This window comes from Impatiens glandulifera, chromosome 4, assembly GCF_907164915.1.
Source record: "Impatiens glandulifera chromosome 4, dImpGla2.1, whole genome shotgun sequence".
Classification (NCBI taxonomy): domain Eukaryota; kingdom Viridiplantae; phylum Streptophyta; class Magnoliopsida; order Ericales; family Balsaminaceae; genus Impatiens; species Impatiens glandulifera.
The window spans coordinates 16302857-16447035 of NC_061865.1; the positions used below are offsets into that span (position 1 = coordinate 16302857).

The window sequence follows — 144179 nt, forward strand, 5'->3', positions numbered from 1 at the left end:
CCACTATCACCAGCAAGAGAGCAATACAAAACTCTTCTCTAGATAATATTAGAGGCATACAAATTCATAATACTCTTGGAAACATGCAAATCAAGGATATAGAAACAATCAAAGAACAAGAAAGGAATAATATCACCAAAATAACTGCTACTGTTCCGGCAACAAAACCCCGACCTCCAGACCTTAGAATCCGATCTCCACCGTTCAGAATGTTGGCCCAGAAGCTTTGAATCTTCTGTCCAAAAATTAGGACGATCCAACGGTGCAAACTCCGGTGATAATCAAAACATTAAGACTACTATATTTGAAGTTTTCTCCTCTTTTTTTTCTTGATTTTTCTCTCTCTTTCTTTTGCTCTTATTTCTTGCAAAAGAAGTTTTCTCCCTTTTTATCTTGCTCCCAAATAAGTGAATTAAGTGGGGGCTCAAGATGAGCCTATTTGCTGGGTTTTTCCTCATGGGCTAAGGAAAACAAAAACCCAACAATTATATGTTTTTTGTATTAGTGCTGCCACTGAAAAGGGTACCCACAAAGTGATACATGCAACTTATGAACTCATACTGGCTCAAAGAGAAGAAAGTATAAATAAAGTTTTTACCTTTATTTAAAAGAAATCTTAATATCTCTAGAATATTTAAAATCTTATATTAATGTTTATATACAAAATTGTTTCCAAATATTGCTCTCTTTTAGAGTGGGATGTCTCAATTTTCATTGTATCTCAACTAGGGACATTTTTCTGTATCTATAGATTTATTAGCAATTTTCAAAAGTATGTTGCACACGTGTTTATGAATGAACCTATAAACATATTTTTGTTTGTGATGATGATACAAAGCATAAACTCTTTATTTTTTATGTTAGATTCTCTTTTCATTACTAAACATGAATTGATAATTATATAACTGACAACTTTTCGTTTCAGTTACATAGATTCAGAAACATGTTTGGTAGTTTATAACAAAATGGATCATCTAGAAGCACATGAAAATTGAGTATCATTCAAGGAAATTTTGAAAGACTTGGTATTAAATGTTTTTGTATGAGTGTTGCACGGGAAATGGTACCCTAGAAGTGATATATGCAGCTTATAAACTCATATTGGCTCAAAGAAAAACAATATAAATCAAGGTCTTACCTTTTTTTTAAAAGAAATCTTAATGTCTCAATTATATTTTAAGTATCATATTAATGTTTATTTACAAATTTATTTTCAAATATTACTCTCTTTCAGAGTGGGAGGTTTCTATTTTCATTGTATCTCAGCTAAATACATCTTTTTGTATCCATAAATTTATTAACATTTTTTCAGAAGTATATTGCAAAAGTGTTTATGAATGAACCTATAAACATATTTTTGGTTGTGATGATGATACAAAACATAAACCCTTTATTTTTTATGTTGGATTCTCTTTTCATTACTAAACTTGAATTGATAATTGTATAACTGACAAGTTTTCATTGCAGTTGCATAGATTCAGAAAGAAGATTTTGATATAAGAGAGAAAAGTATTAAGGTTAAATATAATCACGAGAATAAAGTGACAGTTGTAATGTAGTTAATTGTGAAGATGTTATGAAATAATTTTAGTTGTATTAGATTTCAGCACGTATTGGAAGTATGTGGAGTATATAAGTCTTTGTCTAAATTTTGGTGTAAAGGAGGTGACACCGTTTTTGTTGGAAGGTTAAATTTAGGTTTTTCTTCTTCCAACGATTTTGTATCTCCTTAATATTATGAAAACACATTTTGCAGATGGAGATGACATGGAATGACTCTAATGGACCAGATGGCCTAAACGGAATTAAAATCTTAACTTTCATCTACACAACATGTAAACATAACTGATCACTTTTTATTAACGAAAAATGTAGAATTATGTTACTATTGATTGTTGGGGTGTAATAATAACTTAAAAGATAATTTTGATGTTACTTGTGAAAGTATTGTAATTTATTCAACAACGGATAACATTGTCGACTAAATAACAAAAAAAAATCTTATATGTTTTCCAAAAGACTAACAAATAAAATAGACAATAACTACTTATAAGAAACAACCACTAATAAAAATAACTATAGAGTTTCACATAACTTATAAAAAAAATTAGGAGTAGAAATTATTAAGAAAATATATAAGAAAATTTAGGAGTAAAAATTATTAAAAAATATATATATATAATAATAATAATAATAAATTTATTAGAGCACTTCATTCATTACTAAAATAATAGGGACGAAGAAAGCAAAATACTAAGATTCTTTTACTTCAAATATAAAACATAGTTCTAATATCATATTAAAATAGAAAAAATATTGTAAGTATTACATAGTTTATGTTTTTGTTGGATTTTATCCTCTAGTTGGAGAGACCTAACTTGGTGGGAGCTTTATTTAGGTTCACAGTATATAATGTGAAGAGACATTATTTTTCATTTAAATTAACTGAGTTTTGAGAATAACAAAAGAGATTAGAGCAAAAACGGATTTAAAAGTTTGAGGTAGTAGCCGGAGAAGATTTTCGTTTGCCGAAATTTGCACCGTTTGATCGACTTCAAACGTTGACAGTTTGTTGATTATTTTTTGGGCTACGTTCTAAACGTTTGAATTTTATTTTTTTTTAAGTTCTAAATCAGTTTAAGAGAAATCAGAATTACATAATTGATAAATTAATTCAAAAATGTTCTATTTTAAAGAATACATTTTCCCATCATGTTTAATCTATAAACATTATACTAAGTTTATAAGGAAACTAATATATATATTTAAAGTGTAAAAGGATTTTTTTAAACTCACTTAGGTAATTATCAGGGATTACATGGGCTCAAAGATGAACAGATGAAGGACTTTGGGTATTTTAGGTTATTTATGAATTTTATTGGGAAAAAAACTTGTTTAATAATAATTAAAAAAAAAAAAGTAGATTGTTTAATATTTATCTAAGTTTAATTATTAAAATATTAATTTATATTTAATAAAAATAAAGTAAGAATATTTTGATATTTTATTTTATAATTTAAATGATTTAAATATTGTAGCTATTATACTATGATATGATTGACAACACTTTAAAACAAAACAAAAAAACCTAATTATAAAAAGAAACCATACGAAAGAAAAGAGTTTAAAGAAAAGTAAAATGATAATTTTGTGTCAAAAGTAATATTTGGAATGAGGATATTGTAGCCATCAATTTGGAGGAATTCTTAAAGATAACTAGGTGGTCCACTAGTAGCTGCAAGCAAATGAAGCGGGTTGGAAACCTCCGATATGTTTTGAGCAACCATGGCCTTCACATTCTCGAGAGACCCTTTGAGCTGCTCAAGTTGAAGATATGTCATCTTCTCAATTGAACCCTCCCACCACCTATGTTCCCTTCCATGCTGCAAGGCTCGAGTCACCGCCTCCCCACGCCTTTTCTCCACCTCCAATTGTTCCTGAACCTCCATGAGTCGAGTATTCATATCCCTTATGTTAGACATCCGGTGAGCCTCCACTAGTTGTTGGGTCTCATGAGAAAGCCCGGAGGACAAGCCATGAGTACCCATGAATCGATCAACCAATTCCTCAACACTTGGGTGACCGAATGAGTACACCTTCTTCCCCGGAGAGAAGACGATAACCAACATCTCAGCAGCACAAAGTGTAGTCAGTTCACTGGACTTCTTAAATAATCCAGTTCTTCTCTTGGAGAAGGTAACTTGAAGGTTGCTCTCATTTTGCATTTTGGTCATAGTGATTTTTTTACGCCCTTTGCTTATCCTCACCATAGCTTTTTAAATTGCAAATTAAGGATGTTTAGATGAAATATGAAAGAGGAGATGTGTGTATGCATGGATTAGGGAGGGCCTATTTATATAATTAAATTCAAGATTGCCAAGCTCCTATGCTATTTGTGTGTGAAATTCCTAATCAAAATTATCTAATCTAGTGATGTAAAAAGCTCCACATGGACCAACTATTTAAAAAAATATATTTTTACTAAATCCATATTCCATGTATTAAATTTTTTACTTTATTTTGCATATTTTTTTTCTTATATTACAAAATTCTTTACCTGTATTGTATATTTTTATTATATCATTAATGAAAATCTTAATAGTATTTCTTTCCGTAAATTATTTAAGAATAAATAAATATTAAAGATGTTACTTAAAAAATATTGTTTAATGTAGTGTATAATTTGATTAATATGCATTTATCTTTTTAATTTTTCTATTGAGTTATAAATTCGAGAATTGGTAAACAATATTAATGTAACAATTCTAACTGTTCTAACTATTTTACATAAATATTTATCTTTATCACTTTATTTCATAAATTAATAGTTATCGAGAATTATTATATTTTTGTTTAAAAGAGAATTACATTTCTTAGAGTTATGCAATGTAATATATTCTAGATTTAGAGTAGGTTCAATTTGTCTAACTTAGGTTGTGTGAAAGATATAAATTATAAAGAGAAAAGTCAATTGAAATTACATAGATTATTGTAATTTGGTTTAACATATAACATAAACAATGAACTATATTTATTTTTAATTTTGTATGTGTAGTAAGAATATAGTATAATAATAAAATAATAATACAAACTCTTACACTATTTATTTATCTATTATTCTCATTTTGTTATTTGATTTTTATATAAATTTTATCCATTACTATATATCATTTTAGTATTATTATTAGTATTCTTAATTAGAATATTTAAAATAATTAAGGAGATTTTGATTTAGTATAACAAATTGATTAAAATATATTTTCATTACAAGGAAAATTGTAATTTAATTATTATTAATTGAATAAAAAAATTAATATAAATAATTTTAATTTAATATATATATATTAAATTGAGAATATTAATTGTAATATATATATATATATAAATTATTACTTCAATTAAAATAAAATATATATTTCAATTGATCCTTTTGAACAAAATATAACATTTATTTTACATTTAAAAAAAATAAAAGAGAAAACACACAAACAAAAAAAATATATATATATATATATATATATATATATATAATCCAAATATACGACATATATAAACATTAATGAACATAACGAGTTTTAATATTCTGGAAGAACAAGAGAACTATAATATAATTTGAAACTTCATTAGTGTCATTAGAGGTTACTAGAATGATTTACTTCATTAGTGTCATTAGAGGTTACTAGAATGATTTCCATATTTTGATTCTGTTCTTCGAAAAGAAACGTCATCTCTAATAATTTTGTTGTTATCTACTAAAACAACTTGAAATGTTTCAAAAAAGTAGGCATACGGCGTACAAAAAGTTCATATCCTTCTTTATCTCTAAAATCTCTAAAAAAAAATAGTGTCCTAACCATCCAACCACTATTCCATCCCCAATATTTATGGGGCCTGCTCGGAATAATCCCCTTGGCTAGATTATTACCAATGTAATCATAAAAAGCTATTTTTCAGGAATCTTATACCAAACTTCTACTAAACTTTGAATTTCAGCTGGACCAACACTAACTCTTCGATATATCTCTTGCTGAAAGTACCCCTAATCCCATTGATAACGAGTAAGCCCAAATAATTTGATCGGGGTAGTTGTTGAACCATACCACATAGTCCCGGCAACTACAAAAGCTGCAAAAAAGACACGGTTAAAATGCAAAATATTACAATTATCATTTGCCTCATTCACTAAAAAAATCTCATTTCCAGCAACTTCAAGTAATCAACATATCAATTGTTACTCGTAACTGAACTATATATATCATATTGCAGAGCTTCTCATTTCACCCAAAAAATGCCTCATTATCGACATCTATTATCTCTCATATCAAGTAACCAACTTATTCATTGTTATCTGCAACCGGACTATGTATCATATTACAAACATTCTCATTCACTCAAAAATCTCCTCTTTATCAACCTCTTACCATCTCCACTTCAATCAACCAATATAACTTTTAGTTCCACAATCATCTTATCATATTATAGACTTTCTTACTTCAGTCAACCAACACCAATCAGATTAACATTTTGAGCACATTTGAACACACTCATCTTATTATATAATAATATAATAGACTTTCTCACTTCGGTCAACCAACATATTATTTGTTCCCTAATTGATCTATCATTCCGATCATTTTGCACTCCTTCATATAAAATTTTATAATTATTCAAACTTGAAACTAGTGAGATTCGAACTACTGATTTTTTTTATTATAAATTATAAACATTTAATCATTACATTACTACCTGGCAAGTTTCGAATTATAAACATTAACAATTAAAAATAAATCATTACACTCATATTAAAAAAGATATTTTTCATACTCAATAATTTCTACTTTCACCTCATATTTTTTAATATAAAGAGAAACAAATAATTAAATAAATTAATTCATTTTTATATAAATATATTATGAATTAAGTTTTAAATAAGTTGTTATATACCTTTAATATATAATTATATAAATATAAAATTATTAATAAAAATAAAATTATTTATCTATATATATAATTATATATTAAAAAGTAATATTAAGTAAAATTAAAAAGAAAATATTTTACATTCTTAATTAATACACCTTCATTAATTTTTTAAATATATATATATATTTTATTAAATTAAAGAAAATAATTTTTTTTAAAATTGGCATACCCATTAACTTACGATTGAGTTTATATTTAAATTAATTAACCCGGTTAATTTTGTCTAATAAAAATATAAAAAACGCTCATAGTGCGCGACCCTAGGGGTGTAAACGAGTTGAGTTGAGCTGAGTATCATACTACTCGAACTCAACTTGAATTACATTATAAATACTCGAACTCGATCGAGTACCAAAATATATACTCGAACTCGGCTCGATTACAATTTGAGCTACTCGAACTCGAAAACTTGAAAGTTAAATTTTATTAATTAAAATTATATTTTACTACTAAATAATATCTCAAACATAATATTAATGATTTTCAAATTCTACAAAATTCAATATATTAAATAGTGAAGGGTTGAAGGCAATGAAAAAGTTGCTCGGTTAATAGTAGAATTCAAAAAAATATATGTTTTAAAGTATTTTGATGGATAAATAATCTGAAAGATATAGAAAAGAGAAGAGAGAGATTTAACCGTTAAAAATAGAAGGAGAAAAGAGAGAGAGATTTGACCGTTTGGAAATAAAAGGAGAAAAGAGAGGTGAATTTGGCGGTTAGGAATGGAAGGAGGAAAAAACGGAAATAAAAGGAGAAGAGAAAGAGATGAGATTTGGTTGTTTGAGAATGAAAGGAGAAAGATAGAGGGTTTGAAAATGGAAGTCTTACGGGACAAAAGGAAATTATGTTAATCGAACAACAAATATAAAGCTCGAGCAAGAGCACAATTTTATAATCGAGCTACTTGAACTCGACTTGAGCTCAATGAAAACGAGTGTGAGCCAAACTTTGATCGAGCTACTCAAGAGCATATTAGAAATGTTCTGACTTTTCTGTCACTCTCCCGCCATTATTATTAGTCATGGTTTTGGTCATGAACGTCGTGGCTAAAAGTCAGGTTTCTCAGCCTTTTTTCCGTCATTTTTATAAATATTATTAGCCACAGTTTTATGGTAAAGTTGTGGTTAATAATAACTTATAAAGACGTGATTAATATTTATTAAATGAATATTAACCACGGCTTTAGTAAAGCGGTTAATAAAGAAGAGCTACTGGAAAATAAATGTTTTTAATAGTAACATCGGTTTTACCATAAAGGCGTGGTTAATATTATATAACAACGGCTTTAGTAAAGTTGTGGTTAACAAGAAGAGTTACTGGAAAATTATTATTCATTAAATGAATATTAACCACAGTTTTAGTAAAGTCGTGGTGAATAAAAAAGAGATATTAGAAAATTATTATTCATTAAATGAATATTAACCACGACTATTAATCACGATTTTACCAAAGCTCGTGGTTAATAACCTATAATATTAACCACGACTTTATTGTAAAACCGTGATTAATATTCATTAAATGAATATTAACCATGGCTTTAGTATAGTCGTGGTTAATAAACAAGAGCTACTGAAAAATTATTATTCATTAAATGAATATTAACCACGGTTTTGATAAAACCATGATTAATAACCTATAATATTAACCACGGCTTTATGGTAAACCGTGGTTAATATTTATTAAATGAATATTCGGCATACGATAACTAATGCCGACGTTGATAACTTGCATAAATTGAATCAACTTCTTCTTTCTCTCTTCTCCGCTCCGCAGCCACAAGCGTTCTCTCCCGCGATTCTTCGCCGCAGCCGCAAGCCTTTGCCCATCGTTCGTTCCTCGTATCGCCTCCTTCTTCCGTCCGTGGCGCCGCGCCGCATCTTCTTTCAGCCGATTAAACCTTCAATTTCTATATCAAACTCCATTGATCGTCTTGTTGTGAGTTCCAATTTCACCTCTTATATTCTTGATATTTCTTTGTAAATTAACTTTTTTTTACATACTAAATAATCACTTTAAATTATGTATTCAGATGTCTGGAGATATTGTTTTCTGGAGATATTGTTTTCTGGAGATATTGTTTAGACCTCACCAACATGACTAATCAAATTGATCGTCTTGTTGTGAGTTCCAATTCACCTTATATTCTTGATATTACTTTGTAAATTAACTTTTTTTTACATACAAATTAATCACTTTAAATTATGTTTTCATATACCTAGAGATATTGTTTTAGACCTAAAAAAACATGACTAATCAAATTGATTGTTGTGAGTTCCAATTTCACCTCTTACATTTTTGATATTACTTTGTAAATTAACTTTTCTTTACATACAAATTAATCACTTCAAATTATGTTTTCAAATGCATGGAGATATTGTTTTAGACTTCACCAACATGACTAATCAAATTGTTAAACTTGGAGGTGGTTTACGTCAGGTTTATTTCAGTTAGATCTCCTTTATTTGTGAAGAATGTTTGATCATTGCAGTAGGCTTATACCCCACATGAACTTCAATGGAATTGTTAGTTTTTATTGTTCATAAGCCAAAGACTAATAATAAGCATCTTGTGCTTGTAAGCTTGTTTAACTTTGATGTAATTTATGTCACCAAGGTTTGGAAGTTGAGATTTAAGTAACCAAATAAGTACTGGGTTGAAATCTCCCATAAGAGGGTGATTACTACTATAGTTTTTATTATACTTTATTTATGTATGGATTGTGTAAAAAAAATCAATTTACCTACTTTTTTCACACTTTAGGTCTGTCGGTTATATGTATAAATAAAGATCAATCCTCCTTTTGAGATCCTTGAGTCTTCTTTGGGACCACAGGGACACAGGAGGGTGATCGGGATGAGATCGGGAATACGTTCAACTCATTTTAGACCCGATTAACGAGGAAGTTCTTCCTCAAGCATCAACAGCTCATGTGTGTCTTAACGTCAACAACAAAAATTGCTCATGGAGGAGAACAAGAACATGCAACAACAGATGGAATATGAACATGCAACAACGGATTCACAACATACATGTGAAATGGAAGAGATGTGACTAGTGCGCACAACAAGAGTCTATAAGGACAATCATGTCTAAGATGTCCCCTCCTCTCCCCGATCAGTAACGATTGACGTATATTTCAGATTTTTGTACTAATACGATTTGAGATGCTTTGAGGTTTTGAAATTTGGTGATTTTTATTTATGAATGGTATTTTTTATTTATGAAACAGGTTTTATAAAATTCAAAAAATAGCCAAAACCCGAAACCAAACAATATCAATGTCGGCGTTAGGAGGAGAGCCGACGTTAATAATATCATTTTATTAACCACGGTCCTAAAGTAGTGGTTAATAATATCATTTTATTAACCACGATTTTATCCTAAAACTGTGGTTAATAATATCATTTAATAACCACGGTTTTAGGGGAAATTGCCGTGATTAAAATTTTTTTAAAAATTAACGTCCAAATCTTTAACGTAGACGAGACGGTTTTGGTAGCCGACGTTAATAAGTCGGCATTATAAATTTTAACGACGGCTTTTGCAGTTGATATAACTTTCAGTAATATATATATATATATATATATATATATAATTTATAAAATTTCGTAATTATATATATATGGAATTAACTTAGTTGGTTAAAATTGGTTAAAATGTTAAAGTTAAATGATTAGAAATGATATAAATTCATTAATTTTGATGTTGAATTTAAAATATAAAATATTATTAGTTTAGTTGATTAAAATGTTGAACTTATATTATATATATTATATTGTTAGATGACAATTGTTTGAGACTTGTGTATCACATTTTTTATTTAATAATTTTAAGTTTATGCACGAGTCAACCCACGATTTGACTCAAATATTTATTTACTCTCAAATAAATATTTAAATTAACCACAACTCTTAACTCGGTCATCCAAACACATTGAAATTGAAATTAAATATATATATATATATTATAATTTTTTAAGCGTTGTTCAAATCAAATTAGTGTAGTTGCACTGATATGACTATAAAAAAATATTATTATTTAAATTTAATTATTTTTGAAATGTTGTTAGTTGATAAAGATTGGATCATTTAAATTTAAGTCAACATATATTTTTCAATACAAAAATATCTAAAGTTTATAAGAATATTTTTATAAGTTTATAATTTAATTTTATTTCATTGAAGAATATTTATTTGAAAAATTAAATATATAAATCATATCTTGTATGTGAATTAATCACATAAATAGATAATATTCCTTAGATTGGAGGAGAAGTAATTTTGACCTAATTAATTATTTTAAATAAATAGTTTTGCATTTTGCATCAAATTTAATGAAATTATATAAAGTTTAAAGAGTATTATTGATGACAAAAAAAACTTGAAAAATATTATGTTAAATAGATAAAAAGTAGAGTTTTTTTTTTTTTTTTAGAAAACCGCATAGGAGCGTCGGGAAATTGATAGCATCAAACAAAATAGAGAAAAAAATGGAAGAATCGTGGTTGACATCTGACATGTGTGTTTATTCAGTTTTTTCTTGGTAGGAAAAGGCCTATTAGCAATGGAATACCCCAAATCTGTTTTGTGTAATGGAGGCGGGAGATGTGTGCCGAATTGATATATTTTAATTTTTTGAAAAATAAAAATAGGACAACGAGTTAAACACAATCAAAAGAATATTACTGATATAATCCAACTTTTTTTAAAGTAAAAATTGAAAAACGAGTTAAGCACATAATTCATGACCTTAAGTAAGTTGAGAATATCCACACTTTATTACCGTTAAGTTAAAGAAACTAGGATTATAATCTAGTTTAATTTAAACTTTAGTGTCAATGTCACATTTAGAATTCTATTTTCAGGTTGAAATTGATTTATTATTTGTTTTCCATTGATATTAGTTGAAAATTAATCAACCATCCAGACATCTCTATCATACACGATAAGGATATTTTGGTATTTTTAATTCAGAAAACTGATTTTTAAAAATCAATTATCAAACAATTTTTTTTTTAAAAATAACTTTAACAATGACTAAATGAATGAACTGTTGTTCCAAAACGAATTCACTAGTAGGAACATATTCTTTTATTTAAGTTATATGACATTAATATTTGCTTTATTATAAAGATAGGTTGAATAAATTTTTGGCTTGAACACTAAAAAGATGTTGGTAACTATTTAAATTTTAGAATTAACAGTTGCTCAACCGTAGATATGAAGCAAGTTTACACACTGCTCTACAACCAACATGAAAAAAATGCTATAAGAAAAAGTTTAATTGATCTCAATAAAATCTTTTATCAATAAAATCTCTTCAAATAAACCTCCATTGTTTTTTAAGATGCTCTAACCCAGATGGGTAACTGATACAATTTTAGATCACTAAGTTACGTTTTCACACATTTCCCACCAAAACACCATTGTTGGGTTCCTTCTATGCTGATTTTTTTCAAGAAAGCGTGAGCACTAAATTTAGTGTATAAACTTCTAAAACTAGGCAGAATTTGGTCACTACAATATCTTTGGAAGATTTGAAAGAAAATGTTAAATGGTTTATGGCAAGTAGTCTTTAATATTTCACGCAGAGTTAAGTGCAAATTTGAAGTTCCTTGGTGCTCTCAACTTTTCAGCATTTCTTAGAGTCCAAAGATAAAGATATGTGATAGTGAGCTGCATTATGGACATTTGAAGAAATTCATGTTCTCTATGATAATGAACAGCCGCTCAAATTGGTTATACCTTCCAGGCAAAGAAAAAGGGTTCCTTTTGGGAAGAAAGTATATATGGCAGGAATACTTTATCAAATAGTTTCTCAACCAAAGTTAGGTTTAGTTCATTACAATTGCAGTCACCGTCAAATTAAGACATCACCTGTTTCAGGGTGCATATCTACTACATTCGGCATTCAAATCCCTTCCCCATTTCATTTAGGATTTGAGAGTAAGAAAGTAATTTAAACAACTTAGATTCTGCAAAAACATATTCACAAATCAAACAAATTCATAAACCATACAATTGCATCATATTTCCACTCATTCAAAAATCCCATGAACATTGAAAGCTAGAGTTACCTGAACCATTGGATTCTATAGAATGAACTACCCTAGAGGACATATGCATTGTTATTTTGAGCCAAACCTCCTAAAATCTAATGATGCACAAAACCTTAAGCTTCACTTTGAATCACTTCAGGCTTTCCCCGAAGTTTCATCATTTTGGGCGAATCGATAGTCGATAAGAATCGTCATCAAACAATCCCACTTTGAGTTTATTAGTAAATGCAACAACAATCTAGTTGACTGCAAATTCAAAGAACTTTTACATTAGAACTACCCTTAATTTCATTTCCAGGAGAAAACCCAAAAACTGAACTTAAAATCAATATCACTGAAATTCCTTTGTAACAAACACTGATTACTTCTTAAGAGAAGACAAATGAAATAACTCTTTACCTTGTTATCATCTCACCAAGAAGAACCAGCAGCAAAGTCATAGTTTTTTCTCCCTTCTTCTGATCTTATGAGGGCGGTGTGAGAAACAAGAAGCAATATTACGAGTATTTGTTCCCACATCGGGAGATAAAAGAATTGGTTCATAATTCACGTAATATAAAATGATGGGCCTGGCAAAGGAAATACTTACTTACCTGGACGGGGTATTTGGGCGATCATGAAGGCTTATGGCCTAGGTCAGTGACTTTCATTGCACATAGAAAGGGTGCTTATCTAAGATCAGCCCATTGTGGTTGAATCTACGTCATTATTTGTTGCTGAGGGGCTGCGTTTGCGCGGCCCTACCAATTCTCTAATTCTAAATGTTCCTATTCTCTTTTTATGTTATTCTTAGATTTAGATGTTGATCAAGTTTAACTAAATTTTATTAGTTATATCTATTTAACCAAATTAAATTATGTTCAATATATATATTAAATTAAACACAATAATTTTCATAACAATTTATTATTTTACATTTAAAGAAAATTAATTGAAGGTTTAAAGTTCAATAAAAATATCAATTCTGGAATAATATAACCTAAACTTCATTAGAAATATCAATTATGAAACTCATTAGAAATTTTAATTCTTTAATATGTAGTATTTGTTACTTAGTGGTGGTTCTTTTTGCAACTATCGGATCATAAGTTCAAAAAGATTGACCCAATCAAATGATTACCTTCTTCATTCATTGCTAGACTAAGGCATTCATCATGTAGTACATGTTACTTTTTAATTGTGATTTTTTTTTTTATTATTAGCTAATGAGGGAATAGAGAACAATTATATTATGTGAGGTAACTACCAATAAATTATTTATTCAATGGGTTTAATTTTGAAGACAATAACATCTATTATATAAACTAATTAAAATGAGTTTCTATACTTTATTAATCAAAAATAATTTTAATATTTTAATTGTACACCTAATAAGACCTATTAATAAATAATAAGTAGGATTTTTGTTTGAAAATGATTAATAAGTAGGAATTGAATTTGATTTTGGTTGAATACAAATATTTTAAATTTTTTTGTGTGTATTTTGAAAGAGAATTGCAATATTGTGGAAGAAATTTACACTTTCAATTGGATGGTTTAATCAAAACGCTGTAAAAATTATCGATCCCAATAGTATAAGTTCTACAAATAAGGTATCAATTTTAATGGAAATTAATTTTGTTTCATATAATCAGAATCATTATTTTGAATAATTATCTGAGTTTGATTTATAATGAAACGCTAAAATATAACAATATGTATCCACTTCCTTCTTTCATTTTCTCTGTCCAACAACCTCAAAAACTTATATATTTCACCAAATTTTTATTGTCCCCAACTGGACTGGAAAATGCAACATATTCTTTAATAATTATACAGTACAATCAATTTTGAGATAAAATTAAATTTTAGTTTGGTGTTACAGACAGTTAAATTACCTTAAAAAGATAAATTTGTATCCATTGAAGAAGATAATAGAAAGAAGCATATAAGAAAGTTAAAATGTAACACCCCTCACCCCTAATATACTTAGACCGAGTGAGAAAATATTTGAAAACGTACATACTTAGGCGGAAAAACCGAAAATTTGCGGAAGCGTTATAAATATATAAGTGGAATCACAAAACTTGGCCTTTTGAAAACAGTACCGGCCCTTTACATCAAAAACAAATAAAAGATGGTCCCATAATACAAAAACAGTGGTCTTTTAAGTACTAGACCATAAAAGTACTTTGAACTTCTGATTGTCCTTCTTCCCACACACACACCTCCCTGCACCCTGCCCACCCTCCCTTCATAAGACAACAGACTGCTATGGTTGTATACCTATACCACACAAGTATAGTGAGTCTAAAGACCCAGCAAGCATGTTTAAAGAGAATATAAAAAGACAAGTAAAAGTTGTTTTGTATTGATGTACTGACTTGTAAAACAATTTATAAAAGGGTTAGAACATAAACATCCTTGAGCACATACTGACCCTTTACATTTCAGAGCTGATCCTGAAAGTTATGAATCATGTTGAGCACATGGTTGGAAGGGCACTCTTTGGAGTTTATCCCTAAAGTCCACAACCTGATTAGACACATGTCTGTGTGGGTAGGATCTTCTAGAGCTCGTCCCAGAAGTCCAGTCCCAATAGAAACCCCAACACATATTTTGGAATCAGACTACTAGAGCTCATCCTGCGTAGCCTTCCTCCCATTCCGTCAATATTCATACATCATTGTTCACAATGATTCCATAAAACGTTTCATACTTTGGAAAACAGATCCTTGTTTAGAAAACAGACCCTTGTTTATAAAACAGTTCATTCTTTATAAAACAGACCGCTCTTTTAGAAAAGGGACCCTTGTTTGAAAAACAGATCAGATTAGCCTTTGGAAAACAGATGGTACCTTAGAAAACAAATTGTCTTTTTGAAACAGATCATACTTGGTTCATTAATAAAGATATGAATATGCAAGGGAAACATACTATAAAAACAGTATGCATAATTTATAGAATATACATGAGTTATATAAGCAAGTGTGGGTTTCTAAAGAGTGATATAGAAAGATTTTCTTGCCTTATATTTGTTCCACCTAAGAAAACCTTTCTATTTATAACATGTTATTTTTTAAAATTTCATTTTTTTTATAAAAAAGATATATTAAAAATAATAAAAGAATGTCACCTAAACTAAAAAAAAAAATGCAATATCCCAATGCTAACCTGATAAAAATAAATAATTAATTACCTTCTTGTTGTGTATACTTTATATATAATAAATTTTAAAAATAAATTTAATATTATTTCGAATATAATAGTATTATTTAAAGAGAAAAAAAAAACTAGCCTAACTAATATAAAATAGATTGAAACTGGATCCATAAAAAAAAAATAAAGACTTAAGCCCAATAGACCAAGAATACCGTCATTTCTTAAATTAGGGTTTCTGTTGTCTCATCGTCTAGCTTAATTCATCTTTATATTCACCTATCTCTTCTTCACTGTTATGAACACCTTCACTTGCCATCTCAGTTCTTAGATTTCATCTCTCTTAACTCTTCTTCATTTTTTTTAATAGATTTTTTAATTCCATGTGAAGCGAATATGAGATTTGATGTTAGGCCAGTGATGTTTGATATTGTCCGTACCATCTGAATAACCTTTTTTAGGGTTTTCTTTGACGATGATAATCTATCTTTTAAACGACTGAGGCCTGTTTTTGTTAGATCGATTGAAGGCGATGATGTTTTGAGTATACCATCAAACTAAGAAAGCTTCGTTTAAGAGCTTGTTGATTCACAATTTACAACTCTCTGAGCCTTTTTTTGATCATTTCTTATAATTGTTTTAATTCTGATGATGATTCTTTTGTTAATAATGGAGATATGGAAAATTATATTGTTTTTTATTATTAATGTGGAATAAAAATATTACAACTCAGAATCAATATATATATTGATGAAATTAAATATCACAAGGAACCCATTTCCGGTGAAGGTCTCATTTCATAAGGAGGGTGACGGCGGAGAGAACCAGAGATGATTCCTGCTGAGATGGATGAGGTGAAACCGGCGCCAGTTTGGGATGTAGGTGCTGGTGCAGGGGCATCTTGTGCAGCCACCATGGATACAAATGCAAGAACTGTGGCCATGGCGACTAGAAATTGGGCTGCAAAATTGGCCATTTTTGGTTTGTTAATGAGTGAGGCAGATAGATGATTGATGGGTTTTTGTTTGGAGAAGATGATTGTTTGAGTAGAAATTGTGGGTTTTTATAGTTAGTGTTGGGAAGAATAGGAATAGTGTCAAGTGTGAATGAATTATTATTTTAACATTTTTATGTTTTGAAAATTAGTTGGCACTCAATTTCAATTTCAAACATTTCTTGAAGTCGGCCATGTTTCTTCATCATTATCTCACGTTGCTATTCATACTTTTTATGGGATATTTCGTTTTGTGGTTATTTAAGATTTTTGTTGGATATTTTACAATAATTGTTTGAAAAAATAAGTAATATAAATTATTAGTTGATTGAATTAGAACAATATTTTGGTAATTTATAAGATGAATTGAGTATTAATGTAATTTTTCTTTTTATAGAAACCAACCAATTTAGTTGTCAAAAATCTGTTTGACATTCCCTTTCTTATACAAACAAATCTTATAGTTGTAGATGAATATGATTTTATTCAATTTTTATATTTTGAGAATAAATGGTTGGATAAATATTAATATTAATTATTTCTAAATTATTATTTTCATTTAATCATCTCTTAAATTATGAAATTAATTTACAGCGTTTAAATTACAAAATGAGTTGCGGCATTAATCATCTCTAAGACTCGTTAAGCTGCGGCATTAACGAAAATGAGTTGTTGAATTCTGAAAGGGAGTATCATTAAAATCCTAAAGCAAGAGTAACCTACTCGAATAGGCAAAAATATCTCTTAGGACAGTGCTCAACACGCCTCAACTACAAATTTCTATAAGTTGTTTCATATAAGTTTATTTAGTTATAATTATTTGTGGAACTTAACATTTTTGCGTTATTCATATCGATCTACTTCCAACCTAAATCAGAGAGAAAGTTATAAGAGAATAGATACCTCCAAAATTTTGGAGAAAAAAATGAAAATATTTAGATTATAGGGAATATAAATACATGGAGAGTTAAATTGTAAATTTGTTGGAGGAAGGAAAATAAGTTTTGAAAAATGAAAATTATGATTTAATTAAGTAATATATATTTTTAATTTATAAATATTATTTAGACTCGTATACCAATATATTTAATAAATTTTTTATTTTATAATTATTGTAGAGTGTATTATTAATTATTTATTTGTAAAAATGTTTTTTTGGTATTAAAATTGTAATGTCAAAAATCGACTCTTCCCGAGAAGGGTTTTCGTTGATCGATAGTCGAGCACCATAACTCATATTCCTCTCGAGTCTCGAGTGAGACGAAGAACCAAAATGGTAGTCTTGATTAGAATGAATTTAAAACATCGATTTAGACTAGCTTTAAATTTTTTAGAGTGATCACTTAATTTACAACTCGAGAAATTAAGAAAGAAAAGTAGTTTGTGTGTTAAAACACATTTTAGAAATTATGTTCATGGTTCGATGTTTGGTTACACGTGAATAAGGCCTCCCGTTCTATATCTCACGTGCTTGTCACATTATAGTATTTACTTTAAACTTTTGACTATTAAAAAAAATATTAGTCTACACCTTATTTGTTTATTCAATCATTGGGATGCGTCTAAAGGTAATCCAAGCATAAACATGTGTCTAATATTGTATAATTTTGTTCCTAAACATGTCTATGTCATGGTCCTAAATCTAAAAAAATAAAACACTAGTACCTATATACGAGTAGCGAAACATGGGAAATGGTATGGATCGTTCAAGTATGATACTCCAGTCAATCATGAAACCAACATTAATTCCTAGCTCCAATCGCCCAAAATCTGAAAGCTTCGATTGATTCAAAAATAGACCTCGTCGATCTCTCGCTCTCCTCATATTTTCCTTGTTTCTCCCCTTTTGGGGAATGAGAAGACCCTCCCTTTTCTAGTCCTTCTTTCTCGGCCTCGTGATACTCGTGTATCTTGGGTTGTTTGGTGTTTTGTTCAGAACCTTCTAGGGCATCCACCTCTCAAATAAGGGAAACAACGTTTTCAGAGGATTCAACTCCAATTACAGAAAAATTATATATCAATAGACAATAATCATATATATAAAGACACAAACCTAAAGTTATGTCCAATACAAAGACATGGCTCTATTAAATCATATATCTCACCATTAGATTACAAGGTCGAATATCCTTCTAGGGCATCCACCTCTCAAATAAGGGAAACAACGTTTTCAGAGGATTCAACTCCAATTACAGAAAAATTATATATCAATAGACAAAATATTGTTAGGGAAAACAATACACAAACCCTAAATGGACCAGAACCGACAATGTCGGACATGGACTTTTCTATTTAGATGATTAGTACACCCAAAATAGACTTCAATACTGATTCTCCAGCCAGAAAAATAATCTCTAATGAATTCAAAAATCCGGGTAATACCCAATTCAGAAAATGGTTTTTTGAAAGTTTTCATATTTCAGAAATAAAACAATTCGAAAAAGAATTTTATGAATTATGTACGGTTAAAAATGCTTAATCCCTTTTACCTCTTGGTTCATAAGCACCTATGTAAAAAAATTATATTTCAGTAATTGAAAGAACTTTTAAATTAGAATCAGGTAAAACCTATTTAGGGACATATCCACCTCAACAACCTTTCCATATTGAAAAGGGAGAGAAAATTATAAATTTCGCGCCATACAAAAATTTAATTGAAAATGATACACTTCCAATAACATGCAAGCATATTAATAATATGTTTGAACAACAAAATTATACAAGTCTGTTCCTAAATATTCTAGGAGAACAATTACAATCCATAGAAAATAAAATTGAAAAATTAATAAAATTAATAAATGAAATCAAACCAGGTGCGTTAAAAATAACCCCAAAAGAAAAAGAAGCCTTACCAACCTTCCAACCACCTCCAATCATATCTGATTTAAAACTAAGGCCAATGCAAGAATTTGAAAAAATTCTTGAAGAAAAATTTAGCAAGCTAAGTATTAAGACCTTAGACAAGGAAAATAGAGATCAGATTAATAAAATAGATAAATGGGCTGATAAGCCTATATAGAGTAAATTTTACTATAATAGACCAACACCAATGGATGTTTTACATGAAGAATACACAGATACAATTGATATTAGTTATTCGGGAAACAAAATATATGAATGGAATATTGATGGATATTCAAACAAACAAATTTATAATACAGTACATAGGATGTTAATGTACTCAAGAGTTTGTAAAAATAGTAAAAATAGTGATAAAACAATAGCGACAATGATTGTTGTTGGATTTACTGGACAATTAAAAAGTTGGTGGGATAATTATTTTTCCCAAGAAAATAGAGATTCTATTCTTAACACTGTAAAACAAGAAAACAATAGTCTAACTGAACATGCGGTTTATACGCTAGCGATTAACATCATTGAGCACTTCACGGGAAGGTTCAGTGATTATAGTGATACAATTAGAACATTATTACAAAATCTAAGGTGTAAGACACTTTCAGATTTTAGATGGTATAAAGATACATTTCTAAGTAGAGTTATGGAACTCCCAGAATGTAATAATGTACATTGGAAATCAAAATTTATAGACGACCTTCCTAGCCCATTTGCTGAAAGAGTCAAAAGAAACCTCAAAAAGAGTCATTCGATGATACTATATGAAACCTATACATATGGGGTATTAATAGATACTTGTATACAAGAAGGGGTAGCCTTATGTAATGAAATAAGGTTAAACCAACAAATTAAAAGACAGAGTCAAAGTGAAAGACAACAATTAGGTCAATTCTGCCAACAATTTGGTATAGATAGTCCTACATCTAGAAAAGAGAAAATGGTGAAATATAATAAGTTTCACAAATATAGAAAACCACTCAAAAAATACTCAGACTTAAAACATGAGAGGAGGGAAGAAAAGGCTAAAAACAAGTCAAAAAATTTCAAAAATAATAGGAAATGCCACAACTGTGAAAAATTTGGACACACATCAAAATACTGTTGGACAAAGAAAAAAATTAATAATCTTGAAATTCCAGAAGACACAAAAAGATTAATAATCCAAACTTTACAAAACTCATAATCTGAAGAATCTGATTCAGATTCAATAATTAGTGATTCTGAAATAGATGATCTAGATAATGAAAATATTTCTGAATTAAGCTCAAAAGACCCCGAATGTGAGCCTTGTCGATCAGGATTGAATTGTCCTAAAATAGAAACAAATAACCTAGATCAAAATATTGACAAATCAAAATTATATAGAATCATATCTCAATTTTCAGATATGAAAGTTAATGTTTTAACATCAAATCATGCTTTTGAATTATTAAAAGCCATTGAAGACCCAAAATTAAGAATGCAGATCATAGATCAGTTTAATTCTGAAGAAGGAACTTCATCCTCTAAAAAAGAAGAGGCAGAAGAAAAGAGGTTAAATTATAATAATCATAATAAATCTTACACTATGAGTGAAGTAATGAATCAACTTAGACACAAGATTCAAAACAAAGAAGAGAATACAACTCTCACAAATCTTTACAAAGAAATTAATAATTTAAAGGAAGAAATTAAAATATTAAAAAAGAAGAATATTATACAAGAGTCTAGGATAACTAAGCTTGAGGATAAACCTCACGAAAATAATCAATATAATGACAACAAAACAAAAATTGAAGAAAATATCTTCTCAGAAATTTTTTTATCCACAATAGAAATGGTTAAATCCCAAAAATGGCACATAAAAATGTCTCTCCCAATAGATAATCATTATACAAGGTCATTTACTGCCCTTGTTGATAGCGGATCAGATTTAAATGTTATTCAAGAAGGACTAATCCCTATTAGGTATTTTCATAAAACAAGCCATACCATGTGGCATGCATGTGGGGATAAACTCCAAATCCAATATAAGCTGCCAAAAGCCTATATATGTACTGATAATAAGTGTATTCCTCAAAGTTTATACTTGCTAAAGATATATCAAATCAGGTCATACTTGGAACCCCATTTTTAAACACCATCTACCCTATTAAGATGATTGATAATAAAGGTATTATATGAACTTTCCAGAAACATGATATTTTTCTAGAATTTATTGTGGAACCATTTACTAAAATGTTACATAGTATATATGATCATATCAAAGCCAAACAAGATCAAATATATTTTCTAAAACAAGAAATAAGTCTTATAACAATAGATGAACAACTAGAAAATCCTAAATTACAAGAAAAAATAGCTCTACTAAAAGATCAACTTTCAATAGATTTTTGTAATGAACATCCTAATGCATTCTGGGATAGAAAGAAACATATAGTTTCACTACCATATGAGGAATCTTTTAATGAAAAGAATATTCCTACAAAGGCAAGACCTTGCCAAATGAATTCAGAATATCTGGAATTATGCAAAAAGGAGATAGATGCGCTATTACAGAAAGGGTTAATAAGTCCATCACAATCACCCTGGTCATGTACGACTTTCTATGTAAATAAACATTCAGAAATCGAAAGAGGCGTGTCAAGGTTAGTAATAAACTATAAACCCTTAACAAGGTATTAAAATGGATTAGGCATCCAATTTCTAATAAAAAGGATCTATTAGATAGGCTATATGATAGTTTAATATTCTCAAAGTTTGACTTAAAATCAGGATATTGGCAAATTCAGATTGAGAAATCTGACAGATATAAAACAACATTCAATGTCCCTATAGGACATTATGAATGGAATGTTATGCCGTTTGGATTAAAAAATGCTCCATCCAAATTTCAAAAAACTATGAATAATATCTTCAATCCTTATAGCACATTTATAATTGTTTACATTGATGATATATTAGTCTATTCAAAAACAATTGAAACCCATTTTAAACATTTAAATATGTTCAAAACAATAATAACTCAAAATGGATTAGTAATTTCTAAACCAAAAATGAATCTTTTCAAAACAAGAATAAGGTTTTTAGGTCATATCATTGAAAAAGGAAATATTACTCCTATTAATAGGAACATAGAATTTGCGGAAAAATTCTCTAATATAATCACTGATAAAACACAGTTACAAAGATTTTTAGGCAGCCTAAATTATGTGGCTCCATACTATAAAAATCTAACAGAAGATACATCAATCTTATATGAAAGACTGAAGAAAAATCCAAAGCCATGGTCAAACCATCATACAGATGTTATTAAAAAAATTAAAAATAAAGTAAAGGTACTTCCTTGTTTAATGATAAGTAACCCAAATTGGGAAAAGGTAATTGAGACTGACGCCTCTGATATAGGATTTGAAAGAATATTAACTCAACTAGATCCAGAAACAAAACAAGTCTATCTTGTCAGATTCCATTTAGGAAAATGGAACAATTCTCAAAAGAAGTACGCGACAGTCGCCAAAGAAATTCTTGCAATAGTCAAATGTGTTTTAAAATTCCAAATTGATTTATATAATCAAAAATTTATTATACGAACAGACTGCAATGCAACTAAATTCATGTTCCAGAAAGACTTTAAACATGATGTATCAAAATAAATGTTCGCCAGATGGCAAACTCATTTAGCCCCATTTGATTTTGAAATAACATACAAAAAATGGATAAATAATAATCTTCCTGATTTCTTGACCCGTGAATTTTTAAATTTATAGGAATGAGCGGAAGGGGTTATGAATCTTTCTCTAATAGAGGAAGAGGATCTTCCTCTATTAGAGGAAGAGGGCGGGGCAGAACACCAGAGATCATATCTCAATATGGTAAACAAAAGCTGATAGCAATGGATCTCTCTCAAAGTACGGACAATCAAAAGGACAATCCAACGTACGCCATAATACTGGGAGATGAAGAATCAAAATCTAATAATATTGGATTTATGAGAAATGAATATAAAGAAATTATATTTCTCCTAGAAGAAAAAGTTCTCAAATGGAAAAGTGAGCCATGGAAAATAATGCAAAGGTATTTGGATAATACATCCACACCATTGAGGACTTATAAGACCCAAATATTTTATGAACAAATATTTATTCAAAGTGGGTCATGTGAAATATCACATTTCTCTGGCGCAAACAAAGAAATTTATAATTTCAGCAAAATAATAATAAAAAAGACAATTTCCTTCGAAGATTGGGGAATATCCCCAATGAAAGAAAGAGAATTACCGTTTAATAAAACAACGACAATCAAATTTAATTATTGGGATTATTGTGATGCCTTCAATAAGGCACTAAATTATGAGAATAATAAATATAATTCATGGTTCATCAAGGTATGTGCGAATGTCTATAGAGGAGACATTCCCCACTAGTTCATAGACTGGTTTTACTGTTTTGGTCCTAGCTCAAAGGTTTTACCAGAAGAAATCAAGGTCCTATTTGATAAATGGAGAGAGGTATCTCCCCAGCTTCTGAAAAAACAAGAAGCTAATTTATATATTGAAGGAATAACTTCATGTTTCTTTTTACTGAATTTTCCATTCCCTGGATTTGGAAATGGATTCCTGAATTTGGTTATACCAAAACAGGCATTCCTTGTCTATTTAGATCATCTCACTATAAATTTTGGGATAAAATAATGAGAATAGATCAGGAAACAAATGAACGATTCGGGAAGGAGACAATGGACCTCCTACACCAGCAAATAAGTATGTATGAAGAAAAACGATAAGTAGCTGAAGCACCGTCCCCGTTTGATTATATCTCCAAAAAATTTTGAATGAGGTCAGAGAACTTATCAAAAAGCTAGATGATATCTGCATACATTGAAGAAATGAAGAAAAACTTTATGTCTAAATTTGAAGATGATAATAAATCAAACAAATCAGATTCAACTATGGCATCTGATTATCTCCAAGACGCTCAAAGTGATGTCGGAATTGAAGACATTTTCGAAGCAATCAAAGACACCTTGGTTGAAAATTTTTCAAGAAAAGACGTTGGATCATCATCGTCCAGCCAGTTCAAGACTTAAAGAGGAAACAAGATCCGTAAGGTGCGGGAAAAACTTATCCCGGGAATCCCGAGAGGCACTGTTTGCAGAAAAAGAAGACAAGATCCGTAACTTGTGGAAAAAACTTATCCCGGGAATCTCGGGAGTCACTGTTCAAGTTTTAAACTTTTGTAAAATGTTTTCCTATAAATAGTTGTTCATGTTTGGTTGGTAGGGGAGGCGAAAAACGACCCCTGAAGTCTGTATTGTACTCTCTATCTATCACTATCACCCTGTTGTAATATATTTCAAGTTGGATCAATAAAAGTTGGAAGGACAGTGTGTTTAGCCTTTAATTCCGGGTACGTTTTTATTCTCTCTACGTATTTAACTATATGCTTTAAATGTTAAGCCTAATAGGCTAATTTAGTTTAGTGTTGATCATGTCGGCTAACTACCCTACCTAAAAAAAAATTAATAAATAATTAAAGCTTATCTTAGAAGTTTGAATGGACATCAAGTATGGATTTGAAGTGCCGATCCCTTTTATAAAATGGTACTTTAATTTTGTGTTCCTGTTTAGTCCTATTTGGCCACTATTTAGGCACAGGCACGTTGGACATTTTAAATTAAAGTTAAGTATCCCGAACCCAACTGTTATTTCAATTTTATGCAGGTATCAAGTTTTCAAGTACTCATTCCATCACTATGCAGATTATTTTGTTATTCAAATCTATTAGATACTAGTATTTTATAATTTGACCTTCAACTATGCACTTAGGTTTCATTTCCTCCATTCTATCACACAAATTAAGATATTATCGAGAATTGTATTTATCTGCATCTATTGCTTGAAAGAATCAAGAACCAAGATTCCGAAGAAAGAAACAGCATGCACAATTCAAAAGATTTTCGTTTAGTTTGTAAAATTTTCAGATAGTGCATCTTAAACCTATCATTCAGCTGGAATAAAGAGTTTCACAAATTAAATTTCAAACAAATAACTTAACTTGAAAAGGCCACTTTAGGTGGTCACATGAAACCTAGATTCTAGTGAATACGAAACATACACCCCATAACTTTGGGGACGACTCCTAATAATACTTAAATGAAAAAAAGATTTGAGATTTAACATAAGGCATAGATTAATAAGATGAATTATAAATTTTGAAATGGTCTTAGAACTCTACAAGTGAGATTCACTGCCAGCCAAGTCATTCTAATTCCAAATTACAACAGTTTCTAGTATGCAGTAATAAACCATGTAACTAAAGCAGCTATTTATTTATATGTGAAAGATTTCTACTTTTTATTTTCCCCTCAATCTTTGATTGTTTGTTTCTTCATCTTTCCATCATCAACACTTTTCTTCGTCTGTCAAAGAAAAATACATAAATCTTGATCAGATTATACTTCAGTTATCAATCATATTCTATAATCGCAAACAAAAAAAAACAGTGACTTGTATAACACTCATTTGAAATCACTTATTTTTGTTTCCGAATAGAACAAACAATAAATCTATTAAGTTTTGTTTTCAAATATAATCTCAATATGAAATCTGGTTATGAAGAAGCATGTGATATTCACATAAGGATAAAAAAAACATTGAAGGTATATTATCAAATTTAAGATATATATTTATCTATATCTACTCACATTTATTTTCTTTCTTTTTCTTGAATTCTTCTTAGCATTGGTTACAGCTGCTTCAGCTGCTATAACATCGACGGAGACTAGACTTTCCAATCAAGGGTAGAAATCAAAAAAAGGTCCCAAATCATTTAACATAATATCTTCAACTGACTCATCTTCTAAGTTATACCAAACAAGCGAAATATAATCCATCTGCAGCAGTACTTTCTTACCACTTTTTGAATAAGCAAGCGGTTTCACAGACTGGAAATTTGGGCTGTCCGTCTGAGGTTCTGCTGCCGGCAATGAAATTAATTTCGACCAATATTCATTCTTCCCACCATATTCATTTAATAACCAAACATCCACGACATTTGAGTAGTAATGACAAGATAATGATAAGTATTCTTCAAAATTATTCAAACATATAATATAATGAGGACCACTGTACTTAGGCAGTGGAATTACTCGGTATTTCTCTGTACCAAGATTAAAGGCAACAATCCAACTTTTCTCTTCCTCTTCTATATTTCCTGAAATCCAGTGCAGAGCTCCACAAGCCATGACATTTTTACTTTCAAAATTTGGACAGTGATGAAACTTCTCTGACATATGCCACGAATTTGATCTCAAACTATAAACATTAATCTCGTAATTGATGATGTCCCCTTGAGCATCTCTACCCAACACAGTTCTCACCACTCTGTAATCGTCATTGGTGTTATCGTAACCAAATCCATAAGATCTATCATAGCAACTGCTAGAAGGATTGGCATAAGGCAGTTTTATAGACTTTTTTGTTGATAAATTCCATAAATAGACAGTGTCATCAATGGAATTTGACAAGCAGATCAATCCGTGACAGGAGCCGATTGTATACCACCGATATCTAAACGGATGGCCATCGATCGGATGGTTAATGACCTCCGGCGGTTGAAGATCGTGGTCGAGGGAATACAAATTCCACCGAAAGAATTCGTGGCCGGTTATCAGGAATAGACTAAGATTGCTCTTGGTTTGGACTGATCTGTTCAGATGCAATTTGACGAAACGAGGGCTACTAATTAGAGAAAGCCAAGATTTAGAAACGCACCTTAAACGGAGCAGAGACTTAACAGGCAATCGACAAAGAACGTTTTCTAGAATCTCATCCGGAAAGAATGACGCCATCTTCTACAGACAGAAGAACAAATGTGAAAAATTCAAACTTTCTTAATCACAGATCTTCATCTTTGGATTGACCAAGAACCCTAAATCAAATAATTAGAGTTAGATTGTATTCAGTATCATCTTTGGATTGACCACCACTTCTTTTTATCTTCTCAAACTTCTAATTAAGAGTATATAATTTTATTAAACAAACAATTTCAACAACTACTTTTAGCGAAGTTTAATAGAGTTCTATGAAAAGAAAAATAACTGTCTTTGTTTCTTAAATTTATGATTTTTTTTTTTTAAAAAAAGGGTATAACCATAATAAATAAATAAAATTGAACTTGAAAACATGATAAATATTATTATAACATTTTATTAAATAGAAAGATATAATAGAAAGAATATTGTATTGAATAATATATAGCATTAAATCATTTATTTAATATATAGACATTACAATTTTAAAAATTTTAATATAATAATAATAATATTCGTTTTCAAATTAAGATTAAAGAGAATTGGACAACTTAAAATTGTAATGAGATTATAAATATTAATAATATATTTTACTAGGTTAATAAATTTAAAAGGGTTAAGATTCATCTAATAATAAATTAGTGAAAAAAACATAAATTTATATGTATTGATTGCGGGAATGAAACAATAATTGGAAAAAAAAATTCAAAATTACTCGTGATTGTTGTAATTTTCTAACGACATAATGACATTGTATTTATTAAATAAATTAACGAAAAATGTAGAATTATGTTAGTATTGATTGTTGGGGGTGTAATAATAACTTAAAGATAATTTTGATGTTACTTGTGTTTCGGACATAAATGCCGAAACGCTAGGGTGCCTATCTGACCCGATCATTGAAAAGGTTGATAGAAAATACGGTCCTACGGTCTCGGTCCCTCCTTCCACACACATCTCCAACACCACGTTTCCGCTCCAACTCTTCCTTCACCTGTCATAAAATCCGTTGGCTGGATTCCTACACCACACAAGCATAGTGAGTCTACGGACCCAGCAAGCATTTATAAGAAAACCATTTAAGTCATTGCATCCATGAGGGTTTTTAAGGGTATCTCATCAGTCAATCATGTATAGTTGCATACTGAGCACATATTCGGGTCCTTAGCCCGGAGAGGCTGAATCTCCGGGGTGGGCATCCCTTCGTCAATTCCTCCAGCCAATTTGAGAGCATCGGACCACCAGAGCTCATCCTGCGTGGCCATCCTCTCGTATCCGTCAATTCCTCCATGATTATCTCTTAGATTCCATAGCCCTTAACTCAAAACCATCCTTCTTTAGAAAACTATGGACTTGCAATGAAAACATGCTTTGAAACCAAATGCATCGTTTATATAAAATACATGATAAATAGCACTGTGTGGGTTTTAGAAAGCGTATAGAAAAGTATTTGCCTTAGAATTCCTTGTTTGCGGAATCTTCGGTCGGACCACTCGGCCCTGGGTGCCATCATCCACGGTCGTAGATCTCGGTCTGGACCGCAGATTCCTCGGTCAAGAAAAACGTGATTTTAGGGTGTGACAAACTACCACCCTTATAATGAATTTCGTCCCCGAAATTCGATCATAAAGGAAGTACAAATAGTGTGTGTTTGTGAAAAATAGTTTCATGAAAAACATTACTTCCAACCATTATGAAAAACGATTTCATGTCATGCAAAAACATCATTTAAAAACAATTTACAGACATGAAGGCCTTGGAGGTGCATCTGCAGGAGCATATGTGTGAAAGTACTAAGGTTCGGAACCGTTGCTCTGATACCAAGTTGTTACGCCCTAAATTCCTACTTTCATGCACCTAAATCAAGGCAATTTCGGACATAAATGCGGAAACGCTGGGGTGCCTATCTGACCCGATCATTGAAAAGGTTGATATATTGTCGACTAAATAACCAAAAAAAAATCTTATATGTTTCCCAAAAGACTAACAAATAAAATAGACAATAACTACTTATAAGAAACAACATCTAATAAAAATAACTATAGAGTTTCAGATAACTTTAAAAAAAATTAGGAGTAGAAATTATTAAGAAAATATATAAAAAAAATTAGGAGTAGAAATTATTAAAAAATATATATAATAATAATAAATTTATTAGAGCACTTCATTCATTACTAAAATAATAGGGATGAAGACAGCAAATACTAATATTCTTTTACTTCAAATATAAAACATAGTTCTAATATTCTGTTAAAATAGAAAAAATATTGTAAGTATTACATAGTTTATGTTTTTGTTGGATTTTGTCCTCTAGTTGGAGAGACCTAAGTTCGTGGGAGTTTTATTTAGGTTCACATTATATAATGTGAAGAGACATTATTTTTCTATTTTTCATTTAAAGTAACTGAGTTTTGAGAATAACAAGAGGGATTAGAGCAAAAACATATTTAAAAGTTTGAGGTAGTAGCCGGAGAAGATTTCCGTTTGCCGAAATTTGCAACGTTTGATCGACTTCAAACGTTGACAGCTTGTTGATTATTTTTTGGGCTACGTTTTAAACGTTGATTTTTTTTTTTTAAGTTCTAAATCAGTTTAAGAGAAATCAGAATTACATAATTGATAAATTAATTCATAAACGTTCTATTTTGAAGAATACATTTTCCCATTATGTTTAATCTATAAACATTATACTAAGTTTACAAGGAAACTAATATATTAAAAATTTAATAATAATATTCACACCATTTCTTACTATAATAAATAAATAAATTGAGGGAGATCATAAGCACAATTTTGATATTGACATCAATTAGTAGTAAAAAAAAGTATTTGACTTGAAGTAAAAAAGTTGGACATTGAATTTTAATGTTCATGGATAAATTGTAACACTAGATCTCATATTTCATCCCATTGCGTAAGGTTATATGGATTATATATAAATTGAGGGGAATATAAGAATATTTTTAGAATATTAGGCTATCAAAGGGGAGCCCTTGCAAATTTGTGCAGGCTTTTTTAGGGTAACCAAGTCATAGACTTTAGATATTTCCCTCTCAAAGAATAACAAATACTTTAAAAGCATAATTAACTCATTGTGACAAATTAGTTTTTATTAATATTAAACTTTAAATATTATATTTGTAATATTTGGAATGAGGATATTGTAACCAAGGCTGTCAAAATCGAGAGTTTACGTAAAATCGTTTTTTAGTTGTAAAATCGTAAAATCTAGAGTTTACATGAAATCGTAAGAGTTTAGTTTGAAAAAATAATAATTATTATTTATATATATAATTAAATATTTTATACTTATTCAATTTTAAAAAATTATATATTTTAATATAAAATAAATTAAAAAATAATAATAAGTAAATAACACTATAAAAAATTATACTTACAAAATTAATTATATTAATTAATTAATTTAAATAAATAATAAATTTATTTTTAATTTTTTAAATAAAAGTTTATTTATTTTAAGTAAAATCGTATAGAATCGTAAAATCGTAATTATTTATAAACTCGTAAAATCGTAAAATCTTATTATGGTAAATTTAAAATCGTAAGAGTTTACATATTTAAGAGTTTACTTAAAATCAGACTCGTTAGCATAATGTAAAATCGTAAAATCGTAAGATTTTAAGAGTTAACTCGAGATTTTAACCGCCTTGATTGTAACCATCAATTTGGAGGAATTCTTAAAGATAACTAGGTGGTCCACTAGTAGCTGCAAGCAAATGAAGCGGGTTGGAAACCTCCGATATGTTTTGAGCAACCATGGCCTTCACATTCTCGAGAGACCCTTTGAGCTGCTCAAGTTGAAGATATGTCATCTTCTCAATTGAACCCTCCCACCACCTATGTTCCCTTCCATGCTGCAAGGCTCGAGTCACCGCCTCCCCACGCCTTTTCTCCACCTCCAATTGTTCCTGAACCTCCATGAGTCGAGTATTCATATCCCTTATGTTAGACATCCGGTGAGCCTCCACTAGTTGTTGGGTCTCATGAGAAAGCCCGGAGGACAAGCCATGAGTACCCATGAATCGATCAACCAATTCCTCAACACTTGGGTGACCGAATGAGTACACCTTCTTCCCCGGAGAGAAGACGATAACCAACATCTCAGCAGCACAAAGTGTAGTCAGTTCACTGGACTTCTTAAATAATCCAGTTCTTCTCTTGGAGAAGGTAACTTGAAGGTTGCTCTCATTTTGCATTTTGGTCATAGTGATTTTTTTACGCCCTTTGCTTATCCTCACCATAGCTTTTTAAATTGCAAATTAAGGATGTTTAGATGAAATATGAAAGAGGAGATGTGTGTATGCATGGATTAGGGAGGGCCTATTTATATAATTAAATTCAAGATTGCCAAGCTCCTATGCTATTTGTGTGTGAAATTCCTAATCAAAATTATCTAATCTAGTGATGTAAAAAGCTCCACATGGACCAACTATTTAAAAAAATATATTTTTACTAAATCCATATTCCATGTATTAAATTTTTTACTTTATTTTGCATATTTTTTTTCTTATATTACAAAATTCTTTACCTGTATTGTATATTTTTATTATATCATTAATGAAAATCTTAATAGTATTTCTTTCCGTAAATTATTTAAGAATAAATAAATATTAAAGATGTTACTTAAAAAATATTGTTTAATGTAGTGTATAATTTGATTAATATGCATTTATCTTTTTAATTTTTCTATTGAGTTATAAATTCGAGAATTGGTAAACAATATTAATGTAACAATTCTAACTGTTCTAACTATTTTACATAAATATTTATCTTTATCACTTTATTTCATAAATTAATAGTTATCGAGAATTATTATATTTTTGTTTAAAAGAGAATTACATTTCTTAGAGTTATGCAATGTAATATATTCTAGATTTAGAGTAGGTTCAATTTGTCTAACTTAGGTTGTGTGAAAGATATAAATTATAAAGAGAAAAGTCAATTGAAATTACATAGATTATTGTAATTTGGTTTAACATATAACATAAACAATGAACTATATTTATTTTTAATTTTGTATGTGTAGTAAGAATATAGTATAATAATAAAATAATAATACAAACTCTTACACTATTTATTTATCTATTATTCTCATTTTGTTATTTGATTTTTATATAAATTTTATCCATTACTATATATCATTTTAGTATTATTATTAGTATTCTTAATTAGAATATTTAAAATAATTAAGGAGATTTTGATTTAGTATAACAAATTGATTAAAATATATTTTCATTACAAGGAAAATTGTAATTTAATTATTATTAATTGAATAAAAAAATTAATATAAATAATTTTAATTTAATATATATATATTAAATTGAGAATATTAATTGTAATATATATATATATATAAATTATTACTTCAATTAAAATAAAATATATATTTCAATTGATCCTTTTGAACAAAATATAACATTTATTTTACATTTAAAAAAAATAAAAGAGAAAACACACAAACAAAAAAAATAAATATATATATATATATATATATATATATAATCCAAATATACGACATATATAAACATTAATGAACATAACGAGTTTTAATATTCTGGAAGAACAAGAGAACTATAATATAATTTGAAACTTCATTAGTGTCATTAGAGGTTACTAGAATGATTTACTTCATTAGTGTCATTAGAGGTTACTAGAATGATTTCCATATTTTGATTCTGTTCTTCGAAAAGAAACGTCATCTCTAATAATTTTGTTGTTATCTACTAAAACAACTTGAAATGTTTCAAAAAAGTAGGCATACGGCGTACAAAAAGTTCATATCCTTCTTTATCTCTAAAATCTCTAAAAAAAAATAGTGTCCTAACCATCCAACCACTATTCCATCCCCAATATTTATGGGGCCTGCTCGGAATAATCCCCTTGGCTAGATTATTACCAATGTAATCATAAAAAGCTATTTTTCAGGAATCTTATACCAAACTTCTACTAAACTTTGAATTTCAGCTGGACCAACACTAACTCTTCGATATATCTCTTGCTGAAAGTACCCCTAATCCCATTGATAACGAGTAAGCCCAAATAATTTGATCGGGGTAGTTGTTGAACCATACCACATAGTCCCGGCAACTACAAAAGCTGCAAAAAAGACACGGTTAAAATGCAAAATATTACAATTATCATTTGCCTCATTCACTAAAAAAATCTCATTTCCAGCAACTTCAAGTAATCAACATATCAATTGTTACTCGTAACTGAACTATATATATCATATTGCAGAGCTTCTCATTTCACCCAAAAAATGCCTCATTATCGACATCTATTATCTCTCATATCAAGTAACCAACTTATTCATTGTTATCTGCAACCGGACTATGTATCATATTACAAACATTCTCATTCACTCAAAAATCTCCTCTTTATCAACCTCTTACCATCTCCACTTCAATCAACCAATATAACTTTTAGTTCCACAATCATCTTATCATATTATAGACTTTCTTACTTCAGTCAACCAACACCAATCAGATTAACATTTTGAGCACATTTGAACACACTCATCTTATTATATAATAATATAATAGACTTTCTCACTTCGGTCAACCAACATATTATTTGTTCCCTAATTGATCTATCATTCCGATCATTTTGCACTCCTTCATATAAAATTTTATAATTATTCAAACTTGAAACTAGTGAGATTCGAACTACTGATTTTTTTTATTATAAATTATAAACATTTAATCATTACATTACTACCTGGCAAGTTTCGAATTATAAACATTAACAATTAAAAATAAATCATTACACTCATATTAAAAAAGATATTTTTCATACTCAATAATTTCTACTTTCACCTCATATTTTTTAATATAAAGAGAAACAAATAATTAAATAAATTAATTCATTTTTATATAAATATATTATGAATTAAGTTTTAAATAAGTTGTTATATACCTTTAATATATAATTATATAAATATAAAATTATTAATAAAAATAAAATTATTTATCTATATATATAATTATATATTAAAAAGTAATATTAAGTAAAATTAAAAAGAAAATATTTTACATTCTTAATTAATACACCTTCATTAATTTTTTAAATATATATATATATTTTATTAAATTAAAGAAAATAATTTTTTTTAAAATTGGCATACCCATTAACTTACGATTGAGTTTATATTTAAATTAATTAACCCGGTTAATTTTGTCTAATAAAAATATAAAAAACGCTCATAGTGCGCGACCCTAGGGGTGTAAACGAGTTGAGTTGAGCTGAGTATCATACTACTCGAACTCAACTTGAATTACATTATAAATACTCGAACTCGATCGAGTACCAAAATATATACTCGAACTCGGCTCGATTACAATTTGAGCTACTCGAACTCGAAAACTTGAAAGTTAAATTTTATTAATTAAAATTATATTTTACTACTAAATAATATCTCAAACATAATATTAATGATTTTCAAATTCTACAAAATTCAATATATTAAATAGTGAAGGGTTGAAGGCAATGAAAAAGTTGCTCGGTTAATAGTAGAATTCAAAAAAATATATGTTTTAAAGTATTTTGATGGATAAATAATCTGAAAGATATAGAAAAGAGAAGAGAGAGATTTAACCGTTAAAAATAGAAGGAGAAAAGAGAGAGAGATTTGACCGTTTGGAAATAAAAGGAGAAAAGAGAGGTGAATTTGGCGGTTAGGAATGGAAGGAGGAAAAAACGGAAATAAAAGGAGAAGAGAAAGAGATGAGATTTGGTTGTTTGAGAATGAAAGGAGAAAGATAGAGGGTTTGAAAATGGAAGTCTTACGGGACAAAAGGAAATTATGTTAATCGAACAACAAATATAAAGCTCGAGCAAGAGCACAATTTTATAATCGAGCTACTTGAACTCGACTTGAGCTCAATGAAAACGAGTGTGAGCCAAACTTTGATCGAGCTACTCAAGAGCATATTAGAAATGTTCTGACTTTTCTGTCACTCTCCCGCCATTATTATTAGTCATGGTTTTGGTCATGAACGTCGTGGCTAAAAGTCATGTTTCTCAGCCTTTTTTCCGTCATTTTTATAAATATTATTAGCCACAGTTTTATGGTAAAGTTGTGGTTAATAATAACTTATAAAGACGTGATTAATATTTATTAAATGAATATTAACCACGGCTTTAGTAAAGCGGTTAATAAAGAAGAGCTACTGGAAAATAAATGTTTTTAATAGTAACATCGGTTTTACCATAAAGGCGTGGTTAATATTATATAACAACGGCTTTAGTAAAGTTGTGGTTAACAAGAAGAGTTACTGGAAAATTATTATTCATTAAATGAATATTAACCACAGTTTTAGTAAAGTCGTGGTGAATAAAAAAGAGATATTAGAAAATTATTATTCATTAAATGAATATTAACCACGACTATTAATCACGATTTTACCAAAGCTCGTGGTTAATAACCTATAATATTAACCACGACTTTATTGTAAAACCGTGATTAATATTCATTAAATGAATATTAACCATGGCTTTAGTATAGTCGTGGTTAATAAACAAGAGCTACTGAAAAATTATTATTCATTAAATGAATATTAACCACGGTTTTGATAAAACCATGATTAATAACCTATAATATTAACCACGGCTTTATGGTAAACCGTGGTTAATATTTATTAAATGAATATTCGGCATACGATAACTAATGCCGACGTTGATAACTTGCATAAATTGAATCAACTTCTTCTTTCTCTCTTCTCCGCTCCGCAGCCACAAGCGTTCTCTCCCGCGATTCTTCGCCGCAGCCGCAAGCCTTTGCCCATCGTTCGTTCCTCGTATCGCCTCCTTCTTCCGTCCGTGGCGCCGCGCCGCATCTTCTTTCAGCCGATTAAACCTTCAATTTCTATATCAAACTCCATTGATCGTCTTGTTGTGAGTTCCAATTTCACCTCTTATATTCTTGATATTTCTTTGTAAATTAACTTTTTTTTACATACTAAATAATCACTTTAAATTATGTATTCAGATGTCTGGAGATATTGTTTTCTGGAGATATTGTTTTCTGGAGATATTGTTTAGACCTCACCAACATGACTAATCAAATTGATCGTCTTGTTGTGAGTTCCAATTCACCTTATATTCTTGATATTACTTTGTAAATTAACTTTTTTTTACATACAAATTAATCACTTTAAATTATGTTTTCATATACCTAGAGATATTGTTTTAGACCTAAAAAAACATGACTAATCAAATTGATTGTTGTGAGTTCCAATTTCACCTCTTACATTTTTGATATTACTTTGTAAATTAACTTTTCTTTACATACAAATTAATCACTTCAAATTATGTTTTCAAATGCATGGAGATATTGTTTTAGACTTCACCAACATGACTAATCAAATTGTTAAACTTGGAGGTGGTTTACGTCAGGTTTATTTCAGTTAGATCTCCTTTATTTGTGAAGAATGTTTGATCATTGCAGTAGGCTTATACCCCACATGAACTTCAATGGAATTGTTAGTTTTTATTGTTCATAAGCCAAAGACTAATAATAAGCATCTTGTGCTTGTAAGCTTGTTTAACTTTGATGTAATTTATGTCACCAAGGTTTGGAAGTTGAGATTTAAGTAACCAAATAAGTACTGGGTTGAAATCTCCCATAAGAGGGTGATTACTACTATAGTTTTTATTATACTTTATTTATGTATGGATTGTGTAAAAAAAATCAATTTACCTACTTTTTTCACACTTTAGGTCTGTCGGTTATATGTATAAATAAAGATCAATCCTCCTTTTGAGATCCTTGAGTCTTCTTTGGGACCACAGGGACACAGGAGGGTGATCGGGATGAGATCGGGAATACGTTCAACTCATTTTAGACCCGATTAACGAGGAAGTTCTTCCTCAAGCATCAACAGCTCATGTGTGTCTTAACGTCAACAACAAAAATTGCTCATGGAGGAGAACAAGAACATGCAACAACAGATGGAATATGAACATGCAACAACGGATTCACAACATACATGTGAAATGGAAGAGATGTGACTAGTGCGCACAACAAGAGTCTATAAGGACAATCATGTCTAAGATGTCCCCTCCTCTCCCCGATCAGTAACGATTGACGTATATTTCAGATTTTTGTACTAATACGATTTGAGATGCTTTGAGGTTTTGAAATTTGGTGATTTTTATTTATGAATGGTATTTTTTATTTATGAAACAGGTTTTATAAAATTCAAAAAATAGCCAAAACCCGAAACCAAACAATATCAATGTCGGCGTTAGGAGGAGAGCCGACGTTAATAATATCATTTTATTAACCACGGTCCTAAAGTAGTGGTTAATAATATCATTTTATTAACCACGATTTTATCCTAAAACTGTGGTTAATAATATCATTTAATAACCACGGTTTTAGGGGAAATTGCCGTGATTAAAATTTTTTTAAAAATTAACGTCCAAATCTTTAACGTAGACGAGACGGTTTTGGTAGCCGACGTTAATAAGTCGGCATTATAAATTTTAACGACGGCTTTTGCAGTTGATATAACTTTCAGTAATATATATATATATATATATATATAATTTATAAAATTTCGTAATTATATATATATGGAATTAACTTAGTTGGTTAAAATTGGTTAAAATGTTAAAGTTAAATGATTAGAAATGATATAAATTCATTAATTTTGATGTTGAATTTAAAATATAAAATATTATTAGTTTAGTTGATTAAAATGTTGAACTTATATTATATATATTATATTGTTAGATGACAATTGTTTGAGACTTGTGTATCACATTTTTTATTTAATAATTTTAAGTTTATGCACGAGTCAACCCACGATTTGACTCAAATATTTATTTACTCTCAAATAAATATTTAAATTAACCACAACTCTTAACTCGGTCATCCAAACACATTGAAATTGAAATTAAATATATATATATATATATTATAATTTTTTAAGCGTTGTTCAAATCAAATTAGTGTAGTTGCACTGATATGACTATAAAAAAATATTATTATTTAAATTTAATTATTTTTGAAATGTTGTTAGTTGATAAAGATTGGATCATTTAAATTTAAGTCAACATATATTTTTCAATACAAAAATATCTAAAGTTTATAAGAATATTTTTATAAGTTTATAATTTAATTTTATTTCATTGAAGAATATTTATTTGAAAAATTAAATATATAAATCATATCTTGTATGTGAATTAATCACATAAATAGATAATATTCCTTAGATTGGAGGAGAAGTAATTTTGACCTAATTAATTATTTTAAATAAATAGTTTTGCATTTTGCATCAAATTTAATGAAATTATATAAAGTTTAAAGAGTATTATTGATGACAAAAAAAACTTGAAAAATATTATGTTAAATAGATAAAAAGTAGAGTTTTTTTTTTTTTTTTAGAAAACCGCATAGGAGCGTCGGGAAATTGATAGCATCAAACAAAATAGAGAAAAAAATGGAAGAATCGTGGTTGACATCTGACATGTGTGTTTATTCAGTTTTTTCTTGGTAGGAAAAGGCCTATTAGCAATGGAAGACCCCAAATCTGTTTTGTGTAATGGAGGCGGGAGATGTGTGCCGAATTGATATATTTTAATTTTTTGAAAAATAAAAATAGGACAACGAGTTAAACACAATCAAAAGAATATTACTGATATAATCCAACTTTTTTTAAAGTAAAAATTGAAAAACGAGTTAAGCACATAATTCATGACCTTAAGTAAGTTGAGAATATCCACACTTTATTACCGTTAAGTTAAAGAAACTAGGATTATAATCTAGTTTAATTTAAACTTTAGTGTCAATGTCACATTTAGAATTCTATTTTCAGGTTGAAATTGATTTATTATTTGTTTTCCATTGATATTAGTTGAAAATTAATCAACCATCCAGACATCTCTATCATACACGATAAGGATATTTTGGTATTTTTAATTCAGAAAACTGATTTTTAAAAATCAATTATCAAACAATTTTTTTTTTAAAAATAACTTTAACAATGACTAAATGAATGAACTGTTGTTCCAAAACGAATTCACTAGTAGGAACATATTCTTTTATTTAAGTTATATGACATTAATATTTGCTTTATTATAAAGATAGGTTGAATAAATTTTTGGCTTGAACACTAAAAAGATGTTGGTAACTATTTAAATTTTAGAATTAACAGTTGCTCAACCGTAGATATGAAGCAAGTTTACACACTGCTCTACAACCAACATGAAAAAAATGCTATAAGAAAAAGTTTAATTGATCTCAATAAAATCTTTTATCAATAAAATCTCTTCAAATAAACCTCCATTGTTTTTTAAGATGCTCTAACCCAGATGGGTAACTGATACAATTTTAGATCACTAAGTTACGTTTTCACACATTTCCCACCAAAACACCATTGTTGGGTTCCTTCTATGCTGATTTTTTTCAAGAAAGCGTGAGCACTAAATTTAGTGTATAAACTTCTAAAACTAGGCAGAATTTGGTCACTACAATATCTTTGGAAGATTTGAAAGAAAATGTTAAATGGTTTATGGCAAGTAGTCTTTAATATTTCACGCAGAGTTAAGTGCAAATTTGAAGTTCCTTGGTGCTCTCAACTTTTCAGCATTTCTTAGAGTCCAAAGATAAAGATATGTGATAGTGAGCTGCATTATGGACATTTGAAGAAATTCATGTTCTCTATGATAATGAACAGCCGCTCAAATTGGTTATACCTTCCAGGCAAAGAAAAAGGGTTCCTTTTGGGAAGAAAGTATATATGGCAGGAATACTTTATCAAATAGTTTCTCAACCAAAGTTAGGTTTAGTTCATTACAATTGCAGTCACCGTCAAATTAAGACATCACCTGTTTCAGGGTGCATATCTACTACATTCGGCATTCAAATCCCTTCCCCATTTCATTTAGGATTTGAGAGTAAGAAAGTAATTTAAACAACTTAGATTCTGCAAAAACATATTCACAAATCAAACAAATTCATAAACCATACAATTGCATCATATTTCCACTCATTCAAAAATCCCATGAACATTGAAAGCTAGAGTTACCTGAACCATTGGATTCTATAGAATGAACTACCCTAGAGGACATATGCATTGTTATTTTGAGCCAAACCTCCTAAAATCTAATGATGCACAAAACCTTAAGCTTCACTTTGAATCACTTCAGGCTTTCCCCGAAGTTTCATCATTTTGGGCGAATCGATAGTCGATAAGAATCGTCATCAAACAATCCCACTTTGAGTTTATTAGTAAATGCAACAACAATCTAGTTGACTGCAAATTCAAAGAACTTTTACATTAGAACTACCCTTAATTTCATTTCCAGGAGAAAACCCAAAAACTGAACTTAAAATCAATATCACTGAAATTCCTTTGTAACAAACACTGATTACTTCTTAAGAGAAGACAAATGAAATAACTCTTTACCTTGTTATCATCTCACCAAGAAGAACCAGCAGCAAAGTCATAGTTTTTTCTCCCTTCTTCTGATCTTATGAGGGCGGTGTGAGAAACAAGAAGCAATATTACGAGTATTTGTTCCCACATCGGGAGATAAAAGAATTGGTTCATAATTCACGTAATATAAAATGATGGGCCTGGCAAAGGAAATACTTACTTACCTGGACGGGGTATTTGGGCGATCATGAAGGCTTATGGCCTAGGTCAGTGACTTTCATTGCACATAGAAAGGGTGCTTATCTAAGATCAGCCCATTGTGGTTGAATCTACGTCATTATTTGTTGCTGAGGGGCTGCGTTTGCGCGGCCCTACCAATTCTCTAATTCTAAATGTTCCTATTCTCTTTTTATGTTATTCTTAGATTTAGATGTTGATCAAGTTTAACTAAATTTTATTAGTTATATCTATTTAACCAAATTAAATTATGTTCAATATATATATTAAATTAAACACAATAATTTTCATAACAATTTATTATTTTACATTTAAAGAAAATTAATTGAAGGTTTAAAGTTCAATAAAAATATCAATTCTGGAATAATATAACCTAAACTTCATTAGAAATATCAATTATGAAACTCATTAGAAATTTTAATTCTTTAATATGTAGTATTTGTTACTTAGTGGTGGTTCTTTTTGCAACTATCGGATCATAAGTTCAAAAAGATTGACCCAATCAAATGATTACCTTCTTCATTCATTGCTAGACTAAGGCATTCATCATGTAGTACATGTTACTTTTTAATTGTGATTTTTTTTTTTATTATTAGCTAATGAGGGAATAGAGAACAATTATATTATGTGAGGTAACTACCAATAAATTATTTATTCAATGGGTTTAATTTTGAAGACAATAACATCTATTATATAAACTAATTAAAATGAGTTTCTATACTTTATTAATCAAAAATAATTTTAATATTTTAATTGTACACCTAATAAGACCTATTAATAAATAATAAGTAGGATTTTTGTTTGAAAATGATTAATAAGTAGGAATTGAATTTGATTTTGGTTGAATACAAATATTTTAAATTTTTTTGTGTGTATTTTGAAAGAGAATTGCAATATTGTGGAAGAAATTTACACTTTCAATTGAATGGTTTAATCAAAACGCTGTAAAAATTATCGATCCCAATAGTATAAGTTCTACAAATAAGGTATCAATTTTAATGGAAATTAATTTTGTTTCATATAATCAGAATCATTATTTTGAATAATTATCTGAGTTTGATTTATAATGAAACGCTAAAATATAACAATATGTATCCACTTCCTTCTTTCATTTTCTCTGTCCAACAACCTCAAAAACTTATATATTTCACCAAATTTTTATTGTCCCCAACTGGACTGGAAAATGCAACATATTCTTTAATAATTATACAGTACAATCAATTTTGAGATAAAATTAAATTTTAGTTTGGTGTTACAGACAGTTAAATTACCTTAAAAAGATAAATTTGTATCCATTGAAGAAGATAATAGAAAGAAGCATATAAGAAAGTTAAAATGTAACACCCCTCACCCCTAATATACTTAGACCGAGTGAGAAAATATTTGAAAACGTACATACTTAGGCGGAAAAAACCGAAAATTTACGGAAGCGTTATAAATATATAAGTGGAATCACAAAACTTGGCCTTTTGAAAACAGTACCGGCCCTTTACATCAAAAACAAATAAAAGATGGTCCCATAATACAAAAACAGTGGTCTTTTAAGTACTAGACCATAAAAGTACTTTGAACTTCTGATTGTCCTTCTTCCCACACACACACCTCCCCTGCACCCTGCCCACCCTCCCTTCATAAGACAACAGACTGCTATGGTTGTATACCTATACCACACAAGTATAGTGAGTCTAAAGACCCAGCAAGCATGTTTAAAGAGAATATAAAAAGACAAGTAAAAGTTGTTTTGTATTGATGTACTGACTTGTAAAACAATTTATAAAAGGGTTAGAACAGAAACATCCTTGAGCACATACTGACCCTTTACATTTCAGAGCTGATCCTGAAAGTTATGAATCATGTTGAGCACATGGTTGGAAGGGCACTCTTTGGAGTTTATCCCTAAAGTCCACAACCTGATTAGACACATGTCTGTGTGGGTAGGATCTTCTAGAGCTCGTCCCAGAAGTCCAGTCCCAATAGAAACCCCAACACATATTTTGGAATCAGACTACTAGAGCTCATCCTGCGTAGCCTTCCTCCCATTCCGTCAATATTCATACATCATTGTTCACAATGATTCCATAAAACGTTTCATACTTTGGAAAACAGATCCTTGTTTAGAAAACAGACCCTTGTTTATAAAACAGTTCATTCTTTATAAAACAGACCGCTCTTTTAGAAAAGGGACCCTTGTTTGAAAAACAGATCAGATTAGCCTTTGGAAAACAGATGGTACCTTAGAAAACAAATTGTCTTTTTGAAACAGATCATACTTGGTTCATTAATAAAGATATGAATATGCAAGGGAAACATACTATAAAAACAGTATGCATAATTTATAGAATATACATGAGTTATATAAGCAAGTGTGGGTTTCTAAAGAGTGATATAGAAAGATTTTCTTGCCTTATATTTGTTCCACCTAAGAAAACCTTTCTATTTATAACATGTTATTTTTTAAAATTTCATTTTTTTTATAAAAAAGATATATTAAAAATAATAAAAGAATGTCACCTAAACTAAAAAAAAAAAATGCAATATCCCAATGCTAACCTGATAAAAATAAATAATTAATTACCTTCTTGTTGTGTATACTTTATATATAATAAATTTTAAAAATAAATTTAATATTATTTCGAATATAATAGTATTATTTAAAGAGAAAAAAAAAACTAGCCTAACTAATATAAAATAGATTGAAACTGGATCCATAAAAAAAAAATAAAGACTTAAGCCCAATAGACCAAGAATACCGTCATTTCTTAAATTAGGGTTTCTGTTGTCTCATCGTCTAGCTTAATTCATCTTTATATTCACCTATCTCTTCTTCACTGTTATGAACACCTTCACTTGCCATCTCAGTTCTTAGATTTCATCTCTCTTAACTCTTCTTCATTTTTTTTAATAGATTTTTTAATTCCATGTGAAGCGAATATGAGATTTGATGTTAGGCCAGTGATGTTTGATATTGTCCGTACCATCTGAATAACCTTTTTTAGGGTTTTCTTTGACGATGATAATCTATCTTTTAAACGACTGAGGCCTGTTTTTGTTAGATCGATTGAAGGCGATGATGTTTTGAGTATACCATCAAACTAAGAAAGCTTCGTTTAAGAGCTTGTTGATTCACAATTTACAACTCTCTGAGCCTTTTTTTGATCATTTCTTATAATTGTTTTAATTCTGATGATGATTCTTTTGTTAATAATGGAGATATGGAAAATTATATTGTTTTTTATTATTAATGTGGAATAAAAATATTACAACTCAGAATCAATATATATATTGATGAAATTAAATATCACAAGGAACCCATTTCCGGTGAAGGTCTCATTTCATAAGGAGGGTGACGGCGGAGAGAACCAGAGATGATTCCTGCTGAGATGGATGAGGTGAAACCGGCGCCAGTTTGGGATGTAGGTGCTGGTGCAGGGGCATCTTGTGCAGCCACCATGGATACAAATGCAAGAACTGTGGCCATGGCGACTAGAAATTGGGCTGCAAAATTGGCCATTTTTGGTTTGTTAATGAGTGAGGCAGATAGATGATTGATGGGTTTTTGTTTGGAGAAGATGATTGTTTGAGTAGAAATTGTGGGTTTTTATAGTTAGTGTTGGGAAGAATAGGAATAGTGTCAAGTGTGAATGAATTATTATTTTAACATTTTTATGTTTTGAAAATTAGTTGGCACTCAATTTCAATTTCAAACATTTCTTGAAGTCGGCCATGTTTCTTCATCATTATCTCACGTTGCTATTCATACTTTTTATGGGATATTTCGTTTTGTGGTTATTTAAGATTTTTGTTGGATATTTTACAATAATTGTTTGAAAAAATAAGTAATATAAATTATTAGTTGATTGAATTAGAACAATATTTTGGTAATTTATAAGATGAATTGAGTATTAATGTAATTTTTCTTTTTATAGAAACCAACCAATTTAGTTGTCAAAAATCTGTTTGACATTCCCTTTCTTATACAAACAAATCTTATAGTTGTAGATGAATATGATTTTATTCAATTTTTATATTTTGAGAATAAATGGTTGGATAAATATTAATATTAATTATTTCTAAATTATTATTTTCATTTAATCATCTCTTAAATTATGAAATTAATTTACAGCGTTTAAATTACAAAATGAGTTGCGGCATTAATCATCTCTAAGACTCGTTAAGCTGCGGCATTAACGAAAATGAGTTGTTGAATTCTGAAAGGGAGTATCATTAAAATCCTAAAGCAAGAGTAACCTACTCGAATAGGCAAAAATATCTCTTAGGACAGTGCTCAACACGCCTCAACTACAAATTTCTATAAGTTGTTTCATATAAGTTTATTTAGTTATAATTATTTGTGGAACTTAACATTTTTGCGTTATTCATATCGATCTACTTCCAACCTAAATCAGAGAGAAAGTTATAAGAGAATAGATACCTCCAAAATTTTGGAGAAAAAAATGAAAATATTTAGATTATAGGGAATATAAATACATGGAGAGTTAAATTGTAAATTTGTTGGAGGAAGGAAAATAAGTTTTGAAAAATGAAAATTATGATTTAATTAAGTAATATATATTTTTAATTTATAAATATTATTTAGACTCGTATACCAATATATTTAATAAATTTTTTATTTTATAATTATTGTAGAGTGTATTATTAATTATTTATTTGTAAAAATGTTTTTTTGGTATTAAAATTGTAATGTCAAAAATCGACTCTTCCCGAGAAGGGTTTTCGTTGATCGATAGTCGAGCACCATAACTCATATTCCTCTCGAGTCTCGAGTGAGACGAAGAACCAAAATGGTAGTCTTGATTAGAATGAATTTAAAACATCGATTTAGACTAGCTTTAAATTTTTTAGAGTGATCACTTAATTTACAACTCGAGAAATTAAGAAAGAAAAGTAGTTTGTGTGTTAAAACACATTTTAGAAATTATGTTCATGGTTCGATGTTTGGTTACACGTGAATAAGGCCTCCCGTTCTATATCTCACGTGCTTGTCACATTATAGTATTTACTTTAAACTTTTGACTATTAAAAAAAATATTAGTCTACACCTTATTTGTTTATTCAATCATTGGGATGCGTCTAAAGGTAATCCAAGCATAAACATGTGTCTAATATTGTATAATTTTGTTCCTAAACATGTCTATGTCATGGTCCTAAATCTAAAAAAATAAAACACTAGTACCTATATACGAGTAGCGAAACATGGGAAATGGTATGGATCGTTCAAGTATGATACTCCAGTCAATCATGAAACCAACATTAATTCCTAGCTCCAATCGCCCAAAATCTGAAAGCTTCGATTGATTCAAAAATAGACCTCGTCGATCTCTCGCTCTCCTCATATTTTCCTTGTTTCTCCCCTTTTGGGGAATGAGAAGACCCTCCCTTTTCTAGTCCTTCTTTCTCGGCCTCGTGATACTCGTGTATCTTGGGTTGTTTGGTGTTTTGTTCAGAACCTTCTAGGGCATCCACCTCTCAAATAAGGGAAACAACGTTTTCAGAGGATTCAACTCCAATTACAGAAAAATTATATATCAATAGACAATAATCATATATATAAAGACACAAACCTAAAGTTATGTCCAATACAAAGACATGGCTCTATTAAATCATATATCTCACCATTAGATTACAAGGTCGAATATCCTTCTAGGGCATCCACCTCTCAAATAAGGGAAACAACGTTTTCAGAGGATTCAACTCCAATTACAGAAAAATTATATATCAATAGACAAAATATTGTTAGGGAAAACAATACACAAACCCTAAATGGACCAGAACCGACAATGTCGGACATGGACTTTTCTATTTAGATGATTAGTACACCCAAAATAGACTTCAATACTGATTCTCCAGCCAGAAAAATAATCTCTAATGAATTCAAAAATCCGGGTAATACCCAATTCAGAAAATGGTTTTTTGAAAGTTTTCATATTTCAGAAATAAAACAATTCGAAAAAGAATTTTATGAATTATGTACGGTTAAAAATGCTTAATCCCTTTTACCTCTTGGTTCATAAGCACCTATGTAAAAAAATTATATTTCAGTAATTGAAAGAACTTTTAAATTAGAATCAGGTAAAACCTATTTAGGGACATATCCACCTCAACAACCTTTCCATATTGAAAAGGGAGAGAAAATTATAAATTTCGCGCCATACAAAAATTTAATTGAAAATGATACACTTCCAATAACATGCAAGCATATTAATAATATGTTTGAACAACAAAATTATACAAGTCTGTTCCTAAATATTCTAGGAGAACAATTACAATCCATAGAAAATAAAATTGAAAAATTAATAAAATTAATAAATGAAATCAAACCAGGTGCGTTAAAAATAACCCCAAAAGAAAAAGAAGCCTTACCAACCTTCCAACCACCTCCAATCATATCTGATTTAAAACTAAGGCCAATGCAAGAATTTGAAAAAATTCTTGAAGAAAAATTTAGCAAGCTAAGTATTAAGACCTTAGACAAGGAAAATAGAGATCAGATTAATAAAATAGATAAATGGGCTGATAAGCCTATATAGAGTAAATTTTACTATAATAGACCAACACCAATGGATGTTTTACATGAAGAATACACAGATACAATTGATATTAGTTATTCGGGAAACAAAATATATGAATGGAATATTGATGGATATTCAAACAAACAAATTTATAATACAGTACATAGGATGTTAATGTACTCAAGAGTTTGTAAAAATAGTAAAAATAGTGATAAAACAATAGCGACAATGATTGTTGTTGGATTTACTGGACAATTAAAAAGTTGGTGGGATAATTATTTTTCCCAAGAAAATAGAGATTCTATTCTTAACACTGTAAAACAAGAAAACAATAGTCTAACTGAACATGCGGTTTATACGCTAGCGATTAACATCATTGAGCACTTCACGGGAAGGTTCAGTGATTATAGTGATACAATTAGAACATTATTACAAAATCTAAGGTGTAAGACACTTTCAGATTTTAGATGGTATAAAGATACATTTCTAAGTAGAGTTATGGAACTCCCAGAATGTAATAATGTACATTGGAAATCAAAATTTATAGACGACCTTCCTAGCCCATTTGCTGAAAGAGTCAAAAGAAACCTCAAAAAGAGTCATTCGATGATACTATATGAAACCTATACATATGGGGTATTAATAGATACTTGTATACAAGAAGGGGTAGCCTTATGTAATGAAATAAGGTTAAACCAACAAATTAAAAGACAGAGTCAAAGTGAAAGACAACAATTAGGTCAATTCTGCCAACAATTTGGTATAGATAGTCCTACATCTAGAAAAGAGAAAATGGTGAAATATAATAAGTTTCACAAATATAGAAAACCACTCAAAAAATACTCAGACTTAAAACATGAGAGGAGGGAAGAAAAGGCTAAAAACAAGTCAAAAAATTTCAAAAATAATAGGAAATGCCACAACTGTGAAAAATTTGGACACACATCAAAATACTGTTGGACAAAGAAAAAAATTAATAATCTTGAAATTCCAGAAGACACAAAAAGATTAATAATCCAAACTTTACAAAACTCATAATCTGAAGAATCTGATTCAGATTCAATAATTAGTGATTCTGAAATAGATGATCTAGATAATGAAAATATTTCTGAATTAAGCTCAAAAGACCCCGAATGTGAGCCTTGTCGATCAGGATTGAATTGTCCTAAAATAGAAACAAATAACCTAGATCAAAATATTGACAAATCAAAATTATATAGAATCATATCTCAATTTTCAGATATGAAAGTTAATGTTTTAACATCAAATCATGCTTTTGAATTATTAAAAGCCATTGAAGACCCAAAATTAAGAATGCAGATCATAGATCAGTTTAATTCTGAAGAAGGAACTTCATCCTCTAAAAAAGAAGAGGCAGAAGAAAAGAGGTTAAATTATAATAATCATAATAAATCTTACACTATGAGTGAAGTAATGAATCAACTTAGACACAAGATTCAAAACAAAGAAGAGAATACAACTCTCACAAATCTTTACAAAGAAATTAATAATTTAAAGGAAGAAATTAAAATATTAAAAAAGAAGAATATTATACAAGAGTCTAGGATAACTAAGCTTGAGGATAAACCTCACGAAAATAATCAATATAATGACAACAAAACAAAAATTGAAGAAAATATCTTCTCAGAAATTTTTTTATCCACAATAGAAATGGTTAAATCCCAAAAATGGCACATAAAAATGTCTCTCCCAATAGATAATCATTATACAAGGTCATTTACTGCCCTTGTTGATAGCGGATCAGATTTAAATGTTATTCAAGAAGGACTAATCCCTATTAGGTATTTTCATAAAACAAGCCATACCATGTGGCATGCAGGTGGGGATAAACTCCAAATCCAATATAAGCTGCCAAAAGCCTATATATGTACTGATAATAAGTGTATTCCTCAAAGTTTATACTTGCTAAAGATATATCAAATCAGGTCATACTTGGAACCCCATTTTTAAACACCATCTACCCTATTAAGATGATTGATAATAAAGGTATTATATGAACTTTCCAGAAACATGATATTTTTCTAGAATTTATTGTGGAACCATTTACTAAAATGTTACATAGTATATATGATCATATCAAAGCCAAACAAGATCAAATATATTTTCTAAAACAAGAAATAAGTCTTATAACAATAGATGAACAACTAGAAAATCCTAAATTACAAGAAAAAATAGCTCTACTAAAAGATCAACTTTCAATAGATTTTTGTAATGAACATCCTAATGCATTCTGGGATAGAAAGAAACATATAGTTTCACTACCATATGAGGAATCTTTTAATGAAAAGAATATTCCTACAAAGGCAAGACCTTGCCAAATGAATTCAGAATATCTGGAATTATGCAAAAAGGAGATAGATGCGCTATTACAGAAAGGGTTAATAAGTCCATCACAATCACCCTGGTCATGTACGACTTTCTATGTAAATAAACATTCAGAAATCGAAAGAGGCGTGTCAAGGTTAGTAATAAACTATAAACCCTTAACAAGGTATTAAAATGGATTAGGCATCCAATTTCTAATAAAAAGGATCTATTAGATAGGCTATATGATAGTTTAATATTCTCAAAGTTTGACTTAAAATCAGGATATTGGCAAATTCAGATTGAGAAATCTGACAGATATAAAACAACATTCAATGTCCCTATAGGACATTATGAATGGAATGTTATGCCGTTTGGATTAAAAAATGCTCCATCCAAATTTCAAAAAACTATGAATAATATCTTCAATCCTTATAGCACATTTATAATTGTTTACATTGATGATATATTAGTCTATTCAAAAACAATTGAAACCCATTTTAAACATTTAAATATGTTCAAAACAATAATAACTCAAAATGGATTAGTAATTTCTAAACCAAAAATGAATCTTTTCAAAACAAGAATAAGGTTTTTAGGTCATATCATTGAAAAAGGAAATATTACTCCTATTAATAGGAACATAGAATTTGCGGAAAAATTCTCTAATATAATCACTGATAAAACACAGTTACAAAGATTTTTAGGCAGCCTAAATTATGTGGCTCCATACTATAAAAATCTAACAGAAGATACATCAATCTTATATGAAAGACTGAAGAAAAATCCAAAGCCATGGTCAAACCATCATACAGATGTTATTAAAAAAATTAAAAATAAAGTAAAGGTACTTCCTTGTTTAATGATAAGTAACCCAAATTGGGAAAAGGTAATTGAGACTGACGCCTCTGATATAGGATTTGAAAGAATATTAACTCAACTAGATCCAGAAACAAAACAAGTCTATCTTGTCAGATTCCATTTAGGAAAATGGAACAATTCTCAAAAGAAGTACGCGACAGTCGCCAAAGAAATTCTTGCAATAGTCAAATGTGTTTTAAAATTCCAAATTGATTTATATAATCAAAAATTTATTATACGAACAGACTGCAATGCAACTAAATTCATGTTCCAGAAAGACTTTAAACATGATGTATCAAAATAAATGTTCGCCAGATGGCAAACTCATTTAGCCCCATTTGATTTTGAAATAACATACAAAAAATGGATAAATAATAATCTTCCTGATTTCTTGACCCGTGAATTTTTAAATTTATAGGAATGAGCGGAAGGGGTTATGAATCTTTCTCTAATAGAGGAAGAGGATCTTTCTCTATTAGAGGAAGAGGGCGGGGCAGAACACCAGAGATCATATCTCAATATGGTAAACAAAAGCTGATAGCAATGGATCTCTCTCAAAGTACGGACAATCAAAAGGACAATCCAACGTACGCCATAATACTGGGAGATGAAGAATCAAAATCTAATAATATTGGATTTATGAGAAATGAATATAAAGAAATTATATTTCTCCTAGAAGAAAAAGTTCTCAAATGGAAAAGTGAGCCATGGAAAATAATGCAAAGGTATTTGGATAATACATCCACACCATTGAGGACTTATAAGACCCAAATATTTTATGAACAAATATTTATTCAAAGTGGGTCATGTGAAATATCACATTTCTCTGGCGCAAACAAAGAAATTTATAATTTCAGCAAAATAATAATAAAAAAGACAATTTCCTTCGAAGATTGGGGAATATCCCCAATGAAAGAAAGAGAATTACCGTTTAATAAAACAACGACAATCAAATTTAATTATTGGGATTATTGTGATGCCTTCAATAAGGCACTAAATTATGAGAATAATAAATATAATTCATGGTTCATCAAGGTATGTGCGAATGTCTATAGAGGAGACATTCCCCACTAGTTCATAGACTGGTTTTACTGTTTTGGTCCTAGCTCAAAGGTTTTACCAGAAGAAATCAAGGTCCTATTTGATAAATGGAGCGAGGTATCTCCCCAGCTTCTGAAAAAACAAGAAGCTAATTTATATATTGAAGGAATAACTTCATGTTTCTTTTTACTGAATTTTCCATTCCCTGGATTTGGAAATGGATTCCTGAATTTGGTTATACCAAAACAGGCATTCCTTGTCTATTTAGATCATCTCACTATAAATTTTGGGATAAAATAATGAGAATAGATCAGGAAACAAATGAACGATTCGGGAAGGAGACAATGGACCTCCTACACCAGCAAATAAGTATGTATGAAGAAAAACGATAAGTAGCTGAAGCACCGTCCCCGTTTGATTATATCTCCAAAAAATTTTGAATGAGGTCAGAGAACTTATCAAAAAGCTAGATGATATCTGCATACATTGAAGAAATGAAGAAAAACTTTATGTCTAAATTTGAAGATGATAATAAATCAAACAAATCAGATTCAACTATGGCATCTGATTATCTCCAAGACGCTCAAAGTGATGTCGGAATTGAAGACATTTTCGAAGCAATCAAAGACACCTTGGTTGAAAATTTTTCAAGAAAAGACGTTGGATCATCATCGTCCAGCCAGTTCAAGACTTAAAGAGGAAACAAGATCCGTAAGGTGCGGGAAAAACTTATCCCGGGAATCCCGAGAGGCACTGTTTGCAGAAAAAGAAGACAAGATCCGTAACTTGTGGAAAAAACTTATCCCGGGAATCTCGGGAGTCACTGTTCAAGTTTTAAACTTTTGTAAAATGTTTTCCTATAAATAGTTGTTCATGTTTGGTTGGTAGGGGAGGCGAAAAACGACCCCTGAAGTCTGTATTGTACTCTCTATCTATCACTATCACCCTGTTGTAATATATTTCAAGTTGGATCAATAAAAGTTGGAAGGACAGTGTGTTTAGCCTTTAATTCCGGGTACGTTTTTATTCTCTCTACGTATTTAACTATATGCTTTAAATGTTAAGCCTAATAGGCTAATTTAGTTTAGTGTTGATCATGTCGGCTAACTACCCTACCTAAAAAAAAATTAATAAATAATTAAAGCTTATCTTAGAAGTTTGAATGGACATCAAGTATGGATTTGAAGTGCCGATCCCTTTTATAAAATGGTACTTTAATTTTGTGTTCCTGTTTAGTCCTATTTGGCCACTATTTAGGCACAGGCACGTTGGACATTTTAAATTAAAGTTAAGTATCCCGAACCCAACTGTTATTTCAATTTTATGCAGGTATCAAGTTTTCAAGTACTCATTCCATCACTATGCAGATTATTTTGTTATTCAAATCTATTAGATACTAGTATTTTATAATTTGACCTTCAACTATGCACTTAGGTTTCATTTCCTCCATTCTATCACACAAATTAAGATATTATCGAGAATTGTATTTATCTGCATCTATTGCTTGAAAGAATCAAGAACCAAGATTCCGAAGAAAGAAACAGCATGCACAATTCAAAAGATTTTCGTTTAGTTTGTAAAATTTTCAGATAGTGCATCTTAAACCTATCATTCAGCTGGAATAAAGAGTTTCACAAATTAAATTTCAAACAAATAACTTAACTTGAAAAGGCCACTTTAGGTGGTCACATGAAACCTAGATTCTAGTGAATACGAAACATACACCCCATAACTTTGGGGACGACTCCTAATAATACTTAAATGAAAAAAAGATTTGAGATTTAACATAAGGCATAGATTAATAAGATGAATTATAAATTTTGAAATGGTCTTAGAACTCTACAAGTGAGATTCACTGCCAGCCAAGTCATTCTAATTCCAAATTACAACAGTTTCTAGTATGCAGTAATAAACCATGTAACTAAAGCAACTATTTTTTTATATGTGAAAGAATTCTACTTTTTATTTTCCCCTCAATCTTTGACTGTTTGTTTCTTCATCTTTCCATCATCAACACTTTTCTTCATCTGTCAAAAAAAAAATACATTGATCTTGATCAGATTATACTTCAGTTATCAATCATATTCTATAATCGCAAACAAAAAAAACAATGACTTGTATAACACCTATTTGAAATCACTTATTTTTGTTTCTGAATACAACAAACAATAAATCTAATTAAGTTTTGTTTTCAAATATAATCTCAATATGAAATCTGGTTATGAAGAAGCATGTGATATTCACATAAGGATAAAAAAAACATTGAAGGTATATTATCAAATTTAAGATATATATTTATCTATATCTACTCACATTTATTTTCTTTCTTTTTCTTGAATTCTTCTTAGCATTGGTTACAGCTGCTTCAGCTGCTGTAACATCGACGGAGACTAGACTTTCCAAGCAAGAGTAGAAATCAAAAAAAGGTCCCAAATCATGTAACATAATATCTTCAACTGACTCATCTTCTAAGTTATACCAAGCAAGCGAAATATAATCCATCTGGAGCAGTACTTTCTTACCACTTTTTGAATAAGCAATCGGTTTCACAGACTGAAAATTCGGGCTGTCCGTCTGAGGTTCTGTTGGCGGCAATGAAATCAATTTCGACCAATATTCATTCTTCCCACCATATTCATTTAATAACCAAACATCCACGACATTTGAGTAGTAATGACAAGATAATGATAAGTATTCTTCAAAATTATTCAAAGATATAATATAATGAGGACCACTGTACTCAGGCGTTGGAATTACTCGGTATTTCTCTGTACCAAGATTAAAGGCAACAATCCAACTTTTCTCTTCCTCTTCTATGTTTCCTGAAATCCAGTGCAGAGCTCCACAAGCTATGACATTTTTACTTTCAAAATTTGGACAGTGATGAAACTTCTCTGACATATGCCACGAATTTGATCTCAAACTATAAACATTAATCTCGTAATTGATGATGTCCCCTTGAGCATCTCTACCCAACACAGTTCTCACCACTCTGTAATCGTCATTGGTGTTATCGTAACCAAATCCATAAGATCTATCATAGCAACTGCAAGAAGGATTGGCATAAGGCAGTTTTATAGACTTTTTTGTTGATGGATTCCATAAATAGATAGTGTCATCAATGGAATTTGACAAGCAGATCAATCCGTGACAGGACCCGATTGTATACCACCGATATCTAAACGGATGGCCATCGATCGGATGGTTAATGACCTCCGGCGGTTGAAGATCATGGTCGAGGGAATACAAATTCCACCGAAAGAATTCGTGGCCGGTTATCAGGAATAGACTAAGATTGCTCTTGGTTTGTACTGATCTGTTCAGATGCAATTTGACGAAACGAGGGCTACTAATTAGAGAAAGCCAAGATTTAGAAATGCACCTTAAACGGAGTAGAGACTTAACAGGCAACCGACAAAGAACGTTTTCTAGAATCTCATCCGGAAAGAATGACGCCATCTTCTACAGACAGAAGAACAAATGTGAAAATTTTAAACTTTGTTAATCACAGATTTTGATCTTTGGATTGACCAAGAACCCTAAATCAAATAATTAGAGTTAGATTGTATTCAGTATCATTTGAAATACAAAGAAAGAAGACTGTTTCATGCCCGCTACTTACATGGGCCTAGACAGACTTCAAATTAAGAGTATATAATTTTATTAAACAAACAATTTCAACAACTACTTTTAGCGAAGTAAAAAAGAGTGTTAAATAAAGAAAAAGTTTAATAGAGTTCTATGAAAAGAAAAATAACTGTCTTTGTCTCTTACATTTATGATTTTTTTTTAAAAAAGGGTGTAACCATAATAAAAAAAAGATTTGAACTTGAAAAATAAATATTATTATAACATTTAACTAAGTAGACAGATATAATAGAAAAAATATTGTATTGAATAATATAGCATTAAATCATTTATTTAATATATAGACATTACAATTTAAAAAATATAATTTAATAATAATAATATTCGTTTTCAAATTAAGATTAAAGAGAATTTGACAACTTAAAATTATAATGAGATTATAAATATTAATAATATATTTTTCAAGGTTAATAAACTATAAGGGTTAAGATTCATCCAATAATAAATTAGTGAAAAAAAATATAAATTTATATGTATTGATTGCGGGAATGAAACGATAATTGAAAAGAAAAAAACTTCAAGGTTACTCGTGAAGGTTACTCGTGATTGTCGTAATTCTCTAACGATATAATGACATTGTATTGATTAAATAAATTAACGAAAAATGTAGAATTATGTTAGTATGGATTGTTGGGGTGTAATAATAATTTTGATGTTACTTGTGAAAGTATTGTAATTTATTCAACAACAAATAACATTGTCCACTAAATCAAAAAAAATCTTATATGTTTCCCAAAAGACTAACAAATAAAATAGACAATAACTACTTATAAAAAACAACCACGGATAAAAATAACTATAGAGTTTCACATAACTTATAAAAAATTTAGGAGTAGAAATTATTAAGAAAATATATAAGAAAATTTAGAAGGAGTAGAAATTATTAAAAAAATATATATATAATAATAAATTTATTAAAACACTTCATTCATTACTAAAATAATAGGGATGAAGACAGCAAAATACTAAAATTCTTTTACTTCAAATATAAAACATAGTTCTAATATCCTGTTAAAATAGAAAAAATATTGTAAGTATTACATAGTTTACGTTTTTGTTGGATTTTGTCCTAGTTGGAGAGACCTAACTTAGTGGGAGCTTTATTTAGGTTCACAGTATATAATGTGAAGAGACATTATTTTTCATTTAAATTAACTGAGTTTTGAGAATAACAAGAGATTAGAGTAAAAACAGATTTAAAAGTTTAAGGTAACAGCCGGAGAAGATTTTCGTTTGCCAAAATTTGTACCGTTTGATCGACTTCAAACGTTTGACAGTTTGTTGTTTTTTTTTTGGGCTACGTTCTAAACGTTGAATTTTTTTTATTTTTTTTTAAGTTCTAAATCAATTTAAAAAAAATAAAATTAAATAATTGATAAATTAATTCAACGTTCTCTTTTGAAGAATACATTTTCCCATCATGTTTAATCTATAAATATTATACTAAGTTTATAAGGAAACTAATATATATAAACTAATATATATATTTAAAGTGTAAAAGGATTTTTTTAAACTCACTTAGTATAGGTAATTATCAGGGATTACATGGGCTCAAAGATGAACAGATGAAGGAATTTGGGTATTTTAGGTTATTTATGGATTTTGTTGGGAAAAAAACTTGTTTAATAATAATTAAAAAAAAAAAGTAGATTGTTTAATATTTATCTAAGTTTAATTATTAAAATATTAATTTATATTTAATAAAATTAAAGTACGAATATTTTGATATTTTATTTTATGATTTAAATGATTTAAATATTGTAGCTATTATACTATGATATGATTGACAACACTTTAAAACAAAACAAAAAACCTAATTATAAAAAGAAACCATACGAAAGAAAAGAGTTTAAAGAAAAGTAAAATGATAATTTTGTGTCAAAAGTAATATTTGGAATGAGGATATAGTAACCATCAATTTGGAGAATTCTTAAAGATAACTAGGTGGTCCACTAGTAGCTGCAAGCAAATGAAGCGGGTTGGAAACCTCCGATATGTTTTGAGCAACCATGGCCTTCACATTCTCGAGAGACCCTTTGAGCTGTTCAAGTTGAAGATATGTCATCTTCTCAATTGAACCCTCCCACCACCTATGTTCCCTTCCATGCTGCAAGGCTCGAGTCACCGCCTCCCCACGCCTTTTCTCCACCTCCAATTGTTCCTCAACCTCCATGAGTCGAGTATTCATATCCCTTATGTTAGACATCCGGTGAGCCTCTACTAGTTGTTGGGTCTCATGAGAAAGCCCGGAGGACAAGCCATGATTACCCATGAATCGATCAACCAATTCCTCAACACTTGGGTGACCGAATGAGTACACCTTCTTCCCCGGAGAGAAGACGATAACCAACATCTCAGCAGCACAAAGTGTAGTCAGTTCACTGGATTTCTTAAATAAACCGGTTCTTCTCTTGGAGAAGGTAACTTGAAGGTTGCTCTCATTTTGCATTTTGGCCATAGTGATTTTTTTACGCCCTTTGCTTATCCTCACCATAGCTTTTTAAATTACAAATTAAGGATGTTTAGATGAAATATGAAAGAGGAGATGTGTGTATGCATGGATTAGGGAGGGCCTATTTATATAATTAAATTCAAGATTTCCAAGCTCCTATGCTATTTGTGTGTGAAATTCCTAATCAAAATTATCTAATCTAGTGATGTACAAAGCTCCACATGGACCAACTATTTAAAAAAATATATTTTTACTAAATCCATATTCCATGTATTAAATTTTTTACTTTATTTTGCATATTTTTTTTCTTATATTACAAAATTCTTTACCTTGTATATTTTTATTATAACATTAATGAAAATCTTAATAGTATTTCTTTCCATAAATTATTTAAAAATAAATAAATATTAAAGATGTTACTTAAAAAATATTGTTTTATGTAGTGTATTATTTGATTAATATGCATTTATCTTTTTAATTTTTCTAATGAGTTATAAATTCGAGAATTGGTAAAGCAATATTAATGTAACAATTCTAACTGTTCTAACTATTTTACATAAATATTTATCTTATCACTTTATTTCATAAATTAATAGTTATTGAGAATTATTATATTTTTGTTTAAACGAGAATTACATTTCTTAGAGTTATGCAATGTCTTATATTCTAGATTTAGAGTAGGTTCAATTTGTCTAACTTAGGTTGTGTGAAAGATATAAATTATAAAGAGAAAAGTCAATTGAAATTACATAGATTATTGTAATTTGGTTTAATATATAACATAAACAATGAACTATATTTATTTTTAATTTTGTATGTGTAGTAAGAATATAGTATAATAATAAAATAATAATACAAACTCTTACACTATTTATTTATCTATTATTCTCATTTTGTTATTTGATTTTTATATAAATTTTATCCATTACTATATATCATTTTAGTATTATTATTAGTATTCTTAATTAGAATATTTAAAATAATTAAGGAGATTTTGATTTAGTATAACAAATTGATTAAAATATATTTTCATTACAAGGAAAATTGTAATTTAATTATTATTAATTGAATAAAAAAATTAATATAAATAATTTTAATTTAATATATATATATTTTTTAAATTGAGAATATTAATTGTAATATATATAAATATATATGTAAATTATTACTTCAATTAAAATAAAGTATATATTTCAATTGATCCTTTTGAAAAAAATATAACATTTTTTTTTACATTTAAAAAATAAATAAAGGAGAAAACACAAATGAAACAAAAGTATATATATATATATATATATATATATATATATATATATATATATATATATATATATTAAAATGATCCAAATATACGGCATATACAAATATTAATGATTAATGAACATGATTATGTTCAAATAGAAACATAAGAACATAACGAGTTTTAATATTCTGGAAGAAATATAATTTGAAGCTTCATTAGTGTCATTAGAGGTTACTAGAACGATTTCTATATTTTGATTCTGCTCTTCGAAAAAGAACGTCATCTCTAATAATTTCGTTGTTGTCTACCAAAATAACTGGAAATGTTTCAAAAAAGTAGGTATACGACGTACAAAAAGTTCATATTCTTCTTTATCTCTAAAGACAATGGGTCCTAACCATCCAACCACTATTCCATCCCCAATATCTATGGGGCATGCTCGGAATAATCCCCATTGGCTGGATTATTACCAATGTAATCATAGAAAGCTAATTTTTCGGGAATCTTATACCAAACTTCTGCTAAACTTTGGTTTTCGGCTAGATCAACACTAACTCTTCAATATATCTCTCGTTGAAAGTACCCTTAATTCCATTGATAACGAGTAGGCCCAAATAATTTGATCGGGTAGTTGTTGAACCATACCACATAGTTCCAGCAACTACAAAAGTTGCAAAAAAGACACGGTTAAAATACAAAATATTACGATTATCATTTGCCTCATTCACTAAAAAATCTCATTTTGAGTAACTACCAGTAACCAACATATCAATTGTTACTCATAACTGAACTATATATATCATATTGCAGAGCTTCTCATTTCACCTAAAAATCGCCTCATTATCGACATCTATTATCTCTCATATCGAGTAACCAACATATTCATTGTTATCTGCAACCGAACTATATATCATATTACAGACCTTCTCATTCACTCAAAAATCTCCTCCTTATCGACCACTTACCATCTTCACTTCAACCAACCAATATACTTTTAGTTCCACAATCATCTTATCATATTATAGACTTTCTTATTTCAGTCAACCAACACCATCAGATTAACATTTTGAGTACATATTTTTTTGGGAAAACGGTTAAAATCATTTCATTAAAATCCCAAAAGTGGGAGGGTCAGAAATCAAAGTTAGACAAACCCTAACTATGATTAAGGATAACAATCAAAAGACTCTAAAAAAAATTGATTAGTAGCATTCATTTTGAGCATATTTTGTACACACTCGTCTTTTTATATTATAAACTTTCTCACTTCGGTCAACCAACATATCATTTGTTCCCTAGTTGATCTATCATTCCGATCATTTTGCACTCTTTCATATAAAATTTTGTAATTATTTAAACTTGCAACTAGTAAGATTTGAACTATTGATTTTTTATTATAAATTATGAATATTTAATCATTACATCGTTGTAAGTTTCGAATTATAACATTAATCATTAAAAATAAATCATTACACTCATATTAAAAAAACATTTTTCATACTTAATAATTTCTACTTTCACCTCATATTTTTTAATATAAAGAGAAACAAATAATTAAATTAATTAATTCATTTTTATATAAATATATTATGAATTAATTTTTAAATAACTTGTTATATACCTTTAATATATAATTATATAAATATAAAATAATTAATAAAATAAAATTATTTATCTATATATATAATTATTTATAAAAAAATAATATTAAGTAAAATTAGAAAGAAAATATTTTACATTCTTAATTAATACACCTTCACTAATTTTTTTAATTATATATATATATATATATTATATATATATTTGATTAAATTAGAGAAAATAATTTAAAAAAAAAAATTGGTATAATTTATACTCATACCCGTTAACTAACAATTGAGTTTATATTCAAATTAATTAACCCGATTTATTTTGTCTAACAAAAATATCCAAAACGCTCATAGTGCGCATCGTAAATACTCAAACTCAATTGAGTACCAAAATGTATACTCGAACTCGGCTCGATTACAATTCGAGCTACTCGAACTCAAAAACTCGAAAGTTAAATTTTATTAATTAAAATTATATTTTACCACTAAATAATATCTCAAACATAATATTAGTGATTTTCAAATTCTACAAAATTCAAAATAATAAATAGGGAAGGGTGAAGGCAATAAAAAAATTGCTCGGTTAATAGTAGAATGCAAAAAAAATATATGTTTTAAAGTATTTTGATGGATAAAGAATCTGAAAGATATAGAAAGGAGAAGAGAGAGATTTAACCGTTAAAAAATAGAAGAAAAGAGAGATTTGACCGTTCGGAAATAAAAGGAGAAGAGAGAGATGAATTTGGCGAGATGTAAAAATATAAAATAATTTATAAAAGATCATAATTATATATATGAAATTAATAGTTGGTTAAAAAATTAAAGTTATATGGTTTGAAATGTTATAAATTCATCGATTCTTATTTTAAATTTAAAATATAAAATATTATTAGTTTAGTTGATTAAAATGTTGAGCTTATATTGTTAGATGGAAATTGTTTGAGACTTGTGTATCATATTTTTAATTTAATTTTTTAATTTAACAATTTTAAGTTTATGGACAAGTCAACCTACACCCGACTCAAGTATTTATTTACTCTCACGTAAATATTTAAATTAACCACAACTCAAAACTCGGTAATTCAGACACATTGAAATTGAAATTAAATATATATATTAGAATTAGGTGACCTTAGATGGAATAATTTAACTATATTTTTTTTAAGCATTGTACAAATCAAATTAGTGTAGTTGCACTGTTATGACTATAAATAAAATATTATTCAGATAAAAATATTATTATTTAAATTTAATTATTTTTGAAACGTTGTTAGTTGATAAGATTGGATCATTTAATTTTAAGTTATCATATATTTTTCAATACAAAAATATCTAAAATTTATAAGAATATTTTTATAAGTTTATAACTTAATTTTATTTCATTGAAGAATATTTATGTGAAAAATTAAATATATAAATCATATATTGTATGTGAATTAATCACATAAAAAGATAATATTCCTTAGATTGGAGGAGAAGTAGTTTTGACCCAATTAATTATTTTAAACAAATAGTTTTGAGTTTTGCATTTTGCATTTTGCATCAAATTTAATGAAGTTATATAAAGTTTAAAGAATGTTATTGATGAAAAAAAAAATTGAAAAATATTATGTTAAATAGATAAAAAGTAGACTTTCTTTTCTCGACAGAAAACCGCATAGAAGCGTTTAGAAATTGTCAAAAAAAAATGGAAGAATCATTGTTGACATATGACATGTGTTTATTAAGTTTTTTATTTGTAGAAAAAGGCCTATTAAAAATGGAAGACCTCGTATCAGTTTTGTGTAATGGAGGTTAGGAGATACGTGTTGAATTGATATATTCTAAATTTTTGAAAAATAAAAATAGGACAACGAGTTAAGCCCAATCAAATGAATATTATTGATATAATCCAACTTTTTGAAAAGTAAAAATTAAAAAACGAGTTAAGCACATAGTTAATGACCTCAAGCAAGTTGAGAATATCCATCTTGTTACCGTTAAGTTAAAGAATCTAGGATTATAATCTAGTTTAATCTAAACTTTAGAGTCAATTTCACATCTAGAATTTTATTTTTAGGTTGAAGTTGATTTATTATTGGTTTTCCATTGACATTAATTGAAAAATAATCAACCATCCAGACATCTCTATCATATACTATAGGATATTTTGGTATTTTTAATCTAGAAAACTAATTTTTAAAAAGCAATTATCAAACAAGATTTTTTTTTTTAAACTTAAAAAAACCACTTTCTCAAACAATGACTAAATGAATGAACTGTTGTTTCAAATAAAGTTAAACGAATTCTGGTACGAACATATTCTTTTATTTAAATTGTATGACATTAATATTTGCTTTATTATGAAGATAGGTTGAATAAATTTTGACTTGAAACTAAAAGATGTTGCTAACTATTTAGATTTTAGAATTAACAGTTGCTCAACTGTAGATATGAAGCAAGTTTACACACTGCTCTATAAACAAGAAAAAACTGCTACAAGAAAAAAAAGTAATTAATCTCAATAAAATCTTTTATCAATAAAATCTCTTCAAATAAACATCCATTGTTTTTTAGGATGCTCTAACCCATATAGGTAACTGATACAATTTTAGATCACTAAGTTTCGTTTTCACACATTTTCCACCAAAACACCATTGTTGGGTTCCTTCTATGCTGATTTTCTTCAAGAAAGCGTAAGCACTAAATTTAGTGTATAAACTTATGAAACTAAGTAGAATTTGGTCACTACAATATCTTTGGAAGATTTGAAAGAAAATGTTAAATGATTTATGGCAAGTAGTCTTTAATCTATTTACGCAGAGTTAAGTGGAGTTAAGTGCAAATTTGAAATTCCTTGGTACTCTCAATTTTTCAGCATTTCTTAGAGTCCAAAGATAAAGATATGTGACATTTGAAGAAATTCATGTTCTCTATGATAATGAACAACCTCTCAAATTGGTTATACCTTCCAGGCAAAGAAAAGGGGTTCCTTTTGGGATGAAAGTATATATGGCAGGAATACTTTGTCAAATAGTTTCTCAACCAAAGTTAGGTTTAGTTCATTACAATTGCAGTCTCTGTCAAATAAAGACATCACCTGTTTCAGGGTGCATATCTACTACATTCGGCATTCAATTCCCTTCCCCATTTCATTTAGGATTTGAGAGTAAGAAAGTAATTTAAACAACTTAGATTCTGCAAAAACATACTCACAAGTCAAACAAATTCATAAACCATACAATTGCATCATATTTCCACTCATTCAAAAATCCCATGAACATTGAAAGGTAGAGTTACTTGAACCATTGGATTCTATAGAATGAGCTACCCTAGCGGACATATGCATTGTTATTTTGAGTCGAACCTCCTAAAATCTAATGATGCACAAAACCTTAAGCTTTACTTTGAATCACTTCAGGATTTCCCCAAAGTTTCATCATTTTGGGGGAATCGATAGTCGATAAGAATCGTCATCAAACAATCCCACTTTAAGTTTATTAGTAAATGCAACAACAATCTAGTTGACTGCAAATTCAAAAAACTTTTACATTAGAACTACCCTTAATTTCATTTCCAGGAGAAAACCCAAAAACTGAACTTAAAATCAATATCACTGAAATTCCTTTGTAACAAACACCGATTACTTCTTAAGAGAAGACAAATTAAATAACTGTTTACCTTGTTATCATCTCACCATGAAGAACCAGCAGCAAAGCCATAGCTTTTTCTCCCTTCTTCTGATCTTATGAGGGCGGTGTGAGAAACAAGAAGCAATATTACGAGTATTTGTTCCCACATCGGGAGATAAAAGAATTGGTTCATAATTCACGTAATATAAAATGATGGGCCTGGCAAACGAAATACTTACTTACCTGGACGGGGTCTTTGGGCGATCAAGAAGGCCTATGGCCTAGGTCAGTGACTTTCATTGCACATAGAAAGGGTGCTTATCTAAGATCAGCCCATTGTGGTTGAATCTACGTCATAATTTGTTGCTGAGGGGCCTGCGTTCGCGCGGCCCTACCAATTCTCTAAATTCAGAAGTTCCTATTCTTTTTTATGTTATTCTTAGATGATGTTGATCAGGTTTAGCTAAATTTTATTAGTTATATCTATTTAACCTAATTAAATTATGTTCAATTTATATATTAAATTAAACACAATAATTTTCATAACAATTTATTATTTTACATTTAAAGAAAGTTAATTGAATGTTTAAAGTTCAATAAAAATATCAATTCTGGAATAATATAACTTAAACTTCATTGGAAATATCAATTATGAAACTCATTAGAAATTTTAATTCTTTAATATGTAGTGTTTGTTACTTAATGGTTGTTCTTTTTGCAACTATAGGATCATAAGTTCAAAAGATTGACCCAATCAAAATGATTACTTCTTCATTCATTGCTAGACTAAGGCATTCATCATGTAGTACATGTTACTTTTTAATTGTGATTTTTTTTATTAGCTAATGAGGGAATAGAGAACAATTAAATTATGTGAGGCAATTATCAATAAATTATTTATTCAATGGGTTTAAGTTTGAAGACAATAACATCTTGTATATAAACTAATTAAAACGAGTTTCTATACTTCATTAATCAAAAATAATTTTAATATTTTAATTGTACACCTAATAAGACCTATTAATAAGTAGGATTTTTGTTTGAAAATGATTAATAAGTAGGAATTGAATTTGATTTGGTTGAATACAAATATTTTAATTTTTTTTTGTGTGTATTTTGAAAGAGAAATACAATATTGTGGAAGAAATTTAAACTTTCAATTGGATGGTTTAATCAAAAAACTGTAAAAATTATTGATCACAATAGTATAAGTTCTACAAATAAGGTATCAATTTTAATAAAAATTTTGTTTCATATAATCATAATCATTATTTTGAATAATTATCTGAGTTTGATTGATAATGAAACGCTAAAATATGTATCCACTTTCTTCTTTCATTTTCTCTGTCCAACAACGTCAAAAACTTATATATTTCACCAAATTTTTTATTGTCCGGATGGACTGGAAAAAGCAACATATTCTTTAATAATTATACAGTACAACCAATTTTGAGATAAAATTAAATTTTAGTTTGGTGTTACCTACAGTTAAATTACCTAAAAAAAATAATTTATATCCATTGAAAAAATAATAGAAAGAAACATATAAGAAAGTTAAAAGGTGAAAGAACTTCAACTACATTATTGAATCTCAACATCATTAGATGGATGAACCATAGCATGAAGAATGTCTTCCTACCTAGCAAAGACAAAAGGAAGCTATAAGAAATAGACTTGAAGAGTATATTGCATTTATCAGTCTCCATTATTTTGTATTTCATCCTTTTGCATAATTGAGAAATACATTTTTTATCCGAAAAATACATGTTATGATAATGGTCTAGCACATTAATGTCATTTATATTACAAATAAGCCCAAAACTTAAATTAAAGCTTGCACTTTTTTCTTTTTTTTTTATATATTGAAGTGAGACTCGATCACCAAAGAAATGATATTAACATTTTTTTTTCTTACCCTATGAATTTTGAATATAATCCAGGTTAAAAAAAAAAAATATATATATATATATATATATTTAAGAATGTCTTTCACTAAATTTAGTTTTCAAACGTTTCGGTAATTGGAAACGAATCCAATCCAATCTAATCCAATCCAATCCAATCGAATCCAATCCAATCCAATCCAATCCAGATACACTTAGTTTTGCATAAATAGTTACAAGTGCAATCAGGACTGAAGTTCATTTTTACGAGAATATGTCTAATACATTACATAGAAAACAAACTTATTTCTTGATAGTTATGGTGGATACCATGTTTTAGTTGACTAGAAATTGCATAAAGGAAATAATACAAAATTAGACAAAAACTAATGTAGCAAGGAAAAGTAGTTACATATGTATTACAGTATTTCAATTCCCACAAGGTTTGTATTTCCTCTGCAAGTTCTTTTGTTAATCTTAGGTAATCTAATTTACTACCAATAATTAATTTGAAAAAGGATAATAAAACTATGGATGAACAATAAAATTATAATTTTACACCTGACAAAGAAAAGTGCAAAGAATAGTTAAACTCTTGCCTATTTGAAAATAGTTGATTTCTCGAACTCTCGAGCACTTGAGTGAAAAAATAATTCAAAAGAATTTAAATAAAGTCCAAGCAAAGAACTTTTTTTTTTTGTTAAAGAAGAAAAAATGAATACAGCATGCAAAAATAACCCAAACAAAATATACATTTATCTAAAAAAAATATTAATGCATAAAACTAAATACTTTATTAAGTTTGAGAGTATCATAAATTATTTTGTCACTAAATACTTTATTAAGTTGAAGGGATGATTTTTTATTTATTCATAGTTAATATATTTTTTAGGTATACCAAAAACAAAGTATACCGAAATCAATGTAAGAATAAAAAATTAAGGTATACCATATAGACTTATTCCTAATTTTAGTTGTATTTAAAATATAATGATAACAACTTAATTGATAATTAGAATATTGCATATATTAAAAACAATATTTTTAATATTTTATTTTTAAATTTTTTACTGTTATAAAAAAATCTATATTAAAAATAATAAAATAGTGTCCCATAAAAAAATATATATATGCCAATGTTATAATTAGTTACTACATATAATAAATTTTTAGGTAATAAGGAATATTTATAACAAATTTGTAGGTAATGGGCAAATTTAAAAAAAGACTTAATTTAAATATAAATTTAGTTTTATTTTGATTTTCATAGATTGAATAGTGGTTTATAAACCCTTGTAAAAGCTCTTATATATACCTAATTAAATATATATTTTTTAGTGTCTTACAAATTATTCTACCATTTAAATTAACTTAGTCATTATATATTAGTAAAAACACTTATTATTTAAAGAAAACAAAAACTAGCCTAACTAAAAATAAAATTAATAAAATAGATTGAAACTGGATCCATAGAAAAATAAAATGGCTTAGGCCCAATAGACCAAGAATACCATCATTTCTTAAATTAGGGTTTCACAGTCGCCTCTGAAGAAACTTATATCTTCATTGTTATGAAAACATTCACTTGCTATCTTAGATTTCATCCCTCTCTAATTCTTCTTCATATTTTTCTTTAGTTTTTTTTTTAATTCCATGTAAAGTGAATATGAGATTCGATGCCAGGCCAGTGATGTTTGATATTGTCCGTACCATCTGAATAACCTTTTTTAGGGTTTTCTTTGACGATGATAATCTATCTTTTAAACGACTGAGGCCTGTTTTTGTTAGATCGATTGAAGGCGATGATGTTTTGAGTATACCATCAAACTAAGAAAGCTTCATTTAGGAGCTTGTTGATTCACAATTTACAACTCTCTGAGCCTTTTTTTTGATCATTTCTTATAATTGTTTCAATTCTGATGATTCTTTTGTTAATAATGGAGTTATATTGTTTTTTATTATTAACGTGGAATAAAAATATTACAACTCAGAATCAATATATATTGATGAAAAAATATTAACGTGGAATAAATAATTCAGTTGAAGGTCTCATTTCATAAGGAAGGCAACGGCGGATAGAACCAGAGTTGAAGAGATGATTCCTGTGAAACCGGCGCCAGTTTGGGATGTAGGTGCTGGTCCATGGAAACAAATGCAAGCACTGTGGCCATGGCAACTAGAATTTGGGCTGCGAAATTGGCCATTTTTGGTTTGTTAACGAGAGAGGCAGATAGATGATTGATGGATTTTTGTTTGGAGAACTTATGATTGTTTCAGTAGAAATCGTGGGTTCTTATAGTTAGGGTTGGGAAGAATAGGAATAGTGTCAAGTCTGAATGAATTATTATTTTAACATTTTTATGTTTTGAAAATTAGTTGGCTTTAACATTTCTTGAAGTTAGCCATGTTTCTTCATCATTGCTCTCACATTGCTATTCATCTTTTTATGGGATATTTCATTTTGGGTTATATAAGATTTTTGTTAGATATTTTAAAATAATTGTTTGAAAAAATAAGTTATATAAATTATTAGTTGATTGAATAACAACAATATTTTGGTATTTTATAAAATGGATTGAGTAATTGAAAAAGAAAAATATTATATGTATTTTTTCTTTTTATAGAAAACTAACCAATTTAGTTGTCCAAAATCTGTTTGATATTCCCTTTCTTAGACAATCAAATCTTATAGTTGCATATGAATATGATTTTTATATGCTATATGAAGGGGTTGTTTTTTAGAATAAATTGTTAGATAAAATATTAATATTAATTATTTTTAAATTATTATTTTAATTTAATTATTCATTAAATTATGAAACTAATTTACCGTGTTCAAATTAAAATTTTATATATAACTAATTATCCCTATGAAATTGCCTACATTGATTGTGATTAATTAAGAAAACATTTTTTTCAATATATAGGAGAGATAGAAAAATTATAGAGATACACTTTTAAATCAAAGACAATACATATTCTCGAGAGAATGCATAACACGCATCAACTATAAATCTCTATAAGTTGTTTTCATATAAGTTTATTTAGTTATAGTTATTTGTGAAACTTAACTTTTCTACCATATTCATACCGATCTACTTCTAACATAAATCAGAGAGAAAGTTATAAGAGAATATATACCTCTAAAATTTTGGAGAAAAAAATGAAAATATTTAGATTATAGAGAACATAAATACACGGAGAGTTAAATTGTATATTGGTTGAAAAAGGAAAATAATTTGTGAATTTAGTTTTGAAAAATGAAAATTATGACTTAATTAAGTAATGTATTTTTAATTTATAAATATTATTTAGACTCGTATACTAATATATTTAATAAATTATTTATTTTATAATTATTGTAGAGTGTATTATTAATTTATTTTTGTAAAAATATTTTTTTGGTATTAAAATTGTAACGTTAAAAATCGACTCTTCCCGAGAAGAGTTTTTGTTGATCGATAGTCGAGCATCATAACTGATCATATTCATCTCGAGTCTCGAGTGAGACGAAGAACCAAAATGGTAGTCTTGATTAGAGTGAATTTAAAACATCGATTTAGACTAGCTTTAACTTTTTTAGAGTTGTCACCTAATTTACTACTCAAGAAATTAGGAAAGAAAAATAGTTTGCGTGTTAAAACACATTTTAGAAATTATGTTCATGATTCGATGCTTGGTTACAAGTGAATATGGGCTCCTGTACTAGATCTCACGTGCTTGTCACATTATAATATTTACTTTAAACTTTTGACTTAAAAAAAAACATTAATCTACACCTTATTTGTTTATTCAATCATTGACATGTGTCTAAAGGTAATCTAAGCAAAAACATGTGTCTAGCTTTGTATAATTTTGTTCCTAAATATTTATCTATGTCGTGTTCCTAAATCTAAAAAATAAAATGCTAGTACCTATAGACGAGTAGCAAAACTCGGGAAATGGTACGGATCGTTCAAGTATGACACTCCAATCAATTCTGAAACCAACATTAATTCCTAGCTCCAATCGCTCAAAATCTGAAAACTTCGATTGATTCAAAAATAGACGTCGTCGATCTCTCGCTTTCCTCATCTTTTCCCTCTTTCTCCCCTTTTTGGGAATGAAAAGATCTTCCCTTTTCTAGCCCTTCTTTCTCGGCCTTGTGATACTCGTGTATCTGGGGTTGTTTGGTATTTTGTTTCGAACGTTTTGGTATAACAGATCTCTGAGTTTTCTCTGATGTTCATGTTTGCTCTATCTTGAAGAGAGAGAAGCAAGTTGTTGGTCAAGAAGGGGGAAAGGGAAAAAAATGAGAGAGAAGCGTACTTCCTATATCTTAATGTCCACTGGGAAAGAAAAAATGGGAAGAATGTCAATTTTTTTTACAAACTCGGAGCAAGGTGTCAATTTTATTTATGAAGTCGCAAAATTCTATTTTTGTATATAAAGTTGTCAAAATGTTTCAAAAATAAATAAAATAACGGCAACCATTTAACGGGGTTAATTTGTATCCATGTGGCATACACGTGGCATCCACGTATTTATTTTATATATTTTTTTTGTTTAAAACAAACCTAGTAAATAAATCAATAAAATTATTTTTTTTTCTTTTTTTTTACAAACCCAATTACCTCCATCATTTCACCAGACGCCGCCATCATCAATCTCTTCATCAGCCCGTCGTGGTCGTCGCCGCCCTCTTCACCAGCAGTGGTCGTCACCAATTGCCAAGAAGATAATCGGCCCTCGCGATCCTCTCTCTCAAAAGAACTCCGGCGTCGAAGCTCAAGCTCACAAGTAACTTCCTTTCTCTCCTGTCTCTTATGTTTTATTTTGGGTTTTTAGGGTTTCTTATTTCTTGTACTCTCTCTTCATTTTTATCTTCATTAGGGTTCCTTTTTCTAACATAAATGATTCAAATTCAGTTGATGAACTTGAATAGGGTTAGTGACTAAAGTGATTCTTCAAACTTTATTTTAAGGGTCTTTTGAAGAATTATTGAGAAAATTACAATGATTTCAACTGTATGGTTATTGATCCTTCATGAGTGTTCCTAATTCTAACATAAGTGATTCAATGCCAGTTGTTGAACTTGAATTGGGTTAGTGTCTAAAGCGTAAAATGAAAAGTTTCTGATTTTCAAACTCTATTTGAAGGATCTTTTGAAGAACTATTGAGAGAATTGCAATGATTTCAACTAGATGGTTATTGTTCTTTCTTCTAACATAAGTGATTCAATGTCAATTGATGAACTTGAGTAGGGTTAGTGTCTAAAGCTGTGAAGAAGGCGGCAACGGCCACGACTGGTGAAGAGGGCGGCGACGACCACGACCGGTGAAGAGGACGGCGACGGGGCTGATGAAGAGATTGATGATGGAGGCTGGTAATTAGGTTTGTAAAAAAAGGATAATTTTATTGATTTATTTAATGAGGTTTGTTTTAAACAAAAAATAAATAAATATATAAAATAAATACGTGGATGACACGTGTATGCCACATGGATACAAATTAACCCTGTTAAATGGTTGCCGTTATTTTATTTATTTTTGAAACATTTTGACAACTTTATATACAAAAATAGAATTTTGCAACTTCATAAACAAAATTGACACATCGCTCCAACTTTGTAAACAAAATTGACATTCTTCCCAAGAAAAAATGTTAGGTGTTGATTATACTCTTATTTTGAGGTCTAGGTATTTAATTGTGCCTAGCCCCGTTTGACATGGCAATATTATATTGTTTTATTCAATTTGCAAAACAAACACAAACCACAACAAAGTTAAATTGACAAAATTCATTTTAACCCATTTAATATTATTTGATTTATTTGTATCATTCTTATTTATTTATATAAATCCAAATTTAATTATAGATATATGGTGTAAAATGTGGGTGTCTATAAAATGCCCTCCTGGGAAAAGTTTGAAAATTACGATCGAGTTTTAGAAAACGCATGTCCAAGTTTGACACAATAAACACAAAATTCGCGACCAACCTAATTTATAATTTCACTTAGACTCGTTTTTATTTATTCATTTAAAAGCATTAAAGGATGGATATATAAATCTTGACAATCACATGATCGATGACACCCCGATTTCGGTGCTCGTTGGTTGCATTGTTAAGGGGTTTGAATCTTGAAAGATGTTCGTCTTTCTTCGTCTATTAAACGTGGTAGGATAAGCTTTTAACTATTGTAACTCTCGAGAATCCCGCAGCAACGCGTGTGTTCGACATGTGTTATGCGAGCCTAGAGTGGCTCGCGGTTCGATGTTTCAACCTTTGTTTGCGTGTCAGGCATCGTTTTAAAATAAAACATCATTTTAAAAAGATTTTGATAATACATGGCAACCTTTAAAATTATTTATGTAAAAATAATTAATTTTATTCAAATTTTAATAATCTGAGAATTTGCGATAAATCAAATGACGATTTGATTTGTTATGAAATACAGTTTAAATTAATTAAACATAATTAATTTTTAAACGGTTATTTATTTGAAGACGGAGTCACCAATTAATTTTAGAAAAATCAATAAAAAAAGGTGTACGTGTACAAACGTATTTTACACCAAAGTTTCGTTTTTTGATTCGAAGTTTGACGATACTCTAGAAAAGGCTTTTGTGCTTCATCCTCCGTATCCATTTTAAAACCGATGTCTACTTATAAACTTGACTTTTGAAAATAGGTTGTATAACGTTTGAGTTTTAACTGATTATTCTTCCAGTCTTATTTATTGCTTCTAGGTTCTAACATTATTTGAAATATTTCAACAACAATATTGAAATGCTGGTATTTGTTGCTGATGATTACTAGGAAGAAGTATACCTAAAGAAAATCAATCATTTTAAGGGTGTTAGGGTTTAGAAATAAACGCCAAACGAACCTTTGTTAAAATATTTGTTGGTGAAATATCCTGGAAATATTTTAAAGACATTTTCCAATCTCTCGAATTTTTTAGAAAATAGGGTAGGGTCCCAAAATTTAAAAAATTATTTTGAATTTTGAAAAGTGGAAACAAATAAGCCTTAGGACCAGATTCTTAAAATTTGGATCCGATTTTATTGGTCGGGGTCTAAAGACCCTCGATCTAGGTCGAGGCTCGGGATCATCGGTCCTGGTACTGAAGTCCCTCGGTCGAGGTGCTAAGGATTATTGGTCCTTTGCTAGAATCCTCTATCGGGGTGCATAAACCCCTCAGTCACGGGCTATCTCTGGGCTAAGTTCTTCAGTCTTGTATTTGGGAGCTCTCGGTCCCAAGTTTAGGACACTTGGTCTTAAGGTTGGTTTTCTCGGTCATAGGGTTTAGAAGTCTCAGTCCTAAACTAAGATCTCTCGACCTTAGGTTTGGGATTCTCGGTCACAAGGTTAGACCTCTCGGTCCTAGGTCTCGGGAGTATCGGTCCTAGACTCAAACCTCGGTCCTAGGTTTGAGATTCTCGGTCCCAAGGTTAGACCTCTCTATCTTAGGTCTCAAGAGTTTCAGTTCCGAACTCAGACCTCTCGGTCATAGGTTTAAGATTCTCGATCCCAAGGTTAGACCTCTTGGTCCTAGGTCTTGGGAGTCTCGATCCCAGAATCAGACCTCTCGGTGTTGGATGAAAATCCTTTGTCGAACCTCTCGGTCCTAGCTCAATGATATCGATCGGACCTCTCGGTTCTAGATCTCAATCCTATGTTTGAATTTTCTCGGTCCTAACCGAAGATTCTCGATCCTCAAGAACACCAAAGTGCAAGTTTGGTAATTCGCTTTTTAGCTCTGATTCTTTAATACAAGAGCTTAAATAGCTTCACAAAGCTCTCAGGAACATGTTGATCATCATCTCAAAGTATCAATCGACCTGGCTGATGATCAATTTGTTCAAAACAATTTGTGATCAAAATTTGGGTTTTTGATTTTAAAGTTGTTTTGAAATGTAAGGAGCTATCCATTAACTTCCATATATCACATATACTTGATTGGTACCAAAACAAGAACATTGGCTGTTTGTTTAAACCAATTCAAGAACTAAAAATTTTCATTTCTTTTTAAAATTTTGATTTTGATCAAACATGACCGGGATGATTCAAACATGATCCAAACAATTGTCCAACATGATTACAATCATGTTCAGAAACTTTCTAGGCAGTGATTCAACAGAATTAACCCAAGAACAACAAACCCGTTTTTTTTTAAATTCAAAATTGAGTTTTTTCTTATTAGATCGATTGATTGATTATATCTTATCCATATAGTTACTAAATGATCATATGATCATTATTCAACCATAAAACAACATAAACAACAAGCATATAAGTTTATGCAATTTGCAATATAAATTTTTTAAATTCAAACTGTAAATATAAATTAGAGGGTGATTGGAACCTTAGCAAGGATTGAAGAACACTCTTTGATCCTTAAAGAATCTTTCGGGATGCTCTGATTCAAGTTTCAAGGGTTTAAACAGGAAATTCCATCGATCCTTAAACAGGAACACTCTTTTATTGATGGATTTTTTATTTTATTTGATTTGAAGGTGTATGGTGGGTTCCTTGGCTTTTAAATTACTTAGGGAAGCTATTTAAAGCATTCCTAAGTTGGTTGATCCATCATAATGGATCAAATCAACCAAAAGTCATTAATAACATTTTGTTTATTCTTGCCTTAAGTGGCCAGAGTAGGTAGTGACGATGCCTACTTTTATAGGGGAAATGATCACCATGATAGGGTGATCATTTCACATTTCGAATCAACCATTTTGATGGACTAACGGTTGAGTTCCAACTTGGCAAAATCAACCACAGATCTTTATCCTTATCTGCTCGACGTCGCCATGAAGAAGACTGGAGGCCAAAATGACGTCGCTTTAGGCTTGGCATTTTGTTTGCGTTCCGTTAGAAGTTGACGTTCCGTTAGCGTTCGGAGGGACGAAGCTAACGTCTGTGTTAGCTGATCTCCTACAGTCCGGACGACATTTCTTCTACTACAACGGGCTATGCGACAGCTTCTTGGGCGCTAGATGATATTTCAGCGCTCATCCGATAATTGTAATTCCTACTACAACGAATCCTTTTAGTTTTGAATACACTGAATTACTGATATATTTTTATTAAATCCTTAAGTGTTTGTTTGAAATTGATTTTTCTTTCAACCTTTTGTCTTTAATTTTGATCTTTTTAAATACACAAAATATTAAAATAAATATGTCAAATATTTTACCAATTTTTAATATATTTGTAGAGTTTAAATAAAAAATTCTTTTAGATGAAATAATACAACAATTAATTCTAAATTATTTATTTTATCCCTTTAATTTTTGTAAAATTATTTTAAGATAAAATGAGTACAACATTTATCCTAAATAATTTTGTTTTGTTGTTATGACTTTAACCCTTAATTAATTTAATTAGTTAGCACAATAATTAATCCTAATTAATTGTTTTAAATGGGATTTTGCATGGGGTTAATTATTTTGATTTTATTTATTTAAAAATAAATCAAAATAATTATTTTAATATTATAAATTGGAGTGTAAATTTTAAATGCTTATAACTATTGCCAAGGTGTTGACTGGTGACGCAAATGTCTTGTCCAGGCATGGATGTCGAGACATTATGAAACGTTGTACAATATTTTTTGTCTTCCTTTGGACTGATGAAAACAGTGTATTAATCTCAAACTATTATGGTTTGAAGACCAACTATGTCAGATAGCCAAAATATTTTCATTATTTTGCGAATTGATGAACATAGTGTATTGATGTCAATATTTTTGATCTAAATACCAGCTATGCGAGATAACCGAAAAGTTTTACGTCCTTATGCTGATGGAAATCTTACACATACATTAATTTCACACTAGATCAGTTGTGTGAAATAGCTAAGGGGATTTTTATCGTTTTTCGAATCAAGTAGAAAATCAAATACATTAATTGTACGTCACTATAGTCCATAGACTAACTGTGTAGATAGCCAGAGGGTTGCCTACATATCTTTTGACAATAAATTAGGTCATTGACATACTTCGTGGTTTTTATTTATTTTTTTAAGATGACATAGCGTATGAACTACAATGATATTTATTAGAAAACTCATTAGCATGAAAACTAGGGTTTTATTATCGTTTTTTATAATTTCTTTCTTTCTTTTTTTTTGTTTTTCATTCATCATCATTTTTTAGTGCCCTTAGTGTAAAACTAAGATTTTATTCTTTTTGATGTTATTATCATCATTTTCATTATTTTTTTTTGTTTGTTGATGCAAATGTTTTTAATGCAAATTATGTTAATGCATGCATATAAATGCAATCCTACAAAGTGTTCATAATTTCCAAATTCTTCATTCATGGCAATTTTAGACATCCAAGTCTACCATCAATCAAGTATGGGAAGGAATATTGTCATCAGGTTGTCCAAGAGATCTTTTCATTGTCTTTTGTGATTCACCTTGAATGTTTGACTCACTAGCTCGAGTAGACATTAAGATTATTTTTCCATGAACATCGTCCTTGAGTATGAGTTTTAATTGCATTCTTACGATCTAGAGTCATTGGTTATGATTAAGAGATCATGTCCTAATTTTGTTCTTAGGTTTTCGGAAGGTACTTTATCATATTCTGTGATTTACCTTGAATGTTTGACTCATTAGCTTGAGTAGACGTTGTAATTCTTTTTCACAAGAATCGTTCTAGAGTCTAATATGTAGTTGCGATCTTGGGACTTAGAGTTATTACTTATGATTGAGAGATCATGTCTTAATTGAAGACCAATAATACGAACACAATTATTGCCGACTTCAGATTTATATCGGACATCGCCACTTGTTCGGGTCGCTCCGAGATGTCATGCGAATAACTTGTTAAGGCCATATCAAAACTATAATAGGCCTCTCATTAATGAAGTACATCATCTCTCGGTTTTTATACCGAATTAGCATTTTTCACATGCTTTCCTATCCGCAATGCATTGCTCCATTTATATGATTGACTATTCTAGCTACCTTTTTGTTCGAATGGAATCAAATGTTCTTCAAAAGGATTTAACGAGGCCACTTCAAGTTTGTTGAGCGTAGTGGTGCATATGATGTTGATGAGCGATGTACATCCCGTCCTTGTATTCGATCTTTAGTCGAGCTCTTAGGATTTGAAGTTGTGGGTCGTGATCAAGAGATCGTGTCCTCGATTCAAGGTTGATGAATATGTGTGACCATCCTGAATAACATATTTGTCCTTAGAATTTTTTGCATACTTAAGTTGCTTCGAGATTTCATCATTTATTCATATGGTAGCTTGTCAAGGCTCCATCAAACTATAATAAGTCTCCCATCAATGGAGCGCATCATCTCTTAATTTTTACATCGAGATAACATTTTTCGCATGCGTGTATATCCATAATGAATTGATTCATTGTCACATGGTTAACTTTTCTAGTTACTCTATTTTTTTGAATTAATTTAAATATTCTTCAAAGGATAAAATAGGCTTACGTCCATGATGTTGAGCATACCAATGTATAGGACTTTAAAGAAACGATTTCCATTTCCGTCCTTGCATTTCTCATGATCGTTGTGTGGATTGAAAAATATCTTCGTCTAGATGACATGGTTGTCCTTGTCTCGAAGTAAGGGAAAGTCAAAATGGCATAAACGCGTGTCTTATGGAGTGATGACTCTTCAATGTCTATATGCAATGCAAATATTGTGTATGTGAAGCCTAATCAACTATGTAACTTTTATGATAATTTCAATCAATGTATTTCATTTATAGTTCTCCATGAAGAGCCTGTTAATAAGAAATAACATCAATCATATGATGAACTGTGGCATCATTTATGCATACCTAAGGGAAGTAGGCGCACACTTTCCAATTCATTGGTTTTATTTTAAATGAAAGTATTTGAAAGTGGGGGTTAGTTGTAAACAAAACAAATTGTTACGAGAATTCAACCCCTTCCATGACTTACAATGCGCACAATGTTTTACAAAGTATAAAAAATATTTTATATTCAATGGAAAGAAAAAAATCGAGACTTCTTTGAACTCCTTCTTTCCTCGCCATATGGCCTTTCGTCTTCTTCGTATACTTTGACATTCCTCTTGTAGAAACTTAGTCACAAATCTCAAATCTCTTTCTTGTCGAGACTGTCGTCGTCTTCGTGTTGTTCGGCTCAGAAGAGTAAGAGACATTGAAATTTTTGTTTGATTATGACTTTTATGGATAAATCATTGTCCTCAAAAGATGTCATCTCGTCCAGCTTGAATATCTCGTGGTTATCTAAATGGCTAAGTTTGTAGCGTAGACATACCTACAAGACAAACATTAAAGAAAAGCAAGCATGATGCTTTTTAAATGCTAAAATGTACTCATGGACACCTATCTAACTAAATACATACATGTATTTACATAAGTATAGTAGGCACGTAAAGGCTTTCGACGTGGCTTGAACATTTAGGAATGAAGAATGTCTAGGTCTTGGGAATCGTAATCGGAAATTTTCTTCTATGGAGAAAACATAAGAGAGAGTCCACTCACCCCGGTCGGAGAGCATAAAAAATCGTCGATAAGAGGAAGCGTCGTCTCAATTGGGATTTTTTCCTCATCCCCACAATGCATATCCCTTGAAAGGGACCTCATCGTCGGGGAGAAGGATCGATCTTATGTTCATCCTCTCGCATCATCGCTCAAATTTGAACATATCGTCATTACTCATTGACTAATCTTTGTACATATTATGTTGCACAATGCACAACATGTACTACCTCAAAACAAATGGTGACGGACCCAAGATTAGAACCAATGCATATTAAAAAACAAAGTTGGGTTATGTACGTACACTTTTAGCCTTTATTTATTATTTATTATTTTTGTCTTTTGGATTTTTTTACTTTTAAGATTTTTTGGTTCGAAAGTGTAAAATATTATTCTTATGAATTGTCAAAAGTTTATTTCAAGTTAAACATTGACTAATTCCTATCAGAGTTGTCAGAAAAACTGTAACGCCAAAAATCGACCCTTCCCAAGAAGGGATTTTTGTTGCTCGATAGTCGAGCCTCATAACTCACTTTCCTCTCGAGTCTCGAGTGGGACGGGAAACTAAAATGTGGTCTTGACTAGAGTGCATTTAAAAACATTGATTTAGACTAGTTTTAACTTTTTTAGACTTGTCACCTAATTTAATACTCGAAAAATTAGAAAATAAAAATATTTTGTGTGTTAAAATGCATTTTAGAGATTTTGTTCTTGTTTCGGTGTTTGGTTACACATGAGAAAGGGCTCTCACGCTTTGTCTCATGTGTTTGTCACATTATAGTCTCTACTTTAAACTTTCGTTCATTTAAAAAAACATTAGTCTACACCTTATTTGTTTATTCAATCATTGGGCATGCGTCTAAAGATAATCATCCAAGCCTAAACATGTGTCTAGTTTATATAATTTTGTTCCTAAACATGTGTCTATGTCATTATTCATTGTCCTAAATCTAAAAATATAAACGTTAGTACATGTAGACGAGTAGTGAAACTCAGGAAATGGTACGGATCGTTCAAGTAGGATATTCCAATCAATCCTGAAACCAACACTGATTCCTAGCTCCAATCGCCCAAAATCTGAAAGTTTCGACTAATTAAACAATGGACATCGTCGATCTCTCGCTCTATTCCTCTTTTCTCTGTTTCTCCTCCTTTTGAGAATGTGAAGATCCTCCATTTTCTAGCTCTCCTTTCTCGACCTTTTGTTTATCGTGTCTCTAGGATTGTTTGACATTTTTTCAGAACGTTTTGGTGTACTAGATCTCTATTAAGGATGACAATTTGAATTCGTCCCGCGAAAAACGAATCAAATTACCCCGTTTGGGACAGTTTTCCCCCGAAACCGAACAGAAATTGGGCGGGATGATATTTGTGTCCACTGCCTCGATCTCACCCCGATTATGTCCCAAATACTATAAAACACAATTAAATATATTAAATCACCAATATATTTATTTATTCACTCTATTTTATAAGAATTGTAAATTTTATTTCTTTATAATAATATGAAATTTCAATATATTACCATATATATTATATTAAAAAATACGTTTATATAATATTATTTTATAAGTTTTTATTTTTATAAAAAGTATTTTATTGAGGGTGCCCGTGGGGATTCCTCGAAACTGAACGGGACGGGAATGGTATTAAAAAAATTGTCGATAAAAAACAAGGCGGTTATAAAAATGCATTCCCCATTCCAAACCGCCCATTGCCATCCATAATCTCTAACTTTCTCGACTGACCATGTTAATTTGCTCTATTTTGGGGAGAGATAAGCAGGTTGTCGATCAAGAAAATGAAAGGGGAAAGGAAAATAAAAAGGTTAGGTGTTGTTTGATACTGTTCTTCTTCTGAGGTCTAGGTATTTAATTGTGTCTAAGTCCGTTTGATTTGGCATTGTTATATTATTTTCTTCAATCTGCAAAACAAACACAAACCACAATAAAATTAAATAGATAAAAATTCATTTTAATCTATTTAATATTATTTGATTTATTTGTACCATTTTTATTTTATTTAAATAAATTCAAATTTAATTATAGATATAAGAGTAAAATGTGAGTGTCTACAAACATATAAAAAAAGTAGAATTTTAAAAAATAATTATGTTAGGTTCTAAATTATTTAAAAATTATTAATTAAGAGTAATCTCACAAGAACTTTGTACAGAGAGGTGTGCATCTAGAACATTAAGTTTATTTTTCTCCGATGATTATCTTCTAAAATATTAAGTTTGTTTCTCTTTTTATTAAACAGTTGATTATTTTATTTAATTTAACAATTCTATAAATTATTTATTTTATAATAACTGTAGAGTGTATTATTAATAATCTTTTTGTAAGAATATATGTTTGGTGTAAATAATTTTGTAAGATTATAATATATTGATAAACCCAACCACATAATGGTGAAATAGATGGAGATAAAAATGATGTATTTTTAATATTTTGTTTTATACATGAATTTCTTAAAATAGATAAAAAAAAATTAAATCACTTAAATTTATAAATGAAATGGAGCAAATTTCTTAAAATTTTAAATAAATATTTTAAATCACTTAAATTTATAAATGAAATGCTAAAAATGTCAAATATATAATATAAAAAATAGATAAAAATATTATCAATATTTTTTTATTTCATTTACAGTTTTAATATCAAATAAAAAAAATCATATTTTTATAAATATCAGAAGTGATGGTGAGTATGCTTGTGATTATTACAAAAGATTACGAACCAAATTAATAATTTTGGAGCTAGAAGTTAAGTTAAATCACTAATCACATTTATTTGCATTTCAAATATACAATGGAAAAAAAAAGTATAACATACCTGTCATTTTTGAATGATGGGTTAGTGCGTTACACTAATTTTTTTTATTCATATAGTATAATAGCGATGTCTATGTTAGATTCGAAAACATGTTGATTTATTTGTGAGTTTACTGCTCCTTAGAGAATTCTGGAGCTCCTGTATGTTTTTGTCGTTGTGTTTAAATGGTTTTCTGTTTAAATTGCATAAATTATTTAGGGAAAAAAATGAGACTGTTTGTGTTCAAATTGTATATGCCACCCATGATAAAAAAAAAATAATTAAGGAGAATTAGCATGACACTTATAGTCATGAAAATAAACACGTGACCTCTTGATCTCTTAAGTCAACTATTATCATTGAGCTACTTTGGTGAATTTCTCTAATATGAATTAAAACATAATTTATTTGAGATAACAATCAAAAAAAAAAAAAAAAAAAGAAACCACCCAAGTTCCAAAACAAGGAGATTTTGTCTCTGAATATACAATAATGATATGTAAGTGGGACACAAGTTCTAACAACAAAACAAAAGAAACTGAAAAATGGCAAAGAGGGCAACGGAGAGAGTGAATGTAGTTTAAGAATGAATGACAATGCTTATTTAATTTTATTAATAATGCTTATTTCTTCTTCTTGCATAGAAAATGGGACAACAGGTCAAACACACTTAACCATTTAACTAGACGCAAAAATTATCGTCTGACAGATTTAAACTCAAAATCTCAAAAAAAATTGAGAATATTCATTCTTGTTATCGTTAGGCTAGAAGAGAGGATCTTCTTGCATATTATATTGAATATCTGAATATCCAATGTTCGGTACATTTATTTCATTATCCTTAATATTGCTTGTTTATATGAAATAAGAACAAAGAAATTGAAAAATGCTTAAACTTAATATTAGAAAAAAAAATAGAGAAATCTACTTTAGATATTGAAAAGGTTCAATTAGTTATGTCAAATTTTTTGTTGAAAATTTGGGTAGAGAATTAAATTGCCTGAATATGTGAACTTTCGACAATTATAAACGATCGATTATGTCAATTCACAAAGTGATTATCATAACGTAGAGGTAAGATCCGACAAAAATATAAACTCGACAGGTAATCTTATTACTCTCTTAAAATATCTTCGTGCTCGAAGATTTTATATTTTGTTTTTAAGTTAAGTTTTTTAATTATTTTATGTTTCTTTATTTGTCTTCATATTTCAGTTGTTTTTAAGTAACCATTCCATCCCTGCGCAGATTATTTTGTTATTCAAATCTTTTAGATACTAGCATTTTATAATTTATTTGACCTTCCACTATGCACTTAGGTTTCACTTCCTCCATTCTATCCCACAAATTAATATATTCCCGAGAATGATATCTTGCCCCTTTTATCTGCATCTATTACTTGAAAGAACCAAGATTCCAGAGAAAGTAACAGCATGCACAATTCTGAATATTAACGTTTAATCTTTAAAATTTTTCGGATAATATATCTTAAACCTATCATTCAGCTAGAATGAAAGAGTTTCACAAATTAATTTTCAAACAAATAACTTAACTTGAAAATGCCTCTTTAGGTGGTCACATGAAACCTAGATTCTAGTGAATACGAAACAAAGACCCCATAACTTTAGGGGCGACTCCTAATAATACTTACTGAAATGAAAAAAAGATATGAGATTTGACATAAGGCATGAAATTAATAAGATGAGTTATAAATTTTGAAATGGTCTTAGAACTCAACAAGTGAGATTCACTGCCAGCCAAGTCGTTTTAATTCCAAATTACAACAACCAATTTCTAGTATGCAGTAATATACCATTAACCAAAGCAGTCATCTACTTTTTACTTTACCCTCAAGTAATCTTTGATTGTTTGTTTCTTCATCTTTCCACCACTCCTCCACTATCACCGTCACTTTTCTTCTTCTGTCAAAGAAAAATACATAATCTTGATCAGATCATACTCTAGTTATCAATCATAATCTATAATCGCAAACCAAATACAGTGACTTAGTGACTCGTATAACGCCTATTTGAAATCACTTCTGTTTTTGTTTCTGAATACAACAAACAATAATTAAGTTTTGTTTTCAAATGTAATCTCATTTGGATCACTTAATAAATATGACAGAAAAAGTGTTTCCAAATTATGCAACATCGGATTAACTTCATAAGCAAAATTTAGCAACTTTCTCATTATCAAAAAAACAGGAGGAATTTTTGATCTCTGAGTTCCCATTTCATCTTGTTTCACGGCAATATTAATTAGCTCTGAGTTGGCTAATTTGAGAACAGTAAGAGGATTGTTTCTGCTTATTGACACTAGCAATCTCAAGATCTTGACATCTACTAGCAATATGAAATCTGGTTATGAAGAAACCTGTGATTTTCAGATAAGGACAAAAAAGACATTGAATGTATATTATCAAATTTAAGATATATATCTACTCACATTTCTTTTCTTTCTTCTTCTTCAATTCTCCTTAGCATTGGTTATAGCTTCAGCTGATGTGCCTGTAACATCGACGGAGACTAGACTTTCCAAGCAAGAGTAGACATCAAAAAAAGGTCCCAAATCATGTAACACAATATCTTCAACTGACTCTTGTTCTAAGTTATACCAAACAAGGTTCTTATCATCCATCTCCAACAGTATTTTCTTACCACTTTTTGAATAAGCAACAGGTTTTATAGAATCTGGGTAATCCATCTCTTCTGTATGTGTAAATGAAATCAATTTCGACCAATATTCATTTTTCTCACCATATTTATTTAGCAACCAAACAACCACAACATCATTTGGGTAGTAATTACAAGATAATGATAAGCATCCTTCAAAATTATTCAAACTTGTATAGCAAATAGAACCACTGTACTCAGGCTGTGGAATTACTCGGTATTTCTCTGTCCCGAGATCAAATGCAACAATCCAATTTTCCTTTTCATCTTCTATGTTTTCTGAAGTCCAGTGCAGAGCTCCACAAGCTATGGCAAATTTTTCTTGATAAGTTGGACAGTGATGAAACTTCTCTGGCATATGCCACGAATTGGATCTCAAACTATAAACCTGAATATGGTAATCAATGATGTCTCCTTGATCATCTCTATCCAAACGAGTTCTCACCACTTTGTAATCGTCATTAGTATTATCGTAACCAAATCCATAACAACAATCATAGTAGCCTTTGCTAGACAGTGACTCAGGCAGTTTTATAATTTTCTTTGTTGATGGATTCCATAAATAGACAGAATCATCATCAAAGGCCTTTGACAAGCAGATCAATCCGTCACAAGAGCCGATTGTATAGCACTTACACCTAAACGGATGGCTATCGATCGGGTGGTTTACGACCTCATCCGTCGGGCGAAGATCGCGGTCGAGGGAATACAAATTCCACCGAAAGAATTCGCGGCCGGTTGTCAGGAATAGGCTAAGGTTGCTCTTGGTTTGGACTGATCTGTTCAGATGCAATTTGACGAAACGAGAGCTACTAATCAGAGAAAGCCAAGATTTAGAAACGCACCTTAAACGGAGCAGAGACTTAACAGGCAACCGACAAAGAACGTTTTCTAGAATCTCATCCGGAAAGAATGACGCCATCTTCTACCGACAGAAGAACAAATGTGAAAAATTCAAACTTTGTTAATCACAGATTTTGATCTTTGGATTGACCAAGAACCCTAAATCAAATAATTAGAGTTATATTGTATTCAGTATCATTTGAAATACAAAGAAAGAAGACTGGTTCAAGCCCGCTACTTACATGGGCCTAGACAGACCACCACTTCTTTTTATCTTCTCAAACTTCTAATTAAGAAAGAGTGTTAAATAATGAAAAAGTTTAATAGAGTTCTATGAAAAGAAAAATAACTGTCTTTGTCTATTACATTTATGATTTTTTTAAACAAAAAAGGGTATAACCATAATAAAAAAAATTGAACTTGAAAACATGATAAATATTATTATAACATTTAATTAAGTATGGCGTAATAAACATTTAATTAACTTGAAAAAAAATTGAACTTGAAAACATGATAAATATTAATTGTTGGGTGTAATAATAACTTAAAGATAATTTTGATGTTACTTGTGAAAGTATTGTAATTTATTCAACAACGAGATAACATTGTCGACTAAATAACCAAAAGAAATCTTACATGTTTCCCAAAAGACTAACAAATAAAATAGACAATAACTACTTATAAGAAACAACCACTAATAAAAATAACTATAGAGTTTCACAAAACTTATAAAAAAAATTAGGAGTAAAAATTATTAAGAAAATATATAAGAAAATTTAGGAGTAGAAATTATTAAAAATATATATATATATATATATATATATATAATAATAATAAATTTATTAGAGCACTTCATTCATTACTAAAATAATAGGGATGAAGACAGAAAAATACTAAGATTCTTCTACTTCAAATATAAAACATAGTTCTGATATCTTGTTAAAATAGAAAAAATATTGTAACTATTACATAGTTTAGGTTTATGTTTATGTTGGATTTTGTCCTCTAGTTGGAGAGACCTAACTTGGTGGGAGCTTTATTTAGGTTCAAAACATATAATGTGAAGAGACATTATTTTTCATTTAAATTAACTGAGTTTTGAGAATAACAAGAGAGATTAGAGCAAAAACAGATTTAAAAGTTTGAGGTAGCAGCCGGAGAAGATTTCTGTTTGCCGAAATTTGCACCGTTTGATCGACTTCAAACGTTGACAGTTTGTTGATTATTTTTTGGGCTACGTTCTAAACGTTGAATTTTTTTTTAAGTTCTAAATCAATTTAAGAGAAATAAAGAATTACATAATTGATAAATTAATTCAAAAACGTTCTATTTTGAAGTATACATTTTCCCATCATGTTTAATCTACAAACATTATACTAAGTTTATAACGAAACTAATATATTAAAAATTTAATAAGGATATTATCACACGGGAAGAATGCCAATTTTATCACTGAACTATAATGAAATATTCATGTATATATCACTGAATTAATTTTTGTTCGTTCATACCAATGTAGTTGAGATTAATGTTCGTCTATATCATTTGTTAACAAAACATCCAAATCCGTTATCTTTTCCGTTAAAAGATGACACATGTGATTGACATGTCATTTTTTAAAAATTAATATATATATATATATTTTTTCATATTTCTAAATAATAAAACTCTTACATTTTAGATACATCGATTCATACATTTACCCAAATTCATTTTTTTTAAAATTAATATATTTTAAACATTTATTTTTAGTAACATTTTTAAAATAATAAAATAAACCACACATTTTTCATCTTCTTGTTACCCTAATTCACTTAGTAGTCAAAAATATAAACTAAAAACATACATAAATAACATTAATAAAAATTCATATAATATCATAAGTTGATCACCAAAATTCATCATTCCATACATCCCAAATTCATCATTCCATACATCCTAAATTCAAAATACTGCATTCATTAAATACATCCATCATACATTTACCCAAACTCATAATACTCAAATCCATAATACTCATTAAATACATCCATCAGATGAATCATACTCAACTGTATCTTAACTATCTTCATCACTATTTATATCAATATCTAAATCATTCTCATTCTCATCTTCATCAGAAGGTGTTGGTTTATATGTAGAATCATCTTCATCACCACTATCTACTTCAACTGCTTCTTCAAATTCATCTTCAACATATATTTCATTTGTGCGTATCTCATCCACAATGTAGATATCTATCTTTTTTGATTCTCTTAAATATGACGACATAACTAAGATGTCTTTGTCACAAGTTAGATCCATAATTCCTATGGTTAAACTTAGATTCGGTATGCAATAAAAGAATTTTGTGACAACCCGATTCATATATCCTAGTTCCTGGACTATATCCATTATATCCCAGTAACTTAATTTGTCCAAATCTTCTATAAAGAAAATAAATTTAAACTCGTTCATATACCTCGTTTCTTTCATGACATATAGTCAATTTACCTCCATGATATATAGTCAACTTATAATCATTCAATCTGGAAAAAAAAACAATAGGCATTATATAGTCGAACCCAAATCCATTTAGTGTCTAGCCATTGTTTATAAGTGGAAGTATTTGGGTAATTAATTCAAAGCAACAAAACAGAACATTATTCAAAGTTTACAACAGCATAAACAGGAATTAAGTAATAAAAATTATCACATGTAACAAAAACCTAATGATAACCAAAATTTACCCTAATCAATCAGATATATTCACCTTTCTAAAACAGAGGTAAGTAAATGCTATCCTGATAATGCATTCTTGTTAATAATATAAACCATAATCAATCAGATAAATTCACCTTTCTAAAACAGAACAAAAATCCAGAAATATAAGAAGAGAAAGGTGAACAAACTATGAAGAGATAAGGAAGCATATAAGAAGAGAACAAGAACAATAATCCAGAAATAAGCCTTCAACAGAAAGAAGAAGATTTGTAAACTTTATTACCTGTCATCATTGTTCATTGTGAACTTTGTTTGAGACTGATTGAAGTAAGAAGAAAAAGTTGATTAGGAGAATAAGAATCGGAGAAGAAGAATGGTGGGCTTAGGGCATTTGTAGCAGAATCCTTAAAATGTGTTCTATCTCTATTATGAAGATAAATAATATAAAAGTTGTAAAAAAATGCTTTATCAAATTTCCTATCCTTATAATTTTTTAGGGATGATGAACAATGAATCTTTATATTTAGGGATTACTTTAGCATCCCTAAATAATAAAATAATATATTTAGGGATGACTGTAGCATCCCTAAATAATAAGGATAAGGAATCTGATGTAGAATAATTTATATTTTGATTCTCTAAAATAGGGATATTATTTTATATTACTTTTAGGGATACAAAATAGGGAAGCTGGTACAAATGCCCTTAATTAATTAGGACATGAGAGAGAAATTATTAATAATTTTGTAAATATTTTTATTATTTAAAATTTTAAATAAATAAAAAATATATAATATATATTAATTAAAAAAAGATGATATGTCAATATATTTATTAAAAAAGATGACATGTCAATTCCACATGTCATCTCATTTAACAGAAATTTAACGGGGTTAGAGGTTTGGTGGAGTAGTGACATAGATGAATATTAATCTCAACTTCAGTGATACGAGCGAACAAAAATTATTTCAATGATATACGTGAATATTTCATTATAATTCAGTGATAAAATTAGCCTTCTTCCCTATTATCACACTATTTCTTACCATATATATATATAAACTTTTATGTGATAAAAATAAGTTATAAAAAATAATATATATATATAAATATAAATTAGGTTTTTTAAATATATTTTTTATTGTTATTATATATATATATATAAATAAATAAATTGAGGGAGATCATAAGCACAAATTTTGTTAGGATCGGGGACGCCCTTGGAGGACCGGGGTGTTTCCGGTTTCAGGAAGGGTGGCCGCTTACACAACACACAACACTTTGGTGATAGTCCGGTTAGAGACTATAACCGTTCTCAGCACTTCACAAACTGTCACAGACTCTTGAACCGGGTTCAAGGGCGGAAATGTCTTTTTCAGTCTGAAGCAACGTATGCGACTTAGATGATGTTTTAGAAGGAGTAAGTTTTAGAGATATGAGTGGACCGGTTTAAGGAGTAAGATTGATTTTGGTTAGGTTAGATTAAGTGAATAAGCGGGAAATAGAGAAAATGACACGAGACGAGATTTTTTATGGATGTTCGGAGCAAACCCTCCTACGTCACCCCTTCTTCTCAGGTTATGAGAAGGATCTCCACTAACTTTCAACGTTACAACTATATCATTGCCGATCGAGCCCAACTCGCTACTCGCCGGTTACACCAACTCACTTTTGATGTAATACAATAACACAACACAAACACACAGAAAGCTTCCGGTTTATGACACACCGGTTTTGGATCTTTCAAAAGACTTTATCTCTCTAAGATTTTGTAACTTATCGATATTGTTTGCTTATTGAATTCGCTTTCTTGCTTGATGCTTTTAATGAGGTAGTTTCATCTTCCTTTTATAGTATATGAGATCCCAACGGTCACATTCTTCTCTCACCGTGGGATTGGTTGATCCATCGTCACGCCGGTGCAGGAGGGTTACTTGTACGTTTCACCTTCCTCAACACTTGGCAAGCATGCAGACACCTTTGAGTGTAGGATGACGTAACCGGTTTTCAGATTCGAACACGTGTCAGGCATGCACCTCCGGTTGTCAACATCGGATCAGTAAATCAGCATTGCTTTCCTCGCATGCTTCCGATCGGATCTTATCTTCTTTTATTTCTTCGAGACACGTCTATTTCGTCATGTTACGTCACTCTTGCAGATTGAGTTTCCGGTTTTGTCTTTTACACAATATGATCCGGCTGGAATGTGAACTTTGTCTTTGCTGGCCGGTCACTTGAGATAGTAAAAACCGGTTCCTCTGATGTTTGACTTGATCACTTGGACTGGATTTCTTTGAAGTATTTCAACAGCCGGTTGATGAAGCTCCAGCCGGTTCATACGGTTTGATCTGCTCCTGCACATAGAAGTTAACAACTGTTTAGTTTTCCAAAAATTAACTTTACTTAATTTTTCTTATCAATTTCTCCCTTTTTGATTATTTAGAATAAATATTCAAAACTTGTAATGTATGGCCGGTTTGAAAATTAACTTTCTTAATTTTTCTTATCAATTTTGATATTGACATCAATTAGTAGTAAAAAAAAGTATTTGACTTGAAGTAAAAATGTTGGACATTGAGTTTTAATGTTCATGGATAAATTGTAACACTAGATCATATTTCATCCCATTGCATAAGGTTATATGGATTATATAAATTGAGGGGAATATAAGAATATTTTTAGAATATTAGGCTATCAAAGGGAGCCTTGCAAATTTGTGCAGGCTTTTTTAGGGTAAGGTAACCAAGTCATAGACTTTAGATATTTCCCTCTCAAAGAATAACAAATACTTTAAAAGCATAATTAACTCATTGTGACAAATTGGTTTTTATTAATATTAAACATTAAATATTATATTTGTAATATATATATATATATATTTAAAGTGTAAAAGGATTTTTTTTAAACTCACATAGTATAGGTAATTATCAGGGATTACATGGGCTCAAAGATGAACAGATGAAGGACTTTGGGTATTTTAGGTTATTTATGGATTTTGTTGGAAAAAGAACTTGTTTAATAATAATTAAAAAAAAAAGTAGATTGTTTAATATTCATCTAAGTTTAATTATTAAAATATTAATTTATATTTAATAAAAATAAAATAAGAATATTTTGATATTTTATTTTATAATTTAAATGATTTAAATATTGTAGCTATTACACTATGATTGACAACACTTTAGAACAAAACAAAAAAAACCTAATATAAAAAAAAACATACGAAAAGAAAAGAGTTTAAAGAAGAGTAAAATGATAATTTTGTGTAGAAAGTAATATTTGGAATGAAGATATTGTAACCATCAATTTTGAGGAATTCTTAAAGATAACTAGGTGGTCCACTAGTAGCTGCAAGCAAATGAAGCGGGTTGGAAACCTCCTATATGTTTTGAGCAACCATGGCCTTCACATTCTCGAGAGACCCTTTGAGCTGCTCAAGTTGAAGATATGTCATCTTCTCAATTGAACCCTCCCACCACCTATGTTCCCTTCCATGCTGCAAGGCTCGAGTCACCGCCTCCCCACGCCTTTTCTCCACCTCCAATTGTTCCTGAACCTCCATGAGTCGAGTATGCATATCCCTTATGTTAGACATCCGGTGAGCCTCCACTAGTTGTTGGGTCTCATGAGAAAGCCCGGAGGACAAGCCATGAGTACCCATGAATCGATCAACCAATTCCTCAACACTTGGGTGACCGAATGAGTACACCTTCTTCCCCGGAGAGAAGACGATAACCAACATCTCAGCAGCACAAAGTGTAGTTAGTTCACTGGAGTTCTTCTCTTGGAGAAGGTAACTTGAAGGTTGCTCTCATTTTGCATTTTCGCCATTGTGATTTTTTTACGCCCTTTGCTTATCCTCACCATAGCTTTTTAAATTACAAATTAAGGATGTTTAGATGAAATGTGAAAGAGGAGATATGTGTATGCATGGATTAGGGAGGGCCTATTTATATAATTAAATTCAAGATTGCCAACCTCCTATGCTATTTGTGTGTGAAATTCCTCTAGTGATGTAAAAAGCTCCACATGGACCAACTATTTAAAAAAAATATATATTTTTACTAAATCCATACTCCATGTATTAAATTTTTTACTTTATTTTGCATATTTTCTTTCTTATATTACAAAATTCTTTACCTATATTGTATATTTTTATTATAACATTAATGAAAATCTTAATAGTATTTCTTTCCATGAATTATTTAAGAATAAATAAATATTAAAGATGTTACTTAAAAAATATTGTTGTATGTAGTGTATAATTTGATTAATATGCATCTATCTTTTTAATTTTTCTATTGAGTTATAAATTCAAGAATTGGTAAAACAATATTAATGTAACAATTCTAATTGTTCTAACTATTTTACATAAATATTTATCTTATCACTTTATTTTATAAATTAATAATTATTGAGAATTATTATATTTTTGTTTAAACGAGAATTACATTTCTTAGAGTTATGCAATGTCTTATATTCAAGATTTAGAGTAGGTTTAATTTGTCTAACTTAGGTCGTGTGAAAGATATAAATTATAAGGAGAATAGTCAATTGAAATTACATAGATTATTGTAATTTGGTTTAACATATAAGATAAAGAATGAACTATATTTATTTTTAATTTTGTATGTGTAGTAAGAATATAGTATAATAATAAAATAATAATACAAACTCTAACACTATTTATTTATCTATTATTCTCATTTTGTTATTTGATTTTTATATAAATTTTATCCATTACTATATATCATTTTAGTGTTATTATTAGTATTCTTAATTAGAATATTTAAAATAATTAAGTAGATTTTGATTTAGTATAACAAATTGATTAAAATATATTTTCATTACAAGGAAAATTGTAATTTAATTATTATTAATTGAATAAAAAAAATAATATAAATAATTTTAATTTAATATATATATGTATATTAAATTGAGAATATTAAGTGTAATATATATATGTAAATTATTACTTCAATTAAAATAAAGTATATATTTCAATTGATCCTTTTGAAAAAAATATAACAATTATTTTACATTTAAAAAAATAAATAATAGAGAAAAAACAAATATATATATGTTAGGATCTAGATCGCCGCTGGTGGACCGGGGGTTGGACCGGTTAGCGGTTCTCACTCATAGGGTGGTGGTTAATCCGGTTAGAGATTAGCACCGGGGTTTCAATACTACACAACCTGTCACAAACCCTTGAACTAGGTTCAAGCGCGGAAGAGGTTTGCTTTCAGGTTGAAGCGGCACGCTTGTATGATAGGCACGGTCGGTTTCGGATGATGGAGATTTGGAAATGGTGGGTCGGTTTCGGTAATCTGGATATTCGGTATGGTTAGTATAAAGTCGGTTTGGTTAAGTCAGTCGGCTATATAATGAAGCCTGCAGAAAGTAAATAACACAACAGATTTTATGGATGTTCGGAGATAAAACTCCTACGTCACCCCTTCCTCTCGAAACCGCGAGAAGGATATTCACTAAGGAATACAAATACAGGCCGATCGAGACTTATTTCCTGCTCGATAACACTTTTACAATTTACACCGAAATTGTAAAACACACTCTAACTTTCAACACTTAGGCTTTCTATAACAGTACACTCTTATCACTTATAGTAAATGCTCTTAGCGCTCGTTATCTCAATGTATGTCCCGCTTAAGTCCCCTGAAGTTGCTGCATTTACTCTTCTTCAGCTGCCTCCTTTTATAGGTGAAATGTGCCAACGGTCATATTTCATTGCCTTGAATCTGATTGGCTGATCAGAGGTGCAGTGATTCAGTGTCTCAGATGTTCAGACCTGCGGTCGTTTCCTCAGACCTGACGGTCAAACCTCAGACCTGGTATTGTCTCAGACCTGGCGGTATGTTCTTCCGGTGTGTAAGACAAACCTGCCGGGTTTGTCTTTTACTTGATGTAGGCACTGTCTGTTGGACAGTTGTCTGTACTTGGAAGATTTCCTTTCTTCCTTATCCCGAAGTGGGATGATCCGGTAGTACTGTCTTCTGCAGCCTACAGTTTTTCCTCAGACTTGCATGGATATGGAAGTATTCAGTCTGTTCCTTTGGTATCGTTCTCAACAGATACCCGAAATGTCTTCTTGTACTGGCCGGTCATTTGACTTGGCCGAATGTCTTTTGGTAGTGATGTGGCCGGACTTCTTCCGGTTATTTCTCTCTTATGGCTGATCGGCTGTTTGATGAATCTGGTTTTAAGCTTTGGCCGGTCACGTTCCGAATACTCTTGATCGGTCTGGTAGCTTGACCGGTTAGGTTTCTTCAGTTCATCCGGTCCGGTTCCTTGTTCCTGCATGGGAAGTTTATTTAAGTTAGGTTTATTTGAACCGGTCTGAATTTATCTAACAATATATATATATATATATAATCCAAATATACGGCATATACAAACATTAATGAACCTAACGAGTTTTAATATTTTGGAAGAACAAGAGAACTATAATATAATTTGAAACTCCATTAGTGTCATTAGAGGTTATTAGAATGATTTCCATATTTTGATTCTGCTCTTCGAAAAGAAACGTCATCTCTAATAATTTCGTTGTTGTCTACCAAAACAACTGGAAATGTTAAAAAAAGTAGGCATACAACATAAAAAAATGCATATCTTTCTTTATCTCTAAAAACAGTGTCCTAACCATCCAACCACTATTCCATCCCCAATATCTATGGAGCCTGCTCGGAATAATCCCCTTGGCTAGATTATTACCAATGTAATCATAAAAAGCTATTTTTTCGGGAATCTTATACTAAACTTTGGTTGTCGGCTAGACCAACACTTACTCTTCGACATATCTCTTGCTGAAAGTACCCCCAATCCCATTGATAACGAGTAAGCCCAAATAATTTGATCGGGGTAGTTGTTGAACCATACCACATAGTCCCGGCAACTACAAAAGCTGCAAAAAGACACGGTTAAAATACAAAATATTACAATTATCATTTGCCTCATTCACTAAAAAAATATCATTTCGAGCAAATTCATGTAACCAACATATCAATTGTTACTCGTAACTGAACTATATATATCATATTGCAGAGCTTCTCATTTCACCCAAAAATCGCCTCATTATCGACATCTATTATCTCTCATATCGAGTAACCAACTTATTCATTGTTATCTGCAACCGAACTATGTATCATATTACAAACCTTCTCATTCACTCAAAAATCTCCTCCTTATCGATCTCTTACCATCTTCACTTCAACCAACCAAAATAACTTTTAGTTCCATAATCATCTTATCATATTATAGACTTTCTTACTTCAGTTAACCAACACCAATCAGAATAACATTTTGAGCACATTTGTACACACTCATCTTATTATATAATTGACTTTCTCACTTCGGTTAACCAACATATCATTTGTTCCCTAATTGATCTATCATTCCGATCATTTTGCACTCTTTCATATAAAATTTTATAATTATTCAAACTTGCAACTAGTGAGATTCGAATTATTGATTTTTTTATTATAAATTATGAACATTTAATCATTACATTACTACCTGGCAAGTTTTGAATTATGAACATTAACAATTAAAATTAAATCATTACACTCATATTAAAAATGACATTTTCCATACTCGATAATTTCTACTTTCACCTCATATTTTTTAATATAAAGAGAAACAAATAATTAAATAAATTAATTCATTTTTATATAAATATATTATGAATTAATTTTTAAATAAGTTGTTATATACCTTTAATATATAATTATATAAATATAAAATAATTAATAAAAATAAAATTATTTATCTATATATATAATTATTTATTAAAAAATAATATTAAGAAAATTAAAAAGAAAATATTTTACATTCTTAATTAATACACCTTCATTAATTTTTTAAATATATATATATTTTATTAAATTAAAGAAAATAATTATTTTTAAAAATTGGCATACCCGTTAACTTACGATTGAGTTTATATTTAAATTAATTAACCTGGTTAATTTTGTCTAATAAAAATATCAAAAACGCTCATAGTGCGCGACCCTAAGGGTGTAAACGAGTTGAGTTGAGCTGAGTATCATACTACTCAAACTCAACTTGAATTACATTATAAATACTCGAACTCGATCGAGTACCAAAATATATACTCGAACTCGGCTCGATTACAATTCGAGCTACTCGAACTCGAAAACTCGAAAGTTAAATTTTATTAATTAAAAATATATTTACCACTAAATAATATCTCAAACATAATATTAATGATTTTCAAATTCTACAAAATTCAATATATTAAATAGTGAAGGGTTGAAGGCAATAAAAATTGCTCGATTAATAGTAGAATTCAAAAAAATATATGTTTTAAAGTATTTTGATGGATAAATAATCTGAAAGATATAGAAAAGAGAAGAGAGAGAAGAGAGAGATTTAACCGTTAAAAAATAGAAGGAGAAAAGAGAGAGAGATTTGACCGAGTGGAAATAAAAGGAGAAAAGAGAGATGAATTTGACAATTAGGAATGGAAGGAGGAAAAAACTGGAATAAAAGGAGAAGAGAAAGAGATGAGATTTAGTTGTTTGAGAATGAAAGGAGAAAGATAGAGGGTTTGAAAATGGAAGTCTTACGGGACAGAAGGAAATTATGTTAATCGAACAACAAATATAAAGCTCGAGCAAGAGCATAATTTTATAATCGAGCTACTCGAACTCGACTCGAGCTCAATGAAAATGAGTGTGAGTCAAACTTTGATCGAGCTACTGAAGAGCATATTAGAAATGTTCTGACTTTTCTAGTCACTCTCGCGCCATTATTATTAGCCATGGTTTTGATCATGAACGTTGTGGTTAAAAGTCAGGTTTCTCCGCCCTTTTTTCGTCATTTTTATAAATATTATTAGCCACAGTTTTATGGTAAAGTTGTGGTTAATAATAACCTATAAAGACGTGATTAATATTTATTAAATGAATATTAACCACGGTTTTAGTAAAGCGGTTAATAAAGAAGAGCTACTGGAAAATAAATAGTAACATCGGTTTTACCATAAAGGCATGGTTAATATTATATAACAACGACTTTAGTAAAGCTGTGGTTAATAAGAAGAGTTACTGGAAAATTAAATATTAACCACAGTTTTAGTAAAGCCGTGGTTAATAAAAAAGAGATATTAGAAAATTATTATTCATTAAATGAATATTAACCACGACTATTAACCACGGTTTCACCAAAGCTCGTGGTTAATAACCTATAATATTAACCACGACTTTATTGTAAAAACGTGATTAATATTCATTAAATGAATATTAACCATGGCTTTAGTATAGTCGTGGTTAATAAACAAGAGCTACTGGAAAATTATTATTCATTAAATGAATATTAACCACGGTTTTGGTAAAACCATGATTAATAACCTATAATATTAACCACGGCTTTATGGTAAAACGTGGTTAATATTCATTAAATGAATATTCGGCATACGATAACTAATGCCGACGTTGATAACTTGCATAAATTGAATCAACTTCTTCTTTATCTCTTCTCCGCTCTGCAGCCACAAGCCTTTGTCCATCGTTCGTTCCTCGTATCGCCTCCTTCCTCTGTCCGTGGCGCCGCCTCCGTCCGCCGCGCCGCATCTTCTTTCAGCCGATTAAACCTTCAATTTCTATATCAAACTCCATTGATCGTCTTGAAGTGAGTTCCAATTTCACCTCTTATATTCTTGATATTTCTTTGTAAATTAACTTTTTTTTACGTACAAAATAATCACTTTAAATTATGTTTTCAGATGTATGGAGATATTGTTTAGACCTCACCAACATGACTAATCAAATTGATCGTCTTGTTGTGAGTTCCAATTCACCTCTTATATTCTTGATATTACTTTGTAAATTAACTTTTTTTACATACAAATTAATCACTTCAAATTATGTTTTGAAGTGCTAGAGATATTGTTTTAGACCTAAAAAAACATGACTAATCAAATTGATTGTTGTGAGTTCCAATTTCACCTCTTACATTCTTGATATTATTTTGTAAATTAACTTTTCTTTACATACAAATTAATCACTTCAAATTATGTTTTCAAATGCATGGAGATATTGTTTTAGACCCCACCAACATGACTAATCAAATTGTTAAACTTGGAGGTGGTTTACGTCAAGTTTGTTTCAGTTAGATCTCCTTTATTTGTGAAGAATGTTTGATCATTGCAGTAGGCTTATACCCCACATGAACTTCAATGGAATTGTTAGTTTTTATTGTTCATAAGTCAAAGACTAATAATAAGCATCTTGTGCTTATAAGCTTGTTTAAATTTGATGTAATTTATGTCACCAAGGCTAGGAAGTTGAGATTTAAGAAACCAAATAAGTACTGGGTTGAAATCTCCCGTAAGAGGGTGATTATACTTTATTTATGTATGGATTGTGTAAAAAAATCAATTTACCTACTTTTTTCACACTTTAGGTCTGTCGGTTATATGTATAAATAAAGATCAATCCTCCGCTTGAGATCCTTGAGTCTTCTTTGGGAGGGACACGGGAGGGTGATCGGGATGTGATCGGGAATACGTTCAACTCATTTTAGACCCGATTAACGAGGAAGTTCTTTCTCAAGCATCAACAACTCACGTGTGTCTTAACGTCAACAACAAAAATTTCTCATGGAGGAGAACAGGAACATGCAAAACAGATGGAACAGGAACATGCAACAACGGATGCACAACATACATGTGAAATGGAAGAGATGCGCGCACTAGTGTTCGCACAACAAGAGTCTATAAGGACAATCATTTTTAGGATGTCCCCTCCTCTCCTCGATCAGTAATGATTGATGATTGACGTATATTTCAGATTGTTGTACTAATACGATTTGAGATGCTTTGAGGTTTTTGAAATTTGGTGATTTTTATTTATGAATGGTCTTTTTTATTTATGAAACAGGTTTTATAAAATTCAAAAAATAGCCAAAATCCGAAACCAAACAATATCAATGTCGGCGTTAAGAGGAGAGCCGACGTTAATAATATCATTTTATTAACCACGGTCCTAAAGTAGTGGTTAATAATATCATTTTATTAACCACGATTTTATCCTAAAACTGTGGTTAATAATATCATTTAATAACCACGGCTTTAGGGGAAATTGTCGTGATTAAAAATTTTAAAAAAATTAACGTCCAAATCTTTAACGTAGACGGGACAGTTTTGGTAGCCAACGTTAATAAGTATTAACGTCGCCATTATGAATTTTAATATATATGGAATAATTTATAAAATTTCGTAATTATATATATGAAATTAATTTAGTTGGTTAAAAGGTTAAAGTTAAATGATTAGAAATGTTATAAATTCATTCATTTTGATGTTGAATTTAAAATATAAAATATTATTAGTTTAGTTGATTAAAATGTTAAACTTATATTGTTAGATGACAATTGTTTGAGACTTGTGTATCACATTTTTAATTTAATAATTTTAAATTTATGGACGAGTCAACCCACGATCCGACTCAAATATTTATTTACTCTTAAATAAATATTTAAATTAACCACAACTCTTAACTCGGTCATCCAGACACATTGAAATTAAAATTAAATATATATATATATATATATTATAATTGGGTGACCTTATATTGAATAATTTGACTATATTATTATTTTTTAAGCGTTGTTCAAATCAAATTAGTGTAGTTGCACTGATATGACTAAATAAAATATTATTTAGATAAAAATATTATTATTTAAATTTAATTATTTTTGAAATGTTGATAGTTGATAAAGATTGGATCATTTAAATTTAAGTCAACATATATTTTTTAATACAAAAATATCTAAAGTTTATAAGAATATTTTTATAAGTTTATAATTTTATTTTATTTCATTGAAGAATATTTATGTGAAAAAATAAATATATAAATCATATCTTGTATGTGAATTAATCACATAGATAGATAATATTCCTTAGATTGGAGGAGAAGTAATTTTGACCCAATTAATTATTTTAAATAAATAGTTTTGCATTTTGCATCAAATTTAATGAAATTATATAAAGTTTAAAGAATATTATTGATGAAAAAAAAAACTTGAAAAATATTATGCTAAATAGATAAAAAGTAGAGTTTCTTTTCTTGTTAGAAAACCGCATAGAAGCGTCTGGAAATTGATAGCATCAAACAAAATAGAGAAAAAAATGGAAGAATCGTGGTTGACATCTGACATACGTGTTTATTCAGTTTTTCTTGGTAGGAAAAAGCTATTAGCAATGGAAGGCCCCAAATTAGTTTTGTGTAATGGGGGCGGGAGATGCGTGCCGAATTGATATATTTAATTTTTTGAAAAATAAAAATAGAACAACGAGTTAGCCCAATCAAAAGAATAAAAATTAAAAAACGAGTTAAGCACATAATTCATAACCTTAAGTAAGTTGAGAATATCCACCCCTTAACTTATTACCGTTAAGTTAAAGAATCTATGATTATAATCCATTTTAATCTAAACTTTAGTGTCAATTTCAAATTTAGAATTCTATTTTCAGGTTGAAGTTGATTTATTATTTGTTTTCCATTTACATTAGTTGAAAATTAATCAACCATCCAGACATCTCTATCATATACGATAAGGATATTTTGGTATTATTAATCCAGAAAACTGGTTTTTAAAAAGCAATTATCAAACAAGATTTTTTTTAAAAAACTTTAAAAAATCGCTTTCTCAAACAATGACTAAATGAATGAACTTTTGTTCCAAATAAAGTTAAACGAATTCACTTGTAGGAACATATTCTTTTATTTAAGTTGTATGACATTAATATTTGCTTTATTATAAAGATAGGTTGAATAAATTTTGGCTTGAAAATTAAAAGATGTTGGTAACTATTTAGATTTTAAAATTAACAGTTGCTCAACCGTATATATGAAGCAAGTTTACACACTGCTCTACAACCAACATGAAAAAAATGCTATAAGAAAAAGTTTAATTGATCTCAATAAAATCTTTTATCAATAAAATCTCTTCAAATAAACCTCCATTGTTTTTTAAGATGCTCTAACTCAGATGGGTAACTGATACAATTTTAGATCACTAAGTTACGTTTTCACACATTTCCCACCAAAACACCATTGTTGGGTTCCTTCTATGCTAATTTTCTTCAAGAAAGCGTTAACACTAAATTTAGTGTATAAACTTCTAAAACTAGGCAGAATTTGGTCACTACAATATCTTTGGAAGATTTAAAAGAAAATGTTAAATGGTTTATGACAAGTAGTCTTTAATCTATTCACGCAGAGTTAAAGTGCAAATTTGAAGTTCCTTGGTACTCTCAACTTTTCAGTATTTCTTACGAGTCCAAAGATAAAGATATGTGACAGTCAGCTGCATTATGGACATTTGAAGAAATTCATGTTCTCTATGATAATGAACAGCCTCTCAAATTGGTTATACCTTCCAGGCAAAGAAAAGGGTTCCTTTTGGGATGAAAGTATATATGGCAGGAATACTTTGTCGAATAGTTTCTCAACCAAAGTTAGGTTTAGTTCATTACAATTGCAGTCTCTATCAAATAAAGACATCACCTGTTTCAGGGTGCATATCTACTACATTCGGCATTCAAATCCCTTTCCCATTTCATTTAGGATTTGAGAGTAAGAAAGTAATTTAAACAACTTAGATTCTGCAAAAACATATTCACAAATCAAACAAATTCATAAACCATACAATTGCATCATATTTCCACTCATTCAAAAATCCCATGAACATTGAAAGGTAGAGTTACTTGAACCATTGGATTCTATAGAATGAGCTACCCTAGAGGACATATGCATTGTTATTTTGAGCCGATCCTCCTAAAATCTAATGCTGCACAAAACCTTAAGCTTCACTTTGAATCACTTCAGGCTTTCCCCGAAGTTTCATCATTTTGGGGGAATCGATAGTCGATAAGAATCGTCATCAAACAATCCCACTTTAAGTTTATTAGTAAATGCAACAACAATCTAGTTGACTGCAAATTCAAAGAACTTTTACATTAGAACTACCCTTAATTTCATTTTCAGGAGAAAACCCAAAAACTGAACTTAAAATCAATATCACTGAAATTCCTTTGTAACAAACACCGATTACTTCTTAAGAGAAGACAAATGAAATAACTGTTTACCTTGTTATCATCTCACCATGAAGAACCAGCAGCAAAGCCATAGCTTTTTCTCCATTCTTCTGATCTTATGAGGGCGGTGTGAGAAACAAGAAGCAATATTACGAGTATTTGTTCCCACATCGGGAGATAAAAGAATTGGTTCATAATTCACTCTAATATAAATTGATGGGCCTGACTACCGAATTACTTACTTACCTGGACGGGGTCTTTGGGCGATCAAGAAGGCCTATGGCCTAGGTCAGTGACTTTCATTGCACATAGAAAGGGTGCTTATCTAAGATCAGCCCATTGCGGTTGAATCTACGTCATAATTTCTTACTGAGGGGCCTGCGTTCGCGCGGCCCTACCAATTCTCTAATTCTAAATGTTCCTATTCTTTTTTTATTCCTAAATTTTATTAGTTATATCTATTTACCAAATTAAATTCCAAATTAAATTATGTTCAATTTATATATTAAATTAAACACAATAATTTTCATAACAATTTATTATTTTACATTTAAAGAAAGTTAATTGAAGGTTTAAAGTTCAATAAAAATTATCAATTCTGGAATAATATAACTTAAACTTCATTAGAAATATAAATTATGAAACTCATTAGAAATTTTAATTCTTTAATATGTAGTATTTGTTACTTAATGGTGGTTCTTTTTGCAACTATAGGATCATAAGTTCAAAAAAGATTGACCCAATCAAAATGATTACCTTCTTCATTCATTCTTTTTAATTGTGATTTTTTATTATTATTAGCTAATGAGGGAATAGAGAACAATTAAATTATGTGAGGTAATTATCAATAAATTATTTATTCAATGGGTTTAATTTTGAAGACAATAACATCTATTATATAAACTAATTAAAATGAGTTTCTATACTTTATTAATCAAAAATAATTTTAATATTTTAATTGTACACCTAATAAGACCTATTAATAAATAATAAGTAGGATTTTTGTTTGAAAATGATTAATAAGTAGGAATTGAATTTGATTTTGGTTGAATACAAATATTTTAATTTTTTTTGTGTGTATTTTGAAAGAGAATTGCAATATTGTGGAAGAAATTTACACTTTCAATTGGATGGTTTAATAAAACGCTGTAAAAATTATTGATCCCAATAGTATAAGTTCTACAAATAAGGTATCAATTTTAATGGAAATTTTGTTTCATATAATCAGAATCATTATTTTGAATAATTATCTGAGTTTGATTGATAATGAAACGCTAAAATATAACAATATGTATCCACTTCCTTCTTTCATTTTCTCCGTCCAACAACCTCAAAAACTTATATATTTCACCAAATTTTTTATTGTCCCCAACTGGACTGGAAAATGCAACATATTCTTTAATAATTATACAGTATAATCAATTTTGGGATAAAATTAAATTTTAGTTTGGTGTTACAGACAGTTAAATTACCTTAAAAAGATAAATTTGTATCCATTGAAGAAGATAATAGAAAGAAACATATAAGAAAGTTAAAATGTAACACCCCTCACCCCTAATTTACTTAGATCGAGTGAGGGAATGTTTGAAAACATACATACTTAGGCGGAAAAACAGAAAATTTGCGGAAGCGTTATAAATATATAAGTGGCACCACAAAACTTGGTCTTTTGAAAACAGTACCGGTCCTTTACATCAAAAACAAATAAAAGATGGTCCCATAATACAAAAACAGTGGTCTTTTAAGTGCTAGACCATAAAAGTACTTTGAACTTCTGTTTGTCCCTCCTCCCACACACACACCTCCCCTACACCCTGCCCACCCTCCAAACCTCCTTTCATAAGACAACAAACTGCTATGACTGTGTACCTACACCACACAAGTATAGTGAGTCTAAAGACCCAACAATCATGTTTAAAGAGAATATAAAAAGACAAGTAAAAGTTGTCTTGTATTGATGTGCTGACTTGTAAAACAGTTTATAAAAGGGTTAGAATAGAAACATCCTTGAGCACATACTGACCCTTTAGATTTCAGAGCTGATCCTAAAAGTTAGGAATCATGTTGAGCACATGGTTGGAAGGGCACTCTTTGGAGTCTATCCTTAAAGTCCACAACCTGATTAGACACTTGTCTGTGTGGGTAGGATCTTCTAGAGCTCGTCCCAGAAGTCCAGTCCCAATAGAAACCCCAGCACATATTTTGGAATCAGACTACTAGAGCTCATCCTGCGTAGCCTTTCTCCCATTCCGTCAATACTCATACATCATTGTTCACAATGATTCCATAAAACGTTTCATACTTTGGAAAACAGATCCTTGTTTAGAAAACAGACCCTTGTTTATAAAACAGTTCATTCTTTATAAAACAGACCGCTCTTTTAGAAAATGGACCCTTGTTTGAAAAACAGATCAGCCTTTGGAAAACAGATGGTACCTTGGAAAACAGATTGTCTTTTTGAAACAGATCATACTTGGTTCATTAATAAAGATATGAATATGCAAGGGAAACATGCTATAAAAACAGTATGCATAATTTATAGAATATACATAAGTTATATAAGCAAGTGTGGGTTTCTAAAGAGTGATATAAAAAGTTTTCTTGCCTTATACTTGTTCCACCTAAGAAAACATTTATATATCACTCTTTAGAAACCTACACTTGCTTATATAATTTATGTATATTTTATAAATTATGATGCATAAAACTAAATACTTTATTAAGTTTGAGAGTATCATAAATTATTTTGTCATTATTTATAAAGAGGGTCCAAAACTTTATTTTGCATAAAACTAAATACTTTATTAAGTTGAAGGTATGATTTTTGATTTATTAGTTGAATTAATTTTTTTTTATTTAAGTTAATATATTTTTTAGGTATCAGATATAATATTGATACCGTACCGAAATTAAGGTATACTGAAAACAAACTATACCGAAATCAATGTAAGAATAAAAAATTAAGGTATACCGTATAGACTCACCCCTAGTTTGATTGTATTTAAAATAGAATGAGAAACAACTTATTAGTAATTAGAATATTGCATATATTAAAAATATATTTTTAAAATTTGTACTGTTATAAAAAAATATATATTAAAAATAATAAAATAGTGTCCCATAAAAAAAATAAAAAATATATATATATGCCTATGCTATAGTTAGTTACTACATATAATAAATTTTTAGGTAATAAGAAATATTTATAACAAATTTGTAGGTAATGGGCAAATTTAAAAAATGACTTAATTTAAATATAAATTTAGTTTTATTTTGATTTTCATAGATTGAATAGTGGTTTATAGACCCTTGTAAAAACTCTTATATATACCTAATTAAATATATTTTTTTTAGTGTCTTACAAATTATTCTACCATCTAAATTAACTTAGTCATTATATATTAGTAAAAACACTTATTATTTAAAGAAAACAAAAACTATCCTAACTAAAAATAAAATAAATAAAATAGATTGAAACTGGATCAATAGAAAAATAAAATGGCTTAGGCCCAATAGACCAAGAATACCATCCTTTCTTAAATTAGGGTTTCTGTTGACTCATGCGTCTAGCTTAATTCATGTTTAAATTCACAGTCGCCTTAGAAGAAACCTATCTCAGTTCTTAGATTTCATTTCTCTCTAACTCTTATTCATTTTTTTTTATAGATTTTTTAATTCCATGTGAAGCGAATACGAGATTTGATGTTAGGCCAGTGATGTTTGATATTGTCCGTACCATCTGAATAACCTTTTTTAGGGTATTCTTTGACGATGATAATCTATCTTTTAAACGACTGAGGCCTGTCTAGCTAATCTTGTTTTTGTTATATCTATTGAAGGCGATGATGTTTTGAGTATACCATCAAACTAAGAAAGCTTCATTTAGGAGCTTGTTGATTCACAATTTACAACTCTCTGAGCCTTTTTTTGATCATTTCTTATAATTGTTTTAATTCTGATGATTCTTTTGTTAATAATGGAGATAAGGAAAATGATATTGTTTTTTATTATTAATGTGGAATAAAAATATTACAACTCAGAATCAATACATATTGATGAAATTAAATAATACAAAGAACCCATTTCCGGTGAAGGTCTCATTTCACAAGGAGGGCAAGGGCGGATAGAATCGGCGCCAGTTTGGGATGTAGGTGCTGGTGCAGGGTCATCTTGTGCAGCCACCATGGAAACAAATGCAAGCACTGTGGCCATGACAACTAGAAATTGGGCTGCGAAATTGGCCATTTTTGGTTTGTTAATGAGAGAGGCAGATAGATGATTGATGGGTTTTTGTTTGGAGAACTTATGATTGTTTGAGTAGAGATTGTGGGTTTTTATAGTTAGTGTTGGGAAGAATAGGAATAGTGTCAAGTGTGAATGAATTAACATTTTTATGTTTTGAAAATTAGTTGGCACTCAATTTCAATTTTAACATTTTTTGAAGTTGGCCATGTTTCTTCATCATTATCTCACGTTGCTATTCATACTTTTTATGGGATATTTCGTTTTGTGGTTATTTAAGATTTTTGTTGGATATTTTAAAATAATTGTTTGAAAAAATAAGTAATATAAATTATTAGTTGATTGAATTAGAACAATATTTTGGTAATTTATAAGATGAATTGAGTATTTGCAAAAGAATAAAATATTATATGTAATTTTTCTTTTTATAGAAACCAACCAATTTAGTTGTCAAAAATCTGTTTGACATTCCCTTTCTTATACAAACAAATCTTATAGTTGTAGATGAATATGATTTTATTCAATTTTTATATTTTGAGAATAAATGGTTGGATAAATATTAATATTAATTATTTCTAAATTATTATTTTCATTTAATCATCTCTTAAATTATGAAATTTATTTACAGCGTTTAAATTACAAAATGAGTTGCGGCATTAATCATCTCTAAGACTCGTTAAGCTGCGCACGCCTCAACTACAAATTTCTATAAGTTGTTTCATATAAGTTTATTTAGTTATAATTATTTGTGGAACTTAACCTTTTTGCCTTATTCATATCGATCTACTTCCAACCTAAATCAGAGAGAAAGTTATAATAGAATAGATACCTCCAAAATTTTGGAGAAAAAATGAAAATATTTAGATTATAGGGAATATAAATACATGGAGAGTTAAATTGTAAATTGGAGGAAGGAAAATAAGTTTTGAAAAATGACAATTATGATTTAATTAAGTAGTATATATTTTTAATTTATAAATATTATTTAGACTCGTATATCAATATATTTAATAATTTTTTTATTTTATAATTATTGTAGAGTGTATTATTAATTATTTATTTGTAAAAATGTTTTTTGGTATTAAAATTGTAATGCCAAAAATCGACTCTTCCCGAGAAGGGTTTTCGTTGATCGATAGTTGAGCACCATAACTCATATTCCTCTCGAGTCTCGAGTGAGACAAAGAACCAAAATGGTAGTCTTGATTAGAATGAATTTAAAACATCGATTTAGACTAGCTTTAATTTTTTTAGAGTCGTCACTACTCGAGAAACTAAGAAAGAAAAGTAGTTTGCGTGTTAAAACGCATTTTAGAAATTATGTTTATGGTTCGATGTTTGGTTACACGTGAATAAGGCCTCCCGTTCTATATCTCACGTGCTTGTCACATTATAGTATTTATTTTAACTTTTGACTAGTAAAAAAAACATTAGTCTACACCTTATTTGTTTATTCAATCATTGGGGATGCGTCTAAAGGTAATCCAAGCATAAACATATGTCTAATTTTGTTCATAAACATTTGTCTATGTCATGGTCCTAAATCTAAAAAATAAAAAACTAATACCTATAGACGAGTAGCGAAACTTGGGAAATGGTATGGATCGTTCAAGTATGACACTCCAATCAATCATGAAACCAACATTAATTTCTAGCTCCAATCGCCCAAAATCTGAAAGCTTCGATTGATTCAAAAATAGACCTCGTCGATCTCTCGCTCTCCTCCTATTTTCCTTGTTTCTCCCCTTTCGGGGAATGAGAAGACCCTCCCTTTTCTAGTCCTTCTTTCTCGGCCTCATGATACTCGTGTATCTTGGGTTGTTTGGTGTTTTATTCAGAACGTTTTGGTACAATAGATCTCTAAGTTTTCTCTATCGTTCATGTTTGCTCTATCATGGAGAGAGAGAAGCAATTGCTGGTCAAGAAGGGGAAAAGAAATGAGAGAGAAGCGTGCTTCCTAATAAAATAAAGAGAGAAATGTTAGGGTTTTTTTATTAACAAACGTAAAATAAACTAAATGTAATGAAAAAGTTTATATAGTTAGTGATTACAATAGACTAAAATACCCTTAAGTGCTAATAAAGATAATAAAACTAATATATCTAACATCCCCTCTCAAACTCACGATGCAACAACAATATGTATTGAGAGTTTGTCAGTCAAAAAACGAAAGCGCGAAGTCGAATGCACTTTTGTAAATATATCAGCAATCTGCAAGGAGGAAGGAACGAATGACAAAGTGATGGTTTGAGTCTGTAGATGATGACGAGTGACATGACAATCAATCTCGATATGTTTCGTTCGCTCATGAAAGACAAAATTCTGTGCAATCTGGATAGCATTTTGATTATCGCAATGCAGCGGAGTAAGGTGAGAAAGAGAAATACCCATATCAGTATGTAATCTACGTAACCAAACAATTTCACAAGTAGTCGAGGCCATGGAACGATACTCAGCTTCTATAGAAGACCGAGATATGACATCTTGTTTCTTGCTCTTCCATGAAATAAGCGAATCACCGAGAAAAATACAATATCCAGTGGTCGACTTGCGGTCCGTAGGATCACCAGCCCAATCAGCGTCAGAGTAGGCACACAACTCTAATGAAGACGTGAAAGGAAACATGAGACTATGAAATTGAGTGCCCCGAAGATACCTAAGAATAAAAAGAACAGCAGCCCAATGAACTGTAGTAGGGGTAGTGACAAACTGACTAACCACATGAACTGCATGCGCAATGTCTAGGCGAGTTACAGTAAGATAAACCAAGCTGCCAACAATGGTACGATAAATACCATAATCCTCCAAAGGAGTGCCATCAGACATAGAGTATCTAGCATTGGTCTCAAGGGATGTATCAATAATTCGATTGTCAGTTAGTCGAGCACGCTCAAAAAAATCAGCAATATACTTAGATTGAGATAAGAGATAACCTTTTGGAGAATAAGCTACCTCAATTCCCAAAAAATAACGTAGCATGCCTAAATCTTTCATAGCGAATGAGTGTGCTAACTCAGACTTCAATGATTCAATACCATCATAATCATCAACTGTAATAATCATATCATCAACATACAAGGATAGAAGAATGCGTCATACTGTTGTACGCTTGACAAATAAAGCCGAATTGTGGTGACTAGGAAGAAAGACAAGCGAAGTGATCACCATAGAGAATTTTTCAAACCAGGCACGTGGTGCTTGTTTGAGACCATAAAGAGCTTTACGAAGCTTGCAAACTTCACCAAGTTTATGAGGAACACTTAGGGGAGGCATCATATAAACCTCTTCATAAAGGTCACCATTCAAGAAAACATTCTTCACATCCATTTGATCGATTTTCCATTGGCAAACCAAAGCAACAACAATCAAAGTGCAAATAGTTGTCATTTTCGCAACAGGAGCAAATGTTTCCTCATAATCCATGCCATATTTTTTAGAATAGCCTTTAACAACAAGTCGAGCCTTGTATCACTCAATGGAACCATCTGATTTTATTTTAATCTTGTAGACCCAACGAGAGTCAATGGCATGTTTTCCAGACAGTAGTGAAACCAAATCCCATGTATGAGTCTGATGTAAAGTAGTGAGTTCCTCAGCCATAGCAGTCTGCCAAAGGAAATCGTGAACTGCCTCCTTATAGGATGAAGGCTCAGAAAAACGATGAACAAAAGTGACAAAGGAAACAAATAAAGTAGAATAAGAGGAATATTTAAAATCGGGAAGTTTAATAGACTTACGAATGCGAGTGGAGTGATAGGGAGGAGGATCCGAAATCTCATCCGGCAATTGGGTGGTTGTAGGAATAAGTACATGAGATGTGGATGTATCGTGAACCAAAGTATTAAATAGACTAAGAAGAGGATCCACAATCACATCCGGAATTTGGGTGGTCGTAGGAGCAAGGAAATGGGAGGTGGATGTATCGTGAACTAAAGTATTATATATTCATCGGGCTTAGTGTCAAAGGGATCAATACGAACTAGATCTGCTTAGGTCATATGATTTGAACTAGCAGGAACAGAGAAGAATGAAATGTGCTCTAAAAACACAACATGACGCGAAACATATAATTTTTGACTAACTGGATCAAAACAACGATACCCCTTTTGACCAACACCATAACCCAGAAATACACATAAGGCAGACCGGGGAGACAACTTATTACATTCAACATGTGGTCGAAGGACAAAACAAATACAACCTAAAACACACAATGATGAATAATCAGGTGAATGACCATATAATTTTTCAAAAGGGGACAAACCTGAATTATGAGATATTGAGATTCTATTGATTACATGAGTAGTGGTAAGAACTGCTTCCCCCAAAACACATTAGGAACCTTAACTGATAGCATAAAAGAACGAGTTGTTTCAACAAGATGACGATGTTTTCTTTCAGTCACACCATTTTGTTGAGGAGTGTCAGTACATGAGGTTTGGTGAATTGTACCATCAGAGGCAAGTAATTGAGAGAAATCATTAGAAGTGTATTCACCTCCCAAATCACATCTAAAACATTTAATGACTAAAGAATGTTGTGTTTTCACAAGAGCTCGAAAATTGGTGACTATAGTAAGAAATTCAGATCTGCGTTTCATTAGATAAGCCCAAGTATAACGAGTGAAGTCATCAATAAACAAAACATAATATCGAGAATCTCCTTTAAAAGAAACGGGAGAAGATCCCCACACATCAGAATGCACGAGATCAAATGAAGCAGTAGAAAAAGAAACACTTTTATAAACAGGTAATGCTGAAAATTTAGCCAATTTGCAACCACTGCAATCAGAAATGTCATGACTTTCTAAACTACCCAAAGCTCCAGTAGACACTAAAACTTTAAACGAGATCAAGAAACATGACCCAAACGAGAATGCCAATGGTAAAATTCCGAAGATGAACTATTCAAACGAAATGATGACAAGTAAATGCTAGAGGCAACAACATCTGATACTTTGAGTTCATCTAAAACATAAAGTCCTCCTTTCCTACGACCTGTCCCAATCATCTTTTGTGATTGTGGGTCCTTAACACAACAATTGGAAAAAGTAAACAAAATTGTGCGACTAGAATCACACAATTGACTAACATATACAAGATTTAAAGAAAGACGGGGAATATGGTAGACATTTGGGAGAGAAAAACAAGATGTATGTACAGTACCAATTCCTTCCAATGGTATTGGAGTACCATCGGTAGTCATGACAGAAGATGGTGGAACATAATTGACTGACACAAATGAGTTAATATTAGGAGACATATGATTAGATGCGCCTGAATCTAATATCCATAAGGGAGACGATTTACCTGAATTATCAGATGATGACAAACCTTTATGAAAGGAGGCAGACATGACATGTGACTGTGAGGCGAGGAACTACTTAAACTGTTCAAACTTCTCAAACGTATATGGATCCATGGTTGGAGCAGTAATTGTATTACCAATATCAGACGAGTACAAATCTCCAATGACAACCCAAATACAACAGCACAAATATTGGCAAAACTATGTAAGAACCTGGTTTAACAAACCCAAAATCATCAACAACAAATATTGCATGACACAACACGATGCATCACGAATACAAATCTCCAACAACAACCCAAATACAGAAACACAAATATGGCACGAAACGGCACGACGCGGCACAAATACAAATCTCCAACAACAACCCAAATACACTAGCACAAATATGGCACAAAATGGCACGATGCAACATGACGTGGCACGACGGAACACGAATAAAAATACTAAAAACGACAATACAAATACAATAACACGAATATGGAACGACGCGACACGAATATGGAACGACGTGACACGATGCGGCACGATGCAGCACGACGCGTCACAAATACAAATTTCCAAACTAAATCAGCTAGAGCAAAAGGAAGCGAAAACGAAAAATATCATTGACGATTGCAGACTCGAACACCAAATTCAAATCGAAAGATGTAAATTGAATGATTTAGGTTAAATAAAGAGAATCCATAAATGGAGGTTCTAATATCATGATAAAATAAAAAGAGAAAGGCTAGGGTTTCTTATTAGCAAACGTAAAATAAACTGAATGTAATGAAAGAGTTTATATAGTTAGTGATTACAATAGAATAAAATACCCTTAAGTGCTAATAAAGATAATAAAAATAATATATTTAACACTTCCTATATCTTGATGTCCATTATGAAAGAAAAAATGTTAGGTGTTGTTTAATACTCTTCTTTTAAGGTCTAGGTATTTAATTGCGCCTAGACCCCATTTGACGTGGCATTGTTATATTAATTTATTCAATTTGCAAAACAAACACAAACTACAACAAAGTTAAATAGACAAAAATTCACTTTAACCCATTTAATATTATTTGATTTATTTGTACCATTCTTATTTATTTATATAAATCCAAATTTAATTATAGATATATAGTGTAAAATATGGGTGTCTATAGAATGCCCTCTTTGACAAAGTTTGAAAATTACGACCGAGTTTTAGAAAACGCATGTCCAAGTTTGACACAATAAACACCAAATTCGCGACCAACCTAATTTATAATTTTACCTAGAATCGTTTTTATCTATTCATTTAAAAGCATTAAAGGATGGATTTATAAAACTTGACAATCACATGATCGATGACACCCCGATTTTGGTGCTCGTTGGTTGCCTTGTTAGGGGGTTTGGATCTTGAACGATGTTCGTCTTTTTCGTCTATTAAACGTGGTAGGATATGATTTTAAATATTGTAACTCTCGGAAATCCCGCAACAGCGCGTGTGGTCGACATGTGTTATGCGGGTCCGGAGTGGCTCGAGGTTCGATGTTTCAACTTTTGTTTGCGTGTCAGGCATCGTTTTAAAATATAACATTATTTTATAAAGATTTTGATAATACCTGGCCGCCTTTAAAATCAATTATGTAAAAATAATTAATTTTATTCAAATTTTAATAATCTGGGAATTTGAAATAAATCAAATGACGATTTGATTTTTTATGAAATCCGATTTAAATTAATTAAACATAATTAATTTAAGAATGATTATTTATTTGAAGACAGAGTCACCAATTGATTTTAGAAAAAAATAATAATAAAAAAAGTTGTACATGTACAAACGTATTTTACACTAGAGTTTCGTTTTTTATTCGAAATTTGGTGATACTTAGGAAAGGGCTTTTGTACTTCATCCTCCGTGCCTGTTTTAAAATCGATGTCTACTTATAAACTTGGCTTTTGAAAATAGGTTGTATAACGTTTGAGTTTTAACTGATTATTCTTCTAGGCCTAGTTCATGCTTCTAGATTCTAACATTATTTGAAATATTAAAACAACAATATTGAAATGCTGGTAACTGTTGATGATGATTACTAAGAAGGAGTATACCTAAAGAAAATCAGTCATTTTAAGGGTGTTAGGGTTTAGAAATAAACGTCAAATAAACCTTTGATAAAATATTTGTTGGATACATATCCCATAAATATTTTAAAGTCATTTTCCAATCTCTCGGGTGTTTTAGAAAATGGGGTGGGGTCCCAAAATTACAAAAAATTATTTTGAATTTTGAAAAGTAGAACCAAATAGGCCTTAGGACCAAATTCCTAAAATTTGGATCCAATTTTATTGGTCGGGGTCTGGAGACCCTCAATCTAGGTCGAGGAACCTCTCGGTCGAGACTCGAGATCATCGGTCTTGGTACTGAATTCCCTCGATCGAGGTGCTAAGGATTATTGGTCCTTTACTAGAATCCTCTATCGGGGTGTATAAACCCCTCGGTCATGGGCTAGCTCTGGGCTAACTTCTTCGGTCTTGTATTTAGGAGCTCTTAATCCCAAGTTTAGAACACTTGGTCCTAAGGTTGGTTTTCTCAATCCTAGGATTCAGGAATCTCAATACTAAACTTAGACTTCTCAGCCCTAGGTTTGGGATTCTCAGTCTCAAGGTTAGACCTCTCGGTCCTAGGTCTCGGGATTATCGGTCCCAATATTAGACCTCTCTATCATAGGTCTTTGGAGTCTCGGTCCTAGACTCAAACCTCTCTATCCTAGGTTTAAGATTCTTGATCCCAAGGTTAGACCTCTCGGTCCTAGGTCTCGGGAGTCTCGGTCTCAAACTTAGACCCCTTGGTCATAGATGAAAATTCTCGTTCAGACCTCTCGGTCTTAGCTCAATGACATTAGTCGGACCTCTCGGCGAATTTTCTCGGTCTTAGGTCTTGGTCAGGACCGAAGATTCTCGATCCTTAAGAATACCAAAGTGCATGTTTGGTAATTTGTTTTTTAGCTCTAATTCTTTTATACAAGAGCTTAGGTAGCATCACGAAGCTCTCAGGAATATATTGATCATCATCTCAAGGTATCAATCGACTTGGATGATGATCAATTTGTTCAAAACAGTTTGTGATCAAAATTTGGCTTTTTGATTTTAAAGTTGTTTTGAAGTGTAAGGAGCTATCCAATAACTTCCCTATATCACATATACTTAATTGGTACCAAAACAAGAACATTCAAGAACTCAAAAATTTTCATTTATTTTGAAAATTTTGATTTTGATCAAACATGTTGGGTCAAATTATTTTGACTAAGTGTTGAAATAATTTGACTATTGGGATTTTGATGATGAAATGATTTATGCGTTTTGATGCAGGTGTATCGAAATCATATTTCATGAGACTTGGTTCTAATGAGGCTCATTAGACCAATTTTGGCATTAGATGCAAAGAATTAGACGTGCAGTCTAACTCAGCGGAGTTAGACGTGCAGTCTAATAGATCTACGGAATTAGACGTGTAGTCTAATAGATCTATGGAGTTAGACGTGCAGTCTAATAGATCTATGGAATTAGACGTGCAGTCTAATAGATTTACGGAATTAGACGTGCAGTCTAATGGATCTCGGAATTAGACGTGTAGTCTAACTCGTGGAGTTAGATGTGCAGTCTGATGTATACGGAATTAGACGTGCAGTCTAACTCGTGGAGTTAGACGTGCAGTCTAATACATGCGGAATTAAACGTGCGGTCTAACTCGTGGAGTTAGACGTGTAGTCTAATATATTGTTAAGGTTAGACGTGAGTCTAACTCTTTCAGACAAGTCTGAAGTAGAACCGGAATTAGACGTACAGTCTAACTTAGTGGAGTTAGACGTGCAGTCTAATGGTTAGTGAATGATTAGACGTGTTGTCTAATCAGTGAAAGTTATACGTAAGTCTAACTCCTTCAGACAAGTCTGAAGTAGAACCGGAATTAGACGTGTAGTCTAACTCAGTGGAGTTAGACGTGCAGTCTAATGGTTTGTAACAATTAGACGTGTAGTCTAATTGGTGAAAGTTAGACGTAAGTCTAACTCCTTCAGATTAGTCTGAAGTGATTGTAATTAGACGTAAGTCTAATCCCATTAGACCAGACGGTCTAATGGATTATGCTCTTAGACGGGGATGTTTGATTTCATTAGACGAGGTCGTCTAACTGAAATACGTCTAATGCTTAGTTTAAGCAATATGCTTGAATCTAACACCCGCCTACCCACGTGTTATAGATGTACCCTACTCCTGCTCCACTTTCTAGTGAAGATTAGTACAACAGCTATATGCAATCAACCAACGAATGCCATGTAAGAGAATTTCCCTCATATTACTTGTTTTGTAGGTACATCTCTGATGGAATATTCGGCGCACTACCAGTGGTGTACGACCACGATCCTTGTGCTCAAAACATGTTGTGTACAATGGAGGCTTTCCAATGGAAGAGTGTCACGTATCATTCTAAAAGATTCGACCGTTAGTCTCTGCCTAGTATTTATTAGATCCTAAGGACAATAGACAAAGCACTGGTTTTTACAATCTGCCTAACTGAACGAACAAACAATCTTGCTTGCTGATATTTCAGAGAGAGAAATCCAGCCTTTCAATACTGATCTTGTGAAGCTGCTTTCCTGATTGTACTGTGTGTGAATCAAGAGAGAGCTAGAATTAAAAACACCTTTAGCTGAGTGATATTCTTCATCTTGTAAATTGAACAGAGTGTGTTATGTTCAATAGTGAGCTAAGTGTGTGCAAACTGTATTTGATTCCAATCATTTTATAGTGAATCCTTCCGGTGGTTGGAAAAAGGGGTGACGTAGGAGAGTTCTCCGAACATCTATAAACAAACAGCTGTGTTCTTTCATTTCTGTCATCTTTTCATTCTTCATCTTGAGCTTCAAACCCAAGTAAACTATTCCGCCTTTAATCTGTTTTAAGTGTTTACAAAAGTTTGCGTAGAATAGAAAACGAATTAATTCTTTAACAAGATTTCTTTCAACCCGTTTTTCATAAGCCTTCATCAATAGCCAGACCCCCATCTCTATCGATAAAGTCGATCCTATCAATTGGTATCAGAGCCTTGTTTCTATTCTCAAGTATCAAGAACCTGAAGCATGTCTATCATCAATGAAATTCCTATTCTGTCAAGGGACAACTGCGAATATTGGATGATGAGAATGCAAGCTCATCTGGTTGCTCTTGACTGTGATATGTGGAGCGTCATTACTGATGGCCCCATAAAGATTTCAAAGTCAAGAAGTAAGTGGACTACTGAAGATAAGATGACCAACAACCTAGATAATGTTGCTAGGAATATCCTGTATCGGTCGATCAACATGAACATGTTCTATGAAATTAAGTCTTGTTCCTCTGCTAAAGAGATATGGGATAAGCTTAATCTGATCTACGGTAGAGGTATTCAAGAAAAGAAGGACCAGAAAGCGTTCATGTGCAATGAAAACAAATCTAGATGGGCCGATAGCGATTTAGAGGAGTCTCCTGCTGAAAAAGAGAATGAAGCTGTTACATGCTTGATGGAAGATGACCAATCCAAGGTAAATGATATCTCTGCACCAGAATTTACAAACGAGGAGTTAACTAATGCACTCAATGAAATGGCTATTGAGTAAAAGAAGTTAACTGACTCTTTTTACGAAATGAAAGTGAAATACAAATCCACTATTCTTTCATCCAACCAAGAATCTGAATCAAACGTTTTTGACGAAAACATAGCAGAGATCTCATCTGAGAATGAGATGCTCAAAGAACAGATTCAAACTCTTTCATATGAAAACAAAAGGTTAAACTATGTTGTTTGTGCATGGACAAGGTTCGGAGAAGCTGTCAAATATCAGATCAGCAAGTTAAAACCTGCTGAATCTAGATCCGGATTGGGATTTGATAGCAATGACACTAACTTGTCATGCAAAAAGTCCAACTCATCTGACAAGTTTAAGCCAATAAGTTTTGTCAAAGGAAGTATGACTGATATTGAATTTGATCATATTCATGAAGAAGTAGCTTTCAAAAATGAAATAATTTATGTTCCTCCGACTGTTAGCTGGCTTAAGAATAAGCTTGAAGCAGCTAATAAGTCTGACAATCTAAAACCTGACTCTAAGTCAAGGAGTTTTAAAAGAAAATCTTCTTCAAAATTTAATGGATCAATGGCTAGCAGGAAGTCATCTACTAAGTAAAAATCTTATGCATTAATCACAACACAAAATGGGAAATCCATCAGAATAACTCAAATATGGATTCCTAAGGGACTGATTGACCGAGGACCCAATTGAAGGTGGGTACCAAAAGATTGTAAATATTTATTTATGTAGGTGTAAACAAACGAAGGGCTGGAGGAATCTGTATGGTATCTTACTCCTAAACTAACTGATAAGTCAGTTATAGGGACAAGATGTGTCTTTAGAAACAAGCTTAGTGAAGATGACTTAGTCATTAGAAAACAAAGCTCGTTTAGTTGCTCAAGGATACAGACAAGAGGAAGGTATTGATTTTGATGAGTCTTTTGCTCCTGTAGCAAGACTAGAGGCAATTAGAATCTTCCTAGCATATGCATCATTTAATAATTTTAAAGTTTTTCAAATGGATGTAAAAAGTGCATTTTTAAATGAGAAATTAAGTGAAGAAGTATATGTTGAGAAACCCCCCAGATTTGTAAATCATGTCTTTCCTAATCATGTTTATAGGCTTGACAAAGCATTGTATGGTCTAAAACAAGCTCCTAGAGCTTGGTATGACACATTAACTGAATTCTTGTTTGATCATGATTTTGTTGTTGGAACTGTGGATAAAACCTTGTTTAGATTCACTAAAGATTCTCACATCTTACTTGTACATATATATGTTGATGATATTATTTTTGGTTCAACTAACCCCAAACTGTGTGAGAAGTTTGCTAAGCTGATGCAGGACATATTTGAAATGAGCATGATGGGAGAATTAACATTCTTCCCTGGGCTTCAAGTCCGTCAGTTAGAAAATGGAACTCTTATAAACCAGGCCAAATACATCAAAGAACTGCTAAAGAAGTTTGGTTTGGAGAACTGTTCCGCATCAGCTACTCCAATGAGCTCTTCGAGTAAACTGGATAAAGATGAAGGTGGCCAAAGTGTCGATGTAACAACATATAGAGGACTCATCGGATCCTTGCTATATGTAACTACTACCAGGCCAGATATTCAATTTGCAGTTGGTGTTTGTGGAAGATTTCAGGCTGATCCTAAACTCTCTCACTTTACTATTGTTAAACGTATTCTTAAATACTTAAAGGGAACTCAAAATGTGGGACTGTGGTATCCGAAGGATTCCAGTTTCAATTTAACTAGTTTCTCAGATGCAGATTGTGTAGGGTGCAAAATTGATAGAAAAAATACAAGTGGAACTTGCCAGTTCCTTGGTGATCGTCTAATCTCATGGTTCAGCAAGAAGCAGACGTCAGTTACCATGTCTACAGCTGAAGTAGAGTATCTTGCAGTTGGGAGTTGTTGCTCTCAAGTTCTGTGGATTCAACAACAACTCAGAGACTATAGGATTGAGGCCGATGAATCACCAATTTTCTGTGACAACATGAGTGCTATCGCAATCACCTACAATCCAGTTCTGCATTCTCGGACAAAGCATATTGAAATCAGGCATCACTTCATCCGAGAACACGTCAATCAGAAGCAGATTCGTCTTGAACATGTTTCTACAGATTAACAAAATGCAGACATTTTCACAAAACCTCTACCAGAAGCTAAGTTTTCTCATTTTAGAAACATGTTAGGTCTTGTTGATCTTGATTGATGTGATTACGTGCAAAAATTGAGGGGGAACGTATTGCTCAAAATATATCTGAACAGACATGAAAGACAGAGGTCTTAATACGTCATAAGGATTCAGGGTTTGAAAAACACAACTACTTAGACGTACGTCTACTCCAGCAGTTTAATCTTCTTTGGAATCAATGTCTTGGTTATATTAACCTGCATGGTTAGACGGATACGTCTAATAGACGTTAGACATTTTTACGTTATGAGCAAGAGGATGCTCACGTCTAACTAGACACGCGTGTTGCACGTGATGTTATTGCATAATTAGATGTATACCTCTAATAGACTGACTTTCAAAAGCAAGTTGAAAATGTGAAAAGGGGAATAAACGTCTAACTACTGGTGTAATTAGACCTTTCATCCTCTGGCTATTTGGACAACTGTCCTTTGCTTGTTTCTTCTCAAGTGCATTTTCCCGCCAAAGATCAAATCAGTCATTCCTCAAAAGAATTAAAGACACGTGTCTATCAATACATAAGGAATGACTAATATTTCTGACAACTTTTGCTTGCACATTTAGTATTAACTATTCATTTTTATGATAATATTAAATGATACGTTTATTGGGAACAGACTTTTGGGTTCTTGACGGTAGGAGTAATCATTAGATAATCTCTACACGTTAGACCTTGATATTTAATGAGTAATTTACTCTAAGGATAGAGTTTTTCCTCGTTCATCTCTCTCTTTCTAGAATTCGAATCGTCTAAGCCTTTGTTCATCAAATCGAAATGTCTTTCTTCCTTCCAAAATTGATTCAAGTGGATTTTAAATCCGTATCCACTCTGAAATCTCCGGGCATGCTCAAAATGTTTGAATCTCTGAAAGCCTCTAGGCTGAGAAAGTTCCTCACCCCTCATCATCTCTATCACGAATAGTTGGTCCGTGAATTTTTCAAAACAGCGAGCTTTTATCAGGATAAAGTCGTTGCTGGGGTTGTGATGGGCCAGATGACCTGCATCACCGAAAAATCATTTGGTATGTTTTTCCAGCTTCCAAACGTAGGTATTGATGAGTTTGAAACCACTCCATCTGACATAATGTTTACAATGATGAAAGTCTTTTCTGATTCTCCTCAAATGGACATTCATGGAAAGAAAAATCTCTTAAAAGATGAGTTTGCTCTTCTATGTGATATCATCTCAAAATCTCTTCTCTCCAAAGAGTCCTCTTACAAGTACTATACGAAGGTTTTTCAGATGATGGTGGCTATCACCAGGGGTGTTCTTGTCAACTGGACAAGTTTCCTCTTCGGAAATCTTATCATAATGGTCTGTGCTCGAAAGACTATTTTTGGTTTTGATGGTCCTCTTAACTCTCTCCTTTGCTTTCTTCTGGATGAACCCAGTAAGAGCTTTCACATTCCTTCCAAAATACTAAACAACCAGAAGGTTGTCGATTACGTTCTAAGGGTGAAGACGCTCAAGTTCAAGAAAAAGAAAAGATATATCTCCAATCATCCTCTAACCGCAGTCTTAGAGATATCCTAGGTTGAAGATCATCATTTCCAGTGAAAAGACTAGGAAGAAGAAGAAGATTAGAATGGAAATTATCTTCATTTAAGATGAAATTTTTTTGATATCTTGATGATGCTTTTGTTGTGAACTTATTTGGGTTATTTTGAACAATGTTTTGTGTGGTTCTTCTGAAAAATACTCATATATGGGTATTTCTGAATATGATATTTTGTATGTTATATTTTCATGTAAATAGATGTTTATTTATATGATGAATGCATATTTTGGTACATTTTTGTAGGTTTTCAATTTCTTCATCAAAAAAGGGGAAATTGTTGGGTTAAATTATTTTGACTATTGGGATTTTGATGATGAAATGATTTATGCGTTTTGATGTAGGTGTATCAAAATCATATTATAGACTTTCTTACTTCAGTCAACCAACACCAATCAGATTAATATTTTGAGCACATTTTGTACACACTCATCTTATTATATAATAGACTTTCCTACTTCGGTCAACCAACATATCATTTGTTCCCTAATTGATTTATCATTCGATCATTTTGCACTCTTTCATATAAAATTTTATAATTATTTCAAACTTGCAATTAGTGAGATTCGAACTATTGATTTTTTTATTATAAATTATGAACATTTAATCATTACATCACTGCCTGGCAAGTTTCGAATTATGAACATTAACAATTAAAAATAAATCATTACACTCATATTAAAAAAATATATTTTCCATACTCAATAATTTCTACTTTCACCTCATATTTTTTAATATAAAGAGAAACAAATAATTAAATAAATTAATTCATTTTTATATAAATATATTATGAATTAATTTTTAAATAAGTTGTTATATACCTTTAATATATAATTATATAAATATAAAATAATTAATAAAAATAAAATTATTTATCTATATATATATATAATTATTTATTAAAAAATAATATTAAGTAAAATTAGAAAGAAAATATTTTACATTCTTAATTAATACACCTTCATTAATTTTTTAAATATATATATATATATATATATATATATATATATATATATTGTAAATATATATATATATTTTATTAAATTAGAGAAAATAATTTTTAAAAAAAATTGGCATACCCGTTTACTTACGATTGAGTTTATATTTAAATTAATTAACCCGGTTAATTTTGTCTAATAAAAATATTCAAAACACTCATAGTGCACGAGCCTAGGGGTGTAAACGAGTTGAGTTGAGCTGAGTATCATACTACTCGAACTCAACTTGAATTACATTATAAATACTCGAACTCGATCGAGTACCAAAATATATACTCGAACTTGGCTCGATTACAATTTAAGCTACTCGAACTCGAAAACTCGAAAGTTAAATTTTATTAATTAAAATTATATTTCACCACTAAATAATATCTCAAACATAATATTAGTGATTTTCAAATTCTACAAAATTCAATATATTAAATAGTGAAGGGTTGAAGGCAATGAAAAAGTTGCTCGGTTAATAGTAGAATTCAAAAAAATATATGTTTTAAAATATTTTGATGGATAAATAATATGAAAGATATAGAAAGGAGGAGAGAGAGAGATTTAACAGTTAAAAAATAGAAAGAGAAAAGAGAGATGAATTTGGCGGTTAAGAATGGAATGAGGAAAAAACGGGAATAAAAGGAGAAGAGAAAGAGATGGAATTTGGTTGTTTGAGAATGAAATAAGTAGAAAGATAGAGGGTTTGAGAATGGAAGTCTTACGGGATACAAGGAAATTATGTTAATCGAACAACAAATATAAAGCTCGAGCAAGAGCTCAATGAAGACGAGTTTGAGCCAAACATTGATCGAGCTACTCAAGAGCATATTAGAAATGTTCTGACTTTTCTGTCATTCTCCCGCCATTATTATTAGACATGATTTTGGTCATGAACGTCGTGGCTAAAAGTCAGGTTTCTCTGCCCTTTTTCCGTAATTTTTATAAATATTATTAACTACAATTTTAGGGTAAAGTTGTGGTTAATAATAACCTATAAAGACGTGATTAATATTTATTAAATGAATATTAACCACGGCTTTAGTAAAGCGGTTAATAAAGAAGAGCTACTGAAAAATAAATGTTTTTAATAGTAACATCGGTTTTACCATAAAGGCGTGGTTAATATTATATAACAACGGTTTTAGTAAAGTTGTGATTAATAAGAAGAGTTACTGGAAAATTATTATTCATTAAATGAATATTAACCACAATTTTAGTAAAGCCGTGGTTAATAAAAAAGAGATATTAAAAAATTATTATTCATTAAATGAATATTAACCACGACTATTAACCACGACTTTATTGTAAAACTGTGATTAATATTCATTAAATGAATATTAACCATGGCTTTAGTATAGTCGTGGTTAATAAACAAGAGCTACTGGAAAATTATTATTCATTAAATGAATATTAATCACGGTTAACCATGATTAATAACCTATAATATTAACCACGGCTTTATGGTAAACCGTGGTTAATATTCATTAAATGAATATTTGACATACGATAACTAACGCTGACGTTGATAACCTACATAAATTGAATCAACTTCATCTTTCTCTGCTCCGCAGCCACAAGCGTTCTCTCTCGCGATTCTTCGCCGCAGCCGCAAGCCTTCGTCCATCGTTCGTTCCCCGTACCGCCTCCTTCCTCCATCTGTGGTGCCGCCTCTGTCCGCCGCGCCGCCTCTTCTTTCAGCCGATTAAACCTTCAATTTCTAAATCAAACTTCATTGATCGTCTTGTTGTGAGTTCTAATTTCACCTCTTATATTCTTGATATCACTTTGTAAATTAACTTTTTTTTACATACAAAATAATCACTTCAAATTATGTTTTCAGATGTCTGGAGATATTGTTTAGACCTCACCAACATGACTAATCAAATTGATCATCTTGTTGTGAGTTCCAATTCACCTCTTATATTCTTGATATTACTTTGTAAATTAATTTTTTTTACACACAAATTAATCACTTCAAATTATGTTTTCAGATGTCTAGAGATATTGTTTTAGACCTAAGAAAACATGACTAATCAAATTAATTGTTGTGAGTTCCAATTTCACCTCTTACATTATTGATATTACTTTGTAAATTAACTTTTCTTTACATACAAATTAATCACTTCAAATTATGTTTTCAAATGCATGGAGATATTGTTTTAGACCTCACCAACATGACTAATCAAATTGTTAAACTTGGAGGTGGTTTACGTCAGGTTTATTAGTTAGATCTCCTTTATTTGTGAAGAATGTTTGATCATTGCAGCAGGCTTATACCCCACATGAACTTCAATGGAATTGTTAGTTTTTATTGTTCATAAGCTAAAGACTAATAATAAACATCTTGTGCTTGTAAGCTTGTTTAAATTTGATGTAATTTATGTCACCAAGGCTAGGAAGCTGAGATTTAAGAAACCAAATAAGTACTGGGTTGAAATCTCCCATAAGAGAGTGATTACTACTAAAGTTTTCATTGTACTTTATTTATGTATGGATTGTGTAAAAAAATCAATTTACCTACTTTTTTCACACTTTAGGTCTATCGGTTATATGTATAAATAACGATCAATCCTCCTCTTGAGATCCTTGAGTCTTCTTTGAGACCACAGGGACACGGGAGGGTGACCGGGATGTGATCGAAAATACGTTCAACTCATTTTAGACCCGATCAACAGGGAAGTTCTTCCTCGAGCATCAACAGCTCATGTGTGTCTTAACGTCAACAATAAGAAATGCTCATGGAGGAGAACAGGAACATGCAACAACGGATGGAACAGGAACATGCAACAACGGATACACAACATACATGTGAAATGGAAGAGATGCGCGCACTAGTGTTCACACAATAAGAGTCTATAAGGACAATCATGTCAAGGATGTCTCATCCTCTCCCCGATCAGTAATGATTGACGTATATTTCAGATTTTTGTACTAATATGATTTGAGATGCTTTGAGGTTTTTAAAATTTGGTGATTTTTATTTATGAATGGTTCTTATGAATGATCTTTTTTATTTATGAAACAAGTTTTATAAAATTTAAAAAATAGCCAAAACCCGAAACCAAATAATATCAATGTCGGTGTTAGGAGGAGAGTCGACGTTAATAATATCATTTTAATAACCACGGTCTTAAAGTCGTGGTTAATAATATCATTTTATTAACCACGACTTTATCCTAAAACTGTGGTTAATAATATCATTTATTAACCGCGGCTTTAAGAAATTTTTGCCGTGATTAAAATTTTAAAAAAAAATTAACGTCCAAATCTTTAACGTAGACGGGAAACGGTTTTGGTAGCCAATAAGTATTAACGTCGGCATTATGAAAAGCCGTCACTTAATTTTCAATAGTATATATATATACATATATATATATATAAATATATATATATATATATATATATATATATATTATAAAATTTCAACAATTATATATATGGAATTAACTTAGTTGGTTGGTTAAAATGTTAAAGGTAAATGCTTAGAAATGTGAATATAAAATATTATTAGTTTAGTTGATTAAAATGTTGAACTTATATTGTTAGATGACAATTGTTTGAGACTTGTGTATCACATTTTTTATTTAATTTTTAATTTAACAATTTTAAGTTTATGCACGAGTCAACCCACGACCCGACTCAAGTATTTATTTACTCTCACATAAATATTTAAATTAACCATATCTCTTAACTTGGTCCTCCAGACACATTGAAATTAAAATTAAATATATATATATTATAATTGGGTGACCTTAAATTGAATAATTTAACTATATTATTATTTTTTTAAGCGTTGTACAAATCAAATTAATGTAGTTGCACTATTATGACTATAAATAAAATATTATTTAGATAAAAATATTTTATTTAAATTTAATTATTTTTGAAATGTTGTTAGTGGATAAAGAATGGATCATTTAAATTTAAGTCAACATATATTTTTCAATATAAAAATATCTAAAGTTTATAAGAATATTTTTATAAGTATAATTTAATTTTATTTCATTGAAGAATATTTATGTGAAAAATTAAATATATAAATCATATCTTGTATGTGAATTAATCACATAAATAGATAATGTTCCTTAGATGGAGGAGAAGTAGTTTTGACCCAATTAATTATTTTAAACCAATAGTTTTGCATTTTGCATCAAATTTAATGAAATTTTATAAAGTTTAAAGAATATTATTGATGACCAACAAAACTTGAAAAATATTATGTTAAATTAGGGTGGGTCGGTACGATATACCTTAATATTTTATTCATACCTTATACCTTACTTAAAATTTCGGTATGCAAAAAATGCATACATTTACATTACCTTGATTTCAGTATATCTTGATTTCGATATACCTTAATTTTGGTATACAAAAAATCCATACCTTATCTTACCTTAATTTCGGTACGGTATCAATATTATACCTTTAATACCTAAAAATATATTAATTTACAAAAAACAATCTCATCGGTAAGGTAGAAATTGCATATAATGAATAATATTTCAGTATAATTATATTTTAATATTATTCATAAAATTTTTTTCTATATTTAAATTAATATCAAATTTATTTAATTATTTCCTTATAAATATTATATATATAGTTTAACTTATAAATACTATTTCGGTATATCTCGATATACCAAAATTTTAAAAATATCATACCTTTACCGTACCAATAATTTCGATATCGGTATCATACCTTACTTTTTTTCGGTATACCTTAAAAATCGATATTTTCGATATATTGCGGTACGGTATTTTCGATAAACCTTTAATATCGATATTTTTTCCCACCCCTAGCTAATTAGATAAAAAGTAGAGTTTCTTTTCTTGTCGGAAAACCGCATAGAAGCGTCGGAAAATTGATAGCATCAAACAAAATAGAGGAAAAAAATGGAAGAATTATGGTTGACATCTGACATGTGTTTATTCAGTTTTTTCTTGGTAGGAAAAAGCCTATTAGCAATGGAAGACCCCAAATCAATTTTGTGTAATGGAGGCGGGAGATGCGTGCCGAATTGATATATTTTAATTTTTTGAAAAATAAAAATAGGACAACGAGTTAATCCCCAAAAGAATATTATTGATATAATCTAACTTTTTGAAAAATAAAAATTGAAAAACAAGTTAAGCAAATAATTCATGACATTAAGTAAGTTGAGAATATCCACTCCTTTTTATCGTTAAGTTAAAGAATCTAGGATTATAATCCAGTTTAATCTAAACTTTAGAGTTAATTTCACATTTAGAATTCTATTTTCAGGTTGAAGTTAATTTATTATTTGTTTTCTATTGACATTAGTTAAAAATTAATCAACCATCCAGACATCTCTATCATACCACGATAAGGATATTTTGGTATTTTTAATCCAGAAAACTGATTTTTAAAAATAAATTATCAAACAAGATTTTTTTTTAAAAACTTTAAAAAATCACTTTCTCAAACAATGACTAAATGAATGAACTGTTGTTCCAAATAAAGTTTAACGAATTCACTGGTAAGAACATATTCTTTTATTTAAGTTGTATGACATCAATATTTGCTTTATTATAAAGATAGGTTGAATAAATTTTGGCTTGAAAATTAAAAGATGTTGGTAACTATTTAGATTTTAAAATTAACAGTTGCTCAACCGTATATATGAAGCAAGTTTACACACTGCTCTACAACCAACATGAAAAAAATGCTATAAGAAAAAGTTTAATTGATCTCAATAAAATCTTTTATCAATAAAATCTCTTCAAATAAACCTCCATTGTTTTTTAAGATGCTCTAACTCAGATGGGTAACTGATACAATTTTAGATCACTAAGTTACGTTTTCACACATTTCCCACCAAAACACCATTGTTGGGTTCCTTCTATGCTAATTTTCTTCAAGAAAGCGTTAACACTAAATTTAGTGTATAAACTTCTAAAACTAGGCAGAATTTGGTCACTACAATATCTTTGGAAGATTTAAAAGAAAATGTTAAATGGTTTATGACAAGTAGTCTTTAATCTATTCACGCAGAGTTAAAGTGCAAATTTGAAGTTCCTTGGTACTCTCAACTTTTCAGTATTTCTTACGAGTCCAAAGATAAAGATATGTGACAGTCAGCTGCATTATGGACATTTGAAGAAATTCATGTTCTCTATGATAATGAACAGCCTCTCAAATTGGTTATACCTTCCAGGCAAAGAAAAGGGTTCCTTTTGGGATGAAAGTATATATGGCAGGAATACTTTGTCGAATAGTTTCTCAACCAAAGTTAGGTTTAGTTCATTACAATTGCAGTCTCTATCAAATAAAGACATCACCTGTTTCAGGGTGCATATCTACTACATTCGGCATTCAAATCCCTTTCCCATTTCATTTAGGATTTGAGAGTAAGAAAGTAATTTAAACAACTTAGATTCTGCAAAAACATATTCACAAATCAAACAAATTCATAAACCATACAATTGCATCATATTTCCACTCATTCAAAAATCCCATGAACATTGAAAGGTAGAGTTACTTGAACCATTGGATTCTATAGAATGAGCTACCCTAGAGGACATATGCATTGTTATTTTGAGCCGATCCTCCTAAAATCTAATGCTGCACAAAACCTTAAGCTTCACTTTGAATCACTTCAGGCTTTCCCCGAAGTTTCATCATTTTGGGGGAATCGATAGTCGATAAGAATCGTCATCAAACAATCCCACTTTAAGTTTATTAGTAAATGCAACAACAATCTAGTTGACTGCAAATTCAAAGAACTTTTACATTAGAACTACCCTTAATTTCATTTTCAGGAGAAAACCCAAAAACTGAACTTAAAATCAATATCACTGAAATTCCTTTGTAACAAACACCGATTACTTCTTAAGAGAAGACAAATGAAATAACTGTTTACCTTGTTATCATCTCACCATGAAGAACCAGCAGCAAAGCCATAGCTTTTTCTCCATTCTTCTGATCTTATGAGGGCGGTGTGAGAAACAAGAAGCAATATTACGAGTATTTGTTCCCACATCGGGAGATAAAAGAATTGGTTCATAATTCACTCTAATATAAATTGATGGGCCTGACTACCGAATTACTTACTTACCTGGACGGGGTCTTTGGGCGATCAAGAAGGCCTATGGCCTAGGTCAGTGACTTTCATTGCACATAGAAAGGGTGCTTATCTAAGATCAGCCCATTGCGGTTGAATCTACGTCATAATTTCTTACTGAGGGGCCTGCGTTCGCGCGGCCCTACCAATTCTCTAATTCTAAATGTTCCTATTCTTTTTTTATTCCTAAATTTTATTAGTTATATCTATTTACCAAATTAAATTCCAAATTAAATTATGTTCAATTTATATATTAAATTAAACACAATAATTTTCATAACAATTTATTATTTTACATTTAAAGAAAGTTAATTGAAGGTTTAAAGTTCAATAAAAATTATCAATTCTGGAATAATATAACTTAAACTTCATTAGAAATATAAATTATGAAACTCATTAGAAATTTTAATTCTTTAATATGTAGTATTTGTTACTTAATGGTGGTTCTTTTTGCAACTATAGGATCATAAGTTCAAAAAAGATTGACCCAATCAAAATGATTACCTTCTTCATTCATTCTTTTTAATTGTGATTTTTTATTATTATTAGCTAATGAGGGAATAGAGAACAATTAAATTATGTGAGGTAATTATCAATAAATTATTTATTCAATGGGTTTAATTTTGAAGACAATAACATCTATTATATAAACTAATTAAAATGAGTTTCTATACTTTATTAATCAAAAATAATTTTAATATTTTAATTGTACACCTAATAAGACCTATTAATAAATAATAAGTAGGATTTTTGTTTGAAAATGATTAATAAGTAGGAATTGAATTTGATTTTGGTTGAATACAAATATTTTAATTTTTTTTGTGTGTATTTTGAAAGAGAATTGCAATATTGTGGAAGAAATTTACACTTTCAATTGGATGGTTTAATAAAACGCTGTAAAAATTATTGATCCCAATAGTATAAGTTCTACAAATAAGGTATCAATTTTAATGGAAATTTTGTTTCATATAATCAGAATCATTATTTTGAATAATTATCTGAGTTTGATTGATAATGAAACGCTAAAATATAACAATATGTATCCACTTCCTTCTTTCATTTTCTCCGTCCAACAACCTCAAAAACTTATATATTTCACCAAATTTTTTATTGTCCCCAACTGGACTGGAAAATGCAACATATTCTTTAATAATTATACAGTATAATCAATTTTGGGATAAAATTAAATTTTAGTTTGGTGTTACAGACAGTTAAATTACCTTAAAAAGATAAATTTGTATCCATTGAAGAAGATAATAGAAAGAAGCATATAAGAAAGTTAAAAGGTGAAAGAACTTCAACTACATTATTGAATCTCAACATCATTAGATGTATGAACCATAGCATAAAGAATGTCTTCCTACCCTAGCAAAGACAAAAGGAAGCTATAAGAAATAGACTTGAAGAGTATATTACATTTATCGGTCTCCATTATTTTGTATTTCATCCTTTTGCATAATTGAAAAATACATTTTTTACCCGAAAAATACATGTTATGATAATGGTCTAGCACATTAATGTCATTTATAATACAAATAAGTTCAAAACTTAAATTAAAGCTTCCACTTTTTATTTCTTTTCTAATTATATATTGAAGTGAGACTCGGTCACCAAAGAAATGATATTAACATTTTTTTTTCTTAACCCATTTGGAACACTAATGCTTTTGCGTATGAATTTTGAATATAATCCAGGTTCAATATATATATATATATATATATATATAAATATAAATATAAAAGAATGTCTTTCACTGAATTTAATTTTCAAACGTTCTGGTAATTGAAAACGAATCCAATCCAATTCAGATACACTTAGTTTTGCATAAATAGTTATAAGTGCAATCAGGACTAGAGTTCATTTTTACGAGAATATGTCTCATACATTACATAGAAAACAAACTTATTTTTTTTATAGTTATGGTGGATACTAATTTAAAGTTACATATGTATTACAGTATTTCCCACCAGGTTTGTATTTCCTCTGCAAGTTCTTTTGTTAATCTTAGGTAATCTAACTTACTACCAATAATTTATATCCAAGTGCCTAGCAAAAGAATATAACTTTATATTCATGTTTATAATTAATTAAGAAGAATGTAGATAATGGCAAAGTTAACAATCAGACCTTATTCTTATTGGATACAACATATTTTGAAAAATTGTTTCCATTTTGAGCTAGCTTTTTGGATCCATCGCACAATAACTAGCATAGAGATGTTTAGAGGATTTAATAGTTGTTATAGAATAAATTGAACTTAAAGTTATAAAATGGCCTGAAAAAATCTTAACCATTTGTATTATTACTAATACAACACATTAGGATGAATAATATGAATATAACTCTTTAGTTACGCATTATCAAAGTCAGTTTAGAAAAAAAAAGTCTAATTTGAAAACGGATAATAAAACTATGGATAAACAATAAAGTTATAATTTTATACCTGAAATAGGAAAGTGCAAAGAATAGTTAAATTTTTGCCTATTTGAAAATAGTTGATTTCTCGAATTCTCGAGCACTTGAGTGAAAAAATAATTCAAAAGAATGTAAATAAAGTCCAAGCAAATAACTTTTTTTTTTGTTAAAGAAGAAAAAATGAATACAACATGCAAAAATAATCCGAACAAAATATACAGTTATATAAAAAAAATTATTAATGCATAAAACTAAATACTTTATTAAGTTTGAGGGTATCATAAATTATTTTGTGTTGAAGGATGATTTTTAATTTATTCATAGTTAATATGTTTTTTTTAGATATTAAAGATATAATATTAATACCGTACCGAAATTAAGATATATCAAAAATAAAGTATACTGAAATCAATGTAAGAATAAAAAATTAAGGTATACCGTATAGACCCATCCCTAGTTTTAGTTGTATTTAAAATATAATGATAAAAATTTAATTGGTAATTAGAATATTGCATATATTAAAAATAATATTTTTAATATGTTATTTTTAATTTTTTTACTGTTATAAAAAAATTTATATTAAAAATAATAATATATATATATATATTAAAAATAATAAAATAGTGTCCCATAAAAATATAAAAAATATATATATGCCAATGCTATAATTAGTTAATATATATAATAAATTTTAGGTAATAAGGAATATTTATAACAAATTTGTAGGTAATGGGCACATTTAAAAAATACTTAATTTAAATATAAATTTAGTTTTATTTTGATTTTCATAGATTGAATAGTGGTTTATAAACCCTTGTAAAAGCTCTTATATATACCTAATTAAATATATTTTTGTAGTGTCTTACACATTATTCTACTATTTAAATTAACTTAGTCATTATATATTAGTAAAAACACTTATTATTTAAAGAAAACAAAAACTAGCCTAACTAAAAATAAAATTAATAAAATAGATTGAAACTGGATCCATAGAAAAATAAAATGGCTTATGCCCAATAGATCAAGAATACCATCATTTCTTAAATTAGGGTTTCTGTTGTCTCATCGTCTAGCTTAATTCAACGTTTAAATTCACAGTCGCCTTAGAAGAAACCTATCCCAGTTCTTAGATTTCATCTCTCTCTAACTCTTCTTCATTTTTTTTTAGATTTTTTAATTGCATGTGAAGCGAATATGAAATTTGATGTTAGGCCAGTGATGTTTGATATTGTCCGTACCATCTGAATAACCTTTTTTAGGGTTTTCTTTGACGATGATAATCTATCTTTTAAACGACTGAGGCCTGTTTTTGTTAGATCGATTGAAGGCCATGATGTTTTGAGTATACCATCAAACTAAGAAAGCTTCATTTAGGAGCTTGTTGATTCACAATTTACAACTCTCTGAGCCTTTTTTGATAATTTTTTAATTCTGATGATTCTTTTGTTAATAATGGAGATAAGGAAAATTATATTGTTTTTTTATTATTAATGTGGAATAAAAATATTACAACTCAGAATCAATACATATTGATGAAATTAAATAATACAAAGAACCCATTTCCGGTGAAGGTCTCATTTCACAAGGAGGGCAAGGGCGGATAGAACCAGAGATGAAGAGATGATTCCTGCGGAGATGGATGAGGTGAAACCGGCGCCAGTTTGGGGTGCTGGTGCAGGGGCATCTTGTGCAGCCACCATGGAAACAAATGCAAGCACTGTGGCCATGGCAACTAGAAATTGGGCTGCGAAATTGGCCATTTTTGGTTTGTTAATGAGAGAGGCAGATAGATGATTGATGGGTTTTTGTTTGGAGAAGATGATTGTTTGAGTAGAGATTGTGGGTTTTTATAGTTTGGGCTGGGAAGAATAGGAATAGTGTCAAGTCTGAATGAATTATTATTTTAACATTTTTATGGTTTGAAAATTAGTTGGCTTTAACATTTCTTGAAGTTAGCCATGTTTCTTCATCATTACTCTCACATTGCTATTCATCTTTTTATGGGATATTTCATTTTGGGTTATATAAGATTTTTGGTTAAATATTTTAAAATAATTGTTTGAAAAAATAAGTTATATAAATTATTAGTTGATTGAATAACAACAATATTTTGGTATTTTATAAGATGAATTGAGTAATTGAAAAATAAAAATATTATATGTATTTTTTCTTTTTTTTATCGAAACCAACCAATTTAGTTGTCCAAAATCTGTTTGATATTCCCTTCCTTAGACAATCAAATTTTATAGTTGCAAATGAATATGATTTTTATATGCTATATGAATGGGGTTGTTTTTTAGAATAAATTGTTGGATAAATATTAATATTAATTATTTTTAAATTATTATTTTAATTTAATCATTCATTAAATTATGAAACTAATTTACCATGTTCAAATTAAAAATTTATATATAACTAATTATCCCTATGAATTTATGAGATTGACTACATTGATTGTGATTAATTAAGAAAACATTTTTTTTTATATATATTAGAGATAGAAAAATTATAGAGATATACTTTTAAAAGACAATACATATTCTCGAGAGAATTTAAAATTGTTATCCTCTGAGATTCGTTAAGCAGATTGCGACATTAACGAGAATGAGTTGTTGAATCCTGAGAGGGAGTATCATTAAAATCCTAAAGCAACGAGTAACCTACTCGAGAGATGGCGAAATCTCTCTAAGGACAGAGATTGTTTTCATATAAGTTTATTTAGTTATAGTTATTTGTGAAACTTAACTTTTCTACCTTATTCATAACATCTACTTCTAACATAAATCAAGGAGAAAGTTATAAGAGAATAGATACCTCCAAAATTTTGGAGAAAAAAATGAAAATATTTAGATTATAGAGAATATAAATACATGGAGAGTTAAATTGTATATTGGTTGAAAAAGAAAAATAATTTGTGAATTTAGTTTTGAAAAATGAAAATTATGACTTAATTAAGTAATGTATTTTTAATTTATAAATATTATTTAGACTCGTATACTAATATATTTAATAAATTATTTATTTTATAATTATTGAAGAGTGTATTATTAATTTATTTTTGTAAAAATATTTTTTTGGTATTAAAATTGTAACGTTAAAAATCGACTCTTCCCGAGAAGGGTTTTTGTTGATCGATAGTCGAGCATCATAACTGATCATAAGACGAAGAACCAAAATGGTAGTCTTGATTAGAGTGAATTTAAAACATCGATTTAGACTAGCTTTAACTTTTTTAGAGTCGTTACCTAATTTACTACTCAAGAAATTAGGAAAGAAAAATAGTTTGCGTGTTAAAACACATTTTAGAAATTATGTTCATGATTCGATGCTTGGTTACAAGTGAATAAGGGCTCCTGTACTAGATCTCACGTGCTTGTCACATTACAATATTTACTTTAAACTTTTGACTTAAAAAAACATTATTCTACACCTTATTTGTTTATTCAATCATTGGCATGTGTCTAAAGGTAATCTAAGCAAAAACATGTGTCTAGCTTTGTATAATTTTGTTCCTAAACATTTATCTATGCCATGGTCCTAAATCTAAAATATAAAATGCTACTACCTATAGACGAGTAGAGAAACTCGGGAAATAGTACGGATCGTTCAAGTATGATACTTCAATCAATTCTGAAACCAACATTAATTCCTTGCTCCAATCGCCCAAAATCTGAAAGCTTTGATTGATTAAAAAATAGACGTCGTCGATCTCTCGTTTTCCTCGTCTTTTCCCTGTTTCTCCCCTTTTTGGGATTGAGAAGATCCTTCTTTTTTTAGCCCTTCTTTCTCAACCTCGTGATACTCGTGTATCTGGGGTTGTTTGGTATTTTGTTCCGAACATTTTGGTGTAACATATCTCTGAGTTTTCTCTACCGTTCATGTTTGCTCTATCTTGGAGAGAGAGAAGTAAGTTGTTGGTCAAGAAGGGGAAAAGGGAAAAGAAATGAGAGACTTTCTATATCTTGATGTCCATTAGGGAAGAAGGAAAGAAAAAATGTAAGGTGTTTATTATACTCTTATTTTGAGGTCTAGGTATTTAATAGCACCTAGCCCCGTTTGACATGGCATTGTTATATTGTTTTATTCAATTTACAAAGTTAAATTGACAAAATTCATTTTAACCCATTTAATATTGTTTGATTTATTTGTATCATTCTTATTTATTTACATAAATCCAAATTTAATTATAGATATATGGTGTAAAATGTGAGTGTCTATAAAATGCCTTCTTGGGAAAAGTTTGAAAATTACGACCGAGTTTTAGAAAATGCATGTCCAAGTTTGACACAATAAACACAAAATTTGCGACCAACCTAATTTATAATTTCACTTAGACTCATTTTTATTTATTCATTTAAAAGAATTAAAGGATAGATATATAAACCTTGACAATCACATGATCGATGACACCCCGATTTCGGTGCTCGTTGGTTGCCTTGTCAGGACGTTTGAATCTTGAAAGATGTTCGTCTTTCTTCGTCTATTAAACGTTGTAGGATATACTTTTAACTATTGTAACTCTCGGGAATCCCGCAGCAACGCGTGTGTTCGGCATATATTATGCGGGCCTAGAGTGGCACGAAGTTCGATGTTTTAACCTTTGTTTGCGTGTCAGGCATCGTTTTAAAATAAAACATTCTTTTAAAAAGATTTTGATAATACATGGAAGCCTTTAAAATCATTAATGTAAAAATAATTAATTTTATTCAAATTTTAATAATCTGGGAATTTGCGATAAATAAAATGACGATTTGATTTGTTATGAAATCCAGTTTAAATTAATTAAACATAATTAATTTAAGAATGATTATTTATTTGAAGACAGAGTCACCAACTGATTTTAGAAAAATCAATAATAAAAGGTGTATGTGTACAAACGTATTTTACACCAAAGTTTCGTTTTTTGATTCGAAGTTTGGTGATATTCTAGAAAAAGCTTTTGCGCTTCATCCTCCGTATCCGTTTTAAAATCGATGTCTACTTATAAACTTGACTTTTGAAAATAGGTTGTATAACGTTTGAGTTTTAACTAATTATTCTCCCAGTCCTAATTAATGCTTCTAGGTTCTAACATTATTTGAAATATTGAAACAACAATATTGAAATGTTGGTATTTGTTGCTGATGATTCAGTTATTTTAAGGGTGTTAGGGTTTAGAAATAAACACCAAACAAACCTTTATTAAAATATTTGTTGGTGAAATATCCTAGAAATATTTTAAAGTCATTTTCCAATCTCTCGGATTTTTTAGAAAATAGGGTAGAGTCCCAAAATTACAAAAATTATTTTGAATTTTGAAAAGTGGAAACAAATAGGCCTTAGGACCAGATTCCTAAAATTTGGATCTGATTTTATTGGTCGGGGTCTGGAGACCCTCGATCTAAGTCGAGGCTCGAGATCATCGGTCCTAGTACTAAAGTCCCTCGGTCGAGGTGCTAAGGATTATTGGTCCTTTGCTAGAATCCTCTATCGGGGTGCATAAACCCCTCGGTCACGGGCTATCTTTGGACTAAGTTCTTCGGTCTTGTATTTGGGAGCTCTCGGTCCCATGTTTAGGATACTTGGTATTAAGGTTGGTTTTCTCGGTCCTAGGGTTTAAAAGTCTCAGTCCTAAACTCAGATCTCTCAACCCTAGGTTTGGGATTCTCAGTCCCAAGGTTAGACCTCTCGGTCTTGGGTCTTGGGAGTATCGGTCCTATGTCAAGGGAGTATTGGTCCTAGACTCAAACCTCGGTCCTAGGTTTGGGATTCTCGGTCCCAAGGTTATACCTCTCTATTCTAGGTCTCAAGAGTTTCGATTCCGGACTCAGACCTTTCAGTCATAGGTTTAAGATTCTCGATCCCAAGGTTAGACCTCTCGGTCCTAGGTCTCGGGAGTATCGGTCCCAAACTCAGACATCTCGGTACTGTATGAAAATCCTTTGTCGGACCTCTCGGTCCTAGCTCAATGATATCGATTGGACCTCTCGGTCTTAGGTCTCGATCCTAGGTTTGAATTTTCTCGGTCCTAGGTTTCGGTCAGGACCGAAGATTCTCGATCCTCAAGAACACCAAAGTGCAGGTTTGGTAATTCGTTTTTTAGTTATGATTCTTTAATACAAGAGCTTATATAGCTTCACAAAGCTCTCGGGAACATGCTAATCATCATCTCAAGGTATTAATCGACCTAGATGATGATCAATTTGTTCAAAATAGTTTGTGATCAAAATTTGGGTTTTTGATTTTAAAGTTGTTTTGAAATGTAAGGAGATATCCATTAATTTCCCTATATCATATATAATTGATTGGTACCAAAACAAAAACATTGGTTGCTTGTTTGAACCAATTCAAGAACTAAAAATTTTCATTTCTTTTGAAAATTTTGATTTTGATCAAACATGACCGGGATGATTCAAACATGATCCAAACAGTTGTCCAACATGATTACAGAAACTTTCTAGGCAGTGATTCAACATAGTTAACCCAAGAACAACAAACCCATTTTTTTTAAAATTCAAATTTAAGTTTTTTCTTATTAGATCGATCGATTGATTGTATCTTATCCATACAGTTACTAAATGATCCTATGATCATTATTCAACCATAAAACAACATAAACAACAAGCATACAAGTTTATGCAATTTGCAATATAAATTTTTTAAATTCAAATTGTAAATATAAATTAGAGGGTGATTGGAACCTTAACAAGGATTGAAGAACACTCTTTGATCCTTAAAGAATCTTTCGGGATGCTCAGATTCAAGTTTCAAGGCTTTAAACAGGAAATTCCAAAATTCCAAATACTTCAAGCTTTAATGGTGGCTTTTTGATTTGAAGGTGTATGGTGGGTTCCTTGGCTTTGAAATTACTTAGGGAAGCTATTTAAAGCATTCTTAAGTCGGTTGATCCATCCTAGTGGATCAAATCAACCAAAAGTCATTAATGATATTTTGTCTATTCTTGGCTTAAGTGGTCGGAGTAGGTAGTGACGATGCCTACTTTTATAGGGAAAATGATCACCGTGATAGGGTGATCATTTAAAATTTCGAATCAACCATTTTGATGGACTAACGGTTGAGTTCCAACTTGGCAAAATCAACCACAGATCTTTATCCTTATTTGCTCGACGTCACAATGAAGAAGACTGGAGGCCAAAATGACGTCGTTTTAGGCTTGGCATTTTGTTTGTATTCTGTCAGAAGTTGCGTTCTGTTAGTGTTCAGAGGGACGGAGCTAACATCTGTGTTAGCTGATCTCCTACAGCCCGGGCGCGCATTTCTTCTGCTACAACGGGCTACGCGACTACTTCTTGGGCGTTAGATGAGATTTCAGCGCTCATCTAATGATTGTAATTCCTAATACAACGAATCCTTTTAGTTTTGAATACACTGAATTACTGATATATTTTTATTAAATCCTTAAGTGTTTATTTGAAATTGATTTTTCTTTTACCATTTTGGCTTTAATTTTGATCTTTTTAAATACAAAAAATATTAAAATAAATATGGCAAATATTTTACCATTTTTTCATATATATTTTTAGAGTTTAAATAAATAATTCTTTTAGATGAAATAATACAACAATTAATTCTAAATTATTTATTTTATCCCTTTAATTTTTCTAAAATTATTTTAAGATAAAATGAGTACAACATTTATCCCAAATAATTTTATTTTGTTGTTTTGACTTTAACCCTTAATTAATTTAATTAATTAACACAATATTTAGTCCTAATTAATTATTTTAAATGGGTTTTTGTATGGAGTTAATTATTTTGATTTTATTTATTTAAAAATAAATCAAAATAATAATTTTAATATTATAAATTGGAGTGTAAATTTTAAATGCTTATAATTATGGCCAAGGTGTTGACTGGTGACACAAATGTCTCGTCCGGGCATGGATGTCGAGACATTATGAAACGTTGTACGAGATTTTTTGTCATCCTTCAGACTGATGAATACAGTGTATTAATCTCAAACTATTATGGTTTGAAGACCAATTATGTGAGATAGCCAAAATATTTTCATTATTTTGCGAATTGATGAACATAGTGTATTGATCTCAAGATTTTATGATCCGAAGACCAGCTATGCGAGATAACCGAAAAGTTTTACGTCCTTATGCTGATGGAAATCTTACACATACATTAATTTCACACTAGATCAGTTGTGTGAAATAGCTAAGGGGATTTTTATCGTGTTTCGAATCAAGTAGAAAATCAAATACATTAATTGTGCGTCACTATAGTCCGTAGACTAACTGTGTAGATAGCCAGAGGGTTGCCTACTTATCTTTTGACAATGAATTAGGTCATTGACATACTTCGTGGTTTTTATTTATTTTTTTACGATGTCCTAGCGTATGAACTACAATGATATTTAGAAAACTCATTAGCATGAAAACTAGAGTTTTATTATTGTTTTTTTTAATTTCTTATTTTTTTGTTGTTTTTCATTCATCGTCATTTTTAGTGTCCTTAGCGTAAAACTAAGATTTTATTCTTTTTGATGTTATTATCATCATTTTCATTATTTTTTTTGTTGATGCAATTTTTTTTAATGTAAATGATGTTAATGCATGCATATAAATGCAATCCTACGAAGTGTTCATAATTTATAAATTCTTCATTCATGGCATTTTTAGACATCCAAGTCTACCATCAATCAAGTATGGGAAGGAATATTATCATCAGGTTGTCCAGGAGATCTTTTCATTGTCTTTTGTGATTCACCTTGAATGTTTGACTCACTACCTTGAGTAGACATTGAGATTGTTTTTCCATGAACATCGTCCTTGAGTATGAGCTTTAATTGCATTCTTACGATCTAGAGTCATTGGTTATGATCAAGAGAGCATGTCCTAATTTTGTTCTTACGTTTTCGGAAGGTATTTTATCATATTCCGTGATTTACCTTGAATGTTTGACTCATTAGCTTGAGTAGACGTTGTAATTCTTTTCCACAAGAATCGTTCTAGAGTCTAATATGTAGTTGTGATCTTGGGACTTAGAGTTATTGCTTATGATTGAGATCAATAATACGAACACAATTTATTTTGTTTTGGAAAAACGACTTAGCGTCATTTCATTAAAAAATCCCAAAAATAGGAAAAAAAAACCCACGAGTTTAAGAGATTATTTTAGACAGGCCTAGAATGATTTTGAAGTCGTAACATTCTGAATAAAAGCTAAAAAGCTAAAAACGTAAATGAATTATCTGATTACAATGTTTTCAATTCTAGTGAGTTTAAAAAACGGTAAATTCCAATTCCTATAGATATTCCAGTTCTGCTCTACGAACATAATTATTGCCGACTTCAGATTTATATCGGACATCGTCACTTGCTCGGTCTGCTCCGAGATGTCATGCGAATAACTTGTTAGGGCCATATCAAAACTATAATAGACCTCTCATTAATGGAGTACATCATCTCTCGGTTTTTATACCGAGTTAGCATTTTCCGCATACTTTCCTATCCGCAATGCATTGCTCCATTTATATGATTGACTATTCTAACTACCTTTTTGTTCGAATGAAATCAAATGTTCTTCAAAAGGATTTAACGAGGCCACTTCAAGTTTGTTGAGCATAGTGGTGCATATGATGTTGATGAGCGATGTACATCCCATCCTTGTATCTGATCTTTAGTCGAGCTCTTAGGATCTGAAGTTGTGGGTCGTGATCAAGAGATCGTGTCCTCGGTTCGAGGTTGATGAATATGCGTGACCATCCTGAATCACATATTCGTCCTTAGAATTTTTTTGCATACTTGAGTTGCTTCGAGATTTCAACATTTATTCATATGGTAGCTTGTCAAGGCTCCATCAAACTATAATAAGTCTCCCATCATTGGAGCGCATCATCTCTCAATTTTTACATCGAGATAACATTTTTCGCATGCTTGTATATCCATAATTAATTGATCCATTGTCACATGGTTAACTTTTCTAGTTACTCCATTTTTTAAAATTAATTTAAAGATTCTTCAAAGGATAAAATGGGCTTACGTCCATGATGTTGAGCATACCAATGTATAGGACTTTTAGGAAACGATTTCCATTTTCGTCCTTGTATTTCTCATGATCGTTGTGTGGATCGAGAAATATCTTCGTTTAGATGACATGATTGTCCTTGTCTCGAAGCAAGAGAAAGTCAAAATTTCATAAACGCGTGTCTTATGGAGTGATGACTCTTCAATGTCTATATGCAATGCAAATATTGTGCATGTGAAGCCTAATCAACTATGTGACTTTTATGATAATTTCAATTAATATATTTCGTTTTTAGTTCGTCATGAAGAGCCGGTTAATAAAAGAAATAACATCAATCATATGATGAACCGTGGCATCATTTATGCATACTTAAGGGAAGTAGGCACACACTTTCCAATTCATCGTTTTTATTTTAAATGAAAGTATTTGAAAGTGGGGGTTAGTTATAAACAAAATAAATTGTTACGAGAATTCAATCCTCTTCCATGACTTACAATGGCCACAATGTTTTAGAAAGTATAAAAAATATTTTATATTCAATGGAAAGAAAAAAAACCGAGACTTCTTTGAACTCCTTCTTTCCTCGCCATTTGGCCTTTTTCCTTCTTCGTATACTTTGACATTCCTCTTGTAGAAACTTAGTCACAAATGTCAAATCTCTTTCTTGTCGAGACTGTCGTCGTCTTCGTGTTGTTCTGCTCAGAAGAGTAAGAGACATTGAACTTTTTTGTTTGATCATGACTTTTATGGCTAAATCATTGTCCTCGAAAGATGACATCTCGTCCAGCTTGAATATCTCGTGGTCATCTAAATGGCTAAGGTTGTAGCGTAGACATACCTACAAGACAAACATTAAAGAAAAGCAAGCATGATGATTTTTAAATGCCAAAATGTACTCATGGACTCCTATCTAACTAAATGCATTCATGTATTTACATAAGTATAGTAGGAACGTAAAGGCTTTCGACGTGGCTTGACCATTTAGGAATGACGGACGGCTAGGCTTGACCATTCATGTAACGTTTTGGTGTAGTAAATTTCTATTAAGGATGACAATTTGAATCCGCCCCGCGAAAACCGAATCAAATTGCCCCATTTAGGACAGTTTTTCTCCGAAACCGAACAGGGATTAGGTGAGATGATATTTGTATCCCCGCCTCAATCTCACCCCGATTATGTCCCGAATACTATAACACAATTAAATATATTAAATCACCAATATTTATTCATTCTATTTTATAAGAGTTGTAAGTTTATTTATTTATAATAATATAAAATTTCAAAATATTATATTAAAAAATCCGTTTATATAATATTATTTTATAACTTTTTATTTTTTTAAAGTATTTTATTAAGGGTGCCCCGTGGGAATTCCCCGAAACCGAACAGGACGAGTATGGTATTAAAAAAATTCTCGATAAAAATGGGACGATAATGAAAAATGCATTCCCCATCCCCAAACCGCCCATTGCCATTCATAATCTCTAACTTTCTCGACTAACCATGTTTGCTCTATTTTCGGGAGAGATAAGCAGATTGTTGGTCAAGAAAATGAGAGGGGAAAGGAAAGAAGAGAGAAGCGTGCTTCCTCTGTCCTGCTGTCCATTAACGAAGAAGGAAAAAAAAGTTTGGTGTTGTTTGATACTCTTCTTTTGATGTCTATATAAGTATTCTCAAACTAACCTGGTTTATCGTTCAATTTCTCAAACTAACCTACTTTGTTATTCATTCCTAAATTAACCTAGTTTACTATTCAAAACTCAGTTTTTATTTATTTATTTATTTATTTATTTATTACATTTAAATTTATTATATATTTAAATTGTTATTTTTATAAATTTGATATATTTAAATTATTATTTATATAAATTAAATTATTTATATTTTGATATATATTTTAAATTATTATTTTTATAAATTATATTATTTATATTTTGATATATATTTTAAAATATTATTTTTTATAAATTTCATTATATATATTTACATTTCAATTATTATTTATATAAAAATAATAAATATTCCTTTTAGCATTTTAATAAATAATTGATAAATACTAATCAATTTAAAATATCTTAACCATAATAATATAATAATTAATCATTCATAAAAACGATTAAAATCACCATTTCTTTAAATTATTGACGATTTTGCTTAGGCCTTCCACAAATAATGGTCCTTCGTGAGTTATTCATTTCGGTTCGAATACGTTGGATTTAACATCGTTAGTTTTTCTTCTTTCTCAAATTTTTTATTAGGAACAAGATTATCATATTTCTCCCAATTATGTACTATTAGGAACGTTCAATATGATTCATTAGGTATAGAGTGAAAATCATACTGCCACATCTCAAAAATTGGGTTCAATTCATTGATACATATCACAATCTAACAACAATTTCACAATTCAACGATATCTTGAGCAAAATCCTCACTAATTTAGAGAAAGGATGATTGTAATTGTTTTTATGAATGGTTAATTATTATATTATTATGGTTAAAATATTTTAATATTTATCAACTATTTATTAGAATGTTAAAGGGAATATTTATTATAATTGAAATGTAAGTATATATATATTAAAATATAAATAATTAAATTTATAAAAAATAATAATTTAAAATATATATAAAAATATAAATAATCAAATTTATAAAAATAATAATTTAAGATATATATCAAAATATAAATAATTTAATTTATACAAATAATAATTTAAATATATCAAATCTATATAAAAAATAGTTTTAAAATATATATATAATGAATTTAAATGTAATATATTAATCAATTTTAAAAAAAAAATTGAGTTTAATAGTAAACTAGGTTAGTTTGGGAATGAATGAACAAAATAAGTTAATTTAGGAAGTTAAACGATAAACTAGATTAGTTCGAAAATTAGTTCATTTAATTGTGTCTAAGTCCCATTTGACTTGGCATTGTTATATTGTTTTCTTTAATCTGTAAAACAAACACAAACCACAGTAAAATTAAATAGATAAAAATCTATTTTAACCTATTTAATATTATTTGATTTATTTGTACCATTTTTATTTTATTTAAATAAATTCAAATTTAATTATAGAT

The 144179-nt window shown here is 30.0% G+C and overlaps 7 protein-coding genes, 3 long non-coding RNA genes and 15 other non-coding genes across 25 annotated transcripts; 15 read left to right on the top strand and 10 right to left on the bottom strand.

The window, feature by feature from the left end:
- Positions 1–3206: 3206 nt before the first annotated feature.
- On the bottom strand, positions 3207–3770 carry LOC124934816 (agamous-like MADS-box protein AGL62). The gene has a single exon (XM_047475317.1). The coding sequence runs from the start codon at positions 3768–3770 to the stop codon at positions 3207–3209; it is 564 nt and encodes a 187-aa protein (XP_047331273.1).
- An 8589-nt stretch (positions 3771–12359) lies between these two features.
- Positions 12360–13088, bottom strand: LOC124933564. Its single transcript, XR_007098997.1, has 3 exons — positions 12944–13088; positions 12563–12790; positions 12360–12460 (listed from the first exon to the last, which is right to left on the bottom strand). It is a non-coding gene; the product is annotated as an uncharacterized LOC124933564 (long non-coding RNA).
- A 41-nt stretch (positions 13089–13129) lies between these two features.
- On the top strand, positions 13130–13288 carry LOC124937223. Its single transcript, XR_007099329.1, has one exon. It is a non-coding gene; the product is annotated as a U1 spliceosomal RNA (small nuclear RNA).
- Positions 13289–16094: 2806 nt separating this feature from the next.
- LOC124937179 lies at positions 16095–16189 on the top strand. Its single transcript, XR_007099289.1, has one exon. It is a non-coding gene; the product is annotated as a small nucleolar RNA snoR117 (small nucleolar RNA).
- Positions 16190–16209: 20 nt separating this feature from the next.
- LOC124937173 lies at positions 16210–16295 on the top strand. Its single transcript, XR_007099283.1, has one exon. It is a non-coding gene; the product is annotated as a small nucleolar RNA snoR116 (small nucleolar RNA).
- A 10011-nt stretch (positions 16296–26306) lies between these two features.
- On the bottom strand, positions 26307–27391 carry LOC124934817 (F-box protein CPR1-like). Its single transcript, XM_047475318.1, has one exon. The coding sequence runs from the start codon at positions 27360–27362 to the stop codon at positions 26307–26309; it is 1056 nt and encodes a 351-aa protein (XP_047331274.1). The 5' UTR covers positions 27363–27391.
- A 3630-nt stretch (positions 27392–31021) lies between these two features.
- LOC124934819 (agamous-like MADS-box protein AGL62) lies at positions 31022–31585 on the bottom strand. Its single transcript, XM_047475320.1, has one exon. The coding sequence runs from the start codon at positions 31583–31585 to the stop codon at positions 31022–31024; it is 564 nt and encodes a 187-aa protein (XP_047331276.1).
- Positions 31586–40172: 8587 nt separating this feature from the next.
- LOC124933560 lies at positions 40173–40901 on the bottom strand. The gene is made up of 3 exons (XR_007098996.1): positions 40757–40901; positions 40376–40603; positions 40173–40273 (listed from the first exon to the last, which is right to left on the bottom strand). It is a non-coding gene; the product is annotated as an uncharacterized LOC124933560 (long non-coding RNA).
- Positions 40902–40942: 41 nt separating this feature from the next.
- On the top strand, positions 40943–41101 carry LOC124937224. The gene has a single exon (XR_007099330.1). It is a non-coding gene; the product is annotated as a U1 spliceosomal RNA (small nuclear RNA).
- Positions 41102–43910: 2809 nt separating this feature from the next.
- On the top strand, positions 43911–44005 carry LOC124937180. Its single transcript, XR_007099290.1, has one exon. It is a non-coding gene; the product is annotated as a small nucleolar RNA snoR117 (small nucleolar RNA).
- A 20-nt stretch (positions 44006–44025) lies between these two features.
- LOC124937174 lies at positions 44026–44111 on the top strand. The gene has a single exon (XR_007099284.1). It is a non-coding gene; the product is annotated as a small nucleolar RNA snoR116 (small nucleolar RNA).
- A 9582-nt stretch (positions 44112–53693) lies between these two features.
- On the bottom strand, positions 53694–55179 carry LOC124934820 (F-box protein CPR1-like). The gene is made up of 2 exons (XM_047475321.1): positions 54079–55179; positions 53694–53747 (listed from the first exon to the last, which is right to left on the bottom strand). The coding sequence occupies exons 1-2, from the start codon at positions 55177–55179 to the stop codon at positions 53694–53696; spliced, it is 1155 nt and encodes a 384-aa protein (XP_047331277.1).
- A 2119-nt stretch (positions 55180–57298) lies between these two features.
- Positions 57299–57862, bottom strand: LOC124934822 (agamous-like MADS-box protein AGL62). Its single transcript, XM_047475322.1, has one exon. It carries the CDS (start codon positions 57860–57862, stop codon positions 57299–57301), a length of 564 nt encoding a protein of 187 aa, XP_047331278.1.
- A 5981-nt stretch (positions 57863–63843) lies between these two features.
- On the bottom strand, positions 63844–64422 carry LOC124933636. The gene is made up of 2 exons (XR_007099023.1): positions 64313–64422; positions 63844–64159 (listed from the first exon to the last, which is right to left on the bottom strand). It is a non-coding gene; the product is annotated as an uncharacterized LOC124933636 (long non-coding RNA).
- A 76-nt stretch (positions 64423–64498) lies between these two features.
- On the top strand, positions 64499–64658 carry LOC124937214. Its single transcript, XR_007099321.1, has one exon. It is a non-coding gene; the product is annotated as a U1 spliceosomal RNA (small nuclear RNA).
- A 3170-nt stretch (positions 64659–67828) lies between these two features.
- LOC124937182 lies at positions 67829–67923 on the top strand. The gene has a single exon (XR_007099292.1). It is a non-coding gene; the product is annotated as a small nucleolar RNA snoR117 (small nucleolar RNA).
- A 20-nt stretch (positions 67924–67943) lies between these two features.
- On the top strand, positions 67944–68029 carry LOC124937176. Its single transcript, XR_007099286.1, has one exon. It is a non-coding gene; the product is annotated as a small nucleolar RNA snoR116 (small nucleolar RNA).
- Positions 68030–83900: 15871 nt separating this feature from the next.
- LOC124936852 (F-box protein CPR1-like) lies at positions 83901–85160 on the bottom strand. The gene has a single exon (XM_047477376.1). The coding sequence runs from the start codon at positions 85047–85049 to the stop codon at positions 83922–83924; it is 1128 nt and encodes a 375-aa protein (XP_047333332.1). The 5' UTR covers positions 85050–85160; the 3' UTR covers positions 83901–83921.
- A 5892-nt stretch (positions 85161–91052) lies between these two features.
- Positions 91053–91415, bottom strand: LOC124934823 (agamous-like MADS-box protein AGL62). Its single transcript, XM_047475323.1, has one exon. The coding sequence runs from the start codon at positions 91413–91415 to the stop codon at positions 91053–91055; it is 363 nt and encodes a 120-aa protein (XP_047331279.1).
- Positions 91416–101994: 10579 nt separating this feature from the next.
- LOC124937216 lies at positions 101995–102154 on the top strand. The gene has a single exon (XR_007099323.1). It is a non-coding gene; the product is annotated as a U1 spliceosomal RNA (small nuclear RNA).
- A 3310-nt stretch (positions 102155–105464) lies between these two features.
- LOC124937184 lies at positions 105465–105559 on the top strand. Its single transcript, XR_007099294.1, has one exon. It is a non-coding gene; the product is annotated as a small nucleolar RNA snoR117 (small nucleolar RNA).
- Positions 105560–105593: 34 nt separating this feature from the next.
- Positions 105594–105679, top strand: LOC124937177. Its single transcript, XR_007099287.1, has one exon. It is a non-coding gene; the product is annotated as a small nucleolar RNA snoR116 (small nucleolar RNA).
- Positions 105680–128687: 23008 nt separating this feature from the next.
- On the top strand, positions 128688–128847 carry LOC124937217. The gene has a single exon (XR_007099324.1). It is a non-coding gene; the product is annotated as a U1 spliceosomal RNA (small nuclear RNA).
- Positions 128848–132326: 3479 nt separating this feature from the next.
- Positions 132327–132421, top strand: LOC124937183. The gene has a single exon (XR_007099293.1). It is a non-coding gene; the product is annotated as a small nucleolar RNA snoR117 (small nucleolar RNA).
- Positions 132422–132441: 20 nt separating this feature from the next.
- LOC124937178 lies at positions 132442–132527 on the top strand. The gene has a single exon (XR_007099288.1). It is a non-coding gene; the product is annotated as a small nucleolar RNA snoR116 (small nucleolar RNA).
- The last annotated feature ends 11652 nt before the right edge of the window (positions 132528–144179 follow it).

Coding starts and splice junctions, on each gene's coding strand:
- LOC124934816 (XM_047475317.1), bottom strand. CDS start 3,770: ATGGTGAGGATAAGCAAAGGGCGTAAAAAAATCACTATGACCAAAATG.
- LOC124934817 (XM_047475318.1), bottom strand. CDS start 27,362: ATGGCGTCATTCTTTCCGGATGAGATTCTAGAAAACGTTCTTTGTCGA.
- LOC124934819 (XM_047475320.1), bottom strand. CDS start 31,585: ATGGTGAGGATAAGCAAAGGGCGTAAAAAAATCACTATGACCAAAATG.
- LOC124934820 (XM_047475321.1), bottom strand. CDS start 55,179: ATGGCGTCATTCTTTCCGGATGAGATTCTAGAAAACGTTCTTTGTCGG. Junction 53,748..54,078: donor TTACAGCAGCTGAAGCAGCT/GTAACCAATGCT, acceptor TTTTTTTGACAG/ATGAAGAAAAGTGTTGATGA.
- LOC124934822 (XM_047475322.1), bottom strand. CDS start 57,862: ATGGTGAGGATAAGCAAAGGGCGTAAAAAAATCACTATGGCCAAAATG.
- LOC124936852 (XM_047477376.1), bottom strand. CDS start 85,049: ATGGCGTCATTCTTTCCGGATGAGATTCTAGAAAACGTTCTTTGTCGG.
- LOC124934823 (XM_047475323.1), bottom strand. CDS start 91,415: ATGTTGGTTATCGTCTTCTCTCCGGGGAAGAAGGTGTACTCATTCGGT.